This window comes from Melanerpes formicivorus, unplaced genomic scaffold (genome assembly GCF_026170545.1).
Source record: "Melanerpes formicivorus ecotype bairdi unplaced genomic scaffold, bMelFor1.0.p_v2 SCAF_1, whole genome shotgun sequence".
NCBI classification, from domain to species: Eukaryota; Metazoa; Chordata; class Aves; order Piciformes; family Picidae; genus Melanerpes; species Melanerpes formicivorus.
This window is the reverse complement of record NW_027142353.1, coordinates 53,784,339-53,928,517: the sequence shown is the minus strand read 5'-3', so window position 1 is coordinate 53,928,517 and position 144,179 is coordinate 53,784,339. Positions and strand designations below refer to the sequence as shown.

The 144,179-nt window shown below is 43.8% G+C and overlaps 1 protein-coding gene across 4 annotated transcripts; it reads left to right on the top strand.

Moving 5' to 3' along the window:
• Window positions 1-26,629: 26,629 nt before the first annotated feature.
• Window positions 26,630-118,655, top strand: WASF3 (WASP family member 3). Of its 4 annotated transcripts, none has more exons than XM_068143586.1 (12): window positions 26,630-26,710; window positions 30,870-30,911; window positions 56,456-56,548; window positions 58,596-58,667; window positions 87,806-87,948; window positions 95,690-95,824; window positions 97,478-97,631; window positions 99,706-99,823; window positions 110,740-110,906; window positions 111,736-111,999; window positions 114,473-114,843; window positions 115,970-118,655. In XM_068143586.1, exons 5-12 carry the CDS (start codon window positions 87,816-87,818, stop codon window positions 116,125-116,127), a joined length of 1,500 nt encoding a protein of 499 aa, XP_067999687.1. In that variant the 5' UTR covers window positions 26,630-26,710; window positions 30,870-30,911; window positions 56,456-56,548; window positions 58,596-58,667; window positions 87,806-87,815; the 3' UTR covers window positions 116,128-118,655. The 4 variants fall into 4 exon arrangements, with proteins under 4 accessions (XP_067999687.1, XP_067999658.1, XP_067999667.1 ...); XM_068143557.1 differs by lacking the exon at window positions 110,740-110,906 and adding an exon at window positions 107,825-108,000; XM_068143566.1 differs by lacking the exons at window positions 56,456-56,548; window positions 58,596-58,667; window positions 110,740-110,906 and adding an exon at window positions 107,825-108,000.
• Window positions 118,656-144,179: the final 25,524 nt, after the last annotated feature.

The window sequence follows — 144,179 nt, the reverse complement described above, 5'->3', positions numbered from 1 at the left end:
AGTGAGACTTGCAGGTAGCAGCTTTGGAAATTGAGTGGATTATCTTGATGATTATAGAAGGAAATTCTGGCACTTCCCTTTCTAAATTCATCCATTTCAGCAGAGATCTGGACATTTCTAAGGAAGCGCTCAAAGTGTTGAATTAATTGGCAAAAAAGCAACTCCAGAGTAGAGGGAGGAGTATCCTGTGTAGTATGGGGTAGTCTCAGAAAGACTACTTCCATCTAGATGCTCAAATCCCTTTGAAACTCCAGGTGACTGGCCTCATTTTGTGGTGATGCTGCACCTGCTTTCAATTGCTCTCCTCAGGCAAAATGACCGTAACACCAGCAGAGTTAAGAGCGGAGTCTGCCTCTGTGAGCAAGAAACCAGTATGACAGATCCTACACATCCAACAGCAGCTGGTGTTTTCTTCTGCTCTGTGATGTTTGGCTGAAGACTGTCTTAATAGAGTGCTACAGCCTCTTTGCCACAGTGCAGAAACAAAGATGCTCGTGGTTCTGAGGATCTTGTTCTGTCATACTCAGAAACATCGTGAGATGCACGTTAAAAAAACATAGTTTAGGGTTGCTAGGAGTTGGTGGGAAACATCTGCATGCAGTGCAGAGCCTTGTGAAAGAGTAATGTTTCTTACAGGGATTAGAAATCCTTTATACCAGGGTGGTTATATAGAGCCTCAGTGAAGCTGCTGCTCCAGCTGAGTGGCTGTAATGGATGCTCTGTGACAGCTGAGCATCTCGTTCCCCCTCTTACTCACATTGCTTTGGGAGGATAGTGAGAAAGTTAGTACCTTTAGGTGTCTGGTGTGTATAGCTGTTAACAGAGAGAGAAATCAGAAATTGCCTCAGTCCCCAAAGCATCAAGGATTTAATGAACCTGTTAAGCTCAAAATCTTGTTCTGGACAAAAAGGAAACACACCTCATATGCAGAGCTAAGAACATGCTGTTAGTAAAATGAAAGTCTAAATTATCTAATTAAAGAATTCTTATTAATCCAGATTTAATTATTATAGGAAATGAAAGGGGAAAAAAACCAAAGACTGCTGCTATATATACAATTGTTACACCCAGCCCTAATGTCTGCTTCTTTTTCCAGCAACCCTTACCTCTGCCCTTCTGGATGCTCAGATTGATGGCTTCAGGCTGGGTGCATGGCAGGGGCACCAGCAACCCTGAGTCTCTCACCTATTTGAAGGTTTCTTCCCCCTCCCTGCAGGATCTGGTTGGGACAATGTCTGTAAATTTGCTAGTGCAGTTCACACCTTAACTTGCCACTCTTCATTGCAAACAAATGTACATATCTATTTACTTAGATACTTGTCCCTTACTCTGCCTGCTGTCCCTGAAACATGCCTTGCCCAGCTCCCACGTCTTCATTTCTTGTTTGACCATTGGTGAGTTGTTTACATCTCTGGGTTCTGTCTTGTCAGCTTCTGCTCTTTTTCTTATCACTGTACACCATGTGCTGTGCCCCAACATTCAAGGCTCCTGCCAGAATGCCCAACCTGCCTTTCTACACCATCTAGTTGTTTCAGGCATGAAGGTTTCATTCTGCATGGAAGAGCTATTTGTTGCTACCATCAGTGTAAACATTGTGGTTATAGCATGAAAAGATAAGCAAAAGGAAAACAAATCCAGCATGGTCACCTGGTCATTTAAAAACCCACAGATAAAGCTAACCAGACCTAAAATAAAGCTCTAGGAAGGTTAAGACAAGTTCAAACAAAAGAAGCTTTATGAACCTCAGTCTTGAGACCTTGCAAACTCATCACTGTACATAAGGGTCTCTTGTGAGCTGCGGCAGTGCTGTAGGTTACAGGGTTACTGCCCTGTTCCGGAAATGTTTACTTCTCTTGGGAAGGCTTAGTGATTGTGCCTTGTTCTTCATCTTCAGTTTCATTGTGCTTTGTGACAAACAAGAAAGCTCTTAGCTCCTCAGTAAGTGGACACTCACTTCCTGCCACATCTGCTGCCTCCAACCTTACTGGAAAGGCAATTTTTTTCCCAGGCTCACTTCCTTGGCCATTCACCTTTTCACCCAGCTAGGCTCCATGCTGGCTCAGCTGTGCCTCCTTGATTATGTCAGCCTCTGCTCCCTGTGGTGGCCCTGGATACATAAAATGTGTGCTGGAATGACTGCAATTATTTCCATGTGAACTGCATCCACAGCCATCCCAAACCTGGGCTCCTTGGAGGGGTAGGCAGTAAAAAGAGCTCAGATCGCAAGTGTCATTGGAAGACTTTCTGTACTCCTTGCAGATGTATGGGATGGAGACTAGGTCGAAGAGGATACAACATCAGGGTAGAAATGCCCTTGCAGATTTTGGCTAAGAGAAGTCAGAGAAGAAATTAGTTTCTTGAGCTATATCATCATGTTCATGCTGTGTTGAGCTCTTCACAGAAAAAATAAATGACCATTAGGACAAGCTAGGTGCACAGACATCTGTATCACACACACACACATATCATAGAATGAACCAGGTTGGAAAAGACCTCAGAGATCATGAAGCCCAACCTATTACCTAATACCTAACACCTCATGACAACTAAACCATGGCACCAAGTGCTACGTCCAATCCCCTCTTGAACACCTCCAGGGACAGAGACTCCACCACCTCCCTGGGCAGCCCATTCCAATGGCCAATTATTCTTTCTGTGAAGAACTTTCTCCTCACCTCAAGCCTAAACTTCCCCTGGCGCAGCTTGAGACTGTGTCCTCTTGTTCTGATGCTGTTTGCATGGGAGAAGACACCAACTCCCAGCTGTCTACAACCTCCTTTCAGGTAGTTGTAGAGAGCAATAAGTTCTCCCTTGAGCCTCCTCCAGGCTAAACAATCCCAGCTCCCTCAGCCTCTCCTCATAGAGCTTGTGCTCAAGGCCTCTCCCCAGCCTCATTGCCCTTCTCTGGACACGTTCAAGTGTCTCAATGTCCTTCTTAAACTGAGGGGCCCACAACTGGACACAGTGCTGAAGGTGTGGCCTAACCAGTGCTGAGTACAGGGGCAGGGTTCCTGCTCCTGCTGGCCACACTATTCTTGATGCAGGCCAGGATGCCATTGGCCTTCTTGGCCACCTGGGCACACTGCTGGCTCATGTTCAGCCAGCTGTCAACCAGTACCCCCAGGTCCCTCTCTGCCTGGCCACTCTCTAGCCACTCTGACCCCAATAACATATTAATAAGGAAGAAAGGAAGAATCTCATTGTTAGACACTGAAGAACCTGGGAAACTGGTCTAAGACAAATATGTGCTAGTGATATACAGACTTGGATTAATAAAGTCCAAAGATGGAAAAATAAGAAGTGGACTGATTATTTAAGTGCTGAAGGACACTGTGGAAAAGACAAGGGGAAAAAAAAAGGCATATTTTTAATTAACAGAAAAAGCAGTTAAGGAACCCATATCAGAAAAGTTTATTATCTTCTCATCCATTGATTTGCATTTCTGAAGCAGCTGGCTCAAAAATTTCACAATGTTTGGATGTAGGAGTGAGGACAGCACCACAGTAGATCTCCAAGTGGAAATACAAGTGTCTGGGAGGTCTAGACACAAGCAGAACAGTTAACAAAGAAGTAAAGGTGTATAAAAGAGGCTGAGAGCGCTCAGGTCAGAGTAGCTTTTCTACAACATCTACAGAAATGGCAGCAAAGGAGGTTAGAAAAATTCTGATCCAAATACAGCATTTAAAAATTCATGGGCTCTTCGGCACTGGATGAGAACAGACATTATGCAGGTGAAAGAAAACCTTCAGGGAAACTCCAGGAATTTGTATTAGAGCTTAGAGTGTGATCTTTTATTCAAGTTACTTGTGGAGCCCTGTCTCAGGAAAACCCAACACTCAGAGGGGCTGACTGAAACATAAATATCTCCTCCTCTTAGTTGGTCATGTAATTCCTGGTGACAGAACAGGTTAAGCTTCACAAGAGTTGTGTTGGGAAAGCAGAAGCGGCAAAAAGCTGTGGGATCGCTCCAGGTTCTAGGAATTGGCAGGCAGCTGTCTTGTGCCCGAGAGCTGGGCTTTCTCCTTAATACTTCATGCTGGGAATGTTGGAAATATGTTTTGGCAAAGATGGGTAGATGCACCTTGTGCTTCTGCTCACAATGACCTGTGGCACAGCTGGGTCATATCTGCAGGGTAGGAAGGGAAGATCCATTCAGCCTTTCCTGAAGGATGCTGGCAGTGAGAGGGGACTTGGGCAGTAAGGAGGAAGCCATTCAGCTGAAGATAAAAATAGTTATTGAAAAGGAAGGCAATTATGAAGATAAAATGGTAGGACTGATCTGGGTCTGTGTTGTGCTGTCTTGGAAAACTTTCAAAGCCTTTTTAAGCAATTGTCATTTCTGCTGGCTATGAAAATGCCTTTTGAGAATCATCTCCCATTTGTACTTTCACAATTCATGCTTTTAATAGGAATAGTGTAGCTGCTGAAATTGCTGGCTTCCTTCACAGCCTGAGAGAATGGAGCTTGGATCAGGCAGCATCAATAGGCACCTTAGCATTATTCATGTCCTCTGTGTGTCAAACCCACCTTGAAGAGAATCGTTTTGGGGTGAAAAAGCAAGTTGGTTTGTAAGGCTGTTCCCATCCCTTGCCTTGCTTCTGACCAGGTATTAAATGAATCTGAGTTGTTGCAGTGGCTCCAGTCTTGATATTTGTTCAGGAGGAGTTTCCCATGGCAAATAAGTGAATTTCACAGTGATACGGTAAGGTTAGATGACTGTTTTTCTTGACTGGGAGGAAGCCAGCAGCCATGACCACGAGGTCCCTTCCAACCTTAGTGATACTGTGATACTGTGTGAGGCATTCTCACTGGGAAAGCACCTGTGTGCATGGTACACTTTACACAAGTTTCTGATCCTCTGAGGTGGGTGGAAATCCAGTTTGTAAGTGAGAGCTCCTCTGAATAAAGATAGTTTTCAGCATGCAGTTTAGTACTTCTGTAAATGGAATTACAGCCATAACTACAGGTTTCACAGTCTACTTGTTTTCTCAATGCTTTGCACTACTTTAAATTTGGAAAGTTGTTTTCAGGAGTCACTACTAGAACTCTCTACATCTTGGAGCCGAGGAACTGAGTCATGCTCCAGAACCCTCCAGGCTGGGACCGCAGCATGAGCACAGGGCTTCCCTGTGCTGCAGCAGTCTCAGAGCATCGAGGTGACTCCCGAGAGCTGAAAACACATCAGAGTGGGTCTGAGGCTGCTCTGCTCAACTTCACTTATCTTTTTAGGTATCTAGGCTCCTTCTACTTAGTGGAGAAAGAGTAGGATACTATGCTAGACCTCTGGTCTGGCTCAGTTACAGGAGATGCTGGTGTTTCTCCATTCATAATAGCAGGATTCTAATCAGATATGATAACTAACTGAGTTGCCTGCAATTGTGGTGTGAGCATCCTTCCTGTGCTCCCAGATGTGCTTTTGTGCCAAGCCCATCTTGAATAATGCAGACCTCTACACTCCATTAGCAGCCCTTTTAGCTCTTCAGTCTTCTCTCTTGAATGTGAATGATTTTTTATACTTCAATCATGGGTGTGTAATTCAGTGCATATGTTTTGGGAATGGGGAGTCTATGAGAATGCCAAGCAAATCAGTAAAGGCTTAGCATATAATTATTCATTGTTGTAAAGCCATGAGGCATTTAGGTATGCCCTTTAGTAGGGAAGGGGAAAAAAAAACCCACAACAAAAAGAAAAAACAGAAGGAAACTGTTATGTATGTGTAGCAAAACTTGATTTGAGAGGAAGAGTTTGCATCTGAATTTCATGAAGTCTATTAAAATTGTGGTCTTCTTTAGACTAATAGGATTATGCCATTCCCAAACTGATTGTTTCCAAGCAACAATGCAGATCCTAGTACGTGTTTGCTTATCTCTTTAGTTTGCTGCTAAACCAGAGAAGCTTCCAAAGATAGCTGCAAAGCTGATGATATCAGGTGTTATACATAATTCCAATGTTTTGAAAAGATGGTCCTTTTCTTCCTCTCTTTGGAAGCTGATTTACAGAACCCATTAAGGCTCATGTGAGGCAAGTGGCATGTGCTTTTTAGTTTTTATTTTTAATAAAGGAAATGGCCTGCACTGACACATGCACAGCAGGCTCCAAAATGTCATTTTCCTTTGGACACAAACACTCTACTGTGGTCAGGGGGAATTGCCCTCTCAAAGGAGCAGACCCTAAGTGGCGGCTATGAATAGAGGCACAGGTCTTCAGAAAGTGTGGTTCAGCGAGGCTTTTCAAACATCCTCAGGCATGGGAGTCTAAAAAAGGCCAACTCTTCTCTGCTTTACTAATTGAAAGCTCCCTTCATGTATTATAAAGGAATGCACAGATATATAGCCCTGCATACTAAATAATAAATGTCCAGTTGCAACTGACATTGCTGGTTTATATTCAGAACTGGCCACTCTGTGGGGAGATTTGGAAAGGTGCAGTAAGAGGAGATTACACTCTTTTCTCTCTTTCCTGGCTGCTTTTGGATTGGATGACATCACAGGATAAATATGATTTAGGAGTTAATGTTCACTGTTTTGGCATTCAAAACGGCTGCCTGAAGATCTCTGTTGCTGAATGTCATTAATGCTTTTTCTTTAGAGTAAGAAAATAGTGCATTCATACCTAACTTAATATGAAGAAAGGGTTTTGCAGAGTTCTCTGATGGCTATATAAAGAATATAGTGCAGCTCTGTGTACATCTGTATTTCCACAGAAGGCAATTGATCACCTCAGAAGAGAAATACATCAGCTATTTAGTGGTGTAAAGTGGCAAAACACAAAGGGCTGGAAGTGAAAAATACTATTATTGGTGGGAATTTTAGAAGGAATTTATTGTGGCAGAATGTAATTACCCAACTGGATGGATTGCTGTGATTTATGTTTGTGTCCACATAAACCGCTTTGAGATGATTAATAACCAGCTCAGTCCTTTATACTCATAACAACACTTCTGGCACAATAGCACTGTAATGATCTGTCACTCCAGCTATTGTTTCATTGGATATATAAGATCCCCTGCATCAGGTAAGTGTGGAGTCTTGGGGCTGGTGAGCAGGCAGATGAAGCTCCCTTACTATTTGCATTGTGGTATAACCAGACATCTAATAAGGGCTCAGAGCCCTGGTGGGCTAGACACTGATCAGTACTTGAAATGAAAGACGGCTTTCCATTTCAGAGTTCACAATTTAATTATGTGATGGGAATCAATAGACAGATAGAGGAGAGGGGGAGGGCTGCAACGTAGGAGTTCTTGCACTTCGTATAATAAACACCAGCCAGAGTCCATCATTGTCTGCATCTCTTACAAGACCACTATTTGATGGAAAATTAAATTATCTTGTGTACAAGCTGAAGACAGATAATTTCTTCTCATTTGTATTTTGGCAGCAGCCAAAGATCTACCAAGATTGTACTGTTCAGAGTTTGACTGCCCAATGAGTTGCAGTCAAGGTAAGTAAAACGTAAGAGACATAGCCCCCAAAATATCATGTAGGATGTGATGGTATCCGCCTTAGTTTGTCTCCCTGGATTTTTGAGGGAAGTAGGGCAGTGAGGAAAACGCAGTGCGGCTTGAATCCTTTTTATTCCCTGGTTGGTGTAATGGGGATTCACAATGACTAGTGAGAAAAATGTGAGAGATGATGCACCCAAGTGAGGACAGGGTGAAGAGGGAAGCAGAGACTGATGTAAGGAGAGGGCAGATGAGATGAATATGGAGAGGGAAGCTGAGATGAAGACTTTTGAGGAGTTTGTGAGAAGGCTATGAGCAGATACAGAGAGTGTTCCAAGAGAAATTAGCAGTGTAATGACATGCAGTGTCTGATAGTCTTTGGAGGCTGCGTCTTGTACTTGTTTAAGCCAACCTGACTGCCTTGGCCCTGTGGCTGATGCTTCCCATGCTGAACAATCGGTCTTGACTATTATGAGAAAAAACCCTTGGTTTCCACCAGGACACTGAAATAAACTAGTGTTTGTCAGATAAAGAAACAATATGGTAGAAGAATCGGGGTGTGTGTGGGAGAAATGCTGTAAACTTTAGTTATTTTTAAAGATAAAATCAGCAAGGTCAAATGCAACTTTCCTAGCACTGGAAAGAGAAATCAGTGCTATTGAAAGGGGCACCTGAATTTACACCAGTGTCACTCAGAAAAAATAATTTGACTGATATTCTCCCCTTTGGGGAGATCATAGTTTTTAGTAATTAAGTGGTTGGAATGATCCAGAACTGTTTGCATTTTATACATGACTTTGGCTAATGTTTCCTCTCTTGTCTGGGTACACATTGCTTTATTTGTCTTCCTTATTTTATGTTCTTCACTTGTGCTGAGGTCTCCTCCTTCCTCTCCCACTGCAAAACTGCCGGGCTTCAAGAAACGCAGCATTAAAGCAAACAAAAGGAAAGGAAAAAACAAGAGCAAGAAAACTCTCCACAATTCACACTGCCCTTTTTAAAGGGCATGACAAGTGACGGAACACAAAGCAGAGTCCTGCCTACAAACCGCGTGTGCAGTGAATAACGATGCGTGTCGCCGAGCCTGCCACCCCTTCCGGCGGGCAGCGCAGGGCTGGCGGCGGGCAGCTCAGGGCCGGGGGCGGGCGGGCAGGCCCGGGCGGTCTCGCCAGGCTGGCAGGGAGGGGCAGCCGCCCAGGGACCGCCGTGCGGGGCCGCTTTGCTCTCTCCCGAGGCGGCAGCAGGGCCGGGCGTGCCCTGTCCATGGTGCTGAGCATCGGCGGCCCCGCTCCGCGCCGGGCCCAGTCCCCAGCAGCGGCAGCGCTTTCCTTCAGGTGACGTAGGCTTGGTACTGCCGTGTGCAACAGATGTTTGCCAGGCGGGATTTTCTTCTTTTAGCCCCCCTAAGAAGGCAGAGAGATTAATTAAAGCCAGAGTCCTCCTGTAGGTGAACAGCTCTCCACGTGTTCAGAGGGCTCTCCCACTCTTCCTCATCCTGCAGTCATCAGTTGCTTGCACAGGGCAGAGGATTAGGCCAACACTGGGAAGAGCTTCTGAATTGATTTGTTTATCTGTTTACTTTTCATTTTTAGGGTAACTGCAGAAATAATGAGAAACAGCAGGGAACAGGAAACTGATAGAGATTGATTGTTCCATATATTTGTCTGGTGATGACCTTTGGGGAAAGTGTGCATTTAATTTTTACTGATGTTGTAAAGGCACAGACAAAGTCCTGACCTTTCTGATCCGGGGTGACCACTATGAGCATCCCATGGAGAATTAATTACAATTGCCTGGAGCGGCTCCAAGGCGCATTCATTTCAGTGCTACAAATGTGGTAAAAGTGATCAGTATGCCCGGGAGAAGCCATTCCATGTGCCTGCTGTGATATCTAGGAGAAGCTCAGACTTGTCGGCTTGCTGTTTTGTTTTGCTGTTCATTAACAAGACTGAAATAGGAGAGACAGCATTAGAACTGCAGGGCAAGCATTTCCCATCATTCTGCTCTCCACACAGATACTTTTCTATTAGATTAAGGCACAACAGATAGAACTAGATGGAACAAAAATCAAATGTCTCCCCAAGAGACAGGACATGGTGGAATTCTCTGACTGTACAAAGCACAATGCAACAGATTCTTCTAGCTGTCTCACAGAAATGTAAAGTGGAAGTGAACAGAAAGCTCCATGCAAGAACTATGTACAAGGAAGTACTTAAAATTCAAGGTATGCTCTGATGCCATTGTACTTCAGCATCCAGCACAAAGCTGGAGCTATTGGTCACATGGGAGTTGGCAGTCCTTTCCCTCAGAGATCAATCTAAAAATGGACAATCGCTTATTTGTACGAAGTTTAAGCAGAAGTATTTCATATAAGATATGGTAATTTTGTCAGATACTCTGCCAAAAGGCCTGGAACTGAATAAGGAAGTTCAAATAAAAGCTGTAAACCCATCTAAATTTGTTTTGGAGAAGCATTTAATTGGGAATGAGGATGAAAAAGCCAGAAATGTGGATTAACCTAAAATGGAAAGGGCAGCCAAGTTACAGCAGATGGCTTTTTCTTGTTCTTGTAGTGCCTTATAATGAGGAAAATATGCTATGTAATGACAGTTGTTTCTAAACTGACTTTTTATTTTCTTTTTTTTTTTCTTTTTTTTAGGGGGAGGTTTCCCATGAGGCACTGGTTGAAAAAGGACAATCAAAAGACATAGCTGCAGACAGCCTGTATTGAACTGTTTTTGTTCCGGAGTTCCGGAGCTCAGTTTGATGTGTGGCAGGAAAGACAACCATCTCCCATTCCAGCTAAAATCAAACAAGCAAATAGCCTCTATTTCTCCCTTCTGCCTTGCCCCCCTGAGCATCTACACTGCATAAGTGCTTCTCTCCCACACAGCCTCAGCCCTTTCTGTGACTTAACTAAGATTTCTTTATTCTGACCGGTTTTTGTTCTGTCTTGCTGTGGTTTCTTGCATTTCCCTCCTGTATCAGTTAAGAATTTCTCCTCTAATGCTGTTATCCAAACCACAGATTTTCCTACAGCTGAAAAGATTCTGTTAAGATTTACTTAAAATCTCCCCCTCATGCAAATGGGTTTTTTTTGTTCCGTTCTACCCAAAATGGGGCTCAGGGGAGGGAAGGGAGTGAAGGAAAACAGAAGACATGGCTCATTCTGTGTGACATGTGCTCGATTTCCCAGCAAGGCTTAATTACCGTTGGGAGTTTGCATTCCTGTTCCTTTTGACATTCCAAGCACTCGGAGTGCAGTGCCTATTCCGCTTGCTGCTTGCCTATTCCAATTTGCATGCACATGGATAAGATTTACTTGAGCATTGGGGCACTTGTACATGAATTGTATATGAGAACGGAAACTGAAGGCACCTTCCCTGAAGGCTGGGGACATCTATGAAGCTTTCAGGCAGACCTAAGAGCCACAGAAAATGATGCTTTTCATGCTTTTTTTCATCTAAGGTTTCACCCCACAAAGAAATGAGTGTACTGACTCAGAAAGTGCAGGTGGGGCTTTCAAACCTCCATGTAGCTTAGCCATAAAGTCCTATGATAATGCAAGGGCAAGGGAGCTTTGCAGTCAGCGGGACTGAACTCATGACCGATATCTGAAGAAACTCATGCTTCATGCTTTGTGGGTACACAAGTGTAATTGAAGACAACAGGAGACTTAGGATATATAATGTGCAAGATGGAAACCTAACACAGTGACTGCTCTTCAACTCTACATAATGAAATGTGCATTGGGTTTTGAGGAAGAGAGTGATTTCCCTTGCTTTTGAATGCAAAACACAGGTTCAGCCAAAAAAGAATAATATATATATATATATATATATATACAGCTTTATAGATATAGATATAGATATAGATATAGATATAGATATAGATATAGATATAGATATAGATATAGATATAGGTATAGGTATAGATATAGAGATAGAGATAGATATAGATATAGGTATAGATATAGATTAGATATACATATAGATATAGATAGCTTTTATATATGCAGAGAGAACTGTATCTATATCTATCTAATTCTCATACTGAAGCAGAATAGAATAGAATAGAATAGACCAGGTTGGAAGAGACCTTCAAGATCATCACGTCCAACCTATCATCCAACACCACCTAATCAACTAACCCACGCAACCAAGCACCCTGTCAAGTCTCCTCCTGAACACCTCCAGTGATGGCGATTCCACCACCTCCCCGGGCAGCCCATTCCAGTAGGCAATCACTCTCTCTGTGTAAAACTTCCTCCTGAGACCAACCTTTGCCTGTCTACAACCCCCCTTCAGGTAGTTGTAGACAGCAATAAGGTCACCCCTGAGTCTCCTCTTCTCCAGGCTAAGCAACCCCAGCTCCCTCAGCCTCTCCTCATAGTTCAGGACAATTAAAGAACATGCTTCACAAGAGAAAAGCAATAAATGTAGCACTTCTGAACTTCATTACATAGGAAGATGGTTGTTTTCAAGATGAAAAGGCTGTCTCTTCATGAAAATGAAGGGGTTGTTTCCTGTTTTCAAGCTCCACATTCTAAACTGTCAGCTGGATCTCAGGTTTAGCTAATTTCAGTAACATTCCAGACTACGGGATAAGTCTGTCCTACTAGAAGAAGCAGTAATAAGTTGCTGAAATTACTGTGATAATGAAACAGTTTAGCTTTATATTTATATGCTGGAAAAAAAAAATCCCCCAGTGACATTAATTATGCATAAATCTTTGCCTTGTAAAATGGTCGGTTGATTTTTCAAATACCCATCTCATCTCTGTTTATTTTTAGAACGCTGGTCCTTCAAACAGGCAACATTTCAGTTCTGTTAATAGTTTGATGCAGACCTAACTTTCACTCTGATTATTTTTCAAAATTAGTTTCTAGCAGCCTTTTTTGATCAAGCCACATTCACTCTTACTTCTGAAGCAGGAAATAACTTTGCTTTTAATCTTGGTCTCTTCTCCCAGGCAACCAGGAGGTGGTGGAGTCACCATCACTGGAGGTGTTTAGCAAGAGATTTGGTGGGGTGCTTGGTGCCATGGTTTAGTTGATTAGATGGTGTTGGATGATGGGTTGGACTTGATGATCTGGAAGGTCTCTTCCAACCTGGTCTATTCTATTCTATTCTATTCTATTCTATTCTATTCTATTCTATTCTATTCTATTCTATTCTATTCTATTCTATTCTATTCTATTCTACTCTATTCTATTCTATTCTATTCTATTCTATTCTATTCTATTCTATTCTATTCTATTCTATTCTATTCCTATTCTGTTCTGTTCTGTTCTGTTCTGTTCCGTTCCGTTCCGTTCCATTCCATTCCATTCCATTCCATTCCATTCCATTCCATTTGTCTTCATTCAGCTATGCCCTATTCAATGCATCTTTTTTCACCAGAGGGCTGCTCCATGGAGGAGCTCACTCTATGTGGCTGGAGATGCCAAAGCTGTTGGAAAAATACATTTATAGCAATACAGCAGTTTGAGGGGGTACGGGGGCCGTTCAAAGCTGTCTGAAGACTACCAAAATCCCTTTCTTTTGTACCAGGTATCACTAGCTAGTCTTCACAGTGATAGTATCATAATCCTGAGAAAGGCTAGGCAAGGTTTTTGTGATATCATCTAACTCATTGTTTGATTTCAGGCAAATATTTTCAGTGGATGCAATGTTGCCAGATATGTCACTGAGGGATACTGGGGAAGAATAGGGAAGTGGGAGTCTGGAGCATTAGAGGTGGAATATTGGAAGAAGGTTGGAAGAGACCCTCAAGATCATCCAGTCCAACTTTTGACCCAGCACTGAAAGGTCAACACTAAACCATGGCCTTAAGTGCCAGGTCTACATGCTGCTTGAACACTCCAAGATGGTGACTCCACCACTGCCCTGGGCAGACCATTCCCATGTTTGATAACCCTTTCAGTGATAAAGTATTTCCTAATACCCAGCCTAAAGATCCTGTGGTGCAGCTTGAAACTATTTCCCCTCTTGTTATCAAGGAGTAGAGGCTGGCCCCCTTCTCACTCCAGCCTCCCTTCAGGTAGTTGTAGAAAGCAATGAGGTCTCCTCTCAGCCTCCTCTTCTCCAGACTAAACCACTCCAGCTCCCTCCAATGCTCCTCATAGGTCATGTGCTCCAGGCCATTCAAGAGCATCATTGCCCTTCTCTGGACACACTCCAGCACCTCAATATCCTTCCTACAGTGCAGGGCCCAGAAATGAACACAATACTCTAGATGTGGCCTCACCAGTGCTGAGTACAGGGGGATGATCACCTTCCTGTTCCAGCTGGCCACAGTGTTTCTCATATGTTGCTTTCCACTGGCTTCCCTGGTCACCTGGGCACACTGATGATTCATATTTAGTCAACTGTCAACCAACACCCCCAGGTCTGTCTCCAAGTCACAGCTTTCCAACCACACATCCCCAACTCTGCAGCTTACCATGGAGTTGTTGTGACCCAGGTGGAGGACCTGACACATGGCCTTGTTGAACTTCATACAATTAGCCTTGGTCCCTGGATCTAACCTGTCCAGATCCCATTGTAAAGCTTTCCTACTCTCTAGCACATTGGCACAGCCACCCAGCTTGGTGTCATCTGCATACTTGCTGCAAACTTACTGAAAAGCAATGTTGACCCTCAGTCATGTGAGCAAACACTCAAATACAATTTTCTTACTGAGGCTGAAAATCTATAGACCTTATATGAGTGAAAATCCAACTGTGGTCTCCCTAGTGTCCAAAAGGCCTGGCTTTCACTCACAAGTCTGAAACATCATTTTGTGTTGCTTGTGCAAATGAATTTTAAGGCAATGTTTAACTTTAGCTCCCTTGACAATCTTGGTGCAAACAGAAGTGTTTTACATTGCTATGTGATATGTCTCAATGATATTCTTTTCAGAAGCTGGAGAAGATTGTTTGGAAATCAGTACTCAGAGAATAGTTAACAAAGGTTCACTATTGGCTGAGGCTCTCCAGGGATGTATCCTGAGTCTGGCAATGTTTTATATTTGCTTCATTGGTTTTGATGATGAAGTAGAAAGTTTGTTTAGCACTTCTGCAGATGTCACAAGCCTGTTGGAGAAGCATTCAACATGATCCTGACAAATGGGACAGCTGTCCCAAAAAACAGGAGGAACTTCAAAGAGGAGAATGCAAGTTCTGCACTTAATCTGGAAAAATCAAGTGCAAAATCACAGAATGGGAAAGAGCTGACTAAGAAAGAGTTTTGCTGAAAGAGATGTTGAGGTTACAGTGACTCACAAGTGGAATATGTATCAACAATGTCACACTATTGCAGTAAAAGCAAACATTTGGCTTCACTATTGAGTGCTGCACATCTAGTTCTGTGCAGTGAACTTCAGCAATTGTGGAGTGTTACAGTTTGAGCTGGGTGCCCCCCTTCTTGGCCCAGGAGCTGATGGCATTGTTCCTGAAGTGAGTCCCGTTGTCAGACTCGATCCGTTCAGGGGTACCGTGCCGCCACAGGATTTGCCTTTCAAGGCCTAAGATGGTGTTCCGGGCAGTAGCATGATTTACAGGGTATGTTTCTAACCAGCCTGTAGTTGCTTCCACCATGGTGAGGATGTAGCGCTTGCCTTGGCGTGTTCGTGGCAGTGGTCCAATATAGTCAATCTGCCAGGCCTCGCCATAGCGAAAACCCAGCCACCGCCCTCTGTTCCAGGGAGACTTGGCTCTGGTGGCCCTCTTGATGGCAGCACAGGTTTCACAGTCATGTGTGACCTGTGTGATGGCTTCCATAGTCAAGTCCACCCCTCGGTCACGAGCCCACCTGTACGTAGCATCTCTCCCTAGATGTCCTGATGTTTCATGGGCCCATCGAGCTACAAACAGTTCACCTTTTCGCTCCCAGTCTAGATCCACTTGAGCTATATCAATCCTGGCAGCCTTGTCTGCATGCTCATTGTTTTGATGTTCTTCATTAGCATAACTCTTAGGTACATGAGCATCAACATGACGTACCCTCAGAGGCACGTTCTCCACCCGAGCAGCAATGTCCTGCCACAGCGAGGCAGCCCAAATAGGCTTGCCCCTGCGTTGCCAATTGGTCTTCTTCCACTGCTGTAGCCATCCCCACAAGGCATTAGCCACCATCCAAGAATCTGTGTAAAGATAAAGTACTGGCCACTTTTCTCTTTCAGCAATTTCTAGAGCAAGTTGGATGGCTTTCACCTCTGCATATTGACTTGATTCACCTTCTCCTTCAGTAGTCTCAACAACTTGTCGTGTAGGACTCCATACAGCAGCTTTCCACTTCCGATGGCTTCCTACTACACGACATGATCCATCAGTAAACAGAGCATAAGGCCTTTCATCTTCAGGTAACTCGTTGTATGGTGGTGCCTCTTGGGCACGAACCACTTCCTCAGGCGATGCTCCAAAATCCCTACCTTCTGGCCAGTCCATAATCTCTTCCAGAATTCCTGGGTGGTTTGGTTTTCCCAGTCGAGCTCGCTGTGTAATCAGTGCTACCCACTTACTCCATGTAGCACTGGTGGCATGATGAGTAGAAGGGATGTTTCTTCTGAACATCCAATGCAGCACAGGCAGCCTTGGTGCTAAGAGGAGAGTTGCTTCTGTACCCACTACTTCTGATGCAGCTCGAACTCCCTCATAGGCTGCTAAGATCTCCTTCTCAGTTGGTGTATAGTGGGCTTCTGATCCTCGATATCCTCTACTCCAAAATCCTAACGGCCGACCTCGGGTTTCACCTGGTGTCTTCTGCCAGAGGCTCCAAGTAAGACCATGCTCCCCAGCTGCGGTGTAAAGGATATTCTGCACCAATGGTCCTGTGCGAATGGGCCCAAGTGCCACTGCACGAGCTATCTCTTGTTTGATCTGTTCAAAAGCTTGTTGCTGCTCACTACCCCATTCAAATTGGTTCTTCTTTCGAGTTACTCGATAGAGAGGGCTGACAAGCTGACTGTAGCCTGGAACATGCATCTTCCAGAACCCTACAAGGCCTAGAAAGGATTGTGTCTCTCTCTTGTTGGATGGTGGAGACATGGCCGTTATCTTGTTGACCACATCCATAGGTACATGACGGCGTCCATCCTGCCACTTTATTCCCAAGAACTGAATTTCTTGCGCAGGTCCTTTGACTTTGCTTTTCTTTATAGCAAACCCAGCCTTTAAGAGTATTTGAATGATTTTTTCTCCCTTCTCGAACACTTCCTTTGCTTTATCGCCCCACACAATGATGTCATCAATGTACTGGAGATGTTCAGGGGCCTCACCCTTTTCCAGTTCACTCTGAATTAGTCCATGACAAATGGTGGAGCTATGCTTCCACCCCTGGGGCAATCGATTCCACGTGTATTGAACACCCCTCCAGGTGAAAGCAAATTGTGGCCTGCACTCTGCTGCCAATGGGATTGAGAAGAACGCATTGGCGATGTCAATAGTAGCGTACCATTTAGCTGCCTTTGACTCCAGCTCATACTGGAGCTCTAGCATGTCTGGTACAGCAGCACTCAGTGGTGGTGTCACTTCATTCAGGCCACGATAGTCCACAGTTAATCTCCATCCTCCATCAGATTTTGGCACTGGCCATATGGGGCTGTTAAAAGGTGAGTGTGTTTTGCTGATCACTCCCTGGATCTCCAGCTGGTGAATCAGTTCATGAATGGGACCCAGGGAGTCTCGGTTTGTACGATACTGCCGTCGATGCACTGTTCTAGTAGCAATTGGCACCTGTTGTTCTTCAACCTGTAGCAATCCCACAACGAAAGGACTTTCTGAAAGGCCAGGCAGGGTAGACAGCTGTCTGATCTTCTCTGTATTCACCGTGGCCACACCAAAAACCCATCTATAACCCTTTGAATCCTTGAAGTACCCCCTCTTGAGATAATCAATACCAAGAATGCAAGGGGCTTCTGGTCCAGTCACAATGGGATGTCTTTCCCACTTGTCCCCTGTTAGGCTCACATCAGCTTCTAATACAGACAGCTCTTGGCAGCCTCCTGTCACTCCAGAAATCCAAAGAGATTCAGCACCTCTATGACCTGATGGCATCAATGTACACTGCGCCCCTGTGTCTACCAGCGCCTTGTATTTCTGTGGCTTTGATGTGCCAGGCCATCGAATCCACACAGTCCAATATACTCTGTCATCCCTCTCCTCCTCCTGGCCGAAGGCAGGGACCCTCTACTCCTGGTCCTCATCAGAGCATTCACTGTCTGATCTGGGTAGTACCTGGCCAGAGGTCCCCTCATCGGGATCAAGGGGTGTAACCTCAATTCTTCTCCTGAGAGATCGTTGATTACTTTCCTGGCTCTTTACAGCAGATACCTTTGCTGTTTTCTTAAATGATCCCTTTTTAGTTGTTGTTTTTCCTTTCAGTTCACGTACCCGAGCTTCCAGTTTATAAGTGGGTTCACCATCCCACTTCCTCATGTCCTCCCCCTGGTCACGAAGGAAAAACCAGAGTATTCCACGTGGTGTGCGTCTAGGGCTCCCTCTCTCTCCGATTGAGGCAGGAGGGGACAGATTTCTTGGAGTAGACCTGGTCAATGAGGCACTGGCGCGTGGAGATGAGTTAGTGCAGAGGTTATCTTCAAAATTCTGGAGCCAGGCTGACACAATCTCCACAGACCGTGCGTGCTCATCCAAATAGTACATCATTGCTAGGCTGTTAGAATACGATGCTGGAGCGCCTTGGATCACTTTCCTCCACATGGCCCGTGTGCATGGGACATCTTCTGGATCTGTGGAGACACTTTGATCATCTAAATCACTATAGATAACTTCCAACACCGCTAGTTCTCTTAAGTATTGGATTCCTTCATCTGCTGTATTCCACTTCCCTGGAGAACTCATAAGGTCCTCCTTGCATGGGTACCTGGCCCTCACACTTAGCAGGAGTCGTCTCCAGAGGCTGCATATGCCTGTCTCCTTTGCAATGCCTTTCTCAATACCTCTGTTTCTAGCAATGGGTCCCAATTGTTGGGCCTCTTTGCCTTCCAGCAGTTGGCTGTCAGCCCCATTATCCCAGCACCGGAGCAGCCAAGCAGCAATTCGCTCTCCTGGCTGGCGACTATAATCCTTGCGTATGTCTCTCAGTTCTGCTGAGGTCAAGGACCGAGTAGTCTCTGCCTCTTGTCTAATCTCACTCACATCCTCTGATCTCCCACTTGATGGACCAGCCTCTTGATCATAATCCTCCTCATCCCTTATCAATCGATGAGAGGGACCTGTTGACCTCCTTGTCCACTGCTTCTTTTTTACAACTGGGGCAATCTCTCTGGTTGCTGTCTGGGTCCCCATCTCCACCACGGTGTCCTCAGGTAGTGTTTGGGTGCTTGCCTCAGCCACAGTCCTCATAGAGTATTGAACTGTGGCTCGGTAAGCACAGGCCAGGCCCCAGTAAAGTGCAAGAAGTTGTTTGTTCTCATTGGGATAAGCGAGGCACCCTTCTATCAGATGGCGAGTTAGTTTAGTAGGATCGCTCGCCTCTTCTGGGGTAAAGTCCCAGGCTATGGGAGGTGATAACCGTCCTAGGAATCTGCCCAAATCCTTCCACACACCCTGCCACCCAGGGACTGAGCGCTTCAAGTCACACTTCAATATATCCCCACCCGAAGACTGTCTCTTCTCATGCCATGATGGAATCAAACTCCACAAAACCCGCAACATGCCAATAATGTTAATTAGCAGCACTAGGGAGCTCACATATGGATGGATCAAAATTTTGGGGGCCTGCATAATAAAATTCTCTACACTCATTTCAGGTGGGGAGACAGAAATGATGATCTCTCTAGCATAGCTCCCACAGAACAGCAGCCCTACAAACAGGAGAAAGAGACACATAGACGTTATTTGCTTCGGCATGTTCCTAAACAAATGAAGTATTTCCAAAACAAAGCAGAAATTATCAGCAAGCCACGTGACCAGCACAGAAGCCTGTATCATAAGCAAGCTTATATAAAAAAAAAAACTGCAGAAACTACAGCTATGTTATATTTTCGTTTTCCCGGCCAATGCACCAAAAAGGACTGTGGTGGTTTGGCTCTGGCCTGGAGGCCAGATACCCACCAAGCCGCTCTATCACTCCCCCTCTTAAGTGAACAGGGGAAGAAGGGAAAGAAAATATAACAGAAGCCGGGGATAAGATAGGAGCAATTTAATAACACTAATAAGCAAACAGCAAATAGACCGCGCGGAAGCAAAGAAAGAAGAGAGAGAGATGTTAATCTCTACTTCCCATCAGCAGGACGGTGGTCGGTCTCGGGAAGCAGGGCTCTCTAAGCTTGGTGGTTCCTTGGGAGGATAAACGCCATGGACGAATCCCCAACACTTCCTTCTTTCACATCCTTCTTATACCTGAGCTGACGTCAGATGGTATGGAATACCTCTTTGGCCAGTCTGAGTCAGCTGGCTCAGTTGTGTCCGCTCCCAAGATCCTGCCCACCCCTCAATGTACTCCTGGGGCAGGGAAATGTTGAAAGGACACAGCTCGGATACTGAATTCAGCCGTAGCCAAAACACTGCTGTGTTATCAACTGCTGCTGCAAAAAAACCACAGCACTAAAATGATGCTGTGAGGAGAATTAACTCCACCTCAGTTCAACCCAATACATGGAGGTAATCCAAAACAAAGAAATGAAAATGACCAGGGAATTAGAAAACATGTCCTACCAGGCAAGAATGAAAGAGCCAGGGGTTTCATTGATTGAATGACTGACTGGAGAGACGTGAGAATCTTTCAAATAATCACCCATTGTCATCTCTTCTCCATGTGAATTGTGATGAGAATGTGAGAAGAATGTGCTAGAATTACATTATGGAAGAGTTACACTAGGCAGTAGTAAAAACTTTGTGACAATAAACATCAGGCAAGAATATAGGAGGAAATGATGAATTCTCTGCTTTAGATTAGATATAATAATCATACATACTTAGTCCATAACTATCTCTCGTTTATCTGGCCTTGGCACAGGAGGATGGATTAAGAGACCTCTTGATGTCATTCTGGCCCCATTTTCTGTGTCTCTGTCACTACTTTCCCTATCTAACTTTAGTGTGAACTCTTCTATTTGCAGTTAATTTACATATAGCTTTGAAAGATGGTCTCAAGAAAAATCTGTCTCATCTCATCATTTATTCTGGTGCTCCTCTACTTTTGCCTCAATACCTTAATCAAAACTTCTTCCACTTTGGGACATCAGATGCCAAGTCCACTGGGTAAGCCTAACTTATGTCTATCAGCTAGGGTCAGAAAGTTGGAGAGGGGTTTTTCAATTGGAAAATATGTTCCTTGGCAAGGTGCTGGAAGGAATGGAGGTGGTCTCACTGGCCTTGTGTTATTTTCCTGCCATATAACAGGATATAATAGTGTACTTGCCACAGGACTCCTAAGAGAAGGCCTCATATATTGGGTTGGGGAAAATTCAGAAGCATTTCGTGCTGCTTGTGCAGTCTTATGGTCTTGAACAAGGTTGGGTTTTGCTCTGAAGGTCTGCACATCCATGTGTCATTCCAAGGATCTTTATATCTAAGGCAAATCGCAGATCTTCAAATATAAGCGAAAGCCACATGACCGTCAGATAACATAACTTCACGTTCTGGTTGTGTCTAACTGTCCCTAAAGTAAAGATATTAGTGGAATACAACACTGATGCATTCAATCTTTTGTGTGCCTCTATGAATGAGAAGAGAGATTTCTAAAGGCACATAGAGAAGCTAAATTATAACCTCTTGCAGAAACTCAGTGGGAAGGGGATGATTGCACTCAGTGGTGTTAAACTTGGCTCATGATATCGCAAGAGAGACAGACAAATCAGACAGATGGAGCAAGGCTACCAATAACTGCTGGACATCAGGCAGGGAGCAAACACACAAGAATCTTTCAATATCCATGAGGAAGTAGCTAGGGACTTGCCAGATTTCAGCAGCATAAATCTTCTGACACTGAACAACATGTTGGTATTCCTTACCTTTTTAGTCTTTTCCAGGAAAGATTATTTCTACCTGGTAAGAGGGTGTCCCCCCCGGCCCTGGATATTCTACCTCCATTATTACTGGTGGTCACATCACAAGGAGACACAGAAATTTAGGAAGGACCACTGGGTCTGTAAAAAGCATACTGCTATAGTGAATCCAGCCAGGAGAAAGAAAATTTAGCTCATCCTTAGCTGATGGAAAAGTCTTTGCTATAGCCTACTTTGAACTATTTCATACAGCCCTCTGCAAAAGCTCAGCTATCCTTGTGAGCTGACCTTCTCTTCATCTGGACTGGATACTCACCCTGTGGTTCTTGTTTCTAACCTTCATCCCCTTAGTCCTGGCTGTGCTCTGCATTGTACAGCTGTTAAAATAGGCAGTCTATTACTAACTGCAGCTTTCTGTATATGATTTTTTAATCTCTGCAGGAACTTGGAATCATGTCTTTTGCCTGTTTCTTTTCATAAAGGGAGCTTGTTCAACTAACAATGCTGAGAAATTATCAAGAGTCTCTGTCTACTCCTGCTGTAGAACACCAGTCCCTGCTTCATAGGCTATCCTACTGCGCTGCCCTACCAAAACATCAGAGCCAGCATAGAAAAGCAGAGGCTTTACATAGCAAATAGGTTTTATGACTTACAGTTAATAGACCTTACTATTAGCTGGCAGAATTACAACTCTTGTTTAGTTGATGAAAGTAGCTGTCTAGAAAAGTTATTAGGCGTCCTTTTGTTCTTGTTTCACTTTTCTCATGATTGATTACACAATGCCTCTTTGAAATGATGCTGAATGTTTCTTCCAAGGATCTACTTGCATCTTGTTTTCATGTAGTTTGCTAGTCTTTTGGTATGCCAGCAAACCAGGGATATTAAAAGGAAAACAAAACACAAAACACACACAAAAAAGGAAAACAGTTCACAGGATCACAGGATGTTAGGGGTTGGAAGGAACCTCCGAAGAGCATTGAGTCTAACCCTCCCTGCCAGAGCTGGACCATAGAATCTAGTGCAAGTCACACAGGAATGCATCCAGATGGGTTAATAGTCTCAAGAAAACAGTAATAGGATGGAAATATCAACACTATGGAAAACATGAATAGGATGAAAAATATGCAGCCTTATGAAGGCTAAACACTTTTTCACTAATGGAAAATAAACTCCATTAACAGATGTAATAATTCATAAAGCATCTTGTGTTGTGCATTGCCTGTATTTTCTAGCTGTACTAAATCAATTACCTCAGCCAAGACATGGTTACCCTTTCACTGGGGTGCTGCTGTGGCTGGAGGGGAAAGCAATTTATTTCAAATGCTGATTCAGCAAGAAGCTCTTCAGGGGACTACCAGTGTCCCATTAATAATCAGAGATGCCGTAACGATTATCAGTGGCATTGTAAATCATTGGCACAACACTATTTATTTCAACATTATTCAGCAATTTACTGTTTCCTGAAAGACAGAAAGATTTCTGTATCATGAATTGTACTCTTCAGCAAGAAGCAACAAGCACTATAACAGACTTCTACAATATTGCTGCTTCTTATGCTGTACCTTGTTTCTCTGAAATTAACTATTAAAAAACCCAAACCAAAAGAGGTCTTTATAAATTTTATTTAAGTCAGTGATATTATAAGCAGATATGAAGAAAATGTCATGCTCACTTCCAGTAACTCATCCAATAACCCTCCCTTTTGATTACCTCTCCAGCCTGATTCTGCCTTTGAGTTAAATTAATAGCAGAAAGGTCAATCTTGGACATCCCTTGGTGTGTCAGTTCAAAACTGTATCTACTTTCTTCAGATGACTTTTCTGAAGCATGTTTTCCCTTAAAAATAACAATGGTTTGGACAAAAGGTGGTTCAATTATTCCTTGCAGATAATTTAACTGTCTTTTGGTTTATCTCCTAATGAAAGCTCGGTACAGATTAAATGCAAATTGTTTGGAGATTTACCTTATTTGCAAATTCTAAGGGAAAGACAAAACAGCAGTACTAAAGCTCTGCTGAGTTCCTTTTATTATATGTTCCTTTTATTATGAGATGAGTTCCTTTTATTATGAGAGACGGGAGCACACTGCGATGGGTTAGGAACTGGCTGGAGGCTGAGCCCAGAGAGTGGTGGTGAATGGTGCCACATCCAGCTGGCGGCCAGTCACTAGTGGTGTGCCCCAAGGATCAGTGCTGGGCCCCATCCTCTTTAACATCTTTATTGATGATCTGGATGAGGGCACTGAGTCCATCATCAATAAATTTCTTGATGATACCAAGCTGGGGGCAGGCGTTGATCTGCTGGAGGGCAGAGAGGCTCTGCAGAGGGACCTCGACAGGCTGGACAGATGGGCAGAGTCCAACGGCATGAGATTTAACACATCCAAGTGCCGGGTTCTGCACATTGGCCACAACAACCCCATGCAGTGCTACAAGCTGGGGTCAGAGTGGCTGGAGAGTGGCCAGGCAGAAAGGGACCTGCGGGTACTGGTTGACAGCCAGCTGAACATGAGCCTGCAGTGTGCCCAGGCAGCCAAGAGGGCCAATGGCATCCTGGCCTGCATCAGGAACAGTGTGGCCAGCAGGAGCAGGTAGGTCATTCTGCCCCTGTACACAGCACTGGTTAGGCCACACCTCGAGTACTGTGTCCAGTTCTGGGCCCCTCAGTTTAGGAAGGATGTTGACTTGCTGGAACGAGTCCACAGAAGGGCAACAAAGTTGGTGAGGGGTTTGGAACACAAGCCCTATGAGGAGAGACTGAGGGAGCTGGGGTTGCTCAGCCTGGAGATGAGGAGACTCGGGGGTGACCTTATCACTCTCTACAACTACCTGAAGGGAGGTTGTAGACAGGTGGATGTTGGTCTCTTCTCCCAGGCAGCCAGTACCAGAACAAGAGGACACAGCCTCAGGCTGCACCAGGGGAGGTTCAGGTTGGATATTAGGAAGAAGTTCTATACAGAGAGAGTGATTGCCCATTGGAATGGGCTGCCTGGGGAGGTGGTGGAGTTGCCATCATTGGAGGTGTTCAGGAGGAGACTTGATGGGGTGCTTGGTGCCATGGGTTAGTTGTTTAGGTGGGTTGGATTGGTTGATGGGTTGGACACGATGATCTTGAAGGACTCTTCCAACCTGGTTTGGTTTATTCTAAATAAAGGTTTATTCTAAATACTTTTAAAAATAGCATAAAAGATGTCATGAATACAGAGGAAGAAAAAGGAAGTTGAGAAGGTATCCATGAGCCCAGAAAATATCTGGAACAAACTAGATGTTCATTAATACTTTGCATCACGGGGTACTTGTATTGATGTGGCAGAAAAAAATTACTTTTAGTGAAATGTCTGCTGGAAATTAATATTTTGTGACCCTAAAGATCCCATTTTCTGCATGAAAGAAAGCATCACAGAATGAGCATGAATGCATCTGTGTTTTAACAATGACATGTCATTTTCCCTCCATTTTACTTTACAGTCTCTAAAAGGCTTCCTCTTTCTTGCTGCATATGTGTTGTAGGGAAAATACTTTCCTTTTGAATAGAGAACAGCTTTTCCCTCAAAATCTAGAGATCATTTTCCTCTTTTGCCTTGGTGATCCCTTATGCTGAGCAACAGGCCCACTGCTTCCTTCCCTTAGGGTCATGTTACTTAATGTCGTCTTTTCTGTTTGCTTTGCTAGCGATCATGAAACTGTCATCATCTGCACTTGAAAGCTGGCTTGCTGCCTTTTGCCACCTTGAGTGATTATAGCAGTGGTTGTCACCTGCTGCTTCTTACCATGACCAATGCTAGTATCTTAAATACAAGTATTTTTTCCCCAAATTAATAGCAATACTATTTTTTTTTCCCCAAAAGGAGGCACTTTTGAGGCCGTGCCCTTGCTATAAGGCAAAGTGCAGATCACTGCAGCCAGTGGTACAATTGGGTTTGAGGCGAGTAAATTTTCAGTTGCCAAAGATGATCGACTGGAGATGGCGTTCAATAGCCTGTGCTTTCAGCTGTGATTATTTATTGAAGTGCCCTGGGCCATTAAAGTTCGTTTGGTGATTGTCTTACTCCCCCTGCCCCCCCCCAAATCTCATTCACATGATAAAGTCTGACTTATTTTTTTCCAAAGGCTTTGCAGCCAGCAACAAAAGCCCCTGTTATAGGGATAACCACAAAGGGTGAAATCTCAAGCAAAGCTGGAAAGGGCACATTGTTCCGGCTGGGTCAGCAGCTGCAGCCCTCACAATGCACCCTGCCCAGCAGGGCAAAGGCCCCTGCGCCTGCCAGCCCCCTACCGCTGCTCCAAAATCAAGCCCCAGCCACACTGCCAGCATCAGGGCGTGTGTCTGTACAAATACGAATCTCTCTGGGGCCCAGATGACCAGAAGCTGGGTTCAGTAGGAACTGGGTCGCGAGGGCAGGCAAAGGGCAGAGGTGATGGAGGATGTCTGTGGCAGTCAGGAATGAGGGCAGCAGCGCTGCGGGGGCCTCTTTGCAGGCTGAAGAGGACCATGGGGGTGGGTAGGTGACAGCGCAGGCCCCACGAGCACCGTGGGTGAGCCGCAGGACACCTCTTGTTGGGGTGGGGGACTGGGCAGGAGCGTCCTGAGGGTGGGAAAAGGGGGGCAGGAGAGATGCCACAGGGCCACAGCAGCCCACACTCTACCCCTCTACGTAAGGGGAAAGCGCAGACCCAAGGGAACGGGAATCCATGCTCGGGAACCGGCACCCGGGGTCACGCTGCCGAGCTGTCTATTGGGGAGCAGGGGTGAGGCCGGCCGGAAGGGCAGGGAGCGGATGTGAGAGAGGAAGGGACCAATGTGGCACGGGGAGAAGAGGCTGCGGCTTCTGAGGGGCACACAGATGTTGGGAGGATACAACCTCGGAACAGCTGGGCAGCAGCAGCCCCAGGGTAGCCTCCAAATCTCGGGTACCTCAGCGGTCACAGCGAGACAAGGGAGAGAGGCCTGGGCGGTCGGGGGAGGGGAAAGAAGAGACAGCCAAGCCGGTCATCAGGAAAAAAAAAACCCAACCCCCCACGCCCGGCCTCTCGCAGACCCCAGGTAGTGGCCACTGATTGACAGCTCCCCCGCCCTTCTGGCATTTTCATTGGATGCTTTTTACGCCCATCAGCAATGTGTGCCGCGACACCTTAGCTCCTATTGGTGATATTTTCCCCGCCTCTCTCGGCACGGGCCAAAAGGGAAGCGAGGGGGCGTGGCTCCAGGCCGAAAGGGGCGGGGTGACACTGGGGGGCGCGGAGGCTTAGCCCGCGAAGGCGGTCGGTGGCGGCTGAAGCGGTCAAGCGGCAGCGCGGGATGGGATGGAGCGTCGCGCTAGGTGGGTGCGGGGCCAGGGTTGGGGCCGTGTCTCTCGCCTCCTTTAAAGGCTACAGCGGGGGTCCGAGAACGGGCGGCGGTGGTGGTGCTCAGGGGTCCTCTTCTCCCCATCCCCCGCTGAGAGGGGCGCTGAGGGGGGAGCGGCCGCTTTTTAACCATGTCTTGCCGCCCGCGGGGATAATCCCGCTGCTGCTCGGAGGGAGCTCGCTCAGAGCTGCGGTTCCTCTCTCCTCACGGCTGTGGTGAGGGCAGTGATGGGTCTCTCGCTGTTCTCCGTCTCAGGCTGAGCTGCCCGTCCTGGGGCCCTCTCGCCTCAGCCGGGATGGGGAGGGGGAGAAAGCTTTGTCTATAGCCCTCCTGCTGGTCTCGGCCCCTCACCAGTCCTCAGAGCCGCGTTCCCCTTCTTTTAGGTCTTGGTTGGAGGTTGTGGCACACTCCATGTGGGGTCAGGGAAGAGACCCCCGGACTTGAGGTTCTCGGGGCTGGACGTCGTGTTCCCGGCAGCCTGGTCGGAACGGGGATGCGTGGGGACCGAGCTCCGGGGAACACGGCGCCCAGCCCCGAGAGCCCTTCTCTCCAGCAGTGCCCCCGCAGCAGCACCGCAGCGTGACACTGGCGAGTCGCTTCTGATGTCCAGTGATCTTTAAGTACTTAAAAATAATCGTCTTTAGCTTTGAAGGGAGCTGGGAGTCCTTGATAGCTCGGGAACTTTTAAACCCCTTTCATTTTATTTTATTTCTAGACGTGTTTCTTTTTTTTCCCCTCTCCCTCCCCCCTTACCTCCCAAATTAATTGGTTTTTCCACTTATTTCTTAAGTGAATTTTGTCACTGAGAAGAAGCTGGAAGTGACTGCAGCGTGTGAAGTCTGATTTGTTGCAACTGCTGAATGTCTAATTCTAGTTGAAAAACGGTTAAATGCTTTATTTATTCTTTCTCTTTTCGCGTCTGATACAGTTCAGCAATCGCTGCAGATAACTAACAAGAGGAACAGCTGAGTTTTAGGCTGAGCAACGATCTGTGAAGGGGGGCCAGTACTTGGGTGATAGATTATGGGATGCAGTTGTGAGATTCTTGGATAGAAAGTCCTTCGAAGCGCAGATGATTTAGCTTGTGCATTGTTTGTGCAGGAATAGGAAAAAGCTGTCTAGCTGTGCTTCTTTATGCCTCATCTGTAAACTGCAGGGAATGCAGGGAAAGTATTCCTACTAGAAAAAGATGGGGGCAAATTGTGGAAGCAGTGATGAACTTCAAGGGACTTTAAATCTGGGAATAAGTAAAAGGGTGTTTTGTTTTGCCTTGCATATCATGCAAGTCTGTTTTGGTTTGGTTCCCCCTCCCCTTTTTCTCTTAAAAGCTTTACATAGAAAAGCCAAAAACTATGAAGTTTATCAAGGACATAGTTGTTTTAACTTTGCCTCATACAGCGTTTTCCATAGCAGCTAGCTGTGTGTGTGCTTGATGAAGCATATTGAAGTAGTGGGGTAAGGCTGCAGTTCTTACTCTCCAGGATGCGATCCCACACTCCGGTGATCTGTAGGTCAGATGCTAAGTTGTTGGCAGCTAATACATGGAGGTTGACATGATACACGATAATTATGTAGATCAATACCCAAGTTGGAAACTCGTTAAAGTTGTGAGTTACAATACTTAGAGGGTTTAATCTGGAATCTTTAAGTTTGCATTTGATCTGTGGAACCAAGCTTTTTTAGGTGCTATGTTCAGTTACAGCTAACTTTTGCTTTTAAGTTCTCATCAGAAGAAAATATGCCAAGATGGAAGAACAGTTATCTGCCTACACCAAGATAAAGGCCCAGTAAGAATGTGACTTTCACTAAGGTCTGTTAGAAGAATGTTCTATCTGTAGCTCTTCAGTTGAGACCAGGACCAGACCATGTTGCCCTTGAGCAACACAGAAGCTTGATTCACTTCCAGCTGAATTTGGAGGCTGAGTTCTGTGAAGCAAACTTTTTGCATTGCCTGCTGGAGGATTAGTTTTGTGTTTGTATTTCTAGTGGCAGTGTGACTGTAATTATTAGGCAGTGAACACAGAGGTTTTGTTGTGCATGAAATAATATACAATAGAGCCAGTTCCCTTTCTTCTCCCTTTCCATGGTTATTTTCTTCAAAAGATGAAAAAGAAAATTAGAAAACACTTTTTTTGATCAGATACCAAAACAATAGTTTTGATTATTGCATGGTCTTTGGTAACATTCCTCTTTGTCTATAGAAGTAATAAAAGGTGACTTTGTCAGAAATGGAATTGCTTGTGCTTTAGAAGGGGACTTCCATAACGGGAATAAATTATTGAGGCTTCATGTTTGATTTATATGGTACAACACATGTGGCATTTAATAGTCAATAGCAGCATAAACCTGCTTTGCTTCTCAGTATGTGCCTCAAAGGATTATGATTTTAGGAGTGGCAATATAAACTTCTCACAGACCAGCTGCTCTTCGGTGTGACTACTTTAGCTCAGGTTTATTTACTTTATTCTTCACTGAAAAGGTCCATACCATATATTTCTCTGAAACAAGAATGACAGTGTCTGCAGACAATATTACTGTATGGACGAAAGGGGAAGGAAAAAACCCATCATGTGACAGATGATAGCAATACTATTTTCAGGCTTCTTATATACAGTGACTAGCAGGACAGTATTTCTGAAAGCCAGGGACTTTGGTGCTGAATTCCAGAAGACCTCATGATAGCTGAATGTTTAAGTCACTGTGTCAGTGTTACCTGGACAGCTCTCATGCCTTTGGAAGTCTTCCCTTTTGGATTGAACTTCCTGCATGGACAGTTAAATTTCTGGTATAATTTATTATAATTGGAGAGGGAAAGAGCCTTGAGAGAACTGCAGCAAAGACTTCTGATATTAAAAGATACATATGTACAGTCAAGTCTTTGTTCTTTTAAACCTTCCCCTGGCACCATTTTCCATTGAGCTTCACTGATTGCTTTTAGTGAGGAATGAGCAAGAAATGTTGTGGTTAGTTGCAGTCTGCTCTTGCAGGCCTGTCTTTAAGTCGGTGCTTACTAGATCAGGTCTTGTAACTGAGCTGGAATCTGATACAGATTATATAGTGCATCGCTTCTTGGGCTTTTTAAGTCAATAATAATGTAGTCCCCCCCTCCCCCCTCCTGATTTGTATGTGGCTCCAATTAAAATTTTTAGACTTCTTGTGGTGGTTGCTGTGACTTCTTGTTATGCAATTTTTTGCTTGCCCAAGGATGTTGAGCTACAGGCTGTGCCTCAAATGAACTGTGCTACTAGCCTCAGTTACTAACTAGGCTACGTGTGTCCAGTGGCTTATGGTACTAAGTTTTACAAATGAGCTCAGCTCAGCAGCAGAGACAGACTTTTTTTTTTTTTTACTATAAAGACAGGGAGAAGTTTCTTTTATCAGGATCATTTCTTAGTTCTCTAATCTTAAAGCCAGTGAGCGTATGAAGATCATTAATGGGATCAGGTTACAAAGATACGTCTTCCAGCATTACATGAAAGTGTGCATTGCCTTCAGAAGCTTCTTTGTACAGGGAATGCTAGGAATCACAGACTGTAGCTGCTTATTCTCTTAAAAGAACAGCTAGAGAAGGAAGTAGAGGGTAAATATTAACTTCTTCATATGGAAGACTTGCATAAAGAATACTTGTAGCGCAAGAAAATCAGTTACTCAACGGAGAATTAAATTGAGGCATCTTGAGCCTTAGCTCTGTAGCAGAACTGCTATAGTACTTACATTCTTTCCTGAGACCTTAGTCTGCTTTTAGAGGTAATAATGAAAATAACCTGAAGTTTCACCAGATTTATTTGTTTCACTTGAACCTGTGGGTGCTTGCCTTCACCCTTGCTGTTATTTAGATCCTACTGTTCACGGTTGTAAACGCTGTTCAAATCTTGCGCTGGGGTGTTGTTCAACTGGAAAAGCACCGTTGTTTTTCACTCCTCTTCTGGAAACATGGATAGCTGAAATATTTGTAGCTGCTAATAGGTGCCACTTCACTTTTATTTATTTTTAAGTCTGCCAAAAGAGTAAACCAAATTTGGGGAGAAGTGAAGAAATTTGTGTTTAGAAACAGAGATCAAAATGGAAGTCTTTGTGCTCATTTTGGCTGTGAACTAGGAGCTTACCTTGTGTATTTTCTTTATTTTTGGCAGGTGAGATAGCTGGAGAAATTTCCTTGAAGGCTTGTTAATATGGTAAGCATTTGGTGGGGCTTGCTTGTTGTTTGTTTAAAAAAAACCCCAAATCCAAATTTATTTATGCTAGAAGCTTATAGCTGCTTGGAATGTCAATCCATTGTAAATTAGTTTTCCTCTTCACATACTGAACTATTCTGACACTAATAGTGTGTTTTGGGTCTGGAATTGATTACTGTATGTGTTTGGGTTGGTTTTTGTTTGGGGGAGAGGGGGGAACTTCTCAATTCAGCTGAGTAAAAACAACATCCATTTTTCTAGACATTTGGTAGCTAAATGCAATGATGGGGACAATGTGTGTTTCTGTTAAGTGTATCATAGTATCAGTCAGGGTTGGAAGGGACCACAAGGGTCATCTAGCTCCATCCCCCCTGCCATGGGGAGGGACATCCCACACTAGATCAGGCTGGCCAGAGCCTCATACAGCCTGCTCTTAAACGCCTCCAGGGATGGGGCTTCCACCACCTTCCTGGGCAACCTATTCCAGGGCTTCACCACTCTCATGGTGAAGAACTTCCTCCTCACATCTAGCCTGAATCTCCCCACCTTCAGCTTCATTCCATTCCCCCTAGTCCTATCACTACCTGAGATCCTGAGAAGTCCTTCTCCAGCCTTCCTGTAGGCCCCCTTCAGATACTGGAAGGCCACAATTAGGTCACCTGGGAGCCTTCTCTTCTGCAGACTGAACAGCCCCAACTCCTTCAGTCTGTCCTCATAGGAGACCATCTCCTATGTGTAGACCATCTTTATACCCAATCTATTTAATAATTACTTCTTTGTACTCATGCAACTCAATGGCATGCTTCAACACTGGGTTAATAACATTAATAACATGATTTAAAAATACATAATGTAAATATATGTGACAATATGTAAACATATTATGTATACTATCTAAATTACTGCATATGGAATACTTAGGCAGGAGAAGTTCAGCAGTATTTGGGTTGAACTTGATTGATGTTTGTGTTTGTTTTAAACCCCGGCATCAATCTAAACCAAAAACAATGCAGCAAAATATTTCCCCATCATTTGTACACTGTCAGACAGATTATACTTAATGTGTGGGTTTTCTTCTAAACATTACTAACTGCAAACCTTGCAAGAGTGTTTTGGTAAAGTGTGCTGGAAAGAACTGACACAGGCTGTTGAGTGCCGAGATAGGGAATTGGCTAAGCATTAGTGAACATAATAACTGAAATAAGTGTTTTGGACGTGGCTGGCATACAGATACTTTTGAATTAATCTTCCATTCAGTAGATGCTCAGGTTGTCATGAAAGTCTTCAGAATATGATGCAACCTTTAAAATGCTGGTAAGTGACATAGATAAAGTGTGTATAGATATCAGCGGTGAATTGAATCTGTTCAGCGTTCGCATTTTACGGACACTATAATTGATATAAATAGAAGTAGTCTAGGCTGTGCTGAGGCAGTTGTAACTTCCATTAAGCTGTCAAAACCAGAATTTTTGCTTGACTTGTATGTATTTTTCTCCAGGACAGGAAAAAATGAGATTTTTTTTTTTGTTTCAAATGTTGTGCCCAGAATTGCAGGCATATTTTCTCTCCAGTTCCCGAACTGTTTCTTTGGTGTGAGCTTTTATTGCACATCTCTCTTGCTGAAATTTGCTCATTGTAGAAGCCCTGGAATAATTTTTTTTGTGTGTGTGCTAAAAAAAAACTCTTAAGCATTCTACATGTACAGAGCAGTATGTACAGACAACTTCACACTGAATTTTACTTTAGTATTAATTTTGAGTGGCAGGCATTTTGGAGGTTTATGGGTTAGTTATGTTTCTGTCTATGCTGGTGTGAAAAGCATAGTTAGGTTTGTTTGACTGTTGAAATTATGCATTAATGTGGCTTTAGGGTTGTTTTTCAGGCCCTGGATATATACTTACATTACAGTTTTTTATATATATACACACACACACACACACTGGTGGTTCTTAGGTATTCTGTCAGCTTTGTGTTTGCTGATAGAATTCCAAAACTGGAAAGGGAAGCTTAAATTATAAATAGTGAGAGTGCTGTTTAATTCATGATCTAAATGAAATGGATAGATTAAAAAGTTTTCAACTTTGAGGAAGGGCTTCTAGCAATTACAGTTTTTCAGATGTTTGAAGTTTTATGCAGAAGCCTATTGATACTTTTCAATAGATGAACAACGCTGAAATACTTTGCTGTCCTTCACCCTCTCCTGACTATTTTTGTTTAATATTTCCTTGAAAATGGCTTCTTGGAGCCTTTCTAAGGTAATGGTGCCCTGTTTTCAGGGGCCTAGCTTGTCTATGAGCACATGTTACTATTGTATGTATATTTGAGCTGTTTGCTGAACAGTCAACAAAACAGGGTATTCTTTGTGCTGGAGGGATGCTGGTAAGGCGTAGAGGATGCTGGAAAGGCGTAGAGGATGCTGTGTCTTGTTGAGCTCAAGTGCTCTGTTTGGATGGCCATGCTCAAAGGCTGCTATAGGTACCTTCTTGTTGTGTTACCAGAGTGGAAGCCCTAATTTTTATGGGTATGCCTCTTAATACTGACCACTGTTAATATATTATGGATTCTTCATTCAAGAAACACCTGTGTATACTTGTTAGGAATTGGGATAATGTTATATTTCTATTGGAATGCTGTAACCTCTTTCTGGTCATATTTTTCTATCTTGTTCTTTGGTGTGTCAGCTTTTAGATTGTTGGGTAATTGTTTGGATCTTAGCAGGAGCATTCTGGATTAGTGTCCTTTCTTCATGACTTACTAAGTCTGTTCAATGTTCTTAATCTATTGGAAGATTATGAAGGTGTCCACAGTATAAGAAGGATACCAAAATATTGGAGTGTGTATAAAGGAGGGCAGCAAAGATGGTGAAAGGACTGGAGGACATGACTTACAAGAGTGGCTGAGGACACTACATTTGTTCAACCTGGAGAAGAGGGTACTGAGGGGTGACCTTATTGCTGTCTACAACTTCCTCATGGCAGGCAGCAGAAAGGGAGGTGCTGATCTCTTCTCTTTGATGTATGGTGATGGGGCATGAGGGATTGACTTAACTTGCCTCAGAGAAAGTTCAGACTGCATATTGTGGAGATATTCTTCACTAAGAGTTCTGATCAAGGTTGGAGTTGAAGAAGGATTTGGACAATGCTCTTGATCATGTGATTTCGCCTTTACATGGCTGTGTGTAGAATCAGGATTTGGACTTGATAATCTATCCAGCTCAGGATATTCCATGATAGCATGCAAGGTATAGTGCAATAGTATTTTAGAGGCCTTAGAAGCCTTGAGTTTTACCATCTGGGTTAGAAGACAATGTGTGCAAAAGTATTTCCTTTTATTGATACATTCATAGAAACTAAAAGTATACAAAACACTTAATCAGTGAAGACTGAAAAACATGTGGAAGCTCCATGATGCCAAGGACAAATGTTCATCAACTGTAGACTTGATTTGTTCTAACAGAGCAGCAGGCAGCTGTGGGGACAAGACAGGGCTTGGAAAGCTTGTTTTAGTTTGAAACTTCAAACATCCTTTGGAAACATTTCTTTGAGGAGTTCTTCTGCTTCGTTAAGTGTGAATGAAGTAATGAAGTTTGAACTTCTGAGTTGGAGGGGGAGCTTTAGTAGAAATGCAACTCTTTAGTTCTCTCTTCTACTGCAGTTAAAGCTTGTTGATGAGTTTTCTATAGAATGCTGAAGTTGTCTGGAAATCCTATCAGCACAGGTTTATTGTAGAGTTATTTCCTGGCAAAGTTGTTTTTTCTTCTTAAAGCTTTGCTGCTGCTTTGAGTGCTTAAACAGCTGCAGACATGGAGGAGATAACACACAATTTCAGATGAAGCCTGTGTTTGCTTTATGCTGAATTTGAAGATGCTCTTATACACATTACTGGCTTTGTTTCTGGACAGTTTGAATATTGAAGTTCCTTCTTGACTGCCGGTTCAGGAGGGGCTGGAGTGGAACTGCAGTTCCTTGAAGTCATATTTAAAGAGGATGTCTTGGTACAGTTATAGAAGTGGTTTGGTTACTGTTTCAGGCTGTCAGCCTGTGTAGGAGAAGGTATTTGCCAGGGTTTGCTAAACAAGCAGATGTGCAAGCCATGTGCTTTCCATCCAACCTTCTTTTTGCAGAAAGAAACAGGAACTAGCACTTCAGCATCTTTCCCCCCTCCCTTCCCCCCTTCCCCTGAGATGGAAGGGATTCTGTCTCCTTCAGCTCAGTCAGCTTGCTCAGTTTTTCATATCCTTCAGGATTTGTACATCTTCACTGTAGGAATCACTTTTTATTTATAGCAAGTAAAGAGTTGTAGAGCTTGTGCCTGGCGAGTGTGAAATACCTGAACGTTGAAGTGATGAAGCACAAATGCCTTCAAGAGGAGTGTCTGAGAATGCACTGAGGTCTTCCAGCCCTCAAACGAAATGTAGCTATTTGCCTCTGTCATCAAACACTGTTCATACTCTTGTAGACTATCTTGAAACTTCAAGCAGGGTGTGTAATTCTACCCAAGTACATAGATAAGATTAGGAGCAATACCTAGTTGTAGCTCAGGCTGGTAATGCTATAAAGACAGACCATGTCTAGCTGCTGAATTTGTGCTGGATTTGCACTGCTAATGACAGGAAAAGCTTCCATGTTGACAGACTAATAAGTGGTTGGGTTTTTAACCTTAAGGGTTTTTATTAGCCTAGAATAGCTGCATCTGAAATACTAACTGTAAGATCACTGGGATTCTGAGCTTACTTTTCTAGAATGTACTGCAGAAGGTACATGCTGTGCAACAGTGTTGTTCTAATTGCCATGCTAACAATTCTGAGGGCCTCAAGGCTTGCATGGATCTGCAGCTTGCTCATGTGTTTGAGATTATATTCTTGGCTGAAGCGTGGTCTGACTATCTGGCTTGATGTTGGAGCAGGTTTATCAGCCTTCAGGGATTTCTGTATCTTGCAGAGCGATGGCAAGGCTCTGTTCAATGGGATTAATAGCATTATTTGCACATAAACACTGCAGAGCAGCAAGTAAAACTCTGGGAAGAATTCCAGGATTTCTGTTGTCTCAAATACTTCAACAAAATAATAAATGGTCCAGGTACCATTTCTGAGAGTTATTAATGAAGGATGAAGTAAAATATCATAGCAGGTTGAGCTCTTTTGCTAAAATTGTGGCTTTTTCAAACGTAAAGAAATAAGTTCTATGCATTACATGGTCCAATTTGCATGTTTCTGTTGCCTGTTCTGTCTCTTGATCTGAAACTGTTGAGGCAGCAGTGAAATGAGCACATTTATTGGGCAGGGGATATTTATGCTGCCTGTGACACCAGCAGATGAAACCTCAAGTGCATGTCCTTCTCTCCCTGTCCTATGTTTTCGTGCATGTTAATGTACTTTGTGTGTTACTTCCTCAATTGAATTTTCTGTTCTGCTTCCTCCTGCTGCAAACTCTCTCCTATGGATTTCTTCTGAAGTTGTCTTTTACTTCCCTTTGAAAGTCTTTTATATCTTAGTATTCCCTGGAAGGAAGAATTGCATTGTGATGATTAACTTCTGCTTCATGTAATTTCTGGGGAAACCCACAGATGCCTTTTTTTAGAGAGTGAAATGCTTGGAGATGTTAAAAAAAAATACCCCAAAACCAAACCACAAGGAAAACCTTCATCACTGCCACATCTCCAAAGAAAGTTAAAACCAGAGGGAAGCAGATGCAAGATGGGAAATGTAAACCCTTGCCAAGTGTAAGCCCTTCTTCCCTCAACTGAGTGAACTGCCTACTATCAGATTTCTTCAAGCCACAGAGCGTTATTTTTGGCAGGAACATCAAAAAGAGTATTCTGTCTTTTAAACAGTTGTTGTTTGGAAAACAAGCATATGGCTGGCATCATCATGGATTTCTCAAAGAGGGGAAAAAAGTGGTTTTATTTTTGAAACATGTAGCAAAACCGTGTTTTCAGCAGAACTGAATGCTAAATACTCTGGGAAGCTTATCTTTAATAGTGGGTCCTTACAGTTGGTTGTCAAGGTTAAAAGAACAAGTGCAGTTAGCCTTTAAGCTGCTAACTGCTAATCATAGTTTGACAAGGATTTTTCCTCAGCCAAGTTGCTGGGGTGCAGAGAAGCACACAAGCAGCCTGGAATAACTGGGGTTTTTTTCCAATTTAAGTTAGAATAGAATAAACCAGGTTGGAAGAGACCTTGAAGATCATCACGTCCAACCCATCAACCAATCCAACCAACCTAAACAACTAATCCATGGCACCAAGCACCCTATCAAGTCTCCTCCTGAACGCCTCCAATGATGGTGACTCCACCACCTCCTTGGGCAGGCCATTCCAATGGGCAGTCACTCTCTCTGTATAGAACTTCTTCCTAACATCCAGCCTAAACCTCCTCTGGTGCAGCCTGAGACTGTATCCTCTTGTTCTGGTACTGGCTGCCTGGGAGAAAAGACCAACCCCCACCTGTCTACAACCTCCCTTCAGGTAATGGTAGAGAGCAATAAGGTCACCCCTGAGTCTCCTCTTCTCCAGGCTAAGCAACCCCAGCTCCCTCAGCCTCTCCTCATAGGGCTTGTGTTCCAAACCCCTCACCAACTTTGTTGCCCTTCTCTGGACTCGTTCCAGCAAGTCAACGTCCTTCCTAAACTGAGGGGCCCAGAACTGGACACAGTACTCAAGATGTGGCCTAACCAGTGCAGTGTACAGGGGCAGAATGACCTCCCTGCTCCTGCTGGCCACACTGTTCTTGATGCAGACCAGGATGCCAAGTTTTTAAGAGCTAAACTTGAATGTTGAAATTCAGATACAAATAAAGCTTCATTGTATATTATGGTAACTGTGATGTTAACCACAAGAGTTAAGGCTATAGAATCTCTAGTTTGAGTATCCTCACTCTTGTTCATCTTGGTAGAATTAGGGCTGTTAATGCCTTTTTGAAAATGAGGGATTAGAAAATAGCTTCAGGTAAGTTTTGTGCATTGAAGGAATGACAATCTAAACAGTGAACATCTCTCATTTGTTGGTCAGAGATAACTTCCTTTATACCTCTTTACAGAACAATGAATAAAACATAGAACAGTTGCAGTTAGCCAAAGAAGTTCGTCTAGGTTGATTGAGTTCCAGGGATAGGCTAAGAATGGAGAAAAATCATATGCTTTAGCACTGAGTGGGAAACACTGGAGACTTTTAACTGCAAGGGTAGAAAGTATGGATGTTGACTGGGCTTATTCCTCTAGATCCATTTTAATTGAGGGTTATTGGAGGTTATATATGTTCAACCTGATGTTTTAGAGCTTAAAATACATGGAGGAAAACTTGAATCAAAGACTTGTTGGAAATAGAAAGCTTGAAGGACAAGTGTTCTGTTAGAAGTATGCTTTTGAGTTTTCTAAATCCACTTTGAATAAAATACTATAATCAATGTAGGAAAGAGAAGACTGTAGAAATGATGGGTTGGTTAATTGTGGATTAGTGAATTTGCATGGTAGTAGTAGTGCTCTATAAAATACATTGCTCATTTCTGTAGGTCCATAATGAAGTATTGATCTTCTTTTCTGGTTCAAAGAATACAGAACTTGCTGATTTAAAACAAATTCTTGTTGAGTGTAACTTGGCCAAAGTGGGAAGTTTGGGTATTCAATTTTTCCTTAGACTTGAGGGAACTTGGGGTGATTCTTAACAGAAAATCCCTGTTACAAGAGGGATGTGGAGGTGCTGGAGCGTGTCCAGAGAAGGACCACAAGGATGATCAGAGGGCTGGAGCACCTCTCCTATGAGGACAGACTGAAGGAGTTGGGGCTGTTCAGTCTGGAGAAGAGAAGGCTCCGAGGCGACCTCATTGTGGCCTTCCAGTATCTGAAGGGGGCCTACAGGAAGGCTGGGGAAGGACTTCTCAGGATCTCAGGTAGTGATAGGACTAGGGGGAATGGAATGAAGCTGGAGGTGGGGAGATTCAGGCTAGATGTGAGGAGGAGGTTCTTCACCATGAGAGTGGTGAGACCCTGGAATGGGTTGTCCAGGGAGGTGGTTGAGGCCCCGTCCCTGGGGGTGTTTAAGCCCAGGCTGGATGAGGCTCTGGCCAGCCTGATCTAGTGTGGGGTGTCCCTGCCCATGGCAGGGGGGTTGGAACTAGATGATCCTTGTGGTCCCTTCCAACCCTGAATGATACTATGATACTATGAATAGTATATGTCATAGGGAACAGCTGGCCCATAAGGATGCAGCAGCTACAGCTCCCATGTCCTCCCCTTCCCTGTCAAACAAATAGTGATAGTTGTGAACTACTTTATGTAAGGATGAGGTTTACAGCAGTTTTATCCAGGAACAGATGATATTTGAAAGGCTTAGTAGAAAGTGAAGTTCTCTTACTTAGTAGTGAGTATTCTCTGCTCAATAGAGTCTTGATAGTCTTTGTAAGTCTTTGTAAGTCACTCAGCTGATACTAGTAGTAGTTTTCACCTACTCTAATACTGTTTGTTCCTAATGCACAGATACACTGCTTTAGAGCTGGCTGTGCTTGGGGATGAAAATATTTACTGTTGGTAATAGCACTTCCAACCATTAAATTGGTATTTCTCTGTTATGCAGAAAAATGGCAAAGAATGTAAGTTGCAGATGAGCATGAAATCTGAAAACATGCCTTGTGTGTGTTCTTGTGCTGTTGTTTTAGTTCTGGCTGAGCCCTTTTATTTTGCTGCTTTATTCTTCCAGAGTGCATCAGGTACAGGATTTAATGGTAAACTTTTTTTCTCATAAGTCTGCTTATTATTTAATACAAAGCTAGAACATAGTAGAGAAATATTTCTCAGCTATATTGTAACTGTGCAAGAGCTAGGAAAGTCTGTCATAGTTTAGGCCTAGTTAATTGTATCTTAGTTTACTGGGCTTTGTTTAAAACACTGCCATAATTTCCCCCCGCAGAGGGAAAGGAGGCTTGTGCTGGGGAGGAGAGGTCTTATATCTGTAAGAACAGATTAGAATAGAATAAGCCAGGTTGGAAGCAACCTTCAAGATCATCATGTTCAATCTATCACCCAACACCACCTAATCAACTAAACCATGCAACCAAGCACCCTATCAGGTCTCCTCCTGAACACCTCCAGTGATGGTGACTCCACCACCTCCTCGGGTAGCCCATTCCAATGGCCAATCACTCTCTGTGTAGAACTTCCTCCTAACCTCCAGCCTAAACCTCCCCTGGCGCAGCCTGAGACTGTGTCCTCTTGTTCTGGTGTGGGCTGCCTGGGAGAAGAGACCAACCTCTGCCTGTCTACAACCTCCCTTCAGGTAGTTGTAGAGAGCAATAAGGTCACCCCTGAGTCTCCTCCAGGCTAAGCAACCCCAGCTCCCTCAGCCTCTCTTCATAGGGCTTGGAAGAAGCCCCTCACCAACTTTGTTGCCCTTCTCTGGACATGGTCCAGCAAGTCAACATCTTTCCTAAACTGAGGGGCCCACCATTATGTGAATTCCCTTTGCTGGTGCAGTATCACTTTGTGTAGTAGTCAGGGTTTAAATTTCCCATGAACAAAATCCTAATTCTTGAGGCAAGTTCATTTTTTTTCAAAGAGCAATAGGGGAGGGAATAGTTCTGCTGGGAGCTGAAGGCTCACTGGCCTGTTGTCCAATGTTTTATGTGATGTTCTGATACTTATTACATAAATGGTCTTTCTTGTGTTCAGCCACAAACACTAGGAGACTGAAGCATCTCTCTTAGGAGGAGAGGCTGTAAGACCTGTGGCTTCTAGTCTTGGAAAGAGAAGACTGCTATAAATGCATATAAATATAAGGGGTGGTGGTCATGACAATGTGGCTGGGCTCTTCCCGGTGGTGGCCAGTGACAGGACAAAGGACAACAGCTACAAATTATAACACAGGCATTTCACTTGGACTTAAGGAAAATTCTGCACTTTGAGGTTGCTACAGGGAGTTGGTGGAGTCACTATCCCTGGAGGTGTTCAAGAGGGGAGTGGACATGGCACTTGGTGCCATGGTCTAGTCATGAGGTCTGTGGTGACAGGCTGGACTCGATGATCTTTGAGGTATCTTCCAACCTTGGTGATACTATGATACAGCACTGGAACAGGCTGCCTGGAGAGTTTGTGGAGTCTCCTTCTCTGGACTCTTATCAAAGCCCACCTGGTGGCATTCCTGTGCAACCTGATCTAGGTGTATCTGTGTTAGCAGGGGATTTGGACTAGAAGATATCCAAAGATCCTTTTCAGGCCCTGCCATTCTGTGATTACTAGTTGCTAATTACTTGAATAAAAGCAGAGTGACTGACCTGAAGTTGTCACATGCTGGGAGGCTGATGGTTTTGAGGTAAAATTCCACTGAATCCAGTTATTGTTACTGTGACTTTCTTTTGGGGAAATGCCCTCTCCCTGTGACTACCTACTTGGTCCTGATGGTTGATTTATTTATTTGTTCACTTTAATGTGGGATTGTCCTAGTAATATCTTAAGCTGCCCACTTTCAAGTTGCAAGATTCACTTCTGAAGTAGTAGTTTTGGTGCAGAACATTTAGTTATTTGCATGTTGCTGTTAAATAAAAACCTTTCTCAAGGGCAGGGCATCTGTGCTATTGTCATGCTTGAAAACAAGATAGCTGGAAGGCTTTGTTCCCTTTGGTTTCCTTCTGTATATGCCTGCAGCATGGTTAGATCTCACTTTCTGGAAGTCTTGTCTTCAAAGAAATAACAGAAAAACTCCAAAACCCCCAACCAAACGAGCCAGCACCCCCCACAAAACCCTCAAACATCAAGATATTTAAATGCCACTTTTACATTTCCATTGGTGTGTATGTCCCAGAAGTTTAAAGGTAACAAAGTTAAACCTTGCTCACTATCTGCAGTTCTGAGATGTGAGCTTGGATCTTTCACGTGTGACAAAAGAGGAGAAAATATCACTAGTGGAACCTGCTTTCAAAGATTGATTTTTCTGAAGTAGACTTGCAAGGCAGGAGCAAAACTGGTGAGACAGGAAGTGTGGTGCTAGTAGTTTATGGAAATGCCATTTTGTGCTGCTAGTTAATGGAAAACTCTGCTATTTCTGCAGAGAGGAAGTGGTGAAAAATACAGGATCTTAAAAGTGTTGAGGGCAATAACCTCTTTACAAATAAATTATTCCCATTCTAATCTGCAACAGGAGTTGGCAGATTTAGTTGCAGCTAAAATAAGAAAGCCAGTATGCATTGGTACTGTGCTAGAAGAAAAATTACATTATGTGGGGTCAGGTGATACCTTTAAGTGATTCCTCATAAAGGAGGCTTGGTGGGGGAAAGACACAAATCACAATCACAGAATTGTCAGGGTTGAAAGGGACCTCAAAGATCACCCAGTTCCAACCTCCCTGCCGTGGGAAGGGGCACCTCACTCACCACCACCAGAAATCCTAAACTCCAAACCAAACAAGATTCCATCCCTTCTTGGATTGTCTGTTTTAGTTCATTGTACTGGATGCAGAATTTGCTGGAATGTTGTAACTTGTTACAACAGGAGTGGTCAGCTCATCACATGGTGGTCCTGGAAGTCACCTACAGAGACCTGCATGAGTGTTTCAAACTAAGGTCATTTAGAATAGAATAAACCAGATTGGAAGAGACCTTCAAGATCATTGTGTCCAACCTATCATTCAACACCATCTAATCAACTAACCCATGCAACCAAGCACCCTGTCAAGTCTCCTCCAGAACACCTCCAGTGATGGTGACTCCACCACCTCCTCGGGCAGCCCATTCCAATGGGCAATCACTCTTTCTGTGAAGAACTTCTTCCTAACCTCCAGCCTAAACCTCCCCTGGTGCAGCTTGAGCCTGTGTCCTCTTGTTCTGGTGCTGATTGCCTGGGAGAAGAGACCAACCTCTGCCTGTCTACAACCTCCCTTAAGGTAGTTATAGAGAGCAATAAGGTCAGAAAAGCAAAGATAAGGCATCAAGTTCTCAATGTGGTGTGATTTTACTTGCTAGCTTCCATACATCTGTGGTGCATATGCTTGTGTTCCTTGAGGAAAAGCTTAACAGGCTGCATATCAGTAGTTCTCACACTTCTAGTCAAAACTCCTTTTTACTTGGTAACAGCTTTTTACTCTACTTTTTTTTTTTTTTTTCTTTCTTTTATTGCCAGCACCCAGCAGCTGTTAAATGAGGAGGGAAAGAGGAAGCAATGTGTCACAACTCTGTGGCTCTGGTCCTGTTCTCTGGGAAGTTGAGCCCCAAAGATAGTGCAGTTTCTGCTTACCTGAATGGAGGTGGAAAGAGGTGAATTTGAAGCTGTGCCAGATTCCCTGCTGTCCCTTCCCCTCCTCCCATCCAAGGGCAGGGTGGTCAGTAATAACCAGAATGTCTGGCTGCTTCCAATCCTGGAGTTATTGCTTTGGAGCTGTCAGCTGCTGCTGGGGCAGGCCTGGGACATGCCATGCTTCTTTTGTGTGATGTGTGCCTCCATTCTATTCTCTTTTACACTCTATAGATTAGGTTTTGCTTTCCAAATGAAAAAAAATCCCAAACTACTGCAGATCCCTCTGTGGCCCATGCCTTTCAGCAACCCATTGACACTGTTTCAAAACATTTAATTCTGCCCCCCCCCAAGGCAAGATATTTTGTGTTATACATGATATAAACCAGTATTTAATTTACAGATTCACAGAATGCCTTGGGTTGAAAGGGAACTTTAAAGATCATCTATTTCTAGCCCCCTTGCCCTGGGTATGACCACTTCCACTAGACCAGGTCACTCAAAACCTCATCCAACCTGGCCTTGAACACCTTGAGGGAGAGGGCATCCATGACCTCCCTGGGCAACCTGTTTCAGTGTCTCACCACCTTTACTGTAGTTTTGAAAATCTCCATGGTTTCCTTTTTCAAAGTGGTCAGTAGAGGAATACAAAGGGAGCAGGACTTCCAAGTGTTGTTGGAAGAGGTATTTTATGTCTGTTGGAAGGCTGAGGAAGGAACACAAGCAGAACACTGAGAGAATGGGATGGCATACTTGCAATCACATTCTTACAGACTGTTAAGAAATCAGGGATGTGTGTATGTACACAGACTATTGAATGTGGTGAGAAACTTGGGATTTCTTGGATTTGGTTATCAGATCACTTCTCACCTGGGGATGCTGGTTGATGGTAGGCTGAACATGAGCCTGCAGTGTGCCCAGGAGGGCCAGTGGCATCCTGGCCTGCATCAAGAACAGTGTGGCCAGCAGGAGCAGGGAGGTCATTCTGCCCCTGTACACTGCACTGGTTAGGCTGCACCTCAAGTCCTGTGTCCAGTTCTGGGCCCCTCAGTTTAGGAAGGATGTATGTGTTCTGTGATTAGGGTAATTGAAGGTCATACTTTTCCTTACCCATATTAAACAGCAAGAAGTAGAAGTGGTTTTAAGTTTTCCTTGTATGAAAAGAGGTCTTAATTAAAATAATAGAAATCTCATGGTACTAGCAGGCCTGGTGGCTTTAAGCCACTCCAACCTTCTTTTAAAGAATAAAAGTGGACTCTATGTCACATACTTCTGGATTTCTGTGATTTGTTTGATCTCCCTAAACTGCTAAGCTGCTCTGCACTGAAGGAGATTGGAGGTCACAGATCCATGCAAAACTGCTTTGGTTTAACTGGCTTGTCAGGAAAAATGTTAATGACAGAGACCCAAAAGGCTCAAACAAACCTGCTTGTATCATCTGGCCCTTTAAAAACAAGAGGAAGGGGGGGAAAAAAGACCTTGAGAAACTGGGATAAACTTGAACAGTGTGGTTAATACTAGAGTATGCTAAGCTTTTTCAATAATAGATCTCCAGATGTGGTTTGAAATGGAATAATGAAGGAATATGGGAGTTTCACCTGTTAAATGCTTTCCTTTCTCTCCCTCTCTCTCTCTTCTCCCTCTCCCTGTGTCTTTATATAGTAATGTCCTTAATTGAACCCCATAGATCTGTTTAATTCCATTGAGTTTTAATTTTGTAAGTGGTGGCACTTTAATGAGCAATCTGCAGGATACCTACATCAGTGTAAAAGCCATGTGAATGCTTTTTTGAGACTTTCAAATTGGGGAAAATTAGCACTGTTCACAAACATCTTCCAGTCTGTGTCTTCCTGAAGCTTTATAAAGGTTTTGTTTCTATAGAGAAATATGCATCTGTAGATAATGAAAGGCTTTATAGTGAGAACTGAACCCCAATAGTGTATGTATCTGCTTGCTGGAGTGAGTCCAGAGAAGGGCAACGAAGTTGGTGAGGGGTTTGGAACACAAGCCCTATGAGGAGAGACTGGGGAGGAGACTCAGGGGTGACCTTATTGCTCTCTACAACTACCTGAAGGGAAGTTGTAGACAGGCAGATGTTGGTCTCTTCTCCCAGGCAGCCAGTACCAGAACACGAGGACACAGTCTCAGGCTGCACCAGGGGAGGTTCAGGTTGGATGTTAGGAAGAAGTTCTATACAGAGAGAGTGATTGCCCATTGGAATGGGCTGCCCAAGGAGGTGGTGGAGTCACCATCACTGGAGGTGTTCAGGAGGAGACTTGATGGGGTGCTTGGTGCCGTGGTTTAGTTGTTTAGGTGGGTTGGATGGGTTGGACATGATGATCTTGAAGGTCTCTTCCAACCCGGTTTATTATTCTATTCTATATGGGAGAGAACTGTTTATAAGAATGGAATATTTCAGTTGGAAGGCACCTACAAGAGCCCAACTAGTCCACTTGCCTGACCACTGCAGGACTGACCAAAGGTTAAAGTTGTTACACATGTCCAAATCTCTTATGCTTGGAGTATCAATCTCCTCCAGGAAAACTGCTCCAGTTTGACCACCTTGCTAAACAAAAGCTTCATAATGTCCACTCTAAATGTTCCCTGATGCCACTGGATTCCAGGGAGATGAGATCAGCACATCTCTCCCTGTTTCTTGTCCTCAGCAATCTGTGGAGAACAGTGAGGGCATCCCTCAGCCTCTTTTTATTCCACACACACACACACCCCACCCCGCACCCCCAAACTAGAAAAGCCTGAAGTCCTCAGCTGCTCCTGGAAAGACATTCCTTTCCAGCCCTTTCACCAGCTGTGCTGTCCTTCTCTGGATGTATTCAAGGACCTTTGCATCCATCTTAAGTTGTAGCTGCTGAGGCTGCACCAATGATGAGCACAGTGGGACAGTCACCTCACTTGACTAGCTGGTTATGGTCTCTGATGCACCCCAGGATGTGGTTTGCCCTCTTGGATGCCAGGGCACACTGCTGACTCAGTGAGCCTGCTGTCTTCAGCTACTCCTCTCCCAGTTTATACTTGTGCCTGGTATTAGCCCATCCTAGGTGCAGAATCCAGCATTTGGAATTGTTACATTTCATACCATTAATCATAGATTAGAGCTCTGGGTTCTCTAGATCCCTCATTAAGGCTTCCTCTCCCTCAAGAGTCAACAGCACCCTCCAGTTTATCATCAGCAAACTTGCTAATGGTACATTCAACTCCTGCATCCAGATCATTGACAGATACATTGAACAGAACCAGCCCTAGAACTAAGCCCTGAGGAACACCACTGGTGACCAGGTGGTGCCAGCCAGATGCTGCTCCATTTGCTACAACCTTTTAAGCTCTGCCTTTTGTACAGTTCTTCACCCAACACTCCATGAACCTGCTTATCCTATAGCTGGGTAACTTGTCTAGAAGGATGCCATAAGGGACAGTATTGACAGTATTTCCATGGGACCAGATGGGATCCATCCTAGGGTGCTGAGAGAGCTGGCAGGAGTTCAGGACGAGTGGCCTCCTGAGCTGGGCGATGGGGTCGGGGAGCAGTGTAATGCCCCGGAAATCCATGAGGAATTAGTTTGGGACCTGCTGAGCCACTTGGATACTCACAAGCCCATGGGACCAGATGGGATCCATCCTAGGGTGCTGAGAGAGCTGGCTGATGAGCTGGCCAAGCCACTCTCCATCATTTTCCTCCAGTCCTGGCTCACAGGTGAGGTCCCAGATGACTGGAAACTGGCCAATGTGGTCCCCATCCACAAGAAGGGTCAGATGGAGGAACCTGGAAACTACAGGCCGGTCAGCCTGACCTCAGTGCCAGGGAAAGTGATGGAGCAGATTATCCTGGCAGCAATAACTGCGCACCTGAAGGATGGCCAAGGGCTCAGGTCCAGCCAACATGGATTTAGGAAGGGCAGGTCCTGCCTCTGCAACCTGGTCTCCTTCTATGATCAGGTGACCCATCTGGTGGATGTGGGGAGGCCTGTGGATGTGGTCTACCTGGACTTCAGCAAGGCCTTTGACACCGTCCCCCACAGCAAACTGCTGGCTAAGCTGTCAGCTCGTGGATTGGACCATTACACTCTGTGCTGGGTTAGGAACTGGCTGGAGGGCCGGGCCCAGAGAGTGGTCGTGAACGGTGCCACATCCAGCTGGAGGCCAGTCACCAGTGGCGTCCCCCAGGGATCAGTGCTGGGCCCTGTCCTCTTCAACAACTTCATCGATGATCTGGATGAAGGGGTAGAGTCAGTCATCAACAAGTTTGCAGATGACACAAAGTTAGGGGCAGATGTTAGTCAGTTAGAGGGTAGAAAGGCTCTGCAGAGGGACCTCGACCGACTGGACAGATGGGCGGAGTCCAATGGGATGTCATTCAACAAGTCCAAGTGCCGAGTGCTGCACTTTGGCTATGGCAATCCCATGCAGAGCTACAGGCTGGGGTCGGAGTGGCTGGAGAGCTCCCAGACAGAGAGGGACCTGGGTGTGCTGATCGACAGCCACCTGAATATGAGCCAGCAGTGTGCCCAGGTAGCCAAGAAGGCCAATGGCATCCTGGCCTGCATTAGGAATAGTGTGGCCAGCAGGAGCAGGGAGGTCATTGTGCCCTGTACTCTGCATTGGTTAGGCCGTACCTTGAGTACTGTGTCCAGTTCTGGGCCCCTCAGTTTAAGAAGGACATCGAAACACTTGAACGTGTCCAGAGAAGGGCAACAAGGCTGGGGAGAGGCCTTGAACACAAGCCCTATGAGGAGAGGCTGAGGGAGCTGGGATTGTTTAGCCTGGAGAAGAGGAGGCTCAGGGGTGACCTCATTGCCCTCTACAGCTACCTGAAAGGTGGTTGTAGCCAGGAAGGGGTTGGCCTCTTCTCCCAGGCAACCAGCACCAGAACAAGGGGACACAGTCTCAAGCTGCGCCAGGGGAGGTTTAGACTCGAGGTGAGGAGGAAGTTCTTCACCGAGCGAGTCATTCGTCATTGGAACGGGTTGCCCAGGGAGGTGGTTGAGTCATCGACCCTGGAGGCGTTCAAGGGGAGATTGGACGTGGCACTTGGTGCCATGGTCTAGTCATGGGGTCTGTGTTGATAGGTTGGACTCGATGATCCTCGAGGTCTCTTCCAACCTTAGTTATACTGTGATACTGTGAAAGCCTTACTGAAATGTAACATAACTACATCACTTGCCTTCCCTCACCAATCAGGCAAGTGACCTTATTACGGAAGGATGCCAAATCAGGTTCAATAGGACCTATTTTTCATGAACCCATGTTCACTCACTGTGCCTGATGATTGCATTATTCTTTAATTACCTCTCAGTAGTACCCAGTATAACCTTCATGATTTTTTTCCAGGAACTGAGGTTTGACTAGCAGGTCTGTAGCTCCCTGGGACTTTCCTCTTACACTTCTTGTAAATGGGAATAACAATGGGCAGCTAGAGCTTTCCTAATAATTTTGGTAGATTATCAAAGTGGGTATGCCTTCACGTCTACCAAGCTCCTTCAGAACTCAGGACTGAATCTTATCAGGTTCTTTGGGTTTGTAAACATTCAGCTGGTCCTTTAAAATTTCTATGACCACAAATGGAAAGTCATTGTTCCCATGCTCATGGCCCTCCCACTTGAGGCAGGGCAGCCTAAGGTCTGTCAGTGTTACTAAAGACTGAGTTAAAAACCCCTCATTGAATGCCTCCACTTTTTCTTCATCCCTATTAGTCAGATGATCATCTTCAACAAGTAGTGGTCCAACTTTTTCTTTAGACCTCCTCTTGCTGTTAATGTACTTTTAAAAGCCTTTTAATGGACCATAGAGCACTTTACAAAGGAAGCAATATTCATATCTCAGGTTTCTAAGCAAAGGATGTGGCCTGTGATGAGAACATGATTACTAGGTAGGTAGGATTTTTCCATGAGCCCAGGTCTATACCACAAAGCATCATTCTGTCTGCTGGAGTGAGGAATGTGCCTCCTTTTCTCCAGACATTGAACATGGATGCTCTTCTGGTTTTCTTTTTAGTTTTCAAGCTATAGGGGAATTAGCTATAGAGTGATGTGGTTACTTTTCATCTAGATCTTGCTTCTGGATGGGATGTGCTAGGGACAGCAGCTGCTTTCTTGATCCAGCCTGTGGCTGTCTGCATCTCTGACCTCCCTGGGCAAGCTGTTCCAGTGTCTCTGCACCCTCACTGTAAAGAATTTCTGTCTAATATCTAGTCTAAATCTACCCTCCTCAAGCTTCAATCCATTCCCTCTTGTCCTGTCACTACCAGCCCTTGTAAAAAGTCTCTTCCTGGCTTTCTTGTAGGCTGGAAGGCTATTCTAAGGTCTCTCCAGAGATGACTCTTCTCCAGGCTGAACAGCCCCAGCACTCATTCCCACAGGGAGATTCTCCTCTCATCTTTGCTGGCCCTCTTCAGGACCTTCTCCAGCAGTTTTATGTCCCTCTTATGCTGGGAGCACCAGAACTTGATGCAATACTCCAGGTGGCATCTCACAAGTGCAGAGTAAAGGGGGAGAATCACCTCCCTCATCTTGCTGATCATGCTTCTTTTGATGCATCCCAGAATGTTTGGCCCTTTGGGCTACAAGTGCATATTGCTGGCTCATGTTGAGGTTTTTTTGTCAACTGCCACCCTCAACTCCTCCTTTGTGAGACTGCATTTGAGCCAGATTATATTTGTGCTTGCAATTGCCCCCAACCCAGGTGTCTCCCTTCAGTCTCAGTGCTGACCGTTGAGGGATGTCACTTGTCTCTGGTCTCCTTTTGGACACTGAGCCATTGACAACAGCTCTCTGTGTATGGCTGTCCATCCAATTCCTTATCCAGCAAGTGGACCACTCCTCAAGTTCATGCTTTTCCAATTTGGTGACCAGGATGTAATGCAGGGCAGTGTCAAATGCTTTACACGAGTTGAGGTAGATGACATCAGTTGCTCTTGCCTTATCCACTGATGCTGTAACTCCCTCATAGAAAGCCACTGAGTCTGTCAGGCATGATTTGCCCTTGTTGAAGCTGTGTTGGTTACCACCTCTTCTTCATTTTACAAATGCCTTAGCAAAACCTTCAGGAAGATCTGCTTCATGATCTTGCCAGGCACAGGGCTGAGACTAAGTGGCCTTGAGTTTCTGGGGTCTTCCTTTTTTCCATTTTGGAAGGTGGGGGTTATGTTTCCTCTTCTCCAGACCACAGGGACTTCACCATACTGCCACGATTACAGATTTAACCTCAGTGTTTAACCCTAAGTTCCACCAGATTGTTAGGATTTTGCCATCCTCCGGTTTAGCTAGATCCCCTCTGTCCAGTACTGAAGGATTGGGCCACAAGGATGATCAGAGGACTGGAGGTCGAGGCCCTGTCCCTGGAGGTGTTTAAGACCAGGCTGGACAAGGCTCTGGCCAGCCTGATCTAGTGTGTGATGTCCCTGCCCATGGCAGGGGGGTTGGAACTAGATGATCCTTGTGGTCCCTTCTAACCCTGAATGATACTATGATACTATGACTGCTATATTCAGTCAAGTAGTGAATAATTGTACTGTAATCCAGTGGGTGAAAAAGAGCAAGAGAGATACCAGGTATTCTATGACTGCTTGCATATTTTTCCTTCCTTATCTGCCTGTGCTTCTAAGAGAAACTCTCAAGAGCCTGAACTTTCCTGGAAGGAGGTGGTGGCAGATGATGCACTGGGTGCTGTGACCAAGTCAGACTGTCAGATCAGTTTTCAGAAAGATTTGGAGTAGGTAACTGTCCCTGTAAGGGTTGGCCAAAGGCAAATTGCTCTCCATAATCCCAAGGACAGTTTGTGTCCTCTGTCTATGTTTCTGGATGTCTGTGGAGGCTCAACGGTTTGGGCTAGACAAGAGTGATTGAATCTGCAATTAAAGATCATTTGGAAAACATGAGCTGCTGTGTCTTCCTTTATGCTGCTTCTGCTAGATGCCAAAGGTTAAGATTGATGTCCAGATCAGTCCTGGTTTAAAGATGAACTTCCCAGTTGCCATGATCAATCTCTTGAAAGCTGTTTAGGATGGGCTAGGGGGAGGCCCCAAAGTAAATGATTCTGTGGCTCTCTTACAGAAAGAGCTTCCTCTCCCCCTGTAGAAGTACCTAAACCCATGTGGGATCTAACCACTGATGGATGTGTGGTTCTGTGCTGTGAAGACTCCAGAAACTGAGTTTTCCCTGATGTGTGCTGTAGGTGTTTCCAAGATTCCAATTTCTTTCTTTTAAGATTTACAACAACATCTGGTTGGAAGAGACCTCAAAGGTCATCCGCTCCAACCCTTGACAGAGCACGGAAGGGTCAGCATTCACCCACGTCCCTGAGCACCAGGTCTACACACTATTTAAACACCTCCAGGGATGGTGACTCCACCACTGCCCTGGGCAGACCATTCACATGATTGATATCCCACTCTCTGAAGTGGGATCCTACTATCCAGCCTAAACCTCCCATGGTACAGCTTGAAACCATTTCCTCTAGTCCTGCCTCTTGTCATCAAGGAGAAGAGGCTGGCCCCCTCCTCACTCCAGCCTTCCTTCAGGTAGTTGTGGAGGGTGTTGAGGTCTCCACTTACTCTTCTCTTCTCCAGACTGAACAACCTCAGCTCCATCAGATGCTCATCATAGGACGTGTGCTCCAGACCCTTCATGAGCCTCGTTTCCCTTCTCTGTACATGCTCCAGAACCTTAACATCCTTCCTATAGTGAGGGGCCCAGAACTGAACATAGTAGTTAAGATATGGCCTCACCAGTGCTGAATACAGGGGCTTGATCACCTCCCTGTTCCTGCTGGCCCCAGTGTTTCTAATACAAGACAGGATGCCATTGGCTTTCTTTGGCACGCTGCTGCCTCACATTTAATCAACTGTCAACCAGAACCCCAGGTCCCTCTCCAAGTTGCAGCTTTCCAAACACATCATCAAGTCTATAACTTATCATGGAGTTGTTGTGACCCAGGTGGAGGACCTAGGACTTGATCTTGTTGAACTTTATACACTTAGTCATGGCCCATGGGTCTAACCTGTCCAGATCCCACTGTAAAGCTTCTACCCTCTAGCAGATTGGCACAACTGCTCAGCTTGGTGTCATCTCCAGATTTACTGAGGGTGCACTCACTCCCCTCATTCAGATCATTGATAAAGCTGTTAAAGAGGACAGGCCCTAGTACTGAACCCTGGGAGATGCTATTAGGGACTGGGCACCAGCCAGATTTAATTCCATTCACCACCATTCTTTGGGCCTGGCCATTCAGCCAGTTTTTAATCCAGTGCAGACTGCATTTACTCAGGCCTTGTGCCATGAATTTCTGAAGGAGAATGCTGTGGCAGACAGTGCCAAAAGCTTTACTAAAGTCTAGGTAGACAATGTCTATAGCACTTCCCTCATCCAGTATGCACAGAGGGTGCACAAAGAAAGCTAACAAGGTGAATCAGTGCTGAAGATTTAAACCAACTCCTATTTTTCTTAGTTATGCACTGATTATACAGTTCCCTTGCAATTCAAGCTGCAGTAGTAAGCAGCTGATTCTGATGATGACCTACCATTTGGATACTTCTAATCCTCAATCTGTGTGAAAGTTATGTCTTGCAGTAAATCCTGCATGTTTATTTTTCCTGTGGATTTCTGGAGTAATCCTCTGGGTGCCGTATAGCTTGCTCTTCAAAGGCACGCAGGCAATCTCCTCATTCCTAGGAGTCCTGTCTACAAAGTTGTAAAACATAATTTTAAGCAAAATTCAGCTGGAGGTACTTTTCTGTCTAGATGTCAGTGTTACACAGTCTGCCTCTCAAGCCTTACCCTGTTAAAACTCTGCAGTGCTTTCTGTAATTCAGCCAGTGAAGGAGTCAAGTGGGGCACTCGGCAGAGGCATCAGTGCTGTAGCTGGTAACGTGTAAGAATTGTTTTGTAATGGCTTTCACTGAGGTTTCTCTCCTCTTGAGGAAAGGGAGAATCCATTCAAAAGCGAGTTTGTGTGTCCAGTTATCACAGTATCGCTAAGGTTGGAAGAGACCTCGAGGATCATCGAGTCCAACCTGTCACCACAGACCTCATGACTAGACCATGGCACCAAGTGCCATGTCCAATCTCCTCTTGAACACCTCCAGGGATGGTGACTCCATCACCTCCCTGGGCAGCACATTCCAATGATGACTGACTCTCTCGGTGAAGAACTTTCTCCTCACCTCGAGCCTAAACTTCCCCTGGCACAGCTTGAGACTGTGTCCCCTTGTTCTGGTGCTGGTTGCCTGGGAGAAGAGATCAACCCCTTCCTGGCTACAACCACCTTTCAGGTAGCTGTAGAGGGCAATGAGGTCACCCCTGAGCCTCCTCTTCTCCAGGCTAAATAATCCCAGCTCCCTCAGCCTCTCCTCATAGGGCTTGTGCTCAAGGCCTCTCACCAGCCTTGTTGCCCTTCTCTGGACATGTTCAAGTGTCTCGATGTCCTTCCTAAACTGAGGGGCCCAGATCTGGACACAGTACTCAAGGTGCAGCCTAACCAATGGAGAGTACAGGAGCACAATGACTTCCCTGCTCCTGCTGGCCACACTAGTCCTAATGCAGACCAGGATGCCATTGGCCCTCTTGGCTGCCTGGGCACACTGCTGGCTCATGTTTAGGTGGTTGTCAATCAGCAGGCAGCAGAGAGATATTACTGGACAGTTAATGGTGTGCTGAAATATTTTCCTTTCTGTGTCTGATTTTGTGTTCATCTGTAAATTTTTTTCATCAGACCTGTGGGTCTTACATGGACAAGAACATGTAGTGAGAGTCTCCAGCATTCCTCCCCAGGCCTAGCTAGGATCTTAGTATTTTACTTTAAAAAATATCAGAAGAATGTGACTTAAAGATATAGAACTGCTTGCTGTTGGGCCACACCTTTGCATCTTTATTGAACCATGTAAGATTTTATGCTGACTCCTGGAATATGTCTGCATAGTCGATCTCCTTTCCCTGTGAAAACTGCAAGAGAGTCTCATCCTTGCTCTTCATGTGATAATTCTTGGCTTCCTTCCCATCTGTGTGTAGGTCACATAAACTGCTGAGCTGAGTGGAGAGTTCTTTCATCATGGGATGAACTCAGTGATCTCATGCAGTGCAGCACTATAGATGTTGTGTTGATGTAACTGATGGAAGCAGTGAACTGCAGTGCATAGATGGGAACAATTAGCTAAAGTGGGGAAGTGAGAACCCCATAAAGTGTCTTTTGCTGCTGAGGCTAAGGTAATGTGTAAATACATCCTCAGCCCCTCTGAAGTACTACAGGGTTTTGGTTCTATCTGAAGTTCCAATCCTCTTGTACTAGGCTAGTGCTCTATGACATCTCTTCTGTCCTGTTTTGCAATCTGCTACTAATGGCTCTGAAAGCACATTTACAGTTTCTTGAACGGCACATATGCTTGAATAAATCACTGTTGGTTCAAATCACTTAGGTTAATAGGACCTTGTCTGACATAATTTTAGTCAAAATTATGAAGCTGTGTTTGGAAGGCACCTTCTTCCTCATGCAGGATGCTCATCCTGGTCATAAGGAGACCTCTGAATGTGAATGAACTTTATGTACCTGAGTACTTTATAATGTGCGACTCCAGAACAGTTTTTTCTGTAGGCACAAAAGCATTCTAAGTGAGGATCAAGGCTTTGTCCAGCTCATATATCTTGGTAGGAAGCTAACTGGAGGGCAATATTATCATAGTATCACGGTATCAGTCAGGGTTGAAAGGGACCACAAGGATCATCTAGTTCCAACCCCCCTACCATGGACACTAGATCAGGCTGGCCAGACCCTCATCCAGCCTGGTCTCAAACACCACCAGGGACGGGGCCTCAACCACCTCCCTGGACAACCCATTCCAGGGCTTCACCACTCTCATGGTGAAGAACCTCCTCCTCACATCCAGCCTGAATCTCCCCACCTCCAGTTTCATTCCGTTCCCCCTAGTCCTATCACTACCTGAGATCCTGAGAAGTCCCTCCTCAGCTATATATTTGGAATAGTTGGCCACTCCACCAGTGCTTAACAGAATTCTTGTGATGGCACCATGATGTTAAAGCTCTTTTGAGCAAGGGTGAAGGAAAATCAGAGTGACGACAGCGAACAGGACATGTTGTCTAGGACACTGATGTCTTGCCTTTGAGACAAATAAGTCAAGCAGTGACTTTAACAATGTTGTGATCTTATAGATGCTTGGCTTTGCTATATATGCCCTTGAAATTTTTATTGTATGAAATGTCTAATCCAGTTCCATCAAGGGAATGCACAGTAGCAGCCTTTAAAAATATGGCTGTAATACTAGTCTCTTATGATCAAATGATCTAGTTTTGAGATCATCTCTGTATGGTACTTGCAGAATGGGCAGCCCTGTATTAATCACAGAACCCTGGGTCAGTAATATTTCTGGGCCCCTCAGTTTAATAAAGATGTTGAGTTGCTGGAGCATGTCCAGAAAAGGCAACAAAGCTGGTGAGGGGTCTGGAGCACAAGCCCTATGAGGAGAGGCTGAGGGAGCTGGGGTTGCTTAGCTTGGAGAGGAGGAGGCTCAGGGGAAACCTTATTGCCGTCTACAACTACCTGAAGGGAGGTTGTAGCCAGGTGGGGGTTGGTCTCTTCTCCCGGGTGACCAGCACCAGAACAAGAGGACACAGTCTCAAGCTGCACCAGGGGAGGTTTCAGCTGGATGTTAGGAAGAAATTCTTCACAGAGAGAGTGATTGGCCATTGGAATGAGCTACCCAGGGAGGTGGTGGAGTCACCACCACTGGAAGTGTTTAAAACAGAGACTGGATGAGGCACTTAGTGCCATGGTTTAGTTGATTAGCTGGTATTGGATAGGTTGGACTTGGTGATCTCAAAGGTCTTTCCCAACCTGGTTAATTCTGATTTTCATGGAAATAATACTTTAAAAAAATTCTTTTCAAGAGTTTCTCATCTTTTTTTAGTGTTTGCTTTGTTTTTAGTGCATTTGTGTTTTGTAATAAAGAATTTACTGTGAAGTGTCTTAGAGGGGCTCATGCCTGGTGTTTTATTATGCTTTACTACAGGCCATTATCTTATCTTTCCCCATCCCCGCAGTCTTTAAGTGGGTGTCACCTTCTCTGTGAAGATTTCCAATTCAAAATGGGCACTGATTACAAAATAACATAAGCAGTTTTCTTAGCTTGAAAGAAATTTAAGCTAAAACCTGAAGTAACATTTAGCTCCAAGCAGTTAAAAGTAAGTCTAGATTCTACTTCTGTGTGCATTAGTGAGATGCTTTTAACCAATCACTGAACCTGATTTTGAATGCACATCTTTAATTATTCTGTTTTTGAAAAGCCAAGTTGCAATTTGTGTTTGTTTGCAGGTAAAGCCACCTAAGTATGCAAGCAAGTTACAGGACAGCTTTCTTCTTGAAAGTGTAAACAGAAAGGACATTTTCTACTCTCTTTTTTAAATGGTAAGTTGTTCCAGGGAGCTTTACTTGAACATATCTGGTCACTTACTTTGCATTTGTGGGAATCTACTACAAATACCTCTGAAAACTCTGCTACGTAGAGAGACTCTGCTGGTCTCTCTAGCAACCAGCACCAGAACAAGAGGACACAATCTCAAGCTGCGCCAGGGGAAGTTTAGGCTCGAGGTGAGGAGAAAGTTCTTCACGGAGAGAGTCATTCGCCGTTGGAATGTGCTGCCCAGGGAGGTGGTGGAGTCACCGTCCCTGGAGGTGTTCAAGAGGGGGTTGGACATGGCGCTTGGTGCCATGGTCTAGTCATGAGGTCTGTGGTGACAGGTTGGACTTGATGATCTTTGAGGTCTCTTCCAACCTCGGCGATTCTGTGATTCTGTGAAGTTCTTAAACCGAAGACCGACGACGGAGTTTGGAAACTGTGTAAAAGGTTCTGAGTTAACGTCGGGATGGAGGTTTGTATTTTTGTGATGTTGAGGATGTGCTGTATGAGGCCCTGAAACACATGTCAAAAGACCTGCTAGCCCAGGACACTGGTATCATTTAAACACAAATTCTGTTGTGCAGAAAACAGAAATATATTTACTTGATTCATGGATGTTCATGATGTAGCTCAGAAATTTGCTGCTGTTAATTACTTTTACCCTGTCTAATCTCTGCTTTGCTGATGCCTGTCTTACAGGTTTAAACTAAATCTGCTGAGGTTAAGTGTTTGACTGTTTACCTCAAAGTGCAATGGATAATGGACAGTTGTATTTATTGATATTATTAGAATAAACCTTTATTAGAATAAACCAAACCAGGTTGGAAGAGACCTTCAAGATCATCGTGTCCAACCCATCAACCAATCCAACCCACCCAAACAGCTAACCCATGGCACCAAGCACCCCATCAAGTCTCCTTCTGAACACCCTCAATGACAGCGACTCCACCACCTCCCCGGGCAACCCATTCCAATGGGCAATCACTCTTTCTGTATAGAACTTCTTCTAACATCCAACCTGAACCTCCCCTGGCGCAGCCTGAGACTGTGTCCTCTTGTTCTGGTACTGGGTGCCTGGGAGAAGAGACCATCATCAGCCTGTCTACAACCTCCCTTCAGGTAGTTGTAGAGAGTGATAAGGTCACCCCTAAGTCTTCTCTTCTCCAGGCTGAGCAACCCCAGCTCCCTCAGCCTCTCCTCATAGGGCTTGTGTTCCAAACCCCTCACCAACTTTGTTGCCCTTCTGTGGACTCGTTCCAGCAAGTCAACATCCTTCCTAAACTGAGGGGCCCAGAACTGGACACAGTACTCGAGGTGTGGCCTAACCAGTGCAGTGTACAGGGGCAGAATGACCTCCCTGCTCCTGCTGGCCACACTGTTCTTGATGCAGGCCAGGATGCCATTGGCCCTCTTGGCTGCCTGGGCACACTGCAGGCTCATGTTCAGCCTACCATCAACCAGCACCCCCAGGTCCCTCTCTGCCTGGCTGCTCTCCAGTCACTCTGACCCCAGCCTGTAGCACTGCATGGGGTTGTTGTGGCCAATGTGCAGAACCCGGCACTTGGATGTGTTAAATCTCATGCCGTTGGATTCTGCCCATCTGTCCAGCCTGTCGAGGTCCCTCTGCAGAGCCTCTCTACCCTCCAGCAGATCAACTCTTGCCCCCAGCTTGGTGTCATCAGCAAATTTACTGATGATGGACTCAATGCCCTCATCCAGATCATCAATAAAGATGTTAAAGAGCACAGGGCCCAGCACTGATCCTTGGGGCACACCACTAGTGACTGGCTGCCAGCTTTGCGGAGGAAAAAAAAACTCTGACTGGCCCCCAGTCTGCCTCACCTGTAACATGCACACCACGGAGTTTTAGTTGAGGAGTATCTGTTGTGTTAGTGGATGAGTATGAACACAGCTCTGGTATACTCACATCACTTTCTCACGTAAATGTGGGCCATGCTGAGTGTTGCTAAAGAAGGACCAGTGCTGAAGTGCAGGCAATTTTGTTACAATGATGAGCTTTGCTTGGATGCTACATTTTTATCTTGTTTATTTCAGGGGCCTGCAGCTTGTCAGCTTGTGCATTTGGAAACAGAAACCATTTGAACAGGGACGGAAGCTGGGGAGCAGGTTTGTTATTCTTCCTTCTGAGAGGATGGGGTTAGGGGAAGCATTAGCTGTTTGCAGGAGACACCATTTTCTATCTGTACTGCACGCCACGGCGTCGCCTTTGCCAGAAACCACAGCCAGCCTTGCTTCAAGGTCTAAGAAGAAAGCAAAATGTGCAGCAGTGCTTTAGGGTACTGTTGACTTTGCCTGTGTCCCAGAGCTGACTGGCTAGAACCCTGGCTATGATCCTTTGGCACACTTTGTCTCTTCAGCTGAAATTTACATGTTTGTATGGATTCTGAGTTCTGGTCATCTATGCTTGATGATATTCAAGATGCTTATCAGCACATATTCTGAAAGAGACTGCACCTTAAGTTAGGAAAAAGTCAAAGGAATTCTGGAAAAAAAAAGTATACATAGATGTATTTCCAGTGTCAAGTAACAAACTCTGTTTTGAGGGATGGGGAATTATGGTGCACAGAGAAATGTAAAAGTTATGGCAACAGTCTCGGAATGGGAGGGATGAAAGAAAACCCTTTCTTTTCACCTTCTGCCCCTCCCAGACTTCACATTAAATGGTTAAGTAACCTGTGGGCTATATACTGAAATTGTTTGGGAAAATTGATCACTTGCTATAAATATCAAAGGCAGAGAAAGCATGTCAGGGAAAGTAAGTATTCTGCAAAAACTTAGATAAACAAGAGGGACATATCAAAGACTAAAAATATGCTTCACTAGTAGGTTAGTAGATTATCATATTGTTTATTCATTTTAATTTATGTATTAACAGATGTCCTGTTGTCACATATGCACACACACACATCAACATGTGCAGAAGTCTCTTAAGCAGCTGATTCATACTTAAAGTCACTCTAGTATCTGAGTTCAGGACCCCTGCTGTCTTACTATCTGCCCCCAGTTAGTAGCTTGTTTCACACACCTCTTCTGCTTTTGGGATTAAAATAGTCACAGCTGTCATACTTTGGCTTCCATTGTTTCTTTTTCATGTTATATGCTTAACAATTATTACAGCACTATTCTGTTGCAGCTGCATTTCATGTTGCATGGAAACATCATTGCTTGCCTTTATTCATGGGAGATTGTGGAGATTACATAGGTTTAGGAATATTTGACCTGGGTTGCATAAAGCCTCAGCAATTATTTTGATGTATTTGCTGTCATTACTCAGCACAGTATTACCAAATCATTTCTGTTTCTTTGTGCAGGTTAAGCACAACATTCATGTAGAGTTTAATTGAAATGTGTCTAGTGCTGAACAGTCTGGAGTTTAGCATAGCTGAAGGACATTTAAAGACAGAATGCTGAACACACTTGAAAATCATCAACCTTTGATTTGAAACAGAAATGAAACTAATTTTAGTGAACATAAAACGTTCTAATGTTTGATTGTATACTGATGTATAACAAATATTCTAACAGGATACACAATTTGGAAATGCCACCCAGTCACTAAAATGATAATAAGCTTATATTTAAAGTAAGGATTGATTTCTATAGAAATGCCATCTCTTTAAATTACTGCTTCAAAAAAGTTTAACTTACTGGTCTTAATTGCAAATTGAACTGGCTTAATTTGCCTGTTTTGCATGTGTAGTAAGGCATTTTCTTTTTAAGACACTGAGTTTGTTGTTTGGGTTATATTTGTACTTTGTGTTTTAGAATAGAATAGAACTAACCAGGTTGGGAAAGACCTTTGAGATCATCGAGTCCAACCTATCATCCAACAATGTCTAATCAACTAAACCATGGCACCAAGCACCCCATCCAGTCTCTTCTTAAACACCTCCAGTGATGGTGACTCCACCACTTCCTTGGGCAGCCCATTCCAATGGCCAATCACTCTTTCTATGAAGAACTTCTTCCTAATACCCAGCCTAAACCTCCAGCAGCTTGAGACTGTGTCCTCTTGTTCTGGTGCTGGCTGCTTGGGAGAAGAGACCAACCCCTGCCTGTCTACAACCTCCCTTCAGGTAGTTGTAGAGAGCAATAAGGTCTCCTCTGAGCCTCCTCTTCTCCAATCTAAGCAACCTCAGCTCCTTCAGCCTCTCCTCATAGGGCATGTGCTCCAACCCCGTCAGCAGCTTTGTTGCCCTTCTCTGGACTCGTTCCAGCAAGTCAACATCTTTCCTAAACTGAGGGGCCCAGAACTGGACACAGGACTCAAGGTGTGGCCTAAACAGTGCAGAGTACAGGGGCAGAATGACCTCCCTGCTCCTGCTGGCCACACTGTTCCTGATACAGACCAGGATTTCTTGCTTCACTGCATTTCCTAGTGCGTTTTGCTAATATAAACACTCCCCAAAAATTATCAGGGTGCTCAAAATTGATGTTTGCTGATTACTTAACATGCCGCCCTGTGTTGAGTGATCCTGCAACACTACAATGCAGAAAGGTCTCCCACAAAACTGAAGAACCTGTAGCCAGAAAGGACATACCAGATGCAGAGCTTGAAAAAGGACCCTGATACTGACCAGCCTCAGATGTCAATTCAGTAGACCAGCTGAACTCTTTCAGAATTACTTGTATGTGATGACAACAATACATATTTGTAGTTAGTTTGACATATAAAAATACTGTGTGTTCAGTTATATGTTTTGGAGAAAGATGTTGACATTGTGGTTGATTGCCATGTGGATGATATTTTTCAAGACTTCAGAAATACTTCTAGTATGGAAGAAACTTGGATATCTTTAGTCAGGGTTAAACCTAATGTATTTGCAAAGACTTTTGCCTGTACTACCTGACTCTTCAGCCATATAACCTCTTTGTAGCTGGCAAATTGTAGAATGATTTAGTAACTTAAATTACTGATTTAAACCAAAGTATCAGAAGGCTACAGCCTGCATTTTCCCTGAAGGAAAGAAGCTTTTCAGAATAGGAGAGAGTGAATTCAAAATGGAGGTTGGGCAGGAAAGAACAGTAGTCTTCTGGAGATTGGTGGAAGTTTTTAGGACTACACAGTCAGGCAAAAGCTGATCAGTAATTACATAGCAGTGGATGTGAGAGAAGTAGAACAGTGTTTCCCAAACAATCTGGCCTGTGAGAGAGGAGAAAGTATCCCAGATTCCCTGCATTACAAATCATAAAGCCAGAATGAGGTTGAACTTGTTTTGGTGGAGACTGGCCTAAAGCTGACAGAGAAGTCTAATCACATATTCTGATCTTAGAAGGTGATTGTGTTTCCTATGAGCTTTTCCTCTTTTCTGTCTGATTAAGAAGGACATTGAGAAAGAAGGACATTGAGACACTTGAGCGTGTCCAGAGAAGGGCAACAAGGCTGGTGAGAGGCCTTGAACACAAGCCCTATGAGGAGAGGCTGAGGGAGCTGGGATTGTTTAGCCTGGAGAAGAGGAGGCTCAGGGGTGACCTTATTGCCCTCTACAACTACCTGAAGGGTGGTTGTAGCCAGGAGGGAGTTGGCCTCTTCTCCCAGGCAACCAGCACCAGAACAAGGGGACACAGTCTCAAGCTGCGCCAGGGGAGGTTCAGACTCGAGGTGAGGAGGAAGTTCTTCACCGAGCGAGTCATTCGGCATTGGAACGGGTTGCCCAGGGAGGTGGTTGAGTCATCGACCCTGGAGGCGTTCAAGGGGAGATTGGACGTGGCACTTGGTGCCATGGTCTAGTCATGGGGTCTGCGGTGTCAGGTTGGACTCGATGATCCTCGAGGTCCTTTCCAACCTGGGTGATACTGTGATACTGTGATACTGTGATTTTTGGTATTAGAAGATGCTGAACGATTGGACTCAATCATTGCCTGTCTTGTGTTAACCTATTCAGTGTGCACTTAATTACAGTTTGGACTTCAGTGCATGGAGTTGAGGGACTTGCTATTTTCAAATTGCAGACTGACAAAATGGGTCTGTCAATACACAAGGAGGAATAATTTGGCAAAATTGACATCTGAGTTGTGAGAGCCTTAAGCATGCTCATTGCGTTTTTAAGGTAGCGATACAAATGCATGCAGAAACATTCTGCATTATCACTGTCTGAGACTGGGGAATCCAGTGCTACTTCAGTACTGCAAATAAATGCAGTCATTGGCCTCTTTGACATTTTTCTGTGATTGGCATCACAGTAACTTCCCTTCAGAATTATGCAGCTAGTGTGTGTGGATCTGCTTGAGGCTGAGGTTTGATTCTTGCTTGCCTGTGCAATGATTAACTAAATCAGTTTCTAAATTTAACAGTGTAGTTAAATTACTTCTTGAGCTGTGTAGCTTAGTCTCTAGTGGCTTGATTTTTATTTTTTTTTCAGTAAATGTGACTTGTAGTCTCTGTAGATTACATTGGCTATTTTAAAGTATAGTTAAGAGCAACATAAGTATAGACAGCTTTGCTGCATAATTTGGTGGGGCGTATAAACCAGGCATGTAATCAGAGATAGCTTTAAATCACGATCTCATTAAGGTTGGAAGAGACATCCAAGATCATGATGGTCTTCCAGGAGCAGAGTCAATGCCTTTGTGACTACCAGTCACAGTGTGTCTGTCAGCAAATAGGCTGTTGCACAAGTTTTGCTCAGTTTCATGTGATTCCTACAGCTTCAGGCAGAGAACGTTCTAGAGCCTCATCACTGAGGTGGCAATAGCAGTCCTCTTTGCTGAGCAGCCAGGAGGTTACAGCCATACTAGAGAAATCTGTTTCTCTTGTATTGAGAGATCTCATCGGTTCAATGGGTTTTAAGGGACTTACATTTCGTAGAACATTTTATCATCAGGATGATATCAACAGCAGTGCTAGGATGGAGGCAAGGTTTCAGTAAGTTCACTCCAGAATTCTGCATCCTTCTTTGTTTCTGTTATTGTGCTAGGTTGAGGCAGCCCCCTTCCCCACCCCTGGCAACAATAAACACTCAGACAAAGGGATTGCAAAAGTGATGGAAAGTTTAAATAGAAAGCAGTGAACTTTTACAGAAAGCCAAAAGCGCAGTGACAAAGAAAGATCCCAAAACAGACCCAGAGAGATCTCATCCCCACCTGAGGGTACACCCAAGACCCCCAGGGCTCCTTCTTCCCCCTCCCAATGCTAGGCTAGTCTCAGCTGGCCAGATCTGAGACTGCCCATCCCTCCATGGCCTTGGGCCTAGCCAGGCCCAAAGCCAGGAGACATCTCCCCCAGTTACCGGCTGACGGAGGAGGAAGAAAAGAGAGCGTGCTAGACTCCGCACTGGATCTTATAGTGGTGCAAAGGATTGTGGTAGGAAATGCTACATAATTTCTTGTGTCCACCCCTCTGGGCTGGACTTCTGGACACAGGAAGTAAACATTGCAGGGGGGCACCCAGCTCAAACTGCAACAGGGAAGAAGAACTGGAATGGACTGACACTTGAGCCTGAATGAGAGACTGTTTGGGTGGACGCCCAGATGAAGATATGGACTTCGCCGGACATGTCATCAGAAGAGTTCTGATGTAATGACGTGTTTGGGTGCAAAGATTGTGGTATGAAATAAGGGGTGTCGTGTTGCAGTTTGAGCTGAGTTTTCACCTCAGGTTCTTTAGCTTTCACAATTACTTACTGGTGTTAGGAATGAAGATTCACTTCAAGGCAATTGAATGACAGATCAGCACTTTGTATATTTTGGTTCAATATGCAAAATATTTTGAAGAAAACTCGTGGCACACTTCAGGACTCACTCCTTGTGGAATGGTGTGTGGAAGATAATTTGGGTTTTTTTTAGAAACAGATGTCAAAATTGATTTCAAACTGCTTTAAATTCCCAAGAGACTGCAGTGATGATCAGAGTTTAGATGGCTGCCCTTTCCTCTTTAACTTCAGGAATAAGCTTAAAAGCCTGTCTTATCATTGCAGCCATACTTTTAGTTGTAAATAAAGCATTAACTTGTAAAGTTTTCTCTCTTTTATGTGAAGTTTATCTGTTTATAGGATTAAATAGACTGCCCTTAAATTCTATTCATCTGATTGCAGCTACATAGTTTCTTCATCAAGCTGCCTCAGTTATGCATTAACACAGTTTAAAAGCAGGTGTTAATGACTCCTTGTACTTCAAAAAATCCCAACAAAACACTAAGAATCTTGGTAGACAGCTGCCTGATCTGTGGCCTGACAGCATTTAGTTAGCTAGGCACTGTTTTCCCCATGGCTTGAGAATAAGCTGCCTTTAGGCCTGAGGATTTGTGGAAAGAGTTTCTATGTCTGAGGAGCTTTCATATTCAGATCCTTTCTGAGGATCTGAGGCGCTTTCATATTCAAACAAAAACACAGTACTTGAAGAAGGTATTTTGTCCCAGTGGTGGGTGTGGGTTTAGGAATGTCGATGGGGAGTGGATAGGAAAAGAGGAGAAACTACCTCGTTCTATTCATGTAGTTTATGGACTCCTTTTGAGAGTAAGAAACAGTTTTTAGAATCTATGACTAGTAAACAGTCCTAACATTAAAAAAAAAGAGAAAAAAGTTGCCAAAAAGATCTTGTAGGCAAACATTGGAACATAAAACTGTGGGAGGGAAAGGGTACTTGGAAATGTTAGTTTATACCTCTTGCCTCCAATGCCTCCAAATCTTGAACCACCTAGTAACTTCTAAAGTAGTAGTGAGACATGACATTGCTGACAGTGAGGTGTGCAAAGCAGAGTCCAAGCTGCTAAACTCTCTCTGGTAGAGGAAGGTAGCTGTAGGATGCATGAAGGACACAAGCCTTCCTTGCTGTTTTGGCAACTGGAGTAGAGATTACGCAGAAGGCAGCGGTGCTTGAAGTACAGCAGAAGAGGAAGCACTGCCAGTAGGGGTCCTTAAAGGAGAAAATGTTTGGACTATTAATCCAACAAGGACAAGACATCTTAGCAATATAAAAAAACTGAGTGTCAAACTGATCAGCTTCTTCAAGTGTTTGGTTACTGAATTTTGATAGGTGTTTCTCTCTGAAATGATGAAATACTAGTGACCAGTTCAATAAGCAAGCTATTAGTATACTGTTTGTGGTTAAAGTCATGGGGGGAAAAAAGCTAAGAAATGTTCTGTTCTCTATGAATTGTAAGAATTAAGACTTTTTAGATCCAAAATTAGAGAAAAGGTTCCTCTGATCTTTTGAAATTCTTTTGTAATTGTTTTTTTCTTTTTTTTTTTTCAGTGGTTTGTCCTTGCTTACTCTCTTAGGAAAGTAAAAGAAGGCCCTTCACAATTTACCTGAAGCTAAAGGCAGTTGCTTTTCTTGAGCTGTGATGGTACTTTTCATCATAATGTTGCTCTTGAGAAGGCGATACCAGTTTTTTTTGCTGAGCTTCCATCCACACTCTCCTTTCAGAGCACTGCCTATTTACTTAAAAATTGGCCTTTAGCACTTACTGCTTTTAAAATTAATTTGACCTTAAATATTTATATGTGCTTTTATTTATTTAGTTAGTTAGTTATTTTAGCAAGCCACAGAAATCAATGTGTACCAAATTAGCATTTACCCAAACCATCTTTTTATGGAAAAGGTGGAAATGATGCAGACATGAGCTATTCCTGTGGCTGACAAGGTAAACAGGCTTTGTAATGCATGCATGAAATGTAATGTGCTGCGGTCCTTGTGATGTGACGGATACTTCTGTGAGCCTGAGGAGTAAATATTTAAGAAAGATCTATTTTCTTGTAGGAAATGTGCAAGAGATACATATTTTCTTCTATTAAGTAAGATTTTTGTTGAATTCCTCAGAGTCCAGTGGGACTGCTGTGTGATTTTGGGAAACTGACAGCAGAAGGTTACAGGAAATTGCAACAGGTCTGAGCTCTTTAATGTTATAGGTCTGTATTCTTAACCAGTAAGATGGACTAGGGCTAGAGAGCATAATTTAGGAGGAGCACTTGAGGATACTGCGTCCAGTTCTGGAGCCCCTATTACAAGAGGGATGTGGAGGTGCTGGAACGTGTCCAGAGAAGGGCCACAAGGATGATCAGAGGGCTGGAGCACCTCTGCTATGAGGACAGACTGAAGGAGTTGGGGCTGTTCAGTCTGGAGAAAAGAAGGCTTCGAGGTGACCTAATTGTGGCCTTCCAGTATCTGAAGGGGGCCTACAGGAAGGCTGGAAAGGGACTTCTCAGGATCTCAGGTAGTGATAGGACTAGGGGAATGGAATGAAGCTGGAGATGGGGAGATTCAGGCTGGAGGTGAGGAGGAAGTTCTTCACCATGAGAGTGGTGAAACCCTGGAATGGGTTGTCCAGGGAGGTGGTTGAGGCCCCGTCCCTGGAGGTGTTTAAGAGCAGGCTGGATGAGGCTCTGGCCAGCCTGATCTAGTGTGGGGTATCCCTGCCCATGGCAGGGGGTTTGGAACTAGATGATCCTTGTGGTCCCTTCCAACCCTGACTGATACTATGATACTCAGTTTATTCAGCTTGGAAAAGAGGGTTTTGAAGGGTGACCTCATTACTGTCAACAAATTCCTCATGATGGATCATAGAAAGGGAGGTGCTGATCTCTCTGGTGTCCAGTGATGGGGCACGAGGGGCTGACTTAAAGCTGCATCAGGTTGACTTTGGACTGGATATTAGGATTGGATATGCTCTGTACACTGAGGGCATGGTCAAGCACTGGAACAAGCTCCCCAGGGAAGTGGCTCCAAGCCAGGGGCTTCAAGGAGTGTTTGGACAGCACTCTTAGGTGCAATTTCTTGTAGAAAGTGGTTACTAATCTTTCAGGTCCACTTACCACTCAGTCATTTGTATTTGGCTTGCTATTCATCTACACAACTAAACACTGTGACAGGCCTTTTGAATGCCTCTGTCTTGTTTCAGTATGAAATGGGAGATTAGTTTGAATTGCTGTTTTGTGTGGGTTGGTTTTGTTTTTCTTTCGTGCAGATTGAGCACTCTCACTGTCACTTGAATGGTCTCAGCTATAAGGGCAGTAATTCCATAAACTGCTTTAACTTGCCTCTGGATTAAGTTTCTGCTCACTCCCAATCTGATTCCAGCCCTGGAAGCAGCTCAGCCAGGAGCAGCAGCTATAATAGCAGAAATGTTGAAATGGAATGGGGAAAGGAATCAGTTTAATTAAATCAAGGAGTGGTTGGCTTACAGCTGTCTTTAAAAGCACAACTCATAAGTGGAGTGGATCCTAAGGCAATAAGTGGGTTTTGTTTCTGAGAAGGAAACATAATTCATCTTATAGTTGAAGCATTTGTTGCTAAGTATTGGTGTGATCTAGGTCCAATTTCTGATCCTTCTATGGGCCTTGTGCGCTGGCCAGCATCATCAAGTAGCTTTTGCCTCTTGGCTGTATAATTCAGAAGCTGCTTCTTGCCATTCTCAAGTCTGGAGAGTAAATTTAATGTCTAAGTGTACAGATACCGTAGTAACACAGGTATTGTGTAACCCTACTGTAACAGTCTTTCTGATGCTACTTCACAGTTTCAACCTTGCTGGGTTTAGGCAGTCCATGTCTCCTTCAGTGGATTTTACTTGCCTGTATTGCAAGGAATTTGGTATGTGGCTGATGGGCAGCTAATGAGGAAGGTGAGATCTTTCCCTGAGTATTGGGTGTGTGAGTGCATTCTACAGAAAGAGGACAGATGAAGTTCTGACTGCTTGTGTAGAATGTTTTTTATTTCCTCCTTTCCCATGGAGCCTTTATTTGTAAACATTGGAGGGAGCTGTAAGTAAGAAAACCCACAGCTGTGCAGCAGATTTTAAGCCTTAGGAGGAATTTACTTTTTTTTAACCAGTATTTGCCTCTCCCACCTTGTCCTCATAAATGAAAACCAAAGTAATTCTCTTACAGTCTTTATGTAATGAATTAGAACATGCTGAGACAACAGGCATTTTGAGGTGCCATCAGTTTGATTTGGATTCAGGACTATATTTAGGATGAAAATTCCCCATTTGTAAAGTATATGAACTCTTTCCAATGAGTCTAAAACCCAAAGGTGCTCTCTAGAAACATACCTGATGGTGTTCAGCATCTAGTAAGCCATGAGACCTGGTAAGAGCTAGTTTGGAACAAATGTCCCTGCTTCCCTACCAAAAACTCCTCTGAGATGAATACAGTATCCTTGTCACTGGCTGACTTGCTCTGCAGGTCTCTCTGCTTCCTAATGCAGTCTTTAACCTTAGTTACTGTTTTCATAAACTTAGTTTCCGATTTCCTAATTACTTTTGAAGTATCTGAACATCCCCAGAGGTCCACAAGTGGAAATCCTCTGATGGATAGTGCTGCTCTTTCTTGTAGGCTCCGTGTATTTTTTCAGTTCTGCTTTCATTACACTGTGTAAAAGTATTATACTATTTTCCCCACCTCATCTACACCTGACATTGACTAGAAGAGAATTATGGAGATAGCTGTAAGTCACAGTATCACAGTATCACTAAGGTTGGAAGATACCTCAAATATCATTGAGTCCAACCTATCACCACAGACCTCATGACTAGACCATGGCACCAAGTGCCACGTCCAATCCCCTCTTGAACATCTCCAGGGATGGTGGCTCCACCACCTCCCTGGGCAGCCCATTCCATTGACGAATTAGTCAGTATGATCTTTCCAAACTGTCAAGGTTAGGTTCCAAAATGTCACCCCCTTAAGCTATGTTTACATTTTCAAGACATATGTCATGAGGACAGACAGACTTGTACTTACAATAGCGTCCACGAAAGATATTTGTATGCACTGATTTGAAATGCTGGAAGAAAGCAGACATAAAAATTAAGTATTATCATTTCTAGCCTCTGCATCCCCAGTAATTGTAGGTAAGAGTTGATTATTTTAGCATAAGTTGCTTAAGCTTCTATTTAGGGATGTGATTGTATGTGTAAGAATGCCTTTGTTGGGTTTTTTGTTTCCCTATTGAAGCTGGTTTCTGGAGCACTTCACCCCTGCCAGCTCCATGGAGATGTGTTGATACCATGCCAGATTTCATGGAACACAACTTTTTCAGCATTCAGGTCTTGAAAAGGGATTTTTAGAGAAGGCTAACTGCTGTATTCAGTCTGAGACTCACTATGGTTTTATAGTAGCTCATTTGTCTCATAATGGGAGTTACTACATGGCTAACAAGGAAGTCTCTTTAATGCTGCAAATAAGGTTTTGTAAACCAACGTTACTGTATCAAAACTCGGTACTTTTACTAGTGCCTGATGTTGATTTTAGGCTGCATTTAATGCCCCAACCCCTCCTCCAAAACGAGAGAGAGAGAGAAAAAGGGAAAAACTGAGACAAAGATTATGCACTGAATTATGAGGAAGTGATTAATGGTGGGCAGAACTTGGACATCTGAATTTGTAACATTAGTAAAAGGGAGGATCTGTCACAAAAGAGCCAGAATCCCCAAGGGAAACTGTTTTATGTCTGGGGAGATGTAGCTGCTTTCAGTCTTGATGCACTTCATATATTAATATGCTATTGGATAGAGCCAGTGTATTCAGATTTTTCTTTGTACTACAGTTATTTCTCTTGGTATTTCCATTCCTGGTGAATGGTATAGATAGGTATGTCCATCTAACTTAATTAAACAATAAAAAATAGTGCTATCAGTATTAATAAGGTCAGGAAAAGGAGTATAATCCATCTTGATGTTTGTTGGACACTGTGGTACTTCCTTGTGATTCAAGAGCCCCTGTACCTCTGATAACTGGATGTCTGCTGTGCCATGTGTAGCTATTAGTATTTTATGAACTGGAAAATTATGAATTGCTAATTTCTTGTGCATCAGACATGAGTGGTTTCTGTGATTAACTTGATGTTAACCCATGTGGAAGAGAGAGAAGAAGATTACCTGGTAGAGAGAAATTGGATCATTAGTGCTCAAGCTATCATCCACAGGCAGATAACATGTAGGAAAGATATAAAAAGCATCTGGCATCCTGGCCTGCATCAAGAACAGTGTGGCCAGCAGGAGCAGGGAGGTCATTCTGCCCCTGTACACTGCACTGGTTAGGCCACACCTCGAGTACTGTGTCCAGTTCTGGGCCCCTCAGTTTAGGAAGGATGTTGACTTGCTGGAACAAGTCCAGAGAAGGGCAATGAAGTTGGTGAGGGGCTTGGAACACAAGCCCTATGAGGAGAGACTGAGGGAGCTGGGGCTGCTTAGCCTGGAGAAGAGGAGACTCAGGGGTGACCTTATTGCTGTCTATGACTACCTGAAGGGGGGTTGTAGACAGGCAGAGGTTGGTCTCTTCTCCCAGGCAGCCAGCGCCAGAACAAGAGGACACAGGCTCAAGCTGCGCCAGGGGAGGTTTAGGCTGGAGGTTAGGAGGAAGTTCTACACAGAGAGAGTGATTGCCCATTGGAATGTGCTGCCCAAGGCGGTGGTGGAGTCACCAGCACTGGAGGTGTTCAGGAGGAGACTTGATGGGGTGCTTGGTGCCATGGGTTAGTTGATTAGGTGGTGTTGGATGATAGGTTGGATGCGATGATCTTGAAGGTCTCTTCCAGCCTGGTTTGGTTCGGTTCTGTTCTATTCTATTCTATTCTATTCTATTCTATTCTATTCTATTCTATTCTATTCTATTCTATTCTATTCTATTCTATTCTTTCTATTCTACACCCTTGGAAAACCTCTCTTCAGATCTCAGTGCTCCTTGGGCACTAGAGCAAAATAACCACGAGGCAAGAAGCTGCAGAATACTTGGCTGCATTAATGTGGAGCCTTAAAAGCTTGTGCTTTGTTGTGGCTTTTTTTGTAGGGTGGTAGGTGATTTTTTTATTTAATTATTATTTTGGGGTTTTTTCACTACTTTCTTGTGTGTTGCACTCTGTCACTCACAGTATCTGTCTTGATTTATGCACCAGTCCTTGATTGCACGGCACTTTGTGATAACGCTGTAGGTACAGCAGCCACCAGAAGATGGACTTCATGGGAACAGATGGCATACTTGGCTCAGGATGAAAATACTTGGGAATCTTTCTGTTAATTCACTTAGACTCAGCTGTTGGACCCAAACACAAAATATTTTGTTCAGTTTTTCTTTAAAATGCATCCAAAATAAATCTGTTGTTGGTTTTTTTTTCCCCCCCACATAGACCAGCTGTCATTTCTAGGTTGCAATGTTGGTAGCAGTGTCATAATCAGGAGAATTAGGGAAATCTTGAGTTTCTTGCTGAAATTTCATGACAATGGTGAGAAGCTCCACCTTAAGGAATTTTAGGGATTCTGATTTGATTTGATTTATATTAAGTGAAATCTTCATGGACTGTGACTGCATGTTCCTTTAAACAGTTGAAGTTGCTCAGCTGCAAGGTATTTTAAGGATTGTGATAAACTGTAGTAGCCTGATACAAACCATCATTGCACTCATTTCCTGGTGGGAAAGTCTGCCCTATCTGGTAAAGACTAGGAGTAGAGGCAGCACTTTAGGAGGTGAGGCAGGCAAAGATTAGTGCAGAATGGTTATGGTACAGAATATTTGTCCTATGTAATATGTAAGTAAATTTGCGGATGACACCAAGCTGGGGGCAGGAGCTCTCTGCTGGAGGGCAGAGAGGCTCTGCAGAGGGACCTTGACAGGCTGGACAGATGGGCAGAGTCCAACAGCATGAGATTTAACACATCCAAGTGCCGGGTTCTGCACATTGGCCACAGCAACCCCATGCAGTGGTACAGGCTGGGGTCAGAGTGGCTGGAGAGCAGCCAGGCAGAGAGGGACCTGGGGGTGCTGGTCGATGGTAGGCTGAACATGAGCCTGCAGTGTGCCCAGGTAGCCAAGATGGCCAGTGGCATCCTGGCCTGCATCAAGAACAGTGTGGCCAGCAGGAGCAGGGAGGTCATTCTGCCCCTGTACACTGCACTGGTTAGGACATACCTCGAGTACTGTGTCCAGTTCTGGGCCCCTCAGTTTAGGAAGGATGTTGACTTGCTGGAACGAGTCCAGAGAAGGGCAACAAAGTTGGTGAGGGGTTTGGAACACAAGCCCTATGAGGAGAGGCTGAGGGAGCTGAGGTTGCTTAGCCTGGAGAGGAGGAGACTCAGGGGTGACCTTATTACTTTCTACAACTACCTTAAGGGAGGCTGTGGACAGGTGGGGATTGGTCTCTTCTCCCAGGGCACCAGTACCAGAACAAGAGGACACAGTCTCAAGCTGTGCCAGGGGAGGTTTAGGCTGGAGGTTAGGAAGAAGTTCTACACAGAGAGAGTGATTGCCCATTGGAATGGGCTGCCCGGGGAGGTGGTGGAGTCACCATCATTGGAGATGTTCAGGAGGAGACTTGACAGGGTGCTTGGTTGCATGGGTTAGTTGATTAGGTGGTGTTGGATGAGAGGTTGGACGTGATGATCTTGAAGATGTCTTCCAACCTGTTCTATTCTATTCTATATTCTATTCTAATTGCTCTCTTCCATAGTCATGTTACATTTGTAATAACTGTGTCCATATCTGCCTCTATATAGGTGTGCATTGGGTATTGTTCTTTGGAGATTTTTAGTATGGAAAAGAACCATAGGAAAACCTAACACTTCCCCATGCCATTTTAGAATTTGATTTAACTGAACTGTAAGAAAATCTAACACTTCCCTGTGACATTTTAGATCTACTGCTGTGAGGAAAAAGAGTTGAAGAACAGTTTATTTTATTTTCCTGAATAATGCTGTTCTGAAAGGATTTTAATGGTAAACATTAAGTAAGGGAATAAGAAACACTGTGTATTGCATAAAATGGGTATTGTTTGACATGAAGTGGATACTTTGTTCCTTTTGTACTTTTCCCTGCAATTTAGGTTAATTTGAGTTTTGAGAAACAAATTACTGAATTTGCTTCAAGTTTAGCTTGAGGTCATTTGAGGATCTGAACTGCATTTTCTCAGTGCAGGCTGGCTCCTGAGGCCTTGCTGGGTGGGTGGCCATTGTCACATGGGCTGTGACCCAGGCAGTTATTCTGAGTACTTTAAATCCACTAAGGCTCTGTTAGATGGGATCAATGTAAGTCAGCAAGACCTAGCTGGAACTTAACATTTTCTTTAAACAACCAAGACATTTGCATCTGATAGTGCTTGTTTGTGAAGGAGGAAGGCTGGGACAAATGTGCTCTAAATGGTCTGCAAGAGCTATTTATGCATCATGTATCTAAATGTTAAGAAAAGGCTTGTTTGTATTTGCAGACTTTGCAACTGGAACAACTTGTAACAGAGTATTAAAATTGTCTAAAGCAGCATTGCAATCTCACATGGTAATGATTCTGTGTTACAGAATTATTCTCTTTCTCTAATGTAGATAGGAATTTCCATAAGTCACACTAAGGTATTAGAAGAGTTTATATTGGCTATCCAAAGCTGATTTAAAGCACACACTTGTAAGTTGCATAAGGCCATCATTCGTGAGACCATATTGAAAGGAATGCACTTAAAACAGTCTCTTAATTGTTTTTATAGTAAATTGGGAAATGAAAAGGAACTCTGTGCACTCCTATTTTAATTGTTGCATGAAGGAGGAGTTTGTGTTTCTACTGATGCGTTTTTGGACTGACGTCCAAAATGGTCCTGGAATAGTCAGGCGGTGATCAAGAAACTTCCTTTAAGTGGGTAATGCCCTGCTGTGGTTAGAATAGAATAGAATAGAATAGAATAGAACAGAATTGAATTTACCAGGTTGGAAGAGACCTTTGAGATCATCAACTGATTGTTGGTTAAGTAATAGTACTTACTAAATAGCAGTTCTTTTATTTTTGTCACTTTGTTGTTTTATTGCCCAGTGCTATTACTATGCCAGAGAAATGAAGAGGCACTAGGTAGGTGGGAATCACTAGTGTTAGAAATACATAGCAAAATGTTTGAACCATGGGCTACCTTAAAGGCAGATTAATCTTAACTGTATCATGGGAACACTTCTGGTTGGCCTGTAGACATTTTGTTGATGTCAGGGTTGATATCTGAGGCTTGGCTATGTAGAATGAGAACTGTCTATCTGTGTAGCCAACTCTGTGCTCAAATCTGGTGAGATCTGAGCCTGATGACATCTGGAAGCATTTTGACCTGCTAGGGGAGGGCTGTTTCTGACCTAATTAGCTTGGCATCGTAACTAGCTCCATTACTTTGATTTTTCTCCTTTTGACCTTATCCAGTTCATATTTCTCACTGAGTGTTACCATTTAAGTGCTTAAACAGTATTGTATTTTACAGGATGTCAGATTTCTACTCAACAGTTTAGTACTTTTAAATTTTCATTCAGGTAATTGTTGGTTATTCAAAGTAGAAAGAGCTGAATCATTCAGCTGCTGTATGGTTAGTACTTGTCAAGATGATACAAAAGCAGGGGATGATCAATCTAAGTCTTTTTTTTGTTTGCTGTAGGACAAAGTGCTGCTTCCTTCTCTTTCTTAACTCTGTGCTGAGTTCCTTCTTGTTCTGTCTGGCTGCTTCTTTTCAAGAGATGGTATTTTAAAGAGTAAATGTTATTTAAGAGGTAGGCTGTGTACTGTAGTAAGATCTTTCTCTTTTCATTTCTTCCTTTCAACTTTGCTTCTAAACAAAAATGCTGCCACTATTTCTGTATATGCACAAGGGAAATATTTTGGAGTTGCTGTGCAAAACTCTTTCAATAGAATTTAAACAAGCTCAATAGCTTCTGTCTTTTCAGTAAAGGCAAACAAAACTAAAGGGAAACAAATGGTGATTTAGTTCTGTTTGCTTGAATAGGATAAAGGATGATAATAAATTCTTGGAGTATAATACAGATTTCAAGAAAGGTCACATGAAAGAAAAATGTGTTTTCAGTGCAATGTAACTACTTCCTTTTTTTGAACAAGTCCCTTCTTATGAGAGCAAAAACTAAACAAATGCTCTTGCTTGATTTGCAAAGACATTTTTTCTTATGCACACACAACACATTATATTATATTTGGTGTTAGTCTAGTAGTATTAGGTTGAAATAGTAAAATTGATAGTGACAGTAAGGTTTCTGTTGTTTTTTAATGTATAGCTGCAGTGGAACAGATGTTCAAAACAGTATGGAATGTTCCTTCTTCCCTGTCTCACCATCCCTTTCACACTGAGCCATCTGGAAGGGACTACGAGCAGGATGAGCAGCCATCACACTAAGAACAAGATTAGCATGTCAGCACTTTTGTTAAACTGGTCACTGTTCATTCAGTGGAAAGCAACAATGTGAGTTGTTGTCATTGAGTTTGTGGTTTTGTTGTCCATGTGGTCGTGGAAAGAAGACACAAGAGAAAATGTGATTTATTCTGAACAATTAAATTAATGGTTGTCAGTCTGTGCTTGGACCCACACGGGCACAAATCAGCCATCACCCTTAAGCACAGTGTCAGGTAATACCGTTCTGTTAAACCAGGTTTAAATCTACTTCTTTGGGTAAAAGCTTCTGTATGCATTCTTGCAAAGATTTTTAGTCCACACTCTTCTTGTAAATTTTTTTTACCCTGATGTTTTTTATAGCAATAATATACCACATGTGGGTGTCTTCTGGTTTAATCAGTTGGATGTCTTTATTACCCTTTAGCCTTATTTCTCTTGAGAGAAAGCATGATTAGTGTTTTGGCTTAATGAACAAAATTGGTTAGACAAAGGTGGGGTTATGATCTAGAAACAAGAGCTTCCAGTCATGTGTGAAGGTGTCCTGGATCATCTGTATTCTGAAACAGGATGAGTAGAAAAGGATGGGTGGATCCAGTGCTGGCAGGGTGATTGAATTCAATACAGCAAGCTATTCTATTGTGCAGTCTGTGAACCTATATTAGATTTAAAGTAAGCAAACCCATTCTAAAATAGATATCTTGGTAACATCAACTAATTGACTGGCAAAGTTGTTTGCATATTGAGCAGTGTGACAAAATGCTGTGAAAGTAAATTGCAAAATCTATTAATTTGGATGATAAGAAAACTTAATACAGGGAAAAAAGTTATATTCCATAGATATATTCTGTATCCCTCAGACATGGTTTAGTAGAGCCTGAAAAGAACTATAGTTGTATATCCAGAAATGGAGATAAAATAATGCAGTGACATTAGTTGGGCTATTGATTGTGTACTTAATTTACTAGCAGAGGGCAAAAAGTATCTTTATTTCTTCCTGTAATAATGGTGAAGGCATTTAATTGGATGGTGTATATATGCCTAACCCCATATTTTGGAGCAGATGGGGAAGCCTTGTTATCTCTCTGTACTTCATAATTCTAAGATTTAAAAAATTATTTATTTATAGAGAATAAATGTGCTGGGATTGTAGTTTTGGAATATTTGATTTTTATTGGGAAGGAAAAAAATTAATGCAATGTCTTTGAAGCAGTCTCTCAGTCTTGTTCATTGAGACACTCTTATTAGGCAGTGTACTGTAGACACTAGTACTTAAGTGGAAGTAGATAAGGCCTTGGACACTATTACACCATGGCAGATACATAAGTATCCTCTTGAACCATAGTCAACAGGAAATGCACAGATGGAGTTGTAGATTTTTGGGTTTTACCTTTTTTCCTCCAGCAAGTTTTAGGGAATACATAGAATGCATAGAATAAAGCAGGTTGGAAGAGACCTTCAGGATCATCGCGTCCAACCCATCAACCAATCCAACCCACCCAAACAACTATACCATGGCACCAAGCACCCCATCAAGTCTCCTCCTGAACACCTCCAATGATGGTGACTCCACCACCTCCCCAGGCAGCCCATTCCAATGGGCTATCACTCTCTCTGTATAGAACTTCTTCCTAACATCCAGCCTAAACCTCCCCTGGCGCAGCCTGAGACTCTGTCCTCTTGTTCTGGTGCTGGCTGCCTGGGAGAAGAGACCAACATCCACATGTCTACAACTTCCCTTCAGGTAGTTGTAGAGAGTGATAAGGTCACCCCTGAGTCTCTTCCTCTCCAGGCTAAGCAAGCCCAGCTCCCTCAGCCTCTCCTCATAGGGCTCGTGTTCCAATCCCCTCACCAACTTCATTGCCCTTCTCTGGACTTGTTCCAGCAACCAATCCAACCCACCTAATCAACTAACCCATGGCATCAGGCAGATTCCTGACTTGTCTTCAGAGTTGTTTATAGCATTTAAAAAACATTTCTGTATTAAAGTCTATACTCACATGCAATGAAAATTTCAGGTAGAATCATTCTTGGGACAGACATCCCCCTCCACCCACCTTCTGCATTAGTGAATGTCATCTTGTGCAGGCTTGCTTAGAATTAATGTTAGTGTGAAATTATGAGAACTAAATTTAAGGTAATGATAAATGCTCAGTCCTATGCCATTTACTTGTAATTATTGTGTTTTTTTAATCAGAGGAAATTGCTCAATGTGTTCACCTTTTGATGTTTCACTAAACTTTTTGTGCTGCAGGGCCACCCTGACTCAATTTTCATTTGACTCTTCAAAGGGTTTTGTGAAGATGTGGAGGAAACATAGATCCGTAAAATAAATTTAGGTTGTAACTAAACAAAACCAAGCATCATCATCTCCCCTGTTGTCCTTTCTCTTGTCATTGCTTAATGTCTTGATTTCCTTCATAATGCCACTGGACCATAAAATCTGCCCTGGAGAGCTCAGCACAGACTAAAAAAAAAAAGGCAAAAAAGCCAAATAAAGAAAAGAAAATAAGGCTCCGAGTTGGTGCAGCTTCAGAAATAGCTCATTGCAACAGACATTAAAGGTCTCTATTAAAGAAGCAAAATTGCTTCAGGGATTTCTCTGCTCATTTGATCATCACTAATACTTAGTATTATGTGGGAGGCAGATCAGAAGTAGTGGTCTAATGTGAAGAGGAAAGAAATCTGTTTTCTTTCCAGCCTTGACTGTCATGCCTTTCATGTAGATCTGGCAATTGGGAAGAAGATCTGTGGAAATGATGTTGATGCAATTTCCTTTAATATTAAATTTGAGCTGTTCTTTTGAGGTGGACATTTTCTTTACCTGTATTACTGTTGAAAGATGTGGTTTGCTGGGGATAAGAAAAAATAGCTCTTGATTTTTAATGATAGACTTTGTGCATGCTTCTAACAGAAGTCTGCCCTTGCTTCGGGAAACTCAGAATCAAAGTCAAAAAAGTTGCATAAAAAAGCAAGGGAAACATGAAAAAAAATTATATTAACTAAGGTGACACTGTCCCTTGGGATTGGGATAGCTCTAATGGAAGTGAAGTACCTAGTATAATTGTGATCCTTACTGAAACTTAATAATAATAATAATAATAAACCAGGTTGGAAGAGACCTTCAAGATCATCGTGTCCAACCCATCAACCAATCCAACCCACCTAAACAACTAAACCATGGCACCAAGCACCCCATCAAGTCTCCTCCTGAACACCTCCAGCGATGGTGACTCCACCACCGCCTCAGGCAGCCCATTCCAATGGGCAATCACTCTTTCTGTATAGAACTTCTTCCTAACATCCAGCCTAAACCTCCCCTGGTGCATCCTGAGACTGTGTCCTCTTGTTCTGGTACTGGCTGCCCGGGAGAAGAGACCAACCTCCGCCTGTCCACAATTTCCCTTCAGGTAGTTGTAGAGAGCAAGAAGGTCACCTCTGGGTCTCCTCTTCTCCAGGCTAAGCAACCCCAACTCCCTCAGCCTCTCCTCATAGGGCTTGTGTTCCAAACCCCTCACCAACTTCATTGCCCTTCTCTGGACTCGTTCCAGCAAGTCAACATGCTTCCTAAACTGAGGGGTCCAGTACTGGACACAGTACTCAAGGTGCAGCCTAACCAGTGCAGTGTACAGGGGCAGAATGACCTTCCTGCTCCTGCTGGCCACACTGTTCCTGATACAGGCCAGGATGCCATTGGCCAACAACATTCAGAGATAAGTAGGAAAGATTCACAAAATTCAGGTTCCCAGTCCTTCAGGACAATGGAAATCAGAAGAGGTTGTGCATTAAAGGCATGTCTATCCTTTCCTTCCCTTGAGGTAAGAGACAAGCAGTGTCCACTATACATTTAGCCCTTTCTTTGTGTCTTGTAGTGAAGGATTAGGGGCTTTGGAGGACAGGGAGATCTGTGATAGTAGTGACTTTATGGAAAAAAAATGGGGATGGAGAACCTTTCCAAATCTAGTGTTTTCAGGTCTTTCATCTCCTTGATTTCCATTTTTGTTCCCTCTTTAGGAAGAAGGTAGGGTGATAGCAGACTCTCTAGAGCTACAGAGTTCAATAGGAAAATGGGCAATGTTACCAAATTGGGTGCCATTCAGAGATGGAATTCAATGTTGAACATTCTGTGTTGAATTAAGTGTTTGGACATTAGGCATGGGGAAATTTAACTGTCTGCAAGCATGTGAAGCGCTGAAATGCCCTAGGTGTAGACAGAGACTATGTGATTAGGAGATAGTGTAGGGGCTAGAATTGCAGGGCTAGAAGTGAGGAAGCCAACAATATTTCTCTGGTTTTAGTGAGTTGAAATTTGGTTCTAGTTTCAGACACCTAGATTTAGATGTGTTCATAGCAGAGCTTACACATGAGGTATTGGAGCTTGCCATGTCATTCTTTTTTCTGATTCAGCTACTCCCTAAGCTTCTGCTGAGCTGTTGAGAGACGGGGACACTGAGCTCATATATATGTAGCCATACAAATTTGCATGTTTAATTTTGAATAGGGTCCCATCTGTTACATACTGACAAGCTGCATAGTCAAACTCTCTCTTGTTTTAATTCTCCACAGAAGGAGCATTCTAGTAGTTTCTTTTTATAGAAGTCTGCAAGATTCATCAATGAAAAGCTCTGATGCTCCCTGAAAATAACATATTCAGGGAGAACTTAGGATGAATGTATGGAAAGCTCTTTTTCATGGTAAAACTGTTCAGCTTTGTGCTGTTTTACTAGAGGATATAGGAAGAAACCTCTTAAGAGTTTAAAAAAGGGATTGAACGATGCCTTTAGTGAAAATGTAATAAGGAAACATTGACAAGTAGAGAGGATATATCATGAATTTGCATTCATTTCCATGACATTAATGAATATACAAAGAACTTGTATGTGGCTGCATTGAATATTTTCAGTGTTGGTGTAAATTACAGTGCCTTTTTGGGATGTAAAAGAGCAAAAGGCAGGCTTGGGGAAGAGATGGTGCTTTGAGTTTGTGCCAGTTGCCCAAATACTTGAAAGCCCAGCTTGTCTCTTACAATAGCCACGCTCTGCTGTTGTTTGGAAAGACTGTTCATGGTTTGTCCTCTTTCATGTTTGTTACTGTACATCTGCTTTCTGCGTGCTTATAAATAAATAAATAAATATTGGACTTGCCAGGGCAATGTCAGACTTCTTACATGCAGTTTAACAGCTGCTGTCCAAAGGAAGGTGGTCTGGGCTGACCTGGAGCACTACTCCTACAACTGTAGGGGGAGCATGAAAAGAAAAGCAAAACCACTTTGACTATCTTTCTGTACCCTGCTTGCCACTACAGCAGTAGCTACTGGGATAGATGCCTTCTAATTTTCAAACAAAAGGCAATTGTGCAAGTTGTTAGGGGACCCATTGAGGGAAGGAAGGGAAAAGGAGGTGAGAGTGCTGAAGAATCAGCATACCTAATGTGAATTTTGTAAGGGGCCAATCTAAGCTTATTCAAGCTTCTAATGTCCTGTTCTTTCAGAATGTGTGTGGAAATTGAGTTAGGTCAGCTGTGCAGTTGCTGATGCCTGTAGGGTTTGGAGAGCAGTGTCTGTTTGTGCTCCAGTCACAGCTCAGTCTAGCCAGATGTTGTGTCCAATGCATGTCCAGCGAGGCATGCATGAATTTAGTGAGATGTTAAGTGACACCTCACCCTCAACTTTCCTTCTATCCCCTTCAGCTCTTGTTCCTGTTTTTCTGGTCTGATGCTAACATCTCAGATTTCTAGTGCAGCTAGTTATATAGATGCAGTATAGCATATTTCTGGATCCTTCATCTCTTGTGGCAGATGCAGCTGATGGTTTATAAGCAGTTGTGTTGGACATAGGTAGCTCTGCATATGGAATAGAGCTGGACCTGTTTATCCTGGTTGTAAGTCTATGGCTGTGTTGCATACTTAGTTGGGGTTAAAATGGATCAGGAGATGATGAAGTAGATTAGTCCCAGTCTTCTGAACTGATACAGTTCTTGACAATAATAATAACAGTACTATGCCATATGTCTTCAACTTAATTAGAGATGGAAGGGAAGAGAAATTACTCCTGTGTTTTAAAACAGTGTGATTTACCAAATGCCAATGTGTTTAAGACACTGACAGAATATCACAATGAATATCTTATCTAGTAACAAATTGGGGCTGAAGTGTGACTTGAAACAGGTGGAAGATGAATGTGTGTGTAACATACCCCTCCGCCTGGTTGAGCCTGATGAAGCCCTAGTAATTCACAGTATCACAGTATATTAGAGTTTGGAAGGGACCTCAGGAGATCATAGGGTCCAACCCCCCCCCGCCAAAGCAGGATCACTTAAGGTAGTCCTCACAAGAATGCATCCAGGTGGGTGAAGTGCATCCGGTTGAGGTGAAATCTTCTATGTGCCAGTTGGAACCCGTTGTTTCTTGTCTTATTACTGTGCACCACTGAAAAGAGCTTGCTCCCCTTCCACTTGACACTCACCCCTCAGATATTTATACACATTGATGAGATCCCCTCTCAGTCTTCTCAAGACTAAATAGCCCCAGAGATCTCACTCTCTCTTCATAGGGGAGATGCCCAAGTCTCCTAATCATCCTCGTGGCTCTCCACTGGATTCTCTCCAGCAGGTTTCTGTCTTTCTTGAACTGGGGAGCCCCAAACTTGACATTATTCCAGGTGTGGTCTCACCAGGGCAGAGCAGATGGGGAGAGGAGCTTCCCTAGACTTGCTGGACACACCCTTCTTGATACATCCTAGGATACTATTTGCTCTCTTGGCCACAAGGGCACATTGTTGTTCCATGGAGAACTTGCTGTCCACCAGCACTCCAAGGTCTTTCTCCCTGGAGCTGCTTTCCAGCAGGGCAGCCCCTAACCTGCACTGGTTCCTGTTGTTATTCCTCCCTAGATGCAGGACCCTGCACTTACCCTTATTGAACTTCATGAGGTTTGCCTGCACCCAGCTCTCCAGCCTGTCCAGATTTCACTGGGTGGCTGCACAGCCCAACAGGGTGTCAGCCAACCCCCCCAGTTGTGTATCATCAACAAACTTGCTGAGGGTGCTCTCAATCTCCTCATCCAGGTCGTTGATAAAGACATTGAACAAAACTGGACCCAGTACTGATCCCTGGGGAACACCACCGGCCACAGGCCTCCAAGTTGACTCTGTGCCGCTGCTGTCCACACTCTGAACTGTTTTGTTGAGCCAGTTTTCAGTCCACCTCACAGACCAGCCTTCTATGCCACATTTCCTGAGCCTTTCTGTGAGGATGTTATGGGAGACAGTATCAAAGGCTTTGCTTAAGTCAAGATATATGATATCCACTGCTCTTTCCTCATCTACCCATTTGGTTATAATTTCATAGAAGGCTATCAGATTAGTCAGACAGGATCTCCCTTTGGTAAATCCACCTTGGCTACTCCTGATAACCTTCTTGTTTTCCATGTGGTTAGAGATGACCTCCAGGATGAGCTGCTCCATCATCTTTGCAGGGATGAAGGTGAGGCTGACTGGTCTGCAGTTGTCTGGGTCCTCTTTCTTGCCTTTTTTGAAGACTGGAGTGGCATTTGCTTTCTTCCAGTCATCAGGTACCTCTCCTAATCTCCATGACCTTTCAAAGATGATGGAGAGAGGTTCAGCACCAATATCAGCCAGCTCTCTTTCATGTTTAACCTCCTGTTATGTATATTTTGGGACAAAAGAATAGTCTCACTTCTCATGAAATTTGTTAGAGAGTAAATTAATGAGAGTTGTGTTTGGCAAAGAGTGCTAGTGCCTTAGTGACAAGGACACACAGTAACAAGGGCTTTTTTCCTCTCGAATGGTTTAGTTATTTACCTGTTCAGCTACAGCAAAAGTTTCATGTGAAAGTTTTAAATGAGATGAAACTTCTAATTGCAATTGCAGGTGCTGGTGTTGGTTGGCTGTGTTGGTTTTGGTTTTGTTGGTGTGGGGTTGTGGGGTTTTTGGGTGGCTTTTTTGTTTGTTTGGGGTTTTTTGTTTGCTTTCTCTCTCTCTCTCTCTCTCTCTCTCTCTCTCTGATCAGGAGCAGTCTATGCATTGCCTAGTCTGTTGCATCTATTTAGTAATCAGTGTTCAGTTTGCCTCCTGGAATTAAACTTCACACTGAAAGGCAGTGGATACATTATAATTTAAATAATGCATTCAAAACTGAAAGTTGCTTCCTTCCCCACTCCATCACTGCTGTGTGCTTTAGATTGCTTTGTAAGAAACAGGATGTCTTCAGTCAGGCTCTCTGCTGGCTCTCGAATGTGTTAGACCATTTCAGAAAGGGTTGGTGAGAAAATGAAAAACACAAACTGCAGTTGTATGTTTTCCTCAAATTAGCTTTTGTAGGTGAGGAAAAACATGATGTGGAGAGGGGACTTTATTAGTGCTCCTGGTGAAAGGCATTTTGATGATACTCAGTGTGGTAGATGTTTCAAGAGGTAACAGGCAATTAGTTGGGCAGCGTGCAGCCAGCTTCCAACTGGCCCCAGTGCCATGTCTAAGGTAGTGGGAAAAAGGTCAGGTAAATAGCAAAGGAGAAAAAGGGGGCCAGCTCTGGCAGTGCTAGACAGAAAGCCATGGGAAACCAGGCTTTATTTTGCTGGTCTTCTGATAATTTACTTCTTACTAATTATGTTTATGAACATTTCATTGCACAATGAAACAATTCCCCATAATTACTTTTGTTTCACAGTTGCATGCACTAGCCTGTTTGCAGAGTGGTGTTGCCAGTTGTTGCTCTTCAGTAATTGTGAATGTCTGGTTTTCACCTGTTTTTGGTCAAGTTCACAAAACTGACTGCACATATATAACAGAAACAAGAAGCTTTTTTTGTCTACTATAAAATCACAGAATTGTCAAGGTTGGAAGGGACCCCAAGGGACATCCAGTTCCAATCCCCCTGCCTTGAGCAGGGACACCTCACACTAGATCAGGTTGCTCACAGCCACATCCAGCCTGGCCTTAAAAACCTCCCTGAGCAACCTGTTCCAGTGACTCACCACCCTCATGGTGCAGAACTTCTTCCCAACATCCAATCTGAATCTACCCACTTACAGTTTTGCTCCATTCCCCCTGGGTTTTATTGCTCCCTGACATTCTAAAAAGTCCCTCACCAGTTTCCTTATAGGCACCCTTAAGATACTGGAAGACCACAATAAGGTATTGGAGCTTTCTCCTCTCCAGACTGAATAGACCCAACCCTCTCAGTCTATCTCCATAGTAGAGGTGCTCCAGTCCTCTGATCATCCTCATGACCCTTCTTTGGACATGTTCTAGCATGTCCATATCCTTCTTGTAATCGGGCTTCAGAACTGAACACACTACTCCATGTGGGATCTCATGAGAGTGGTGTAGAGGGGAAGAATCACCTTGCTTGACCTGCTGGCCACACTTCTCTTGATGCAGCCCAGGATATGATTGGATCTCTGGGCTGCAAGTGCATACTGGTGGCTCATGTTGAGCTTCTCATCCCCCAACATCCCCAAGTCCTTTTCTTCAGGGCTGCTCTCAAGCCAGTTGCTGCCTAGCCTATATTGGTGCTTGGGATTGGTCTGACCCATATGCAGGACCTTGCACTTGGTCTTGTTGAACCTCATGAGGTTGGCTTGTGCCCACCTCTCCAGCCTGTCAAGGTCCCTCTGGATGCCATCCCTTCCCTCCAGCGTGTCTGCTGCACCACACAGCTTGATGTCATCAACAAACCTGCTGAAGGTGCACTCAATGCCACTGTCCATGTCGCCAACAAAGATGTTAAACAAGACTGGTCCCAGGACTGATCCCTGAGGGACTCCACTCCCTCACCTATGATGCTCTTACTTCTCTTGATGCAGCCTGGGATGTAATTGGCTTTCTGGGCTGCAAGTGCACACTGGTGGCTCATGTTGAGCTTCTCATCTACCAGCACCCCCAAGTCCTTTTCTTCAGGGCTGCCCTCAAGCCAGTCGCTGCCTAGCCTATAGTGGTGCTTGGGATTGCTCTGACCCAGATGCAGGACCTTGCACTTGGTCTTGTTGAACCTCATGAGGTTGGCTTGTGCCCACCTCTCCAGCCTGTCAAGGTCCCTCTGGATGCCATCCCTTCCCTCCAGCGTGTCTGCTGCACCACACAGCTTGGTGTCATCAGCAAACTTGCTGAGGGAGCACTCAATGCCACAAAGATGTTGAACAAGAGTGGTCCCAGGACTGATCCCTGAGGGACTCCACTCCCTCACCTATTATGTATTGTTTAAACTTTAACAAACTCACCTGGCCTTAAATTCTGACATATTGAAATAAACTGTCTCATGCTAAGAAATACACAAAATATAATTCAAGACTACTGCTTACAAGCCATGAGCCTGTTTCTTCTTGATCTGTCCAGAAATAATTGTGCAGTTAAGTACTTTGCTTTGTGCTAATTACTTAAGTTGTTAATTTTGTGCAAACATTCTTGAGAAGAAAGGATTTTAAACCTTTGGGAAGGGAGGAGGGAGGAAAGCCATTAAAAAACATTACTGTGCAACATTTAAAGAGCAAAAAGGTCTTTTTAATTTACTAATGTGATTTTAATTACAGAAACTGAAAGGTTGCTTTAATTGCTTTAGTGCACTGAAGAAGAAAATTTCAGCTAAGTCTTTCCCAAATAAGCTTATGTCCTTGATAACACTGTGACTTCTTGTTCCAGAAAATTGTGGTGCCATGAGGTCTTTAGACAGTGTATTAGTCATAATTAATGCATAAACATTGAATTGGTAGTGTTGTAAAAAAGCAAATCAAATTGGCTCACAATTGTGTTGGTGCAATTCTGAAGAAAACTGATTAAGAGTTTTTATTTTATCTGCTCCCCTTTCCTCTCCCTTTCTCCCTCCCCCCTCCATTCTGGGGGAGTTAGCAGCTCTGAGAACAAGGATGCCCCTCTGCAGGACAGTGTTTCCTGTGCCATTGTGCCCTTATGTGGCACTCAGAGTTGTCTTTCTGTATTTCTTTTCAGAAAACCTCAGTTCTGACAACCGTTTTTTTCTTCTTGGGTAACTTTCTGTAGCAGTTTGGGCTGAGTGCCCTCAGCTGTGTTCATACGAGGGGTACTTCCTGTGTCCAAAAGTCCAGCCCAGAGGGGTGGACACAGGAACCTGGGTATTTCATCCCATAATTCCCTTCACCACTATAAGATCTTGGCGAGGGGTCTGGCACTTTCTCTTGCTTCCTCCTTCGTCACTCGGTAACTTGGGAGAGATGTCTCCTGGCCTTGGGCCCAAGGCCTGGGGGTTGGGCAGTCTCAGATCTGGCCAGCTGAGACTACCCTAGCAGTGGAGGTGGGGGGAGAAGGAGCCCTGGGGGTCTTGGGTGGATCCTCAGGTAGGGATGGTTGTGCTTTTGGGATCTCTTTTGTCCCTGCGCTTCTGGCTCTCTGTAAACACTCACCGCTTTCCATTTAAACTTTCCACCACTTTTCCAACCCGTTTATCTGAGTCATTATTTTTGCCCGTGGTGGGGAGGGGGTCTGCCTCAACCTCTCACACTGTCTTCCCGCCTCAGGCACATTCCCCAAATCTCTTCAGTAGGTGTTCTTACCTCACTCAGGTTGTCATTCAGCACCACCTGTGGAAAACCATTTTTGCCCCCCTCATGTTGCAGCTTCTTCCCTATTCTCACCCAGCCTATTTCCGTGAGGCCCTTGCTCTTGTCTGTCAGATGAGTTTATGATTTTGACTGAGAGCTGTCAGAGCAAGGGCAGATCAGTATCTGAGGCAGGCAGAGGGCTGTAGTGTGCGGACAGCGCGTCAGCAGCTCGCTTGCCAAGGCAGCAAGCCAGCTTGTTCCAGACAGTGATTTTGTTTTCTTTTTTTCTGCCACTGCTGTGGGGACTGCCAGTTTTTTATAGATGCAAATGTGTGCTGCTGAAGTCCAGTGATTCTGGTCTGTAGTACAAGTCTGTGCATACAGTAACTCTGATACCGAATCCAAGGCAAAAAGTGTTACGTTACCTACACGGGCTGTATTCTCTGAGCTTATCTGCAGTGCTCTTCTTATCTTCTGATTTGAGTGCACACCTCCAGGGTCTCAGCAGGAGTCATACCCTCTCTGAAGCAAGTGCTTTAAAAGAAGAAATGTGAGGTAGATTTTGTAGAAAAAAAAAAAATGAATGTGTGCTATGCAATTTCATAGCTCTTAGTCTTGTCTTTGTAAAGATAATGCATATTTGTCTGTGCTTTCCAGGTTGTGAGCCATGCCTTTGGTGAAAAGGAATATTGAACCACGGCATCTCTGCCGAGGAGCTCTGCCAGAGGGAATTACCAGTGAGCTGGAATGTGTAACAAATAGTACCCTTGCTGCTATCATACGCCAGCTAAGCAGCTTAAGTAAGTATCTGTAGCTTCCTGCAAGTATTTGATTCCTGATGGAAAAGTGAAAAAGAGAACACTTGCTTTAAAAAGACAAATTACAGTGCAGGATACTGTCTCTTATGTGTAATAATATGTTGCTGCTTTGTTGTTTTGTGCTGAAGTTTATACAAGAAGAGCTTGTCAAATATTCACAGGGGTGAAAACGAAATGAAGAAAAACCCCACCAATAAAAAAATCCCTACAAACCCTCCCAAAATCAAACCCAAACAAAAACCCCACAAAGAACACCCCCACAAAAACACCAAACCAAGAAACCCCAAAAAAGACAAGACCCACACAAAAAAAAAAGTCAAACCCAAAACCCAACTCAAAATCTCAACACACTCCAAAACCAAACAATGGAAAAGCTATAACATAAAGCCCCAGGAATTTAGAATAGAGTAGAATAGAATAGACCAGACCAGGTTGGAAGAGACCTTCGAGATCATTGTGTCCAACCCATCATCCTACACCATCTAATCAACTAAAACCATGGCACCAAGCACCCCATCCAGTCTTCTCCTGAGCACCTCCAGTGATGGTGACTCCACCACCTCCCTGGGCAGCCCATTCCAATGGCCAATCACTCTTTCTATGAAGAACTTCTTCCTAACATCCAACCTAAACCTCCCTTGGCGCAGCCTGAGACTGTGACTCCTCTTGTTCTGGTGCTGGTTGCCTGGGAGGAGAGACCAGCCCCTGCCTGTCTACAACCTCCCTTCAGGTAGTTGTAGAGAGCAATAAGGTCACCCCTGAGCCTCCTCTTCTCCAGGCTAAGCAACCCCAGCTCCCTCAGCCTCTCCTCATGGGGTTTGTGCTCCAAACCCCTCACCAGCTTTGTTGCCCTTATTGTTCTAAGATGAGGAAAAACTGGGTCAAGAACAAAGACTAGCACTTGAATTATCCTTGGCTTTCACTTGTACAAGATGAAGCCAGCAAACTCTTCTGCCTCAAGGCATCAAATGACACATCTGACTGAAACTTCAGTTTGTCTTAATGTGATAATACTTTTAAAACTTTTTTTAATGTTTATATACATATGTGTTCAATTAGTTTGAGTGAAATGAAGCATAAATCACTGTTGAGGCAAGCTGGTGTCAGCTGCACACAGACTAGCCCACACAGTACACCTGTCCATTGCCACCACCAATAGCAGTTCTAGAAAAGTGCCTGGATTGCTTGCAGGAAGAATACTTCTTAATGAATGAGGGAAGAGATTTCTTCAGAGAATGTTTAACAATCAGCAGCTGTGATTTGTGCTGATAACTCTGGTCCTAGAAAAGAAGTGGCGGTTTCATCAGTTTCCTTCACTTTGTAAGTGGGGATTGTTTGAAGTAAGAAAATCTGTATGGAGTTTGTGTCCCGCTAAGGTCAGGGTTCAGTTTGACAGGAGATACCCTATGCTCAGGGCAAGAGTAGAAGAAACTTGGTATGTTCCACTTTCTAATAGTGATTTGGGGATTTTCTGAGCTGGGGGTCTGAATCATCCTATGTAAGGAGCATTTCTAAACCTATCACACCTAGAATCGCTTAGATGGTTGAATGACACTTCTTCCTTGCCCAGTGACCTGCAGCAGAATGTCCCACAACAGAAACTGATTTGTTTCTTCTTTTTGATACCTCCTGGTTCCTGATTTAAGAAACATTATGAAAATTGATTTAATCTCCAGCATTTCTTTAATTATCAGTGATTTTATTTGTCCTGGTGATAGCTTTTCCAGGTTGGAGAGTTCTTATCTCTTCATACCCTTTTTTGGTAGAAACTGGTTTGTGTTTCTTGTCATTGTTATTTTTGCTTCGGATGTGTCAGACTATGTTGGGATGTTTTTAATGTGGAGTGTTGAGAAATTCAGATCATAATCAAAACAGACTTCTTCTGTTTCATCATTAGTTCCCCAAGAATTCATCAAATTTTAATTGCTGCTAAACATTGAGTTGATATTTTGAGTGAGGTTTCCAAGTCATTCTTTGATCTTTCTTGCACAGCAGCTGCCAAGTTAGTTTCTAATGTTATTTATGGTTCATTTCTGCTTTCATTGTCATTGAGTTTCATTTACAGTTTGATCAGGCAGTTGCTCAGTGTTGATGTCCTTAAGTTCTGGAAAAATTGAAAAGAATGCCTAATGTCCTAAATGCATTCAAGGATGTCTGATAAGACCTAATTTTGGTGTTGTACAACAGCTGCCAGAGCATGGGCAATACACGTTTCACTTGTCTGACTTGCTGGGAATGCCTAGCTTTCATTTCTCCAGATTTGGTCTTGGGTCTAATCTTTTTGTTACATTTTGTATTCAGGGCCTCTTATAATTATTGCTGTGGAACTGGCTGCTATATCCTGCAATTTTCCCTTAACAGATTTCTCGGGTCATCAGAAGTCTGTAGGCAGCCCTGAAATACTTCATTAGTGTCAAGTTAGGAATGTATGCAAATAAATGATGTGTCCTTTGTTTCAACAGATGAATACATGGTATTTAATGAGTGAAGCCTACCACCAGGCTCCTCCATCGTCTAAAATCTGTCATGTTTTCAGAAGCTTTTTTTTCTGTAGACAGTGTGTGTTTTGACTGTGTTTCAAGCCAACTGGGAGAAAGAAAATGATCATAGAAAAATTCTGTGCTGGAGCTGATGTAGTATGTCCTGCTGACAGCATCAGAGCTTGTTGGTGTTGCCACAGCTTGAAGGATGGAGAAAGCAAGCACAAGTCTGTCTTGCAGTCATACTGGTTTGTAATGTTGCACTGTGAGTTTGTGGATCTTAAAAACTGGCAGATCTGTTGCATACAAATTTGACTTGTTTCTGCCTCTGCTTCTCAGGAGACATGATCAGGATCCTGTCCAAGGGGAATGTGCTCTCAGTGGAGCTCTTTTTCTATTATGTTTTCAGATTTGGACTTGTTTGCAGCCAGCTGGCTTGGAGCTCAGGCAGAGCAAGAAACTTTCTGTATGAAACTGCTCACTTTTTATATATATATATATATATATATATATATATATATATATATATAAGGCAAAAACTTGACTTGGGCATTCAAATCCACTTGGGAAGAGAGAGTCTGCTATGGGGAGGGTTGGGAACATTTGTACCCCTACTGTGATGCTGTACCTAAAAAACTCATTCATGGAGAAACAGCTTGGAAGAAAGCTTCTACAAATACTCCCTTACTTTTGGCACTGGAGTTTGGTCTGGTGGCTGCTGGTGGGGAAAAGAAAAAAAGCTGCTCTCTGCAACAGGATTTGTTGTACCACGATTTTCTTACTGAGTTTTGCATGTGTGTATAGATGAGGAAGAAAAAATAAATTGCATCAGATTGTTTTTGAAGACTAAATATTAAAACCTGTATTGAGATCCTCTTAATTAACTTTCAGTCAGCACATGAACATTTCACGTCGCATTGCCAATTCTTTCTGTGGGTATTCAATTGCTTTTCAATCTTTATATGTTTGGCTTCTCCACTCATTCAGATAGGATCTCAGCCTGACAGTATTCCTACATGGATACAAACTGTCTGTATATGGCTGCAGAGCTATTTCTTTGACCAACATGCAAGTGATACCAAATGATTTTTGCTGTACAACATGAAATGGGGGAAATGTGATCTGTGGGAACCCAGAAGACTTTTTTCTTGCTTGCAAAGAGCAATGTCCATCTGCTTGTGTCCTAGTGTTTTCTTGGGTAGATTTGCCAGTAATTTGTCAGTTTCACTACTTTGCTTGCAGCCCTGAGCATGGTGCATGTAGCTTTGTGTGACCTCTTTATCACTGCTAAATCAAATTGAGTTGGGGAATTACGTTTTTGGGAATTAGTTATCTGGAGGTATGGGGAAACAGATGAAAATCAAGACTTGGTCAGTAACAGGCTACCACTTTTGCCTTTTTGAAACAAACAAAAAACCCAACCCCAAGACTCCAAACCAAAGCAAAACCAACCCAAACAAGGAAAACAAAACCAAACAAAACCCTGCACCATTCCCCCCTCCCCCCATCAAAACAAACCAAAACCAGGCCAGAGGGCAACTATGTTTCTGATGCAAATTAGTCTGGTTACAAATGGGTGGGCTGAATCACTCTCTTCTACTCCATGTTGTGATAAAATGGTCATGGCATGGGTGAATTCCAGTTTACAAAACACCAGTTGGTTACCTAGGACTGTGAGGAGGGCATTAGTGCAGTGCTGGCTCCCCTGGGGGACGGCCAGCTCTAGTGTCATCTTTCTTCCAGTGCCTTGCAGAATGGACGCCTGAATGCCAGGTGATGACATTGCTCTACCTTTTCTCTTTGACAGTGCATGCTTATGGTGTGAAAAATTGTAACCCTTTTAATGCACTGTAAATACTTCTATTAATTTTAATATGTTTTCCCACATGCTTGTGATGGGGAAGAAGAAATACATAGGGAAGCTGTACTTTTTGGACTCAAATCTGTGGCAGGAAACTAGTCAAAGTAATAAAACACTGTTGGGTTTCTGGTGTTCAGTTAAGCCAGCACCACTGTTGAATTCCTTTTCTGTTCCAACACTGAGCACTTTTGCTGACTAAAGACACCTTTGGGGCAACAGATTCAATGTGTTAATGTTCACCCTTTTATGCAGTATGTGGAAATAAACTGTAATTAACTCAGGTGGTGTCTGGTCTCTGCTAGAGACATTCTAAACTGATCTGGCAAGGTGATGTTTTATGTAATTACTGCAGGATTTGGATAGAGAGATTATTTCAATTTGTGAAATATTGGTCTCCAGAAATGTCTCACAGTGCTTGGAGCATCGTGAGCAGTAGGACTTGATTATGAGTGATCAAATACACAGCTCCACAAAGGTGGCCTGTGGAAGTGGAAAGAGACACTTCATAGAGTGGTCTGGGCTGGAAGGGGCCTCCAAAGGTCTTACAGTCCAACCCCCTCTGTAGTTAACAAACACTTCATAGAATGGTCTGGGCTGGAAGGGACCTCCAAAGGTCTTGCAGTCCAACCCTCTCAGTGGTAAACAGAGTTCTTGTAATTGACAATGAAGCCTCTTGCCTACAGTGATTTGATAAGGCAACATTGTGACTAAATTTCCTCTCAACTCTTTCTGTGGTTGGAGGGAGCCTTAGAAGGAAAGACTGCATAACTGTGTTTTGTTGTTGTTTGGTTGGGGTTTTATTAACAAATCTTTAGGTTTCACATATGTTTTTAAGCAGTTTTTACAGTACCAAAATAGCTCTTAAGTTGAAAAGTACATGCTTGTAACTTCAGATAGTTTTGTTTTGCTTGTTTCTGTATTGTTTGAAAGTCCAGTGAAAAAGATGTTAGCATAGAAAACACAAGAGAAATATTCCTTTACTTGTAAAACTTACTGCATGATGTTAATCAGAATAATATGTTCCAATATTGCTTTACCATGTCACTGTTTTTACTGACAGGAGATCGATAGCCTGTATTTCACTAGTTTAGAGGAGCAAGTGCTTTAAAATAACAACAATAGTAAATAGGATTCCATATTAAAAGAAGTATGTTCCCACAAATCAACTTTGTGACTGTTTTGGCTCCTGAAAGATAACTGACAAGCACCTGTCTGCTTGACTTCATTAGAGGTGATGTGTTTAATCCTAGAATGCAGCAATCTTTGCTCAGCAGGCTGATTTCAATATATTAACATAAACTAACATCCATTAAAATGTGTTGATGTTTTGAGCTCTGAATACCAGTGGCTGGAGAAGGTAATACCTGCTTTATTTAGCTGTAAGAGTTGAGAAGCGTATTTGTTCCGTAGCTTGGAATAGCCTCTTCATTTGCAGCAACTAAATCAAATGGAGATTATAATTGAATCTCAGCTATCTGCTGGGAAGCACATAGAGAACACTCTTTAGTGTGAAGGTGAATCTGAGAGCGCTGGCACAGATTGCCTAGAAAAGTTGTGGAGCCTCCATCTTTGGAAGTATTCAAAGTGTAACTGAGCACAGTCCTGGGCAACCTGCTCTGTCTGACCATGCTTTGAGCAGTGAGTTGAACTAGATGATTTTCACCCTCAACTCTTCTCTGGTTGTGTGACTTCTGTTTTGGAGGGGGAGAAAATGAGGAGCAGGTAGGCAGCATGCCTTGCCTGTCCAATTTTACATACATATGAAAGCAGAGTTGGGGTACACCAAAACATCATAACATTTTTGGGTTGATTATTGGCTAGTCATACACTTGGTGAAGAAATCTATTACTGCTTAAGTCCTCTACTCCAAGCAAGGCAGTCAAATTATATAAATAGAATATTATTTGTAATTCACACACAGTGCTTTCAGATATTGTTTTAGTGGTGGTGTTCTCTTCCCTACTCCACCCCCTCAAGTAAATGATCCAAGAAGGAGTCAGATCCTGTTGGCTTCCTAAGTGTGGCTATTTTTTTCCTCAAATTATGGTCTCCAGATGTTCACAGGATGGACTCTTGACTGAAGTTTCCACTACATCTGTACATGGAAATTACATTTGGTTGCAGGACCCAACTTAGAATGACAACAATTTCTTTTGATTTGGAACTTAATACATATTCTGTATTACTCCAGCTATTAAGCAAAGCTTCGCTTTCCCCTCCCCTTCATTTAATCTCTTCAGTCTCCTCGTGATACAGGTCACGACAGGATCAGTTTTATTCACAAATAGGGTTTTAACATTTGCTTTTTCTCAAAAAGCATGGTTAAATTCAGGAGTCAGAATTTTGCTTTTCACACATGGAAGTGTGGCTATCTTGAGAAGAGTGCTGGCAGCAGGAATTGGAGGTAGAGAATTTGAACAAAGCAGCGGTATCTGGGTAGGAGGGACTGGGATAAGTAGGTGTGGTACTATCAGCTGAGGGAGTAGGAGCAAAGAATTTGGGTAGAATGTGAAGATTACAGGGAAAATTCTGGGGTGGAAGTGTTAATTTTGGAGATTCTGATCTGAAATGCTCAACCAGTCCAGACTGGGGCAGATGAGGAGTCAAGCTGGTTGGGAGGTCTAGGCAAGGAATGGGCATGCATGAGGATCTGTCCGTGTCTGCTGTATCACTTCTAGGGTAGGCTCTGAGACAGAGATCCGAGGTGGACTATCCACTGTCATAGTGACTGATAAAATACAGCAGCTTGAAAGACAGGCTGAAAAGATTGTGCTGTACCAAGTCCAGACTGGCCATGGGTAAATGCCTCACTGCTGCCATACTCACCTCTCAAAAGATTCCAGTGACAGCAACATGTGTACAGTGAGCATTTGTAGAAGTGGGCGGGCTGCCTTGCATGAGGATCCTGGGTTTTATTTGTTTTACTTTGCCTTCATTTTGATGTTGGCTTTTGCTTATGCTTATAATTAAATCTTAATGACTATGAATCACAAGAGTTTAGATTTCAAAGTTTACTTTGGAAGCTTCTACAGACAGCAGTAACTTTCGTGGGCTTTTATTTTCATCATCGGGGCAGGTTTCAATGATCGCTTATGTGTCACTTGGCAGTAGTTCAGCTACATATGGATTAAAATTTGAAAGTCTCCCAGTTTTTTTATAGGTAGAAAACTAACCAGGATGTCCAGGAGAACAGAATTCAGGCAGCATTTATGGTGTATTTTGAGATTTTTGTGCAAACCTGCTTGCCCAAAATTTTGTTGAACGACAAACCATTGTTACAATCCTACAGCTACTGCGTTTGATTATAACTTCATGATATTGAAGCCATTTGTCTTTTGTAAGGCTTTAGCGAAGGGTTTTCCCTGTCTATTTTCCTACACAGGCAAACATGCTGAAGACATATTTGGTGAATTGTTTAATGAGGCCAACAGCTTCTACATCAGAGCAAATTCCCTTCAAGACAGAATTGATCGCCTTGCTGTCAAAGTTACCCAGCTGGATTCAACAGTAGAAGAGGGTAGGTAATTGCATGGAAGCAGTGAGCCAGAAATGATGTTGACAAGACCACAGCATTTAATTACACAACTACCTCTGTCTTTTCAAAGCGATCCTGAACTGATATTTCATCTTGTTTTCGCAGTGAGGCAAGCTGGGAAAAGCCATGTTAGCAGACCGAGACAAAATATTCCAGAGTTGTATAACTGTCTTCATTTTTGAGTTAGTGTTACTTCAAGAAGCCTCTGTAGTAATGGAGCCATTAAGATGCCTTTTTCACAGGGAAAACGTTTAGTTTGTGAGTGTAATGAATCAGAAGTGAGTAAATCTAGACCTTGCTGGAAGTAAGTCACAATATTGGAAAAAACCTGAAGCAGCAGATCTATTTATTTCTCTGTCTCAGGGTAGAGTGGTCGTAAACTATACTAGTAGTGTCTGTTCTGCAGTCATTTTTATTCTCATATTGTTCTACCTCTGTGTGCATCAACTGGGTGAAATCCTCCATGGAGTTCTGCTCACTAGAAACAGTATTTCCCTTAACATACTGACATATTCTCATGTGTTCAGTTATTTGCTCCATAAATGCACACCAAACCCAACAGATCTAAGTAACACACTGCTTGAAGGTGCATATTTAAATGAGAAGGTAAAACCTGTGTCTCTGTCTAGCTCTAAAAGCTGTAACACGTATGTTTGCTTCCACATTCAGTTACATCTGGTCCAGTGACTGCAGGTATTCCCTGCTTAGATGATTCCTGACATCTGGATCAAGTGCAAAAATGGGGGGTGCCATTGTTGATAAGCTACTGAAGATCTCAGTGCAGTCAAAAACATGTATATCAGGTTGCCTAGGAGTGGAAGATTATATGGAGAGCTTACTATCATTTCTTAATTGTTATTGGCATTATCTGGATCTTTTTTAGCATTGGTCACTCCATTTATGTTAAGGGTGAAGGAAAGCCTTGCTACAAGTGACAGGAACAAGTAAAAAACAACTGAGATCTTTCATTTGAAATGAAAGACTGAGAAGACTTAGTTTTGTTTCTCCCAGAGGTGGACATGAAGAGATAAACTAGAAGTATGTTACTGGGCTGTATAATGGCAGTTAAGTATTTCTCTCTCTAGAGAGAGATAAGGAAAGGTTAAGATCAAGTGATATTCAATTATATGGAAAGGTTTTGGAGGTGAAAAACTGTAAAAGATGTGGAACGCTCTCACAGGAGGTTTTGGAGGCTGTAATTTAAACTTCGATTGGGATTGAATGCATATGTAATTGTAACACATGCTGCACCAGAGAAACAGCAGCCCTTGTGATTTGGGCTCAAAGCAGCCTTTCTACTTTTAGAAGTCCACATTAAACACCATGAAACGAGATCATTGGACATCTGCATGTGATGGGATTCTTGCATTCTCTTCCAAGACATAGTTTGTTGTCCCATGATTTTAAGTGAGATTCTGTACCAAGTGAGACTTAATTGATTTACTATGGTAATTCTTATATGCCTTTGTGCTTACATATCTGGGTTGTCTGCTGAAGAAAAAGCTTCCAATTCTCCTTCTGTATTTTGGGGGAAATATTTTATACAAGATATTGTATAAAACTGAGCTTGTTGAGCTTGTTTATCCACTTATGCTAATTTCAGAACTGTGATAACTGTATTTTTGTTTCTGACAGTATCATTACAAGATATCAACATGAAAAAAGCATTCAAGAGCTCCACAATTCAAGACCAGCAGGTAGTTTCAAAGAACAGCATTCCTAACCCAGTGGCTGATATTTATAATCAGAGTGACAAACCACCACCTCTGAATATTCTTTCACCTTATAGGTATGGAAGCATTGTTTACATTCTTGTACTTTCCTCTTTGTCTCCTCTATGCAGAGAATAACCACAACAGAAGGGAAAAGCTGTACTGGTTATTGAGATTTGTTTTTGCAGGGTCTTCCCTGTCTATGGAGACAAAAATTGCTGCTGCCAGACTGAAAAGTTGTAAGCTGTGCTTGACAAAAGTTGTCATAATTCAGCCAAAGTCATTATAATTCAGCACAAGTGTTATTTGGCAGCACAGGATCAGAGAGCAAGGGCAACTGATTATGTAAAAAGGGAAAAGAAAATTAATATACTAAATTGCTCCCTTTAGTTCATGTATCCAGAAAGTTGGATTCGTTGCTTTTGCCTTCCCTCTATTCTCCCTCTTACCCACAACACACACAGGTGTGCACACACAATCTTTATCTTTTCTTTTCCCGGTTACTTACTGGTGAATAAAAGATCAACAAGCAGGATTTAGTTTCCTGTTTCTTGGTCCTTGTTCCTTTAGGTTTATTATTGTGCATGAAAATAATACAATACAGCTGTCTGAAGGGTTGTGAACAACACGTATTTTACTGTGTCCTTCCACTCTTGAGGGGTACTAGATCACGAAGCATCTGTGTAAAGCAGGAGCTCAATCTGCAGTAAATTGTTTGAAATTGTTTTAGGAGTGACACAGAAGAGCATTTGCAGCGTATTTCATTCTTAAGAGCTTTTTTCTTGGAAGGTAAAACTGCTGAATTTGTAGCTGAAGGACGTGGGTTTTGCTGCTGCTGCAGCCAATTTTGTGATGCTTTGTTTAGAGGATCCAGTCAGTAAGAGTTGCTATTGATCAATTGTTCTGCACAGCTATGTTCCAATATGGATCTGGATGATAGTGTCAGTGACCTTTATTGTTATTCCTGTTTTGTTAAGGATACTTTAGGGATATTTACTTAATTATATTTCTTGGTAAGTCTTTTACATCTGCTGAATTTGAATTGGTTTGTATTTGCCTTAGACAAAGGTTAAATGAACTTCAAATTGTAGTCAACCACAGCTGGAGGGGTGGAAGAGTGGCCTGAGTACCCTATGCAGTAGGATAGATGTCTGCAGTGAAGAGATCTAGCACACAATGTCAGGGTTTTGTGGCTGTACAACCAGACAGCATACCAGATCTCCTCTGTACCCTGTTCCAGTGGTTTCAAGGTTTCCATGTGCTGGATCTCAATCACTTTTGGTCTTGCTGATGGAAACTGGCACTCAGCTGTCATTAAATTTTCCCCAGGAAGGAATTAAGAACCCATAGCCAAAAGGGATTCTGAGAAGGACACCAGTTTAGCAAGTGAGACTCAGGTTGCTCTTAACACTGTTGGCACCATGTTATCTTCCTCTACATCCATTGCTTTCCAGGAGTTTAAAATATAAGAAGCTTTCCTATTTTCAGGCCATGGGGTCAAACCAGGGTTTGATAGCATGCTTTTTCTTTTGTGGATTCTTAGTTTGAGTGTCTGTGGCTCCTGATGACAATTAGAGGTGTCACGCTCAGATCAGCTCTGTCTCCAATCCTCCTAGAATAGTCTGGTAGGATTCAAACTCTTTCCTAGCCCTTCCCCTAGTTGGAAGAGTCCTGCTGAGAATTGTGACTGTCTTGTATTCCCTGTCACAAGGGCAAAGGTACTAAGACCTGCTTTGTTCCTAAACTCATCTGGATTGAGCCAAATACTCATTTTCCAGTTATTTTGAGATTGTTGAGTTCCAGTCTTATGCTCCACTATCCTCTACACATCCTGTCTTGGCTCTGATCTTGCAGCTCCAATGAGTTTCACTCTGGTGAGCTGGCTGATGTGGAAGCCTAGCCAATTCCTGCTAAGCTCTGATGAGGCCTGGGAGTGTCTCCCAAAGTCTGTGGATTCTACTCCTTTCCCCTGAGATTCTTGGCAAAAATCAAGCCAATTGTAAACTGTAACTACCAAGGATGGCATTTGATGGACTTGGCATCATATGATGCAATAAAGCTGAAACTTGGATGATTGTCAAAAGTGAGTTTTCTTAGTTTGAAAAATACTGGTTCATATTTTCTTAGCTTTTCTTCTGCTGTTATTTCCAGGGATGATAAGAAAGATGGATTGAAGTTCTACACTGATCCTTCCTATTTCTTTGATCTTTGGAAAGAAAAAATGTTACAAGATACTGAAGATAAGAGAAAAGAAAAGAGAAGACAAAAGGTAAAAGCAGAAACATGATAGCAAATGCATGTATTACAGGTTGGTGTATGGGTATCCAGGATTTGCTAGGTCACACTTAGTGGGTGTGCGTGGAAACAATATTCCTCTTTATACGCGTCTGTAGAATCAGCTGCTTCAGTTTTTATAGCTCATGCTGACTATCTCAAAAAGTTGGCAAATTGATTTTTAGGAGGACTGTTAGTTATCTTCCAAGACACTTTCTTTAATCCTTTGCCAGTATCTGCTTATTAGTATTCAGCAAAATGTCCCCGTTGTGCTTTGGAGGAAGACACCGTGATTTAAGAGGGCAGGGAAAAAAAAGAGGAGTTTGTGTTATGGCTTCCTTCATTTTCATAAGTTCTTTATCCAGCACCATCAGCTCCTGCAGCAAAACGTGAGTGCATCCACAAAGAAATACTTTGTTGGATTTTTTTTTTCCTTCCTAATGCCTTGATAGTAACTCTTCACTTAACTATGCCTGTTACAAGTTAGTAAGATTATAACACACAGCAAAATTGCTGCAACAAGTTCAGCAACAAGAGAAGATTAATTTTAGGAGTAATTTTCTTTGTTTCCTCTAAGTTTAAAACCAATTAAAAAAAGGCTTTTTCGTAGAAAAGTGCCTTCAGTCCTTCTAGAATGTCTTCAGCAGTTGGATCCAAGATGTGTGTTCTCATGCATTCAAGATTTTCTTCATGGATTTTAATTCTGAAGGAAGAAAGCAGTTGCTACTTTTGCAGCTTCTTTGGGGTCATTTTTTCAATATCAGATCTGAGGGCTTTAAGATATTTTGAGAATAATTATGCAAAAACACCCCACAACATCGACAAAAAAATCAACAAAAGACCCCCAAAACTTTGAAGCAGTGACTGCCTCTCTTACCTGGCAGAAGGTGCCCTTTTAGATGGGTTCAGTGAGAGATAAGAGATTTAAAAAGAATACAAACAAGACACAGACTGCTCAGAGGAAAGAGAAAGAAGCTACTTATTTATCTTTTCTATTAGAATACCTATACATAGAATCATAGACTTATAAGGTTGGAAAAGACCTTTATAGATCATTGAGTCTAACACTGACCCAGCTACCATGGCCACTAAACTATATGCTGAAGAGCCACATATACCTCCAGGCATGGCAGCTACCACCTCCCTGGGCAGCCTGTTCCAACAAGTTACCATTCTTTCAGTCAAGAAATTTTTCCTGATATCCAATCTAAACCTCCCCTGGCACAACTTAAGCCCATTTCCTCTTGTCCTATTGCTAGTTACTTGGGAGAAAAAAATAACACTGGCCTCACTACAGCCTCCTTTGTGGTGGTTGTAGAGAGCAGTAAGATATATGTGGATGTATAAACAATATCACAGTATAACTAAGGTTGGAAGAGACCTCAAGGATCATCAAGTCCAACCTGTCACCACAGACCTCATGACTAGACCATGGCACCAAGTGCCACGTCCAATCTCCTCTTGAACACCTCCAGGGATGGTGACTCCACCACCTCCCCGGGCAGCACATTCCAATGAATCTCTCGGTGAAGAACTTTCTCCTCACCTCGAGTCTAAACCTCCCCTGGCACAGCTTGAGACTGTGTCCCCTTGTTCTGGTGCTGGTTGCCTGGGAGAAGAGACCAACCCCTTCCTGGCTACAACCACCTTTCAGGTAGTCATAGAGGGCAGTGAGGTCACCCCTGAGCCTCCTCTTCTGCAGGCTAAACAATCCCAGCTCCCTCAGCCTCTCCTCATAGGGCTTGTGCTCAAGGCCTCTCCCCAGCCTTGTTGCCCTTCTCTGGACATGTTCAAGTGTCTTGATGTCCTTCTTAAACTGAGGGGCCCAGAACTGGACACAGTACTCAAGGTGTGGCCTAACCAATGCAGAGTACAGGGGCACAATGACTTCCCTGCTCCTGCTGGCCACACTATTCCTAATGCAGGCCAAACAGGTAGCATAATATAGTAGCATACATACACATGTAATATATGAGTACCATAATGCCTAATATGTGAATATACATGCTAAATTATATTTGTGTATATACATCCTGTGTATGATGTGTGTATATTTATCCTAATATGCACGGTAGCTGCTAAGAAATCAAATTGTAGGCCCTGACTGGGAAGTCTACTAGTCTACTTTTATGAAATACTATTGATTCCTTTGTTCCTGTTGCTAACCAAACCTTTCTGATTACCACATTTTTAAACAAACCTTAAAGACTTGGTTTAACTAAAGTTTTTGGTGAATTAATAGTTTTCATAGAATGGCTTAGGTTGGAAGGGACCTTAGAGATCATCTGCTCCAATATCCCTGCCATGGGCAGGGATGCCTCTCAGCTAGACTTGGCTGCTCAAGGCCTCATACAGCCTGGCCCTGAACAGCCCCAGGGAGGAGGCATCCACAGTCACCCTGGGCAGCCTATTCTAGAGTCTCACCACTCTCAGACTGAAGAACTTCTTCCTAAGATCCAATCCAAACCTACTCTCCCTCAGCTTAAGACCGTTTTCCCTTTTCCTATTGCTTAGCCACCCTTATAAAAAGTCCCTCTCCAGCCTTCCTGCAGGATTTCTTCAGCTATTGGAACGCAGCTATAAGGTCCCCACCCCGGAGTCTTCTCTTCTCCAGGCTGAACAGCCCCAGCTCCTTCCGCCTGTCCTCACAGAAGAGGTGTTCCAGCCCTTGGATCATCTTTGTGGCCGTCCTCTGGACTAGGTCAAATAGCTCTGTGTCCTTTTTTTTATGATGGGGATACCAGAACTGGACACAGTATTCGAGTTTATAAGTTCTGAAAGAAACAATCAGGTCTTCCAGTTAGGAGTATGACTCCAAAATGCCTTCTGTTTTGAGAGGCATCTCAGTATTGAATATTAGAGTTGAAAGAGCTTGAGTAAATATTTTCAGCACGTTGGCCACAACAACCCCATGCAGTGCTACAGGCTGGGGTCAGAGTGGCTGGAGAGCAGCCAAGCAGAGAGGGACCTGGGGGTACTGATTGATGGTAGGCTGAACATGAGCCTGCAGTGTGCCAGGCAGCCAAGAGGGCCAATGGCATCCTGGCCTGCATCAGGAACAGTGTGGCCAGCAGGAGCAGGGAGGTCATTCTGCCCCTGTACACTGCGCTGGTTAGGCTGCACCTCGAGTACTGTGTCCAGTTCTGGGCCCCTCAGTTTAGGAAGGATGTTGACTTGCTGGAACGAGTCCAGAGAAGGGCAACGATGGTGAGGGGTTTGGAACACAAGCCCTATGGGGAGAGGCTGAGGGAGCTGGGGCTGCTTAGCTTGGAGAGGAGGAGACTCAGGGGTGACCTTATTGCTGTCTACAACTACCTGAAGGGAGGTTGTAGACAGGCGGATGTTGGTCTCTTCTCCCGGGCAGCCAGCACCAGAACAAGAGGACACAGTCTCAGGCTGTGCCAGGGGAGATTCAGGTTGGATGTTAGGAAGAAGTTCTATACAGAGAGAGTAATTGCCCTTTGGAATGGGCTGCCTGGGGAGGTGGTGGAGTGACCATCATTGGAGGTGTTCAGGAGGAGACTTGACAGGGTGCTTGATGCCATGGTTTAGTTGATTAGGTGGTGTTGGATTGGTTGATAGGTTGGACGCGATGATCCTGAAGGTCTCTTCCAGCCTGGTCTGGTCTATTCTATTCTATTCTATTCTATTCTATTCTATTCTATTCTATTCTATTCTATTCTATTCTATTCTATCATCTAAAGCAAAGTACTGGAAAATATTCACAGGGTTACTTGTATGATAGTATGCAAATGTATATGCAAAGTTATAATCCAGCTATATTCTCAGTGTGATAAGGCACAGAGCTTGTTATGAGACTGGAAACAATTAAAGCAGCTCTGATTCTCTGGTTTAGTTGTTGAGGTTTAGAATTTAATTCATTATTTCTTTATGAAAAATACACAGGGATAATTGCACCCTTGGGGTTTTTACCTCCCACCTTTTCCCCCTTCAAATTTAGATCTTTTTTTGGTAGAGAAAGGGATAAAACGAAACTGTCAACTGCTATTAAAATAAAATAAAATCCAATTCTGATTTAATGTTAAAAAGGAGAAAAAAACCAAGCAAAATCTTTTTAAAAGTAGAAAAGAATATTGCTTGATAATTTTTTGGGATAGTTTTAGGGAGATTTTTAGAAATCCACTTTATACATCAAATTTAATTTCTGTTTGTATTTTAGGCAACACTTCTCACTTATTTCCACCCATGGTGTATTGATTGTGGATTTTGGCTCATTGTAGTCTACAAAGCAGATATAAAATAAGCTGAGTTCCAACCCTATAGAATTATAGCCATCCATAAACAAAAACAATAATTACCTTTTGATTACTTCTACCTCAAGTGCTGTTTGATCTGATTAAACAGATAATAAGAGCAAGTATGAGGAAAGCAGCATGGATTTCAGTTTGCATGGACAGCTGTCACTTTGACAGGAGAAAAAAATCTGACTTTTGGTTCTCCAGAAGCTGGTGTGACAAATGAGCTTTGTATCATCTGGAACCTTTAGAGAGCTGGAGGTTGGGTGAGATGTCTCACAGGCACTGTTCATTACACAGGCTGCTTAATGGATTCTGCTTTTCTTTTGTTCTTGCCTCTCTGCTAGCATTTGCCAGGAATTAATGCAGGGCATCTATAAACAATTTCCTGCCTGAAGTTGTGTTTTAAATCTAAGTGAGAATTCTGTATGCAAGTTGAACTCTACAGAGGCACAAAACATGGAAGTTGTTGAGAAACTGTGCAGCTGAAATAGATGTGTATTGTTTAGCAAATTATGAACTAGACATCCAAATGCAGATGCAGTCCTGCTAAGCTAACTAAGTCTAGCTGGGTTTTAGCCTCTATTTTTCATGCAGTCAGTGAAGCCTGAGAGTACTCCTTGCACCAGGGAATTAGTTTTCTGATGTTATTTTGCTAATTTGCCTTAAATGCTTGAGCTGTTGCAGCAGCAGGTTTGTGAGGAGTTTCATTTTCTTGCCTTCAAATGCCCCATTTGTTGTCTCTGCATTCAGTTAACTGCAGAGATTCAACACAGGCTTTCTCTGTTTTGGCTTTCAAGTGAACTTTTGCTCTGAAAAGAACTTACTTTAATTATTTAAGTTTGAGAACTGTACCAAATCCTCTCTTGCTGTTTGGTGGGGTTGGCTTGGTTGGTTGGGCTTTTTTGTGGGGTTGTTTTTGGTGGGTTTTGTTTGGGTGCTTTGGGTTTTGTTTGAGTGGTTTGGGTTTTGTTTGGGTGTTTTGGGTTGGTTTGTTGTTGTTTAGTTGTTTTGGTTTGTTTCTGGGGGGCAAGTGGTTTCTGCCAAACTCCCAGTAGATCAGCACCTAAGAGTCAAAGTTAATATTGACTTATGCATGTACCAGTAATAGTCTGAACTGAATGACTGTAGTAGAGAAAAGGAAGGTTATTGTTTGACTTTATGGTTCTCAGTTTTTATTCTGATGAATGTTTGTTTAAGTAGCTGGAAATCTTTATATTTGGAGGGCTTTACTTTAACAAAATCATTCTCCATTTCTGGTGATGGATAGGATCTGAAGTCAGGGAAATACTCTAGGCTCATGCTTCCAGTGTTTTGAAAATATTGCAAGTACTTACTGAAGCTACTTCCTGTTACTAGCTCCTGCTCTTTATTAAGATGCCTGAAATATAATTTCCTAACTCTTGATGCAAATATCAGAATTAACTTAACTCTGTTTTAGGGCTGAAACGTGTCTGTGTTTGCTGGAATAATTTCTTGCCAACAGCTGAATGATGTACCTGTTTTCTGGCTTAACCCACAGCATCCACTTGTCTGCCACAGCTTCTATTACACTCATCTAAAGGATATAACTCTCCTTAATATTGCTGGGCTTACCTAAGAAATATCTCTAACTAGTTATTTTGAAAGGTATCAGCTCCCTTAGAAATATTGTCATTGTCCTAAGGCCCTGAAACTAGGGTTGTCACCATTGTTTGTCAAGGTAATTAAAGCACTACTGGAACAATGTAAAACTGCTCTGTTTGAGGTATATGTAGTTAGAGGTATATATAGTTTTGTCAGCTGCTAGTAATTGGCCTGCCCCACTGGTTTTGAAGAAATAAAGTGTTATAGAATAGAATAGAATAGAATAGAATAGAATAGAATAGAATAGAATAGAATAGAATAGAATAGAATAGACCAGGTTGGAAGAGACCTTCAAGATCATCACGTCCAACCCATCAACCAATCCAACCCACCTAAACAACTAAACCATGGCACCAAGCACCCCATCAAGTCTCCTCCTGAACACCTCCAATGATGGTGACTCCACCACCTCTCCGGGCAGCCCATTCCAATGGGCAATCACTCTTTCTGTATAGAACTTCTTCCTAACCTCCAGCCTAAACCTCCCCTGGCACAGCCTGAGACTGTCCTCGTGTTCTGGTGCTGGCTGCCTGGGAGAAGAGACCAACCTCTGCCTGTCTACAACCTCCCTTAAAGTAGTTGTAGAGAGCAATAAGGTCACCCCTGAGTCTCCTCTTCTCCAGGCTAAGCAACCCCAGCTTCCTCAGCCTCTCCTCATAGGGCTTGTGTTCCAAACCCCTCACCAACTTTGTTGCCCTTCTCTGGACTCATTCCACTAAGTCAACACCTTTCCTAAACTGAGGGGCCCAGAACTGGACACAGGACTCGAGGTGTGGCCTAACCAGTGCAGCGTACAGTGGGAGAATGACCTCCCTGATCCTGCTGGCTACACTGTTCTTGATGCAGGCCAGGATGCCATTGGCCCTCCTGGCTGCCTGGGCACACTGCATCATAGACATCTATGATGTACCCTTTTGGTGAGACTGGCTTTCTAGCTATTTCTAGCTATTTATCTTTACTTTGGAGGTAGAGAATCAGCAATAAAATGTTTGCATATCAGCATTTTACAGACCTCAAGTACAAATGATTATGACCACATTCATGGAATATCAATATAATTACTTAACAAGGAACTATTCTTCTAGCAGCCCAAAATATAATATGGATTTGTTAATAAGTAAAACATATTTAACCTTTATTAATTAGTGTGCTAAGATGTGGGCTCTAGAGGGAATCAGAAAAAAAATCCAATACCTTCATAAATGCTGAAAAAAAGAGCAGCACAAATCTCCTCCTTGGTTTGGATTGAGCAGACCTTATTTTTTTCCCCTACTGAAGCAGCAATATAGTTTTTATATTCATACCAAGTAGTCAAAAGTAGGTGAGAGAAGTCAGAGAGGTGTGGAAGCGTTGAGCTCACTGTTAGGGAATCTTACTGATGGATAAACACTGACAGTGATTTGGCCTGATATTATATAGAAAGATTTAAAAACCTAACCAGGCTGATTTGTCATGAAGCTGTCAAGCACTAATATATTACTGGCCTGAATATTACTGACACATTCAGAGAGGATTAGTGTCACTCATTTTTATGTAAGATAATGGGAAACAATGATGAGGGAAAACTAGGAAGAATTTCAGTACTTAGTTCAAAGAAGGTGGAAGAAACTCAAACAAACAAAAAATGCTTTCACCTAAACTATGAAATAGGGAAGGGTTTCAAAATCTTCCACGCTTCACCAAGGCCTCAAGTGATTGTGACCTTAACAGGTAACCAAAATAACCCTGAGCAAATGCAACACAAGACAGATTTGCAGGAGAAGGAAATTATAGGTGGCACAGGTCAGTCTAAATAAAGGGCATGTGATGTCAGAAGAATTTAAACTTTGTGGTGTTTAAAATCAGTCACATTTCTGATTGAGAAGAGCAGCAGTGCCATATCACAGCAGCATGTGCATCCTACAGAAGGAGGGCAGAGAAGCAGTCTTACTACTAATGAGGTTGATAGCATAAGGAGATATTTTCATTTTCAGTGCAGAGAAATTGTGTGAAGACTTGGCTTCATCTGTAAATCTGGTCTTGTTTTCATGCACTCTAACTGCGTGTTAACCAGCTTTTTCCCTTTCCCTGTTTTTCTCTCTTTGCATGCTTTATTTCTTCCCTCGGAACATTAGGAGCAAAAGCGTATAGATGGCACCACCCGTGAGGTGAAAAAGGTTAGAAAAGCCAGGAACAGACGCCAGGAGTGGAATATGATGGCATATGACAAAGAGCTTAGACCTGACAACAGGTTGTCTCAAAGTGTGTACCATGGAGCGTCTTCCGAGGGATCACTGTCCCCAGATACTAGGTCTGTTCACGGCAACTTTGTTTGTTATACCGCAGTTGTATGTTCAGACATGCTAAGTAGAGTTAGGTGGGATTGCAGGCCGGGAGTAGTTAGAATGGACAAAACGTATGATGCGTGTTCTAAAGTGCTTCTCAAAAGTGTTTAAAGCACAAATAGCAGGCTCTGTAATGCTTTGGTTTTCCTTCCTCAGCTTCAGATGAACATTTTCTTCTCATAACATTATGCACTGTAGTGAGATGCTTGCTGCATTTGATCGTGAGTAGTTGTAGTTGCAAAAGCATTTCACACGGAATCACACAGAAACCTTCAGGTTGGAAGGGACCCTCAGGATCACCAAGTCCAACCAATAGCCCTACTCTACAAGGTTCACCCCTAAAGCACATCCCCAAGCACCACATCCAGGGTTGGTGACTCAACCACCTCCCTTGGCAGCCCATTCCAATGCCTGACCACTCCTTCTGTGAAAATGTTTTCCTAATGTCTAGTCTAAACCTTCCCAGTTGCAGCTTGAGGCCATTCCCTCTTGTTCTATCACTAATTACCTGAGAGACCAGCACCAGCTTCCCCACAATGTCCTTTCAGGTGGTTGTAAGAGAATGATGAGGTCTCCCCTCAGCCTCCTCTTTTTTAAACTAACCATCCCCTGCTCATTCAGTCGCTCTTCCTAAGATTTATTCTCCAGGCCCTTCCCCAGTTTCGTTGCCCTCCTCTTCACTGGCTCCAGCACCTCCACATCTCTCCTGTATTGAGGTGCGCAAAACTGGACACAATACTCAAGGTGTAGACTCACCAGAGCTGAGTACAAGGGGATGATCACCTCCCTGCTGCTGCTGGACTCAACATTTCTAATACAAGCCAGGATGCCATTGGCTTTCATGGCCACCCGGGCACACTGCTTGCTCATATTCATTTGCTTGTCAGTTAGAACCCCCACGTTCCTTTCTGCCAGACAGCTTTCCAGCCACACTTCCCTAAGCCTGTTGCTTGGGGTTGTTGTGACCCAAGTGCAGGACCTGGCATTTGGCCTCATTGGTGTCATCTGTAAACTTACTGATGACACACTGTCTCCATCAAGATCATCAATAAAGATTTAAGTCTGCCTCTACAAGGTACTGTCAGTACCCCTTCCTTTGTGTCTAGATTGTCACGTTATGAGGCTGATAGCTTAAATATTTTCCTGTGATCCGCTCAGTTGAGCATACTTTTGCCTCTAACAGAATGCTTGAATGGGAGAACAGTTCAGCTTTATGGATGTCTAAAAAGCAAGCTATGAAACCAGATGCAACGTTATCACTTGTCACAGCAGAACTCCCTGCTTAGGGACACGCAGCAGAATTCATCTTCATTGACTGAGACTCCCTTTGAACTCAGTGAGAGTTGCCTTCTCCTGCTGTGCACAGAAGTCTGAATTATTTTTTTTCACTAGAGGATTTTCCCACTTTACTTCTCCTGTTGGGGTTAATTTCAAGCAGTAATGTTAGGAATAGAATCTACTGGAAAAAGTATGTGACGAATTAGTGTTTCAATTGTTGAGTGGCCAGGCTGAGGAAGCAGCAACCACAGCAGATGTGCAGACTCAGGCTTTTAGTCTGCTGTCTAGTGGAGTTTAATTAAAATAATTACAAAAAAAAAAGAAAAGAAGAAAAATCTCATCAGACCTTTGTATATTTAATGTTTTGGTGTTTGTGAAGAATAATAATCTTGTAATTGAAAGAAAAAAATGGAAGAAAGTTGCTACTTCTGCTTCTATAATATATATTCAGACCTCTTTTCTCTGAAACATTTTAATTACCAATTATTTTTTTCCCCTCCATGTTTTCTTATTAAAACCATTGCCTTAGTATCATAGTATCAGTCAGGGTTGGAAGGGACCACAAGGATCATGTAGTTCCAAGCCCCCTGCCATGGGCAGGGACACCCCACACTAGATCAGGCTGGCCAGAGCCTCATCCAGCCTGGTCTTAAACACCTCCAGGGACGGGGCCTCAACCACCTCCCTGGACAACCCATTCCAGGGCCTTCCATTTGTCAGTATGTAATGTTTGACTAAAGCTATCCTTTACACAGATTAATGTGGTAGAATGACATTGATGTTCAGCTAGCAAGTGCAAGATAGGGAATTTTTTCATCATGAATTTGTTTCTCATGTTTCAAATCTTTCTCTAGCTTTAACACCTTTCCCCCCCCAGGATTCCCAGGTTGAAGTAATTGTATTAAAGTGATTTGTTTTTACCTCCCAGCAGCTTCACCATGTGTTGGACTCTTTGCAGACACTCAGAATATTTGCAGTCTGTAGGATTTTATTATTAATTTATTTTGGTTTTAAGTGGAAATTATAGGGTGCATCATTATGTTGGACACAGGTGTTGTGGTACGATATAACTTGAAGAGTTAATTTTGTGAGTGGTAATGAGGTGCAAAGAAGACTCTTCGAGTTTTATCTTAGGACAGTCTTAGCAGTAGGAACCAGGCTATAAAATACCCCATACACGTGGAAAAAATCACTGGTTTAAAAGACTTATTTGTGCTGACAGCTACTGCCTCAGCAGTCTTTTACAAATAAGGTCCCAAAGAAGTTGTTTTGGCACTGTTGTGATTCTTATTTAATGCTAAAGTAAAACAACCCAAACCCTCGTGTGTCTTCCTTGCTGATTTAAAGACTAGTGCATTAAATTTTCACATCCAAGTGTCCAGGCTGTGGCAATTGTTAATGTATTTGTTATACCTGTTGTACTTCAGAGAGAGAAACACAAGCTGAATCCAAACAGAAACCAGCAAATTAATGTGAGAAAAGTCAGAACAAGAAAAGAAGAGTGGGAGAGAAGGAAAATGGGCATTGAGTTCATGAGTGACGCAAAGAAAATGGAACAGGCAGGAAGCATTAAAGAGGACAAAATGCCCAAAGGGTTTGTTATTTTGTTTTACTCAAAGCCCTGGCTTTTTGTTGCTTACCTTGCTTCCAGTCTTACAGATAAGTGCATCAGTTTACTGTGTTCACTAAAAGCCAGGCTGTACCATTGCTCATTACTAAACCAACCATTTGCAGTAATGGGATGAAGAGATCCTTTTGCTCCCTCTCTTGGGCCTATTCGACAGAGCATCCTCGACTTTGTATCTTTATGAACTCTCTGCTCAACTAATATTTGCATTTCCCAGTTTCTCTAAGCCTTTCCAGCAAAATTAATTGTGCAAGCAATCAAAAGCATTTCCTAACTTTTGAAATGGGCTTTCTCTGCTTTGGTGAAATACATCCTGCAAGTGCTTGTAATGTTGCTTTCCCTTTTCTGCTGCATTTGTTACCTTAAGGTGAACCTGATTAAGGAGTATGACTTCCTACTATCAAAGTCATTGGCAGAAACAATATGCCTCCTTATGGCTAGTAACATATTCTAAAGTCTGGTGAAAGGTCTTACACTTCTTTTGTAGGATGTTTTGCATGCAGCTAATATACTGAAATATGGAAAGTGTTCTTTTATGCTGACTTTTAGACTAATTTGTTTTCAAGTTGTGTTAAGCTGAACCATGATTTTGTTTGTTTGTTTGTTTTGTTGTGTTTGTTCATGATTTTTTTTTTTCCCTGTGGACTTGCAAGTGAATGGTGCTTGGTAAGCAGGGAGTCCTGTTGCAAGAATAATTCTGACTGCATTCCTTTTAGCTTTTCTTTGTGACCTTTTAAATCATGCCTTGTTTCACTCGCATAACCTGTTCTTCTGCATCCATTTACTTTGACTGTAGGTCTCATGCATCTGATGTTACAGACTATTCTTATCCTGCTACTCCGAATCATTCCCTCCATCAGCAGATAGCAATGCCTTCATATGGAACAGGAGATGGTCCACAGTACATGGCAGCATCCCAAAGCCATGAGCATGAATACAGACCACCTTCCACCACTGTACGACATGCTACTCTAAACAGACCTCAGCAACCACCTCCACCTCCACCCCAGCCTGCAGATGGCCAACATAGCTCAGTACCTGTGGTACCAGCAGAATATGGGTAAAACTCCTGGTGTCTTCTAGTCAATTCTGGACAAAACTAGAGGGATGCATGTCTTTCATAACCACCATGACATCTGATGCATACACACTGAAAGACCCCAAATAGATTAGTTATCAGTCTGGGGAGGACAGAAAAGGAATTGGTGTAATTTCTGTGTGTGAAGTGAATTTAAGTAAAAGCAGAAATAATGAACTGTGTACTGAATGTGGTGAAATCAATCTGCTTGCAAAATATTGAGTTCCTAATGTAGTATTAAGGAAGAGATAATTTTCCTTTGAAGTGGAAAATGGTTCCAGCATAATTTGTGTAGTATCTTAAACTTCAGGAAATGTGCAGAAAAAGTGCCACTGAATGTGATTAATGTGGCAGTCTGGGTTGCGTCCCTGAAATGTTTCTTTAAAGGAGTTTATGACAGAATTGGAAGGCATCTCCTCAGACCCAGAATCAAGTCTCCTACTGCCACAGAAAGCTCTGTAATCCAAGCTATGAATTTGTCAAACTCCCACGTAGATATTTTGACTGAATGCATGCTGAAGGAAGACTTGCTCCCTAGTACTGGCTGTTGAATAGCAAGAAAACATCTGTTTTCTGACCAGCCTGTGCCTGCTTGTTCTTTTGCTTAAATATCTGAAACTTCCAAGGTGTAACCCTGGGAAAGCTGTAATCATTCCTGCTGCTGCTGTTTTAAACTAAGCAAGCCAAGGTTTTTCAGCTTGACTTGATGCATCCTGGGAAAGCATTTGTGTGATTCATGACTTTTTATGCTGTAGTCATGCTACGACTGACTGCTCCAACCTGAACTTTCTCTGTTATTTCCAGTTTGTAACAGAAAGACTTGTGCTTAGTCCCCAGGTACATGACCACTGCCAGTGTTATCACAATTGTCATACATTCACAGAATCATAGAATGCAATAGGTTGGAAGGAACCTCTAGAATTCATCTAGTCCAACCTCCCTGCAGTAAGCAGGGGCATACCCAACTAGATCAGGTTGTTCAGAGCCCAGACAAGCCTGACCCTGAATGTCTTCAGAAACGGGGCCTCCACCACAACCTTCCTGGGCAACCTGTTCCAGTGTTCCACCCACCTTAATAGTAAAGAACCTATTCCTATTGTCCAATCTAAATCTACCTTCTCTAGTTTAAAACCACTGTCCCTTGTCCTAGTCCTACATACCTTTTTAATCCCTCCCCATCTCTCTTGTAGGCCCCCCTTCAGGTACTGGAAGGCCACTATTAGGTGTCCCCAGAGCTTTCTCTTCTCCAGGCTGATGAGACCCAACTCTCAGTCTGTCTTTGTAGGAGAGGTGCTTCAGCCCTATGATCATCTTTGTGGCCCTCCTCTGGAGCCTCTCCATCAGGTGCACGTCCTTCTTGTGGTGAGAGCCCCAGAGCTGGACCAGATCACAGCAGAGTGGCGGAATCACTACTCTTAATCTGCAGGCCACTCTTCTTTTGATGCAGTCCAGGTCACAATTTGCCTTCTGGAATGCAAGTGCACATTGCTGGCTCACGTCCAGCTTCTCATCCACTGCTGACAGTGATTTTCATCTACCATTGACAGTGATGACATTCAGTGATAAGTTGACATATATCACTGAATGTCATCAGTAACTTTCCTTCAATCTTGTCTCTTATATCTAGTACTTTACCTGTTTCATAACTCTTAATTCCCATTTTTTCTGCTTAAAAATTCTTTTAATGGCATTTTAACAAAGAGATCAGCTCTTCTCTGTTCCTCCTCTTGAATAAATAATTGGAATGAATCAGTTTAATTACATAATATTTAAATCAATAAACTTGACTAAAGTCAAGGGAGGGCCAGGGATGTGGTTGAGGTCCCATTCCTAGCGACATGCAAGATCACGCTCGACGTGGCTCTGGGCAGCCTGATCTAGTTGGAGGTGTCCCTGCTCACTGCAGGGGAGTTGGCAAGATAACCTTTGAGGGTCCCCTCCAACCCAATGCAATCTGTGAATCTGTAAAGAACCACCTGAAATGTATGACAGACCTTTGGGTAAACCTTGTCATTCCTACTTTGCATTGTGCTTCATGCCTCTATCTTTTATTGTTTATTAATGTTGGCTCTAATGCTTGCTCTTCTGTGGAAGTTATAGGCTTAGTCTACAGGTTTGGTCCCTTCTTCACAGGCATTGTGCTTCATGTTCTCACAGAGCAGATGTGTGGCAACAAGCATAGCTTTATGCCTAACTAGGCAGGACTGTTAAGTTAAAAATCTCATTCTGGAGAGCTGGAAGAACACTGTCTTTAACTTTGTCATAGGCTTTAAATCTCAATGTATTATCAATATTTGCCAGTTCATGTGTTTATAATCACTTTCATGTTTAGCTCAGCAGTTCAAATTCCTTTGAATCTGGTTTTAGCTGAGGTTGGATGAGAGCAGTTTAAGGGGTGGTGATTCTCTAAGCCCTGACTTCAATACATGAAATGTTTTTGTTTTGTTTTATATAGGATGCTTCCAGCTCAGATGGTGGATTATTACAATCCTGCAGGTCCTCCCCCTCCTCCTCCCCCCCCTATGATTCCTTCAGCACAAACTGCATTTGTTAGTCCCCTTCAGCTTCCCGTGCCACCTTCCCATTCTGGACTGGTGACGGGCTCTACATACGCAGCTACACATCCTCCTCCTTCTAGTGGGCTTGTTGTCACTGCTCCTCCTCCTCCCGGCCCGCCTCCTCCCCCTCCAGGCCCTCCTGCTGCAGGTTCATCCCTCTCTTCCTCCCCAATGCATGCTCCCCCAGCTACAGAGGCAAAGCGCCACGAACCCGCGCAGCCGCCAATAAGCGACGCACGGAGCGATCTTCTTGCTGCCATTCGGATGGGTGAGTCAGCACTGACTTTTGGATACTTTTGGTTGATTGGTTGGTTTGCAGTGAAAGCAGTGTGTCTTCCAGTGATCTGAGTTCATGGCTTCTGTTCCCAGCTTGGCAGAATATCATTGAGAGACTAGTTAGGCACAGGCACCATGCACCTCTTCAAACATTTGTCAGCCCTGACGGGCATCTCTGTCTAATACCTAAGGATGTACAGCTTTGTCCCACATACTCTACTGTTTGGGTGGACATAATCAAATGAAAACAGTACTTGTGTTCATGATGTAAAGTGGCCAGTACTTGGGTTTTTGCTTCTGGTCACAGTTCTCCCACACCAGGCTTCAGATCTTCAGAACAAGAGGACACAGTCTCCAGCTGCACCAGGGGAGGGTTAGGCTGGATGTTAGGAAGAAGTTCTTCACAGAAAGAGTGATTGGCCATTGGAATGGGCTGCCCAGGGAGGTGGTGGAGTCACCATCACTGGAGGTGTTTAGGAAGAGACTGGATGGGGCATTTGGTGCCATGGTTTAGTCGATTAGATAATGCTGGATGAGAGGTTGGACTTGATGATCTCAAAAGTCTTTTCCAACCTGACTTGGTCTGGTCTGGTCTATTCTATTCCTATTCTATTCCTATTCTATTCTATTCTATTCTATTCTATTCTATTCTATTCTATTCTATTCTATTCCTATTCTGTTCTGTTCTACAGTGTTGGGTGATAGGTTGGACTCGATGATCTCAAATGTCTTTTCCAACATAGTTAATTCTCTTCTATTTCTATTCTACCTCTGAATGTTTACCAATGAGTAATGGCTGTTCCTGACTTTGCTTAGAGTATGGAGCTGTAGGTCAGTGGTATTTCCAAATACAATTATGGAAACTTTCATCTTCAGATGGAAAGGACCTGTACTATTTAGTTTTGACTATTTAGTTTTAACACGTTGTTGTTGGCAGTTTGAGAAGGCTACAAGCCTTCGATCTCTGAGGACAGATTCCAATCTAGTCTAAGTCAGTGATTTCCCTTTTTCCCTTCTTCCTAAGCATATTGTCGGAACACAGAAAGCTCACCAATGTCAATATGAAATGTAAAATCCCTTCTGCGGAGCACTTTGTCTGAGAGTAATTGTCTCTGCAGGAATCCAGCTGAAAAAGGTGCAGGAGCAACGTGAGCAAGAAGCGAAGCGGGAACCCGTTGGAAACGACGTGGCAACCATCCTTTCGAGACGCATTGCGGTGGAATACAGCGATTCCGACGATGATTCAGAGTTCGACGAGAACGACTGGTCGGATTGAGCCCGGACCCAGCTCAGCGCCAAGCCGGGGCTCGGCTCCAGCGGCTACTTTCTTAGCACGATGTAAAGCAGGGCATTGACACGTATTACAGCTAGCGATCAAAGTGCTACAATTGAATTGGTGTTATTCAGAATGCCGTAGCTTAGCAACTCCGGTAACAATGATGTGACGATGCTTAATGCGGCACAGAAACTTGTCTTACTTTCAGTATTTACTGCGTAGTACTCAAGTGCCACTAAATGTAGCAAATCACGTGCTGCGTGCAAAATATGCTGCAGTTGTTGCACTGTTACAGAACCAGCATTTTAGTTTATTTTCCTGATCTGGAAGGGGTAAAAAAAAAATATAATAATAATAATATGGTGGTTTATTTGTTTGTTTTTAATTGACTTTACATCTTACTCTTTTAATGATGTAAGCAACTTAGGTACTTGTGAATCGGTCTGGTTGTTAGTCTTTGAGGGCAGACTGAAACGTTGAGTTCCCTAAATATGACTGCTAGGTTTTTTTGATTAGTTACTAATTCTGTCCACCCTAGTCTATTTATAATCACTTCTGGGCTTAGGTGTTGTTTGGGGTTGGGTTTTTTTTTTGCATACTGAATTGATTTTTATATAATCTTTCTTTTTATCTTAAAAAACATAGCAGATGATGGAAGGAGAGAATCCACATGCTCCAAAACGAAAGCTTTGTGAGCAAAGTGGCTAAGTTTGCAGCAGTACCGGCTGTGGGTCGATGGCTGCTTGTTGGGTAGAGTACTGGGTGGGGGGTGGATCAGGTGGGTGGTGGATGCACATCCACGTTACAAATGGTGGATAAAATGCCTGCAGAGCCTTTCAGTTCTACAACGCTGACCAACTAGATGCAAAGACTTCAGGACAGATGTGGTTGAAGCCATACAGCTGTTGCAGTGTGGAGATGTTAGTGTGTTATGACTAAGGATTGGAACAGTCGAGATCTAGTGATTTCACAAGTATTAAACTTGGTCTCTATGCCTGTTAGGTATAAATGTCTGTAAGTAGGTTTTTGTTGATGACTTGTACATGGATAGTCACGACAGGTAGTTTTCAGTTCCCTGTAGCACATTTACTCAAAACTGCTCTTACTTTGAATGTATTTTTTTCCTGGTGCATCTCATTGATGAAAGACTGGCAGTTCAAACTGTTCTAATGGCTGTTTAGGTCCTATGCCATAAATACACACACTTCTTTGCTCCTTCCCCAGGAACATTTGCTGCCATACAGTCTACTTTGGCTCTGTTTTCTTCAAACCCAATTCCTGCAGTACAGTAGTAAAATTTGTTGGAGTATTTCCCCCTTTTATTATTTTTTTCCCATCTTTTTTTTTCCTTTTCTTTTTTTTTCTTTCCTCTGAACTGAGTCAGGCTGCTGCTTTACCTAATGAGGCTTTCAAAGATGTATTTATAGCAGGGGATGAGTTCTTTTCCTTACAGTTTCAGTTCTTTGCAACTGAAGTCTATGTAATTCCAGGTCTAACATTTGGTAAAGTCCCTTTGTTCTGTGAGGCTCTGTCTGTTCTTTAAAAGAAAGAGAAGAAAAAAACCCAAGTAAATAAGTATGTAAAATAAAGAGAGATCTGGAAGATAATTATCTAACCTGTGTTGACACAATTAACAGTTTTAGTCCTGAGAATGTAACAGTCTAACACAACGTTTGCATGCGAACTATTGGCTACTGCATTGCTGTTAAGTCTGTGTATGGTTTTTCCATCTGTGGTGGTTTTCTTTATGGTTGGGTGGTATCATGCCACCTCCATGTCAGTGTTAAAATTTGTCACATAAAGAAAGACTGATTGCTGCATCCTGGTGAGCAGCTATAGCTCTTGGTAATTGGCGGAGATGAAGGTACTCAAATCCTTTTCAGTTGGAGCTGAGCTTGTCTTAGCCTTAAAAGACAGAGCTGAAGTCTGATTTTATTTTGTGTCCTGGAATCTGAGGTCTGTGTGCCCACCACAGAGGAGAGGATGTAGGCCATAGCTTTGATGGTGGTTTTGATCCTTGGACAGAGATGGTTTGTTTTGATCATCAGGGTGTTTGCACAGCGGTTTGCAAAGCGATTCTTTGGAGGGGCAGGCTAAAAGCACAGCTGGGACTGCAGCGTTACGTCCGTGTGTAAGCGGGGAGGATGCTCTCGCTGCTCTTTTGATACGTGCTGAAATGAAATACCTCAGCAGAAAATTCTTTCCAATCTAGTGGCGTTTGATATGACAGAAGATATATTTTGTGAGCACAGAAGTTGGATGTGTCTGGATTTTTGTAATTTGTGTTGATTTTAGATAATGAGCATTAAACAAGCAACCAGCCAGGGCCAGCTAAGATAGTGTAGGCTTTTCAGTCGTAGTAGCCAACCTGTTTTTCTGAACCTGCAATGTTGTCATTTTCCTTTTGGTATTTTATCAATAAAATGTGAATTGAATTTAGTGATGTAAACTAACATTATTCCAAGCTGGTTTTATCAGTTCTATCATACTTAAAGTAACAAATATCAATAAAATCTCACTTTTGAGCCTGGCTGTCTTTCCTTAAGATTGGTTTGTAAGGTTTTGCTGTTAATCTTTATCCATTATTTATAGTGGAAAAGGAAATGTAAGGCTTCCAAATGCTGTCTGTGATCCCAGGAACCCTGGTTTTGCTAAGATGGATGGTGGAGTCTACAGAACCAGACTCCTTTGAGGTACTGCTGCTGCTCCTCCTAACATGCATACTTTGTTCTTTTGCAACCTTGATTCAAGCTCCAAGTTGAAGTTCTTGGCTGATGCAAACAGTTATTCATTTCCCTGCAGGTAGCTTTACTTTGTCTTCAGTGAAATGCATTAAACAGCAGCTTTGCTTCCAGAAAGCGCAGGACAATGTATTAGGTGTATTAGCAAGTCTCCTTCTCTGCTACTTGTAGAGTAGAATAGAATAGAATAGAATAGAATAGAATAGAATAGAATAGAATAGAATAGAATAGAATAGAATAGAATAGAATAGAATAGAATAGAATAGAATAGAGGTTGGAAGAGACCTTCAAGATCATCATGTCCAACCTATCATCCAACACCACCTAATCAAGTAAACCATGCAACCAAGCACTCTATCCAGTCTCCTCCTGAACACCTCCAATGATGGTGACTCCACCACCTCCTTGGGCAGCCCATTCCAATGGGCAATCACTCTCTCTGTATAGAACTTCTTTCTAATATCCAGCCTAAACCTCCTCTGGGGCAGCCTGAGAATGTGTCCTCTTGTTCTGGTGCTGGTTGCCTGGGAGAAGAGACCAACCTCTGCCTGTGTACAACCTCCCTTCAGGTAGTTGTAGACAGCAATAAGGTCACCCCTGAGTCTCCTCTTCTCCAGGCTAGAGCAACCCCAGCTCCCTCAGTCTTTCCTCATAGGGCTTGTGTTCCAAACCCTTCACCAACTTTGTTGCCCTTCTCTGGACACATTCCAGCAAGTCAACATCTTTCCTAAACTGAGGGGCCCAGAACTGGACACAGTACTCGAGGTGTGGCCTAACCAGTGCAGTGTACAGGGGCAGAATGACCTCCCTGCTCCTGCTGGCCACACTGTTCCTGATGCAGGCCAGGATGCCATTGGCCCTCTTGGCTGCCTGGGCACACTGCACTCTTTGTAGATTAATGACACCAAGCACAATAGTGTCAAATGCAAACCTCTGGTCTGCCTGCTAGAAAAACATTCTTAATTTAATTTTTTAGGTGCAGTGAGGATAAAATGTGGAATGGTAACAGGAGGGGCTTCTTTTTTGTTTTAAACAGGGAAGAACTCACATAAAGCATTTCACTGGGATGAACTTACATAAACCATTTGTGTACTACAGTAGCCTAATTGTAAATTAAACAGATTTGTTTATGCATCTTAGATGTAGTTGTTTCCTGGGAAAATAAATTAATCTTTCCCCTGTTCAGCTGTGCCAATTCCAGTCCCTCTGGTTCTTATTTCACTGAAATTTTCCATCCTTGATTCGAACTTGATTCAGGTAATTTAGAGCAAAGACATCAATTTACACAGAAACTGAAAACACAAGCCTGCAATTCTTTTTTTCCAAGGCTGTCTTGGTGTAAAGCATTTCAAACTGCTCATTTATCATTTGGGGTTGGAGGTAGGACTGATGATCACTTGGCAGGCTGCCTCTGCAGCTTTTATTGGCTGTCTTTGGAATGTTAAAAATATTTCCACGTGACTCAACCGACTTCAGTTGGATATTGAGATATTTCTGATTTTCTCTGTACTGAGATGAACTAAATGAAGAAGAAGAAGAAAAATCTTCATTGTGAGAGAAGTGCCTGCTGTGCAGAATGAGCTCCAAATGCAGCTTGTTTGCAGTGTGCAGATGGGAGGAAGGGAAATGACTGCTTGGGAAATCGTTTCTCGTGATGCTTTTTTGCAGGTATGTCCTCTCTCACGTGCCAGGCCTTATTTTCATCATGAATGGGGTGTCCCCTCCCACTTGAAACAACACATCTAAAGGGTACAGCAAATGTGTAATTTCTGAAAGTGTAAAATCTCACTGGAAACCCAGCTGAGGATCAGCCTGAGGACAATGAAAATTTCAGTAGAATCTTGTGGCAGCTGGAAGCTGAAGTTGCACAAATTCGATCTTGAGCTGAGGTACTATTTCCTAGCAGTGGTGTAAAATAAATATTGGAACAGCTTACCCCAAAATGGCTTTGGCAGTGTTGGTTTTGCACACTCCCCCCTCGCCCCCCTCTCCCTTTTTCTTTTTAAGGTGACATTACACTTTTTTTAATTCTTGAAAAAAAACCCAACACACAAATAAATGGAAATCTAACCTGCTGTGATCTGTTGTGGAGCAAGGTTCTTATCCAGTGGCAGCAGCCAGCCAGAATTGTTAATTCTTAGTCTGAGGTGTCCCTCTCATGAGTGCGTACAGACATGCACAGACACACACAGGCACATCTACACAGAGGTCCAAGGACTTGGGGCATCTTGAGGTTGTTCAGGTACTTAAGCGTTGTCAGTGTGCTCAGTGTGCTCCAGCCTGGAGAAGACTCCAGGGATACCTAATAGCAGCCTTACAGTACCTGAAGGAGGCTTTCAAGAAGGCTGGAAAGGGACTCTTTACAAAGGCCTGTAGTGATACTACAAGGGGCAAAGGTTTTAAACTGGAGAAGAGTAGGCTTAGGTTGGATGTTAGGAGAAAGTTCTTCACTGTGAGGGTAATGGAGCACTGGAACAGGTTGCCCAGGGAGGTAGTTGAGGCCCCATCCTTGGCAATATCCAAGGTCAGGCTTGAAAGGGCTGTGGGCAGCCTGATCTAATGGAGGATATTCACTACAGGAGCATTGGACTAGATGGCCTTTGGAGGTCCCTTCCAACCAAGACCATTCTCTAATTCTGTATACAAGGACTGAGCAGAAATTATACTCCCTGCTGGAGTCCCTCAGGCCCTGGTGTCTGCCATAGAATAGCCAGGAATGACTTGAGATTGTCACTGAACACCCTTCCCTGATTCCTTGGACTTTAATGGAGGTGTGGGAACTCAGGAAGGACTGTGGGCATCCAATTGACCATTGTCTTCCATTAAAGAGGTAAAGGGAACGATTGAGAGCACTGAAAATAGTGTCCTGAAGTACAACATGGAGAAGGAATTTACTGTTTTGCTTTCTGTGCTAATAGGTAGAGGCAAAGAATGCTTTTGTGTGTGTGCTGTCAAGTACCTGCAGGTTTCTCACCTGTGGGTGCACACCTAGGTGTGGTAAGCAGCAGTCTCATCAGTCTACGCTGGACTGGGCTTTTTTTTCCCCAGCTAAGTAAGAAAACAAGTAGCCCCTAAGAGATTCTTAGCTAAATATAGTAGTGTCTTTGGAGATTAGTTCTTAGGGCTGCAGATAAGTTCTTATCTGATTAGCCAGAGCAGGGAGTACTTCTGTGCTTTTCTCTTGGTGTGGGGTCATGTGCAGAGTGCTTTGGAGATTAGAGCTGAGGGCAACTGTTTCTGAGATGCCTCAACAGCTTGTCTTGGTTGTGTGGCCTTTCCAAGGCAGATTTTTCAGTTGCTCATGTGCTGTCACACCATGTGAAAACTATCTGCTCTGCTCAGTGGTCACTCACATGGCCAGTGCAGGGCAGGTCAAAAGAAGGAAGAGAGGTCTGGGGGTCTGATGATTGCCCTGATGCTGGTTAGTTTGGGGCAGTCTGTTCCGTCTGGTTTTGACAGCAACTCTAAACAGAAGTCCTACCAGCTATACCAAAGGTGACAGCAGAACTCATCTGTTTTCTCTGTGCTTGAAAATCAGGCTCTCTCTTGATATCTGCCAGTGCTGGTGAATTCCTTATTCAGTTTTCTGAGTAACCCTGCTGTTAGTGTTTTATTTCTCTGGTGAATTTTATCTTTTTAGTCCCTTATTAGTTACCTTTCTCTGACATGCTGAATGGCTTGTGCCCATGGCTCATCACCTTTCACAAACTGGATGCAGTTACTAGCTTTGCTCTCTGAAGTCAGTGGCCTCTGGTACTCATTGTCCCTTGAAGCCTGTCACTCTAAATTCTTCTCTCATGAGTATGTTACTAGCCAAGGATCTTCCAATTCCCTTCTTCAGCAGGACTTAGGATTGGTTGGTGAGCTGTGGCTTCTTCCCCTTGCATAGATAAGTGGATGTCACAAGGAGTGCCACTTCAGGGCATGGGGCCTTGCTCCTCCATGAGGAGGATAATGGTAGTAGCAGGGTTGTTTATCATGGTCTTAGCTCAGTGATGAAATGTGGATCTTTCTGTAGTTAGTGCTCACTCTAACCATGTGAAGCCTCACCTTAACTTTGGTTGGGGCACTCTTTCAGATTCGTGTGCATTAATTTTCACTGGTCTGGCTTTGTGGTGCCTTCAGCTGCACCTGGATTAGTTTGGTTTCCTATTCCATTTGGGTTTCCCTCCAAATTTAGCATACTTCCTAAAACTTTCTCGTGGGATGCATTCACACAGCTGGCTAAACCACTTCTGATTGCCATGATGTAGCAAATACTACTTCTGTATTTGAGGAAGCAGGAGTTTTTGGGGGGTGTTTCACAGTCTCAGAATGACAACCAGAGTAATGCTTTCTAGACTGTCTGTAAAAGTTTCCCCAGAGATTTATTTCTCTGTGATTTCTCTTTCTGGCACAGTTTTGCTTTAACAAAGGTTTAGAAGTTTTGCTTAAGGCAGTCAGTGAACTTTTTGGGGTTGTTGTAAAGGGCTCTTGTGTAGATTCACCAAAGTATTTTGATCTGTGACAAGGAAGCATTAAGGTAACATCTTGCAGCGCTGTGTGGCAGTGCAGGCATTGAAATACTGACTGAAAACCTGATTTTCCTGTCTGCAAAATACAGTAGTGGGCAGAGCTCAATGTGTGACCTTGGTCTTCAGCTGAGTTGATTGGATCTTGATTAAATGTCAACCATTCCTAGGGCACTGGAGTTTACTTTAAAATACATGGAGCCTTCTGGCTCGCTGCTTCTCCCAGTAACCACTTACTGCCATAACTGCTGAAAGCCTCTGTGGTGACTTTTCACACACCTCTTAAGGAAGATAAGCAGGACAGCTGCCTTGTACCCAACTGATCTCTATCAGACAAACTATTACCTGTAAAAAACTTCACAAATAATGTATGTATTAAAACCAATAAATACCATCTGTGTTTCCTTTAAAACCCCTGCTGACTGTGAAGTCTCCCTTGGCTTTCTAAATTATTCAAGAGCCATCTTCCTTCTTTAAGTAGACATGGCCTGTCGAGGAAACTGAATTAGGTCTACCACATGCTTTAAATAAAGGACCATAGAATCAATAAGGTTGGAAAGACCTCAAAGATCATCAAGTCCAACCTGCCACTCACCACCTCGTGACTACTACACCATGGCTTCAGGTGCCATGTCCAATCTCCTCTTGAACACCTCCAGGGATGGTGACTCCACCACCTCCCTGGGCAGCCCATTCCAATGGGCCATCACCCTCTCTGTGAAGAACTTTCTCCTCACCTCAAGCCTAAGCTTCCCCTGGCACAGTTTCAGACTGTGTCCTTTTGTTCTGGTGCTCCTTGCCTCAGAGAAGAGACCAACCCCCTCCTGGCTACAACCTCCCTTCAGGTAGTTGTAGAGAGCAATAAGGTCTCCCCTGAGCCTCCTCAGATGCTCCATTCTTCTCCTGTGGTGCCCCCTCCTGACCTGTATCCCTTGCCATGTTTATAGAATTTACATGAATTATTGATGTGGTTTGATAGATTTGCTGAAAGAGATAATAAATCCTCACTTTAGGGGTTTTCAGACCTAGATAAAATACACCAAATTGTGAGGCAGTTGCTACCAACTACAGTTGTTTGAGCTAAGTGACATGGGAGCTGTCTAGCTGTAAGATTGGTCCTTTCTTACTCTGCTAGCAGAGAGAAAGCAATTAAGTGCAGGATGCCTCTCTTAAATGGAGAGAGCAACACCACAGATCTGTGGCATACTTCTGTCTCTTAAATATGGTGTAGGAAAATGACAGTTTTTAGCAGAGATGGGGAAGAAGGAAGAGAAAGGCCAGGATTTTTCCTGTTCTAAACAATAGAAGATGATGTTTTGGTGAGTAATTGGTGATAATTTGTCCTTTTCTATCTGCATACTGGAACACCCTCTGAATGGTGAGGCTGAGTTTCAGCCTTCTCCCTGAAGATCACCTTCCCCATTTTATTCTCTTCACCTTCTCAGCTGCCTTGTGTAATGATCTTTCTCTTCGGTTCAGCCATCTGCCTACTTCAGCTTTTGTTTCCTTCACTGATCAGATGAGACAGGAGAGGAGAAACAGCACTGGCAGTGTTGCTGGCCTTGATCCTTGATTAGGATAAACAGACTTAGGTTGGCATTTAAATAGTAAATGGGTCTTTTTTAAAATGCATGAGTGCAGGAATTATTGAAGGGGTCTGGTGAACTGGGACTGTTTTCTGCTCAGGAAACAAAGCATGAACAGTCAGGGTGGTAGGATATTTAAGGAATACATGAGTCTAGAATGCTTTTAAAGGCTTCCAGGTGTGAGCTTTGCACAACTACTGTAATTACCAGCCTGCTGCAGGTATTGCTTCTCTCTGGGTTTTGGGCAGCAACCATTTATTTCTTGCCCATCTGTGTGAGTGCCAGCAGGCATCCCACTGCTGTAAAAAGGATGTAGGGGAAAAATAAATATGTTGGCTTAGGAAGCAAAAATGAAATTAAATGGAGAGGAAGTGGAGTGACAAGAACAAAGTTTTCCCCTGAGAACACCAGCAGTCTTGGCAGGACAGAACTGAAGATACTGGAGGCACCATTAATTTTTCAGCACAGAAGTTGAAAATGACACAGAACTTGAAAGTTCTAGGTCACAGGATCACAGGAAGTTAGGGGTTGGAGATCATTGAGTCCAACCACCCAGCCCAGATCAGGACCACAGAATCCAGTGCAGGTCACACAGGAGTGCATCCAGATGGGTCTTGAAAGTCTCCAGAGATGGAGACTCCACAACCTCACTTAAGACATGTGATGGCATGGGGGTCTCACCTCATCGTACTTAACGCCACATTTTTTTCCATTGGATGCCTAAACTAGAGAGACAAAGGCAAGGAGGGTCCCTGGTAGTGTTACTTTGCTTCCACTGGGATTGCCTTGGGATCTGTGGATGATGAGTCCTCTGCCTGGAGCAGGCGAAACTGCAGCCTAAAGGGCAGTGGTGTCAAGCAGAAGCAGACCTCAAAGGGAGTCTTGCAGAACAGGGAACATGAAGTGCTGGCCAGGTTTCAGGAGTTCTGCTTCATGCAAGCTATGTGGCTGCAAGCTAAACCTGGAGAGAGCAGGTTTTGTGCTGAGCTGTGTCTGGGAGGTACTGAATTTGCGTGCTGCTCCATGACAGGAAGCAAAGCGTGGCAAGCGGGAATGAGCCTATTTGCTTCAGAAGTATTTCTGATCCAAACTAAAATACTGCTACAGACAGTGTCTAAACACTGGCTGTGATCTACACGTGACTGCCAAACCGCTCTGTGTTCACAGCTGTTTTCCCTTCCCTGCCATATTCAGTCACTGCTGTCTGCCACTGTTGTCATCCTTCAGCATCACACACTGCTCAGCTTGGGAGAGGAAAACACCCCTAGCTGATGCGCTGAACGTCTGGCAAAGTGTTGGCAGCTGCTGCAGAAGCATTGCTAGTGAGGGAAGGTTTTGGAAAGCAGTGTGGTGCAGCAGGTCTCCCACGCAGCGTGTGTGGCAGGCTAAACAGACGCCTTCTCTGGAGCTCATCCTAGCAAACGAGCCAAGGAGGATTAACCAGAGAGTAAAAATCTATCAGATGGCAGCTGCACTGCAGTATTTGATTAAATTACAAGGCCAGATAATGCAGGAAGCATGAAAATATTTGAACAGTTTCTTCAGCCCTGCCCAGCTAGATGCTGTTTTATTGGAAAGGGGACCCCTGGCATTTGGCTTCTACTATGGTGCAGTAGTGGAAGGAGAGCTTCGGGAGGTCCCTGGCAGTTTTTGCTCTGCTTCAAGCTGCTTAGTATCTGGGAAATCAATAAATTTGAGGTTCCTTCAATTCCTTGTGGAACCATATTAAAATGTTAGCTTGAGAGAAGGGAAGTGTGAGGAGAAGGCTTCCTTTGGCAGTGATGGACCCGTACTAAGCTTATGTCATCATCTCGTACCTGAAGCCTTAGGCTCCCGTGCGAGGAAAATGAGGAGCTGCTGTCAGGTTTCTGTCCCCCTGTAAACACCAGGTGAGAGGGACTCTCCTTCTGTAGGAAGACACTGACCTCCAGTGGCCAAATGGGGCAATCATGACTTCTGATGAGACCAGCGCATGAGAAACCGGATAGGAGATTAAGCAGCAAATTCACACATTTCACTATTCTCCAAACTCTCGTTGCCTTCATCTTTCCATACAGCCACAGAGCAAATATTCCTGTGTACCTGGATGAAATTCCAGCGTCTTTAAGATTGCAGGTTGTCTTAATAAAACAATTAATCTTCAACTTCTTTCCCCTTAAGGAGTACATTTTCTGTGGAGGCACTGCCCTGCACAAACAAGCACTCCAAAATAAGAGAGACCCAGCTAATGAGAGATGATCTAATGTGAACTCTGCTCTGCTGATGTGATAGCTCCAGGAAGACAAAGCGCCTGGGAACTGTCCTCTGCAGATCTTTCAGCTGTTTGCTCTTCTCTCAGTAACTGTTACCTCAATTAAATGAGGCATGCAGCAAAATCTTTTGGGGGCTCACTCAGAGTCCCCCAGTCCTTGATAAAGTTAGAACAAGGCAGAGATGTTCTTAAATGTAAAACTGCCATGAAGCTAAAAGCGGTGAAGCAAAAAGATATGACAGCTGAGGAAGTTACTGCAGCTCTGCTGAGCTCCTGCCTATAAATGTCCTCACAAGTCCTCTGAGCCTGCCCTAGTTGTGAGGTGATGTGACTTTGCACAAATTAAGAGGAGGCCTCAAGGGAAGTTGGGAGTTGAGAGTGAATTACAGAAGCTTAATGTTGCATGTTTCAAGCTTTTTATTCACAGAAACATAAAAGACTTGAGGTGGGAGGGGACCTCTGGAGGTCATCTGGTCCAATTCCCCTTCTCAAGCAGAGCTACCTAGAGCTGGTTTCCTAGAACAGTGTACAAACAACTTTGGAGTACTGCCAAGGATAGAGACTCCACAGATTCCTGTGCCAGTGCTCAGCCCCCCTCAGGGTGAAAGACTATTTCCTGATGTTCAGAGGGAACTTCTCCTGTGTCAGGTTGCGCCTATTGCCTTCGGCGGTGTGCTTGAGCCCTGGGGATGCAAAGCAGCTCTGCTCACCAGCTGTGTTGCTGTGAGTGCAAGGCCTGAGTTAAAGCTGGGGAGCCTGTGCCTGGCTTCATCAGTGGGCTTCTGATGGCTGTGGCCAAGCCAAAGATGCAACTGGAAAGCCTTGGTTGTTCCTATCCAGCCCTGCTTAGGAGATGTGCTTTGAATTTCACTTCAAGAGGTTTTCTAGTGCCCATCAACAGCCTAATTAGAAATAATCTGAGGGCCTTGCTGAGTTTGAAGTTATTTTTTCGAGGAAGAGGAGAGAGTTTTATGGCTGCCTTTTCTAAAAGGTCTGGAGGGAGAGAGTGAGGCTTTGTCAGTTCCCCCCCTTTGTTCTATGAACGGACACAGGTTAGGATGGGGAGGTAATCTGGAAATCATCTCCTAACCAAGAGGGGAAAAGAGCAAAAGCTGATGCTGTTTCCTTAGACTTCAGAACCTGTTTGTGTGGTGGAAATTAATTTTAGAGGCAAGCCTTTCCCCTGCTCTTTTGTAGGATCACAAAGTAATTGAGGCAGGAGCAAACCTCAGAAGATCTGTGGTCCAACGTCCTGCTCACAGCAGGGCCAGCTCTGAGGTCAGACCAAACTGCTGTGGGTGGTCCCTGGTGCCTCTAGTAAGATTTTTTTTTCCCAGTGTGTGACAACTATCTTCAAGATGGGGCTAAGCTTTCCCCTCCCAAATTGCAATGACTGATGATGTGGGTCCCACTACTTCCTCCGCCATTACTCAGAAGAAAGCAAATGTTTCATGGTCACTAAGGCAAGAACATGTAGGAAATGCCCTCCCTGTGGTAGAGGGAGAGCTGTTGGCAGTGCTGACTGTCTGTGCTCTCCAGGTGTGCTGTCAGGGCAGAAGTTAGCTGGTGTGTTGTGTGGAAGACCTTAGCATGTTCATGCTGCTGCTTTGCTTTCTACCTTTCTCTTTTGGCACGTCTCCAGATCTTTGATGGTTTTGAATAGTTGGTAGATGGAAGACAGCAGCATCTTCCCCTGTCATCCTCCGGTGAAAAGGAAGGGGATCATTCTTCCCCTGGGACAGTGATGGTGAGTGATGCTTTTGCAGCATGATGTGTCTGTAGGTGTTAATGTGCAAAGACCCAACTGGATTTCATGAGGTGTGTTACTATCTGGAACTTGCCAATACATCAGCCTGCTGGTGTGAAAATAGCTCAACTCTTGAATGACAGCTAATCTATATTGTGAAATAGATAATGGAGTCTTTAATTTACATAGAGATGAAGCCTGCTTACAGGGAGTGGAAATCGATAGTGGCTTTTATATCATCCTCTGGGTGGAATATTAAATCTGAAACTCCACAATATCTAAACTGCATCAAGAGATTACAAGCCAACAGTACCAATGGCATCAAAAGGATCCCTTTTTCCTTTCTTAATCATCTTGGTAGAGCTGCAGTTTCCAGATGGAGTTTCTGTTCTTTCAAAACAAGAAATGTGTTGTCATTTTATTAGCATTGGAGGTTATGGCCAGAAGTTTGCTGTGTCAGGTGATGCACAAACACAGAAAGAGAGGTGGTCCCTGCTGTCTAACCTGGATTTGAGGTGTGTGTGGAGTTACATAACCTTAGCTCTTTCTTATTTCAGAGCTCACCTATGAGCAGAGGGCTTTGCTGCAGACCAAACTGTCCTCAATGGTGTAATGATACCAAGAGTGGAGTGGTATCAGATTAAAGTAAGTCAGCTCAGCAAAGATCAGGTTGGGAGGGCATTCCTGCAATGCATGCTGTGATTCCTTGTCCAGCTTGCCATAGGGTTACCATAACATCTGTCAGCACTGTGTCTCATAAAGGCATTGCTGCCACATGATTTGGTGGTTCTTTGAGCTGCCAGGAGCCATGTAACAGTCTGCTTCCTCTGTTCTCTTCTTCAGGCTCTATTTTTCTACAGCTTGCTTTGATCTTGAATAGATGGGAAAGATGACATTGAAAGAAAACATTTCCATCAGAACAATGTCTCTAGAGGCTTGTCACAACATGAAATACAATGAAAACTGATTGAATGCCCATAGCTGGTACATAAAATGTTAATGATGTGCAGTTCATGGCAATTCAGAGTAGCAGAGCACAGTGAACACAATGTGCTGGAGTACTGACACTCCCTGGCCAGATCTCTGCAACTTCTGTAAGTCCAAGTTGCAGTGCTGTGTCTCCTCCCTGCTTCCCCACCCCTAATGCTTTCTCTTCTTCTGTATGATGAATACAGTTATTAGTACAGGATTAACTTCATTGAGATCCTTTACATTACTTTTTCCTCCTCTGGTTTACTTTGGGTCTGTTGGAAATCTGTTATACAAAGAGGCAAGAAGAACCAGCAGGTGCAAGAGGACTGAAGTAGGGGCAGGAAGATGACAGAACTGCAGGAGGGAAAGGAGAATAGATGCATGATATGACTGGTCATCCAAGGAGATATGGGGAACATCTAGGCAAGGGGGATACAGCTGGGAATGGAGCATTCTGAGGAGTTTGAAAGGATGGAGCTGGGATAGCTGGTACCAAAAGTAGAGGAACCTGGTACAAACAGTCCACTAAAGGATAATCCATAAGAAGGGCAAGCATGGTTTGGAGAAGACAGGCAAAGGAAAAGTGTGTGAGGGAAATGGGCAAGGGCATCTGTACCTCCTAGACAAATCTTTGCTGTGCCTTGAAGTGGAACCCCAGAGCCCATCTACTGCTGGGAAAGGTCTTGGGAAACAGAGGCAGAGCTCATGTCTCTGTGTCTTGCTTGTATTGGAGATGGTTGCTATGTGTTGTCCCCTAGCTCATGTTGTAAAGAACAGTGAGTCCAACTGGTCTCACCTGCGGGATGGTAGTGCTGGGTGTGGGATGGTAGTGCTGGGTGTGTGATGAAATGTTGAAGGGCTTTTTGGGGAGGGAGGGGGCATGGCTGTTCCAATAGCTTGAAAAATTACCTTTCCCAGAGTACAAATAAAGGTTTATAAGCAAATTGCTCCAAACTGTGACTTTTCTAGAATAAAGTTTTCTTGGAATGTCTTGGGGAATAGCAAAATGAAAGTGCTGAGTCAGCTGGGTTAATACCCTTCTGCAATGCACCTTTTATGTTTGCAGCAGATTCATGCACAGGCAGGCTCTACCTTCTGCAAAACTCTGTCTCTACTGCAGCATTTACAACCTCTATCTACTTTGCATTCCTCATTTCTTACGCTGTCATGGGTAAGTCTGTTGGTTTCTGCAGTTGTGCCCTAGCTTGGCAAATAAGATACAGGAGAAAGCTTTAGATACTGCAAGTTCCATTAAATAGATGAATGTTTTATAGAAAAGAGAGCAGATCCTGATACTACTTTTAAAAGAAGATGCAGCCCATTTAATTAGTTATTTCAATGAATTCTTTCTTTCAAGGCAATTTGCCTCATTTTATCCATGGATAATTCTATTGAAGTGCCTGGAGTCTGTGAGTTGTACAATTATCAGATCTTCCTATCTCTCTAGATCTCTAGCCAAAACAAATTCCAAGGTTGACATTTTAATTTGTGCTTGCATTTCAGCTCTGCCAGATGACTGCAGTTTCTTGAAGTGAATGAGACAAAACCTTATGTGAACAGGTGGCAAAAAATACAGGAGACTAGTTTCTTTTTCATCATCTGGTTCCTATATTACCTCCTCAGCAATGACTCTCTTTTAGGACCTGACCTGCATTGGCTTTGCTGCACGATCACAGAATGTTAGGGGTTGGAAGGCACCTCGAAAAAATCATCTAGTCCAACCCCCCTGCCAGAGCAGGACCAGATCACACAGGAACACATCCAGGCAGGTTTTGAATATCCCCAGACAGGAAGACTCCACAACCCCCCTGGGCAGCCTGTCCCAGTGTTCTGTCACCCTCACAGTGAAAAAAAAATTTCCTCATGTTTCCATGGAACTTCCTATGCCTCAGCTTCCACCCATTGCATCTTGTCCTGTCATTGGGCATCACTGAGAAGAGTCTGACCCCCTCCTCTTGGCACTCACCCTTTACATACTTATAAACATTAATGAGGTCACCCCTCAGTCTCCTCCTCTCCAAGCTCCGTCAGTCTCTCCTTGTAAGGAAGATGTTCCACTCCCTTAATAATTTTTGTGGCTCTGTGCTGCACTCTTTCGAGCAGTTCTCTCTCCATCTTGAACTGGGGGCCCCAGAACTGGACACAATATTCCAGATGCAGCCTCCCCAGGGCAGAGTATCATAGTATCAGTCAGGGTTGGAAGGGACCACAAGGATCATCAAGTTCCAACCCCCCTACCATGGGCAGGGACACCCCACACTAGATCAGGCTGGCCAGAGCCTCATCCAGCCTGCTCTTAAACACCTCCAGGGACAGGGCCTCGACCACCTCCCTGGACAACCCATTCCAGGGTTTCACCACTCTCATGGTGAAGAACCTCCTCCTCACATCCAGCCTGAATCTCCCCACCTCCACCTTCATTCCATTCCCCCTAGTCCTATCACTACCTGAGAGTCTGAGAAGTCCTTCCCCAGCCTTCCTGTAGGCCCCCTTCAGATACTGGAAGGCCACAATTAGGTCACCTCGGAGCCTTCTCTTCTGTAGACTGAACAGCCCCAACTCCTTCAGTCTGTCCTCATAGCTCCAGCCCTCTGATCATCCTTGTGGCCCTTCTCTGGACATGCTCCAGCACGTCCATATCCCTCTTGTAATAGGGGCTCCAGAACTGGACGCAGTACTCCAGGTGGGGTCTCACCAGAGCTGAGTAGAGGGGGAGAATCACCTCCCCTGACCTTCTGGGCACACTTCTCCTGATGCAGCCCAGAGAGTAGAGGGGGAGGAGAAGCTTTCTCAACCTACTAACCACAGCCCTTCTAAGACACCCCACTCCTAGTGAAGATCCTCATGTTTTGAGGAGAGGCTGCCCTGTGCTTGGCGCCAGGTGAACACATGTAGATGTCTACCACATAAGGTGGTTTTGACATCTCCACAGTAATGCACTGATTCTTCCTGGCCCACTAGGAATTTTTAATAATTCAGGATCAATCCAAGAGTGGATCTGAAGAAAATCTTGTTGGAAATTTCACTTGTGTGACTACTGAAGGTTTGATGTTTCAGCCATGGAAGCATGGCTTAAGAATAGACATGGACAGGACCGAAGGCAAGAATAATCTGAAGTGGTAAGTTTGCAGGTGACACCAAGCTGGGTGGCTGTGTCAATGTGCTAGAGAGTAGGGAAGCTTTACAATGGGATCTGGACAGGTTAGACCAATGGGCCAAAGCTAACTGTATAAAGCTCAACAAGGCCAGGTGCCAGGTCTTCCACTTGGGTTACAACAACCCCTTGGTAAGATACAGACTTGGGGATATGCTTGGAAAGCTGCAACTTGGAGACAGACCTGGGGGTTCTGGTTGACAGTCAACTAAATATGAGTCAGCAGTGTGTGCCCAGGTGGCCAAGAAAGCCAATGGCATCCTGGCTTGTATTAGAAACACCATGGCCAGCAGGAACAGGGAGGTGATTATTCCCTTGTACTTAGCACTGGTGAGGACACACCTTGAGTACTGTGTTGATTTCTGGGCCTCTCACTATAGAAAGGATATTGAGGTTCTGGACTGTGTCCAGAGAAGGGCAATGAGGCTCATGGAGCACATGACCTATGAGGAGCATCTGACAGAGCTGGGGTTGTTCAGTCTGGAGAAGAGGAGGCTGAAGGGAGACCTCATTGCTCTCTACAACGACCTGAAGAGAGGGTGGAATGAGGAGGGGGCCAGTCTCTACTCCTTGATGGCAAGCAACAGGACTAGAGGAAATGGTTTCAAGCTGCACCATGGAAGGTTTAGGCTGGATATTAGGAAATATTTGTCCACTGAAAGGGTTATCAAACGTTGGAACGCTCTGCCCAGGGTGGTGGTGGAGTCACCATCCCTGGAGGTGTTCAAACAGTGTGTGGACACAGTGCTTAGGGTCGTGGTTTAGTGTTGACCCTCCAGTGCTGGGTTGAGGGTTGGACTGGATGATCTTTGAGGCGTCTTCCAACCACACATATTCTGTGATTCTGTGGTACAGCATATTCTATACTACTATAGCAAAGACCTTAAAAGCCTTTAGCATTCAGCATCCACTGAGAAGGCTCCTGAAAAAAATCTGATTTAATTAGTACCTTATGGAAGTGTTTGCGATCATCTGAGCACTGAGCTGTTGCTGTGTTATTATTAACTCACTGGTAAAGGACATGGCATTGCAAAGCTGTCTGGTCTCTGAAGACAGATGATTTGTTATGATATTGGTGATGCAAATATGCAACAAAGTCCAAAGAGTGACTCAGCGCTGACTCTGGTGCAAATTACTGCTCTGGGTAGCAGCGCTGGCAAAGCTTGATGACGAAGGAGCATGGAAACCTCACCCCTGTCTCGTTACTGTGCCTATCAAAGGGGAGGTGTGCATTCAGCAGGGAGCTCCCCAGACTCCCAAGACCTTTTGTTAGATGATTAAAAGGTTTCCTGCTGTAACAAGCGCTAGTTCCTTCAGTACTCCAAGATGAATCTCATCAGGCCCCATGAATTAATGAACATTCAACTGATACCACTGGGCCTACAGAACTTATCATCAATGCACTACAGATGGTTGTGCATTGATGATAACTTTTTGACAGAGGTGGTGGAGGACCCTACAAAGAGAGATGCACTGCTGGACCTTGTGCTAATTGAGTAAAGGAGGTCTGGTCAGGAATGTGAAGGTTGGAGACAGTCTGGGATGCAGTGACCATGAGATGGTGGGGTTGAAGATGATTCAAAGAAGTATCAGAGTAGTAAGTAGGATTTCAACCCTGGACTTTAGGAGAGCCAACTTTGATGTCTTCAGGGACCTCCTTGTAAGAATTCCATGGGTTAAGGGCTTTAGAAGATAGGGTGGATGAAGAGAGCTGTTAATATTCAAGCACCACCTCCTCCAAGCTCAAGATTGGTACATTCCCATGAGTAAGAAATCAAGCAGGGGAGTCAAGAGACCTGCAAAGATGAGCAAGGAACTTCTGGGAAAACTCAAATGGAAGAAGGAAGTCCACAGTATGTATAAAAATGGACTGGCCACTTGGTAGGAATATAGGGACATTGCCAGAGTATGTAGGGATGCTACAAAAATCTGAGACCCTCTTCGAATTAAACCTGGCAGAGGATGTAAACAAATAACAAGAGAGGCTTTTGCAAGTACATCAGCAGGAAAACAAATGCCAGGCGAAATGTGGACCCACTGCTGAATGAGGTGGGTGACCTGGTGTCAGGGGATGAAGAGAAGGTGGAAGATTTGCTTCACTATTGCCAAGGCCAACCCTCAGTCCCTGGAAGTAAGACTGGAGGAAGTCAGAGGAGGCAGAGGAGGATCAAGTTAGAGATCAATTTAATAAACTGGATATTCACAAGTCCAGGAGTCCTGATGGGATACACCCATGAGTGCTGGCAGAAATCATTGCTGGGCTGTTCTCCATCAACTTTGGAAGGTTCTAGAGAACAGGCAAGGTGCCTGAGGACTGGAAGAAAGACAATGTCACTCCAGCCTTCAGAAAAGGCAAGAAGAAAGGCCCAGAAAACTACAAGCCAGTCAGCCTCACCTCAGTCCCTGGAAAGATGATGTTCTGGGCATCATCTGTGGAGGAAATGAAGGTTATCAGAAGTAGTTAACATGGATTCACCAAGGGGAAGTTATGCTTGACTTATACGATAGCCTTCCACAAGGGCATGACTGGATGGATAGGTGAAAGGAGGGCAATGTCCAGTTCTGGGCCCCTCAGTTTAAGAAGGACACTGAGACACTTGAACATGTCCAGAGAAGGGCAGCAAGGCTGGGGAGAGGCCTTGAGCACAGCCCTGTGAGGAGAGGCTGAGGGAGCTGGGATTGTTTAGCCTGGAGAAGAGGAGGCTCAGGGGTGACCTCATTGCTCTCTACAGCTACCTGAAAGGTGGTTGTAGCCAGGAAGGGGGTGGTCTCTTCTCCCAGGCAACCAGCACCAGAACAAGAGGACACAGTCTCAAGCTGCACCAGGGGAAGTTTAGGCTTGAGGTGAGGAGAAAGTTCTTCACCGAGTGAGTCGTTCGTCATTGGAATGTGCTGCCCAGGGAGGTGGTGGAGTGCCCATCCCTGGAGGTGTTCACGAGGGGACTGGACATGGCACTTGGTGCCATGGTCTAGTCATGGGGTCTGTGGTGACAGGTTGGACTCAATGATCTTTGAGGTCTCTTCCAACCTTAGTGATACTGTGATATTGTGATACAGTGGACACTGTCTACCTTACCTCCAGCAAGGGATTCAGTACCATCTCCCACAGCATCTTCATACACATGCACTTCTTGGAGATCCTTTTGGCCATTTTGGCTGGGTGACTGCTTCTCATGCTCCACAGAGGTGGCCCTCAAGCCCCACATCTGGGGAGAGGGAGATTTCTAGACTCCCAGAGGGAAGCCCCTGGGGGTTGCTGCTTTTCCTCTGTAGCACTGAGCAAAACCCATTGCCAGGGATCCTTTAGACCCTTTCAGCTTGATTTTTGCTTCGTCTTAGGGATTATGCAAATGTGCTTGCTACTATTTCTGGTACATCTGGATCTTCACATGTTTTACTGCCAGTCTCCTTTCTGGAACAGACTCCACACAGACACATTCATTGCCACAAAAACATGGAAGGTGATGTGAGCACATTTCCCTCAAGTCTCACTTTCTGTATTCTCCCAGGGATTTCCCTCCTTCCCAAAGCAAAAGAGGTTTGATGGTGAGCAGAGTAACCCCGGTCAGCAACCCCAGGTTTCAATGGCAGAGAGGTTTTTCCTTTTCTACATAAAAAGTCAAGGGAAAATATTTTCCTTTTAAGGTAAAACTTGGCAGAATTTATAACCCACGTTATCCTAAGGACAAGATTCCACTCGTCCTCCCTCCTTCCCAGGCTGAGAGGTGAACCATTCCAGCGGGTGCTGAGAGTTTAGAGTGGAGCAACTTCTGTTATGTTTCAGCCTGGGCTAACAGCAGTTAATATTGAGGGTTTCCAGGGACCAACAGCAAACAAAGTGGGGAAAGTGTTTTTCTTCCAGTCTGACTGAGATGGAAGCTGTGAGGGGAGTGGATTTTGGCTGGGCAGGATGGCGGTGGGCCTGCTGTACTCAGTCTGGGCAGCTTACATGAGGGTAGTGTAACACTGGAACAGGTTGCCCAGGGAGGTAGTTGAGGCCCTGTCCCTGGAGATATTCAAGATGAGGCTCACCAAGGCTCTGGGCAAGCTGGTCTAGTTGAGGATGCCCCTGTTTACTGTGGAAGAGGTTGGACTAGATGACCTTTGGAAGACCCTTCCAGCCCAGACAATTTACAATTCCATTACTCTATGACTTCCATCAGATATTTTGGAGTGCGAATGACTTTAAAAAATGCACATAATGTAAGTCAGGAACAATTCCTAGCTGCTGATTCAAGGCTTTTAGTGAAACCTAACAGGACAAAAGCCTAGAATCAGATACAAAAGCAGCTTGAACTCTCAGCAAGTGGCTTATACAAGCACCTGGGACAGTGACAAATGAGGTGGTACTTCACTTGCCCAGGCAGTTTGATCCATTGTCAAGCTAGAGCAGGGATGAGGAATTTCTATAAACTGGATGTGTAGTATTTTATTCCATTATTGCAGCAAGGTTGTATTATATTTAGAGAGATAATGCCAAAGATAATATGGCAAATAGGATTAAGGGACAAATAAAATTTAGCAAAACACCAGCTGTCACTGAAAATGATTGTTGTATAAACATTAGTCCCACTACCAGAGGGATGGGACATCATCCAGAGGAACCTGGACAAGCTGGGCATGAGCAAACAGTGTGCACTTGCAGCCCAGAAGGCCAATCACACCCTAGGCTGCATCAAAAGAAGCATGTCCAGCAGATCCAGAGAGGTGATTCTGCCACTTTGCTCTGCTCTGGTGAGACCTCACTTGGAATGCTGTGTGCAGGTCTGAAGCCCTCAACATAGGAAGGACATGGACCTGATGGAGCAGGTCCGGTGGAGTGCCATGAAAATGATCAGGGGGTTGGAGCACCTCCGCTGTGAAGACAGGCTGAGGGAGCTGGGGTTGTTGAGCCTGGAGAAGGCTCTGGGGAGACCTAATAGCAGCCTTCCAGTACCCAAACAGGGCCACAAAAAGAAGGATGGAGAGAGACTGTTTACAAAAGCCTGCAGTGATAGGACAAGGGGCAATGGCTTCAAACTAGGGAAGAGTAGATTTATATTGGATGTTAGGAGCAAGTTCTTTACTCTGAGGGTGGTGGAGCACTGGAACAGGTTGCCCAGGGAGGTGGCTGGGGCCCCATCCCTGAAGATATTCAAAGTGAGGCTTTCAAAGTGAGGCTTCAAGACAGGGCTCTGGACAACCTGATCTAGTTGAGGGTGCCCCTGCTGACTGCAGAGGGGGTTGGACTAGATGAGCTTTGGAGATCCCTTCCAACCCAGACCATTCTATGACTGGCAATGGTAGTGGTGGCTGGATTTTTTTCCCTCCTGTTTTGGTTTTTCCCTATGGCTCCAGTGGTTTTGAATATGTCATGTTGGTAGCCCTGAAGCCTGGAACATTCCCTCCATCCAGAAATTGTGCAAGCTTCTCCTTGTGCCTCAGTCCTAGGGAGGACTTTTAAGTTACTTATGTGATTGCTCCCAGCTCTTTCCCAGGCTGTGCCTTATGTCAGAGCAGTTCTGGGTCAGTCACCACCAACTAGACTGATGGAGCTGATGATTGTGATTAATCTTTATATGTCTTAATTTTCCCAAGCACAGGTTATCTAAGGAGAGGGCCAGGGTATGTTGTGCCAAGTACCCTGCAAACACAATGTCCTGCCTTAACTCTTTCAGATGCTGATGTGTCCCTGGGGATGTGAAACACATGTACAGCTTGGGCTGGAGCTGAGTGACTGTGAGCCACCCAGTTTCATGCAGGACATGCTCTTAATGTTGCTGGGAGATTTTTCCTGCTCAGGCTCCAAATAGTAGTAGTGCCTCATGCCATAACTCTGATATTTGTGCCATTCCAATCTGTTCCTTGAGGAAAACAACACACAGGTGAGAACTTTTCCTTCTAAACACAATTTCTGCCTCTGATATGACACAAACACAGCGTGGGCCAAGGAAGACCTTGGTCTAATTTTCTTTCCAAATCCATGCCCCAAGGCACATTTTTCTGTACTGTTTACAGTTGCAAGATGTCTCCCATTTTCTGTGCACCCAATGTTATGAATGAAGGGGGAAATACTTAAAAAGTATGAAGGGCATGATGTAAAAGACAGAAAAAAATGCCTAGGGGCCCATCCTTTCTCTGCCCTCCCCCAAAATGCAGACACCAGAGTTGTTTTTAGCATTTAAGGGGGCTGATACCAAGAGGCATCCGGTATGTAACTGTGGAGCATGTGCCCCATGGCTCTGCTGTTACCATGGTCATTGATTCCTGTAATTTAATACCAGAAGTGGCCACTAGATCATCAAGGCAGAGAACAAATCTTCTGTGAGCTCTTAAAATGTTACCAGTATTTATTCCTCTACTCAGTCCAGTAGTTTGTGTTTGATGGCAGGAGATGGAGCTCCCCCATGGAAGCTTCAGACCATTGTTGGTACTTCATAGTATCATAGTATCATAGTTTCATTCAGGGTTGGAAAGGACCACAAGGATCATCTAGTTCCAACCCCCCTGCCATGGGCAGGGACACCCCACACTAGATCAGGCTGGCCAGAGCCCCATCCAGCCTGGTCTCAAACACCCCCAGGGACGGGGCCTCCATCACCTCCCTTGACAACCCATTCCAGGGTTTCACCACTCTCATGGTGAAGAACCTCCTCCTCACATCTAGCCTGAATCTCCCCACCTCCACCTTCATTCCATTCCCCCTAGTCCTATCACTACCTGATATCCTGAGAAGTCCTTCCCCAGCCTTCCTGTAGGCCCCCTTCAGATACTGGAAGGCCACAATTAGGTCACCTCGGAGCCTTCTCTTCTGCAGACTGAACAGCCCCAACTCCTTCAGTCTGTCCTCATAGGAGAGGTGCTCCAGCCCTCTGATCGTCCTTGTGGCCCTTCTCTGGACACGTTCCAGCACCTCCACATCCCTCTTGTAATAGGGGCTCCAGAACTGGACACAGTACTCCAGGTGGGGTCTCACCAGGGCTGAGTAGAGGGGGAGGATCACCTCCCTCGACCTGCTAGCCACACTTCTCCTGATGCAGCCCAGGATCTGTGAAGGCATGGAAATCAAAAGATGGGAACTGGGAATGGATAGGTGTAAAAAGTGGAAGGACTGTCAGGCTTAGAGGGTCATTGAGTTGGAGTCCAGCTGATTAGTGAAGGACAAAAGTTATCCTTCATAGGCTGACACTGGGGCAAATACTGGCTAACTGTCCTGGTTTGTTATCAGTAACCTGAATGAGAGCATAAGATCTGTGTAAGCTCACAAACAATACCAAACTGGGAGGAGGAATGGGTGAGCTGAAGGGCAGGGCTGTTGCTCACAGGGATGTTGGCAAACTGGAGGAATGGATTGACAGAAACCTCACGAAGTTCACCAAAGATAAATGCAAACTTTTACACCTGGGATGGAATAAATCCACACATCAGTCCAGAATGGAAAGGTCGTGGTGGGCAGAGTTGAATGTGAGGCAACAGTGGCCTACTGAAGTGGTACAACATAGAGGATGGCATTAGCAGGAGCACAGCCAGCAGTGATTATTCTTCTTCACATAGCAGGTGAATTAAATGCTGCATCTGATCCAAGATACTGTGTGATGCTGACAGCAGCATTTTTCTGAGGCTGATATTTGGACAAAGTTTGACCTCTGCTTCCTTGTTTTGAATTACTACTCTGCCAAGGGCTATACCTTCTGGACCATGGAATGTGTTTCCACCTCAGGCTTACCAGGACACTGTGGGGCAGCTTGGGTATAACTTTTGCAAAAACAATGCCAAAACAAACCAACCCTCTTGTTTTATACCTCAGTCTTTCATGGACTCATGGGTAAGATGGTTGGACATTCAACCCACTCTTTGAGGGCCATAGGATAATTCAGGTTGGAAGGGACCTCAGATGTAGTCCAACCTCTGTCTCAAAGCAAGGCCAGACCAGGCTACTCAGGACTTTGTCCAGGGGAATCCTGAAAATCTCCAACCTCTTTGGACAGCCTGTGCTACTGCCTGACTATCATGATGGGCAAATAATTTCTCCTTCTACCCAGTCTCAACCTCACTTGTTTCACTTCTGCTTATTTTTTCTCATCCTTTCATCATAGATCACCTTGAAGATCCCAGATCTCTTGTCTTCATAACCTCTCCATAGGCACTGTTAGGTCCCCATGAAGCCATCTTTCCTCCAGGCCGAATGAGCCAAGCTCTCAGTGTCTCCTCACAGGCTGTTGTAGAATCACCTATGACTTACCTGTACTGTCACCTTTCCACATGGGTATGAACAAATCTCCTAACATCAAAATGCAGCACAAGGTGATGCTGATTTGTTGAGCAGCCTGGATTCAGTTATCTTGATGCCAGTTTGGGTATTACAAATCCTTTGTAGGATAAAGCACAGATGTATGAATGTCAAAGCTTCCCATCAGTTCCTCTCTATTCACCTTCTCTAGTAAAGTTGGTTCTATAGTCTGCTAATTTGATTCTATACACTGCTAAGATGTTGTCTTGGGCTACTGCTACCTCCTGTCACCACCTGTTTGCCCTCCATTCAGCTCAAAGTTCAGGCATCAAGACTAAATCCCTTTCCTCCAGGCTGATCCAAGCAGGGTCCCTCTCGGCTGCCCTGCTAGCTTCCCAGCTTCTCAACTCAGTCATCTCAAGTGTCATCTTCATACCTCACCAGCTATGCAGATCTGTTGGTCCTGATGGCAAACCAGAGCGAATGGAAGAGTTATCAAGAGGTTTCTGCATTGCTTCCTGAATTCTTTTACAACGTTTGGCCCCTTGATTTCTGAAACACCATATCCTAGCTGTGATGCTATGCACACAAAGCACAGTCCTGCTCTTCTACTTAAACATTTGCTCTGGTTTTACCATCAGCAACAAACCTGCCATCTCTCCTGGGCAGGATTTTGTTTCTCCTTCTGGTTCTTGTTGTCAGCTGCTGCAACCCAGGGGCAATTACAGCGCTTTACACAGCTGCTAGGTGTTTTTTAAGCGGAGTTTGAAGGCTCATTTGACTCTCAAAGCTGCAAATGGCCTGTGACCTTTCTGCAGGAAATTGTACCTCCGCTGCAGTTGAACCAATAAATGCTGAGTGCAAAATACCACTTGGGTTTTGTCTTCACCATTCTTTATCTGTGTCAATAAGAGTCTGGTAAACCCTCCTGGAGATGAAGCTTTTTGTAGTTTTAAATGGGTCAGGTAAACCTTAGGCTTCTTATAGCCTTTCACCTGGTCCACTGACCAGCCTCTCCCCTTGCATTTGTCACTGATTGACGCTGGAGACATATCTATGGTGCACAAGGGGAGGTGGTTCACAGTGGCCAAAGCTTCAAAGAATCTGTAAAGTGTCTGTACCCTTCCCCTGTTACTGGAAGCCTTTTAAGTCACCAACTCTTTTGTTTTTTTTAAACACTGCTCTTTGCTTCTGCATCACCAGGAGGCTGATGCCAGCCTGTTTTACACTCTAAGCTTGTCAACACAGTAATGTTATATTCAGCTTCACAACTACGTGGTGGTGCACTCTTCCAGATGACACAAGCTAGTGACAGGGAGACACAGAGGTAATGTGATGAAGCCTTGGTTGTTGTTGTTTTTGCAGGAGTGGAAATTGTTCAAAACATTTAAGTATATGTTAAATTCACTGTGACAATTTCTTTTAGGCATTAATCCTGCAAAGGCACGGTGACAGAGAGTACAAAGTCTTATCTGCGGTATTCTCACAGCAGGCACTTAGGAAAGCAAGAAGGAAGAGCAGCAGCTACTTGTATTTGCCGCATGCTTTCTATGACCCCTTTCTGCTTGCGTTGCCGTCTGCTGTGAGGTGCTTTACACGTGTTTGGCACGGCTTCTCTCTCTCTGAAAACAATACTGCTACTTTATCATGAAAGGGCCTGAATTATTCTATGCAGGGCCCCACCTTTCCATGCATAGCCACGTCTTTGCAGGTACTTAGATGCTGTTCGGGATTTTTACTGCCGGTTTCCACGGCAGGGGTCAGAGCCCTGCTGACTTTTCTCTCGGAAGAGCTTTCCAAAGGGAAGAGCTCTCTGCAGTGATGTAATATCACACAAGCTATTGGCAGGGAAAGCCACCTATGGCGGCAGCCCAGCTGTGCCTGATGTTTAATATGGCATCCGCTGACATTTTGACACAGGGGAAAGATCTGTGCTTAGGGGAAGTCCTTTCTCATGCACTTAAGCTGTCATTTGAACGGTGTAAAAATAACTTCTAAGCAGGGGAAAAAGCTAGAGTCTTTTTTCTTTTATTCTTGCAAATGACTGCCGAAGGTGAGATAATTGAAAGGGACACAGAGCAGCATTTAGTTCTGCTTTTAACTTGACTGAAACAAAGCGCTGCATCATTTTGTGAAGCAGCAGAAAGGATGGGAATTCCACTGCTTAGATCTCCGGAGAGAGAGATGCATGTGTTTAATGAGTGCTCATTAAAGCAGCCTTTAATAGAATCAAGTAGAAGCAGAAAAACGCTAAAGAGGGAAACTACCAGGCTCTGATGGCTGCTTTACCTTGTCTCTTAAGAAAGTGCCTAGTAAAACAAATTAAGTGTAGATGCAGAGAAAACCCTGGATTGATAGAAGCTGGAAGCCAAAAAGCTGCTGTGGGTCTGCTGCGGGTCTGCTGCGTGCATACTCCTAGCAGCACAGCCTTAGCTGCACATCCACAGGACAAGCTGGCTTATGACACATACCCATATAGACTGGTGACTCTTCCCTCTAGGAGATGTGCCATGGATTGTCTGAGAAGCAAACATATTCTGGACAGGTAAAAGCCTATTTATGCACCTGCTTGCAACTTGGTAACACGAGGGAAGGAAACTTGCTGCTACCTGCCCCTCAAACCCTACTCGACCCCAGGGATGTGGTGACCACCACAGCAGCAAAGAGCACCCTGGGAATGCTCTCAGCCTCCCCTTCTGCCAGCAGAATGTTACCAATTTTAGCAAATGCTCTGTGGGGCGCAGAGGTAGGTCACTGTTGCCATGAGGAGGGCTGCTGCTACTCTGGGTAAGCGGGCAGCTCGTGAGAACAGTTTCAGAGCTGACATGCAGCTGAGGCAGCCTGAACTACTCTCATGGCAGACACAGGCATGCTAAGACAC

Bases quoted from the DNA above. Each gene is read 5' to 3' on its own strand.
- WASF3 (XM_068143566.1), top strand. From the start codon at position 87,816: ATGCCTTTGGTGAAAAGGAATATTGAACCACGGCATCTCTGCCGAGGA. The intron at 97,632-99,705 runs GTATGGAAGCAT...TGTTATTTCCAG, and splicing joins AATATTCTTTCACCTTATAG to GGATGATAAGAAAGATGGAT. The intron at 99,824-107,824 runs GTAAAAGCAGAA...TCGGAACATTAG, and splicing joins AAGAAAAGAGAAGACAAAAG to GAGCAAAAGCGTATAGATGG.